The following is a 133247-nucleotide window of genomic DNA, read 5'->3' as shown; positions in this document are numbered from 1 at the left end:
CTGGGGCTCCTGTTTTCCACCCTGATCCAAACACCATCTGCCTTTGCCAGTGCTTGGGAGAACGACTTTGCATCATCGGCCGCGTTCGTCGGCATCCTGCCACCTCATAAAACACGCCTTAAACAGAGGGGTTTGAATTTCTAACCAAGCTTCCTTAGTTTGGGGGGGGGGGGGGGGGTCATAACACTGATTTGTGTTATCCAGAGCTCCTTTTGGCCCCAGATTCTCCATCGAGGGAAGCACCACCTGCATTCCAGGGTAAGGCATCAGCAGGGAAAAGTGACGAAGGTCCGAAGGTGACCGGGTTGTTATGGCTAAAACAAAGAGCCAAACTCCCGAGGAGGGGCAGAGGTAACTTGTGACAGACAGCAGCTGACCACCACCTCCTGCAGGTAACAGTGGAGCCCCTCACATCCAGGCAGGAATGCTGCTGGATGTGCCAGTGTTGTTAGGGAGAGGCAGTTGTCCCCTGGACAAAACCAGTTCCCTCAGCCTTGGGGAGGGCCAGCTCTGGGTGACACGAGCTGGGCTGATGCCAGATCACAGATTCCTGGAACGGCTTGGGTTGGAGAAGACCTTAAAAACCACCTAGTCCGACCACCTGACACGGGCAGGGACACCTCCCACTATCCCAGGCTGCTCCAAGCCCCGTCCAACCTGGCCTTGGGCACTGCCAGGGATGGGGCAGCCACAGCTTCTCTGGGCAACCTGTGCCAGGGCCTCCCCACCCTCACAGGGAGGAGTGAAGTGATGCATCCCAGGACACAGCTGGACCTCTGGCTTTCCTCCTCTTCCTTCCTCCCCCGCAGGCCCAGGCACCCCCAGCCCCCTCTCCCGCTCTCCCCCAGCTCTGCTGACTCGGACGGATCCTAATTGCCTCCCCTCGGGCCCGCAGATGATCATCGCTCAGCGTCATTTGCGGCGAGGCCAATCCTTCAATTATTTTGGGAACGATAATACTTTGTTCTGTAAATGTTTACCCTCCAAACATCAGATGTGTCAGCTCCCAGCATATTGCGGGAGCAATCTGCATACGAATGAAAGGGAAATGGAGCCGCTCCCCCCCCTGCGACACAGATGCACACGGAACTGCCAAAGCCTTGGATCCAGGCATTATGTCGCTCTCCGGATTTATCTCGTGTTGTTCCAGCCGCAGCAAATAAAGCCTTAAATAATTTCATGATTTTTGACGTCCGGCTTTTATGAATTCCAAGGGACGTTTTGCGGGGAACGCTTCCCGCTCGGCTCCTAATTTGACGGAGGTTATTTGAAACACGCCGAGTACTTTTTTTTTTCCTCCCTTTACAGATAAAACAGCCCCTCCAGGAGGACGTGGAAGTGAACAGCAAGCGAAAGGGAGACTGGAAACTTCACTGGAACTGGAAAACTTCACTCCCAGGGTTAAGATATGATTTTTGCACGCTGCGATATTTTTGCCTGTGGAATGATGAGTTCTGCAGCATGAGGAATATTCCTTGTTCGGCTCCCTCCATTAACCTCAGTCTTGAATCTCTTTCTGGGGAGAAGCACGCTGCCCTTTGCCTCCTCTGCTGCTGTTTTTCGCCCTGTTAGGATGATTCACGGGAAGGGATGGACTGGAACTGAACTGCCCATGCTCTGAAGGGATGCCCCTCTTTTGGAACAAGGGAAATAACAGCTGGATCCCAAGTACTGCCTTTTGCAGGCACGTGGGAGAGATGTTGTTTGTTGTTTTGAAGGAGAATAACATTTGAAATGAGGTAATCACAGAACCACAGGATGGTTTGGGTGGGAAGGGACCTTAAAGACCATCCAGTTCCACCTCCCTGCCAGAGGGGGGACACCTTCCACCAGCCCAGGTTGCTCCAAGCCCCGTCCAGCCTGGCCTTGGACGCTTCCAGGGATGCCACAGCAAGTGAGCTGCCTGTAAAGGACCCTGTGCTTCCTTTGTTTTCACTCTTAGTCTCACTGTTAGAGCACTACACCCACACAGATGATCGCTCCCCAAAAACCCCAAGGAAATCATATCAAAGCATTTTCCACAGAGCAACGAAATAAACAAATGGTTTCATTCCCTAATTCCCACCAATCCCTCGATGCCAAGGGGATTTGTTTCCCTAAGCAGGTCTGTTGTCTGTTGATGGACAGGGCTGCTGGCCACCACCTCAGCTCCCACCTCTCCTCCCTGCCTCTGCCATCTCCCAGACACAGCTCCAAAGGTGGACAAAGTAATGGAACCTCGTATTTACAGGGACAATTCAAATGCTGCATATTGTGATTTATTCTAAAGGTGCTTCAGACAATGAATGAACAAGGCTATTCATTCTTTTCACCAGCAAAGTTACCCAATTTGGTCAAAATGTGTGGTTTCAGGCACGTTTTCTGCAGCACAACCCTAAGCCTACCCAGCATTACACTTCTTTGGGGTTGAATTCAAATGCAAAGATTGGTTCTGATTTATCCTTCGTGGCACACAGGAAAAGAAAAAAAAAGAATAACCTGTGTTAAGCCCTTATTACCCACAGATTTGAGTGAGTCCTTAATATATTTAGTGAGCAATGGAGGAACATTTTCACAGAAATTTTTCCATCTGCTACACTGGGAACCAACAGCAATTTATTTGGACAATATTTACACATCTCGCTTTGCAATTACTCTGCGTTTAGGAATTATTTGCAAGCTGATAATTTCTGTAAATATTTATTTGTAGAGGCAGTGATTTGGCCATCCATTAGGGAATAAAATAGATTTCCTTTTCCCTGTTTGGGCAGCCACTGTTAAAAAGATAATGGTGCCTCTCTTCAGAGATGGAATCACAGAACGGTTTGGGTGGGAAGGGACTTTAAAGACCATCCAGTTCCACAGGCAGGGACACCTTCCACTGTCCCAGGTTGCTCCAAGCCCCGTCCAACCTGGCCTTGAGCACTTCCAGGGATGGGACACAGAGGGAATAACAGAGGCAGCTGCTTCCCTGCTTCACCAGAAGTCTCAGCCCTGGGGCTGCTCAGGCCCTGTCCCATCTGCTCAGTTCAGATGAGACAGGGCCCTCCAATTCCCAGGTTCACCACACTGTTCCCAGTTCTCTCAGAGACAGGGAAAAAGGGAAAAGCCTAACTTGGAATCATTTGTCCTCTCCTGGTATATCCAACAGGGACATCAAGAATTTCGGTCCTGAGCTGGTGGTGAGTGTCCTTGGCTCGCTCAGATGGAAGGCCCCTGATTAATGAGACAACACTTGGAAGTACAGGAATTTTTGTTTACCCTGAGCTGTTGCCAAGGATTCCCCCCAGGAGACGCAGCCCAGGGGGGTGCTGGGTGCTCCCTGAGCTGCTCCCAGCACTCCTGCAGGTCTCCACCAGGCTTTTGCCATGGGAAAGGGATGTTTGCCATGAGGGCAGCCCTGCTCCCACCTGCCCTGTTTGTTCCAGATGGATCCACTGACAGGATTTCATTACACCCCCCGTGGGCTCTGACAGGTAACACTCCATGAAGCGAAAGCAGTAGGAAGCCTCCCAGCACCTGGAGCTCTTGTTCTCCCTGCATTTCCCATTTTCCAGGCACACTGAGCCGTGGCAGCCCTCTGCAGTCAGGCAGACTGTCATCTTTCCACCACTGCCCCCAGGGAATCGGGAGTGGGACAGAAAGCACAGCCAGAGCTGGTACCGCCCTCCTCCCGCCTGACAGCAAACCCCCAGACCCTCCAGGAGGGTTTATTATCCACGTCACCAGTGTCCCTGCTCTGCAGGCAGTGATTCAGGGAGCAGGATGGATGTGGTGACGCTACAGACTGGGAGCTGGGCTGGGGAATGCGCAGGTCAGCGCACGGGGCACGTCCGGCCTCGCTCACACACAAGTTCTGACTCGTGGTTTTGGCCACTTATTTTCTCTGCCAGTAAAGCCACTGACTGAGCTCACCCTCCAGGTGTCAATCCCGACTGCCAGTCACCTGCTCCACAGGATAAATCCTGGCAGTGACAATGCTATGGGCTGGATGGGGCTTGGAGCAACCTGGGCTAGTGGGAGCTGTCCCTGTCCATGGCAGGGGGGCTGGAACCAGCTGAACTTCCAGACCCCCTCCAACCCAGGCCATTCCAGGATTGTATGATCCTACAAGAACAACCACTTAGACCCTATTCTATGAAGAACTACAGGCATGTAAATATTCCCCAGGAAGGCACAGCCACACTCGTGCTGCAGGGATAGTCATGGAGTGGCTGTGGAACGTGCTAAAGCCCCAGGAAAACAGCCACGATATCCGAAATTCCCGTCGTCTCCAGAGACCTGCCGAGCAGCTCCAGCTCGGAGCTCCAGGCTCATCCATCGTGAAGACCTTGCCCACAAGGCAGCACCTGTGGCAGATAAAAATCTATCTGACAGCATTTTCTTTTTGGAGAGCGCCATCCATCCCAGAGAAATGAACCTTTTCCTCCTAATCCATCTGGGCCGTCTCCAAGGGGCGGCAGAACACTTTGTAAAAAGGGATGTGACCAAAACCACCCTCCAGGCTGAAACTTTTCCCTTCCCTCAGCCACTGACACCCCGGGCTCTCCCCTTCCTCAGGCAGCACCAAATCTCTGCTTTAAGTCTGGATTTAGTGACGTGCCAGGTGTCTTTCCCAGTGTGCTTTTCACGGGAGAAGAGGGGTTGGAATTGCTGCTGCAATTGAGGAGCACAGTCTGTTCTGCTTCTTCGTTAGAATCAGGAATTTCGACAAAATATCATTCTCCAAGCCTTTGGCCAGTGAAATTATTTAAGATTTCAGTCAAGCAGGGCAATCAGGGCGTTTTCCCAGCTCAGAGGAATGGCCAGCACAGCCCCTCTGCATTGCTGTTTGTGATCCACCTCATTTGCTTTAATATAAAGCCCATGCCAAGCCGAAGTTGAAAGCCCGTGAAAGTCACATTTTCCTCCACGGGGGAAGAAAATTTGGATGCCTGGGATGGTTTCTGTCCCCTCACACCCGCTCAGGTGTCCCCCCAGCCACACTTGTGGCTCCTCCTGGACATCCCCTCCTCATCCCGTGTGCCATTTGGATAACACCTGGATTCCCCAAAGGCTTTCCTGCAGCCACACCATCTCCTGCACTCTCTAACCTCCTTCCTAGAGCTTTTCCATGCTTTTTTTGTCTGTGTCACAGGGGATTTCTTACCTCTTCGGGCTTCTTCATTACCTGAACGTGCCCACAGCGGTGGAACCCCAAGCAATGCAAGGCCACACGAGGAGGCTGCAAAACCCTGTGCTTAATTTCACAGTCCAGTTCCTCAGCCTGGAAGACAGAACTGTGCCTCTCCTGCATCCTCCAGCCTCGCACTGTTCAGCAATTTGTACTCATCAACCACCTGGCACACGTTTTTACGGATTCAACTTCCAGCCTGGAGCCTAATAAAACATTGACAGGCAATAAAAAATTCACTAAAAGTTCTGCAAAGAAGCTCCTCTCTCGCTGCAGGTCACAAACATTTTGTCCCTGTGGTGTTAACACACATCTCACAGCATCCTGCACTGATATGGTTCGTACAGGGGTTAAATGGAAATAAGAATTTGGAATGAAACCCCTGGGTTTCATTCTCCTGGGTCTGATTCACCTCTGCTGAGGAAAGACCCGTGGTGCTGCTTAAGCTGTAAAACCTGGAGTGCCTTCCCTCCCCTTTGTGCATTGAAACGCATCCAGAACCCCAGAAGGATCATTCCCAGGTCCTTCGTAAGGAGCAAGGTCCAGGCAAGCAGAATTCCTGTTCGACCTTTCGGTGTCCACTCACCTTTTAATTCCTTTTTGAAAATATTGCAGAGTTTGTTTGGGTTGAAAGTGAATGTCTCAGAGAAAAGCAATTCAACAGTGCCACTGATGCTTTGAACGACCTTCAAAGCTGCCTTGAGGAGTGTTTTAATTTATCACGAACGACACGTTATTTGTGATATTTGGTGAATCATTTGCACCTTTCCCGAGCTAGGACAGAGGAGAGGAACACACTGAAGTCTTGAGCTGCCACCTGTCCCTCAGCAGTCAGTACCCATGTAATTTATTCCACACAATCTCTGTTCATCTTGCAAGGGAACGTACTGGGAAAACGTATTCCTTTCCCACCCAGGAAGACGAGGAATCCCTCAATTGGAAAAACAGGGTTTTAAAAGCACACACACCTTTGAGAGGGAGGATGCAACAGAATAGAGGGGTAGGATATAACCTTGTATGCCTTCTAAACTACCATACCTTGCAATCAGCTCTGCCTCAGGTCACCCTTGTTTACCAAGGCTGAGATGAGAAGAACTGGCAGTTTGGGGTTATGTGTGCACACATGGATGCTATTCCCCCACCCAAAATAAACCTCTGCCCGCACACCCCGGCTCTAATTTCATATCTCGTTCCCTTGCCATCACCGACTCCTCTCCCAGCCGCATTTCCATGCAGATTCCCTTTCGGTGGGATTTGAAGCCGCCAGCGCTGCAGGGCAGCGGCGGTTCTGGGGACCAAGGCCCCCGGGCCGGGCACAGTGCACGGGCCGCAATTCCATCCCCGGGACGGGGCCGCTCCCGCCTCAATCGCGCCTTTGTTGCCTCCGGGGCATCAACAGCCGCGGCCCCTGAATCGCCGCCTTGTCTCCGGTTCCAGACGGCGCTCAGTGTCACCCCGGACCTCTCCCGGGGGGATCCGCGGGGCGCTGCGGGGAAAAGCCAGGGCAGGGGGCCGGGGGAGAATTCCTGCGGAGCGGGAGCCGGTGTTACTCAGCCGCCCCCTTGGGCAGCGGTGGCACCGCTCGGCCCCCTCTCCCCCGGGCACAGGGCAGGACAGCGGGGGCTGTCACAAGGGATGAAGCAGGCTGGAAACAGGAATGACCCCTTTGGATGCTTCAGCGATTCACCCCTCTGTCCTGGAAGTTCACCCCGAGCGACGACTACTCAGGAGCAAGGCTGTGCCCGGGTTACATCCAAGGGAAAAAGGACTGTTCGCTCCTTGGAGACACAGAACCGTCCCAGAAAACAGCTCGACCCGGAAACAAACAAACCAACCCGTTAGGATTTGCCAGGGACAGCCCCTGTAAAAAACATTTCACGCTGTCCTGAGGAAAAATGAATAGCATCCCTATCTTCCCCCAGCCTTCAACTCCACAGCCAGACATGTTAATGGCTGTGGCCTTTGCCTGCTGCTTCCAGAGACCTGCACAGCCCAGGAGATGTAAACATGGCAAATTAGTGGGAAAACACATCTCCTAAACCACAGGGATCCTGTGGGAGAAAGGTAACACGTGGAGGACTCCACTTGATTCATTATAGAGATCATCAGGGGCAAGGAAAAGGATACTGCAGAAGGGCTCAAATCCCAACTGAATTTTCTACTAATAATATATAGTAAAGATAACATAACACCCAATAAAACCTCTTCCCGGGGAGGCAGCTCCAGCTCTCTGGGAGGTACCAACAATGTCTGCTTCCCTTCTTCAGTTGTTTTCCGTTTTGGGGGGGGGGGGGGATATTTGTTTGTTGGTGGGTTTTTTTGAAGGTCATACGGCCCCGAGAGGCAGCAGAAAACCCACTTTTTCCCGAGGACTGGGATGCTCCTTCCCGGCTCCCACCCGCGGTCCGACGCCAGGTGGCAGCGCAGCCCCGGCCATGGAGCGCGGCGGGAGCGGGGGATTGGGGAAAAAAAGAGGAGGAAAAAGAAAGACGAAGGAGAAAAAAAACCGGCGGGTCTCTGACAGGCTGGCTGCAGGGAAAGCAGCGCCGCGGCGGGAATAGCCCCCGTGGGGAGATGCAGCTTCCAGACCCGGAAAAAGCAGCTCCAGGGATCGGGCTGGCACCGAGGACACGGATGCCTGGACACCCGCACAGATGCAGACACACGGACAGGGATGCACACGTTTGTTACTCCTCCTCAACCCCTCAAAATAAATAATCATCTGATTTCTAATGAGAAACACAAATCGACGCTAAGCTCCCAGAATTGCCATAAGCTGCGGGTTTGGGATTCCAAGGAAAAGCCACAGGCTTATACTGAGAAGCAGGTTTTGTCTAAGTTTAGGCCTTTTAAAATGCCCTTTAAAAGCAAAATAGCACCATTTTCTGAGGAAAGCCATCCTTCCAAACAGCTAGAGAGAAGCCAAGGTGATGCTAGGAAATAGAGAAATATTTCCAAGCCCAGAAATGCCCAGAATTGAAGTGGAAAGGGATTTCCAGCCAGGATGTGAGGCAGGAGGGGCTGCCTGCAAGTTTATCAAGCTCCAGGGCAAAAGCAAGAAGCATTTTGCTCCCGTAACCCCATTTAAACAACTGCTCTGCTCCCCTACAATGAAATGAGAACATTCCCAACCTAAGTCATAGAACAAATCATGGAATTACTGAACAGTTTGGGTGGGAAGGGACCATGAGGACCATCTAGTTCCAAGGCCCTGCCATGGGCAGGGACACCTTCCACTCGCCCAGGTGGCTCCAAGCCCAGTCCAACCCCACCTTGGACACTTCCCTATTCTCCTGCCAACTTGTGCCCGTGTGGTTTTGTCTCACAGAATAATCCTGTGCCTAAAACACCTTCCCCAAGCCCTTCTCCCCATTCTGTCGCTGTGCAATCTTTGCTCCTCCCAGCCTTTGTCTGCACTGAAGGAGCTGGGAATTGGCCTCTCCTTCCTTGAAGTCGATCCCTGTCCAGTGTCAACAAGCCGAGGGGATCAGGGATGCCGAGAGCAAAGAGCAGCACTCCAAGGACTGAGCGCTGCACAGGCTGCCCAGGGCAGGGCTGTGGAATCTCCTTCCCTGGAGACAGCCAAGGACATCTGGACACAATCCCGAGTAACACGCTCAGGGGAGGTGGAGGTGAACTCCCGCCCAGCATTGATCTTTCTGGGAAGTGGTTGTGTCTCCGTGTTTCTCACGGAGCGAGGCCAAGCATTAGGAGAAAAAAATGCCAGCAGAGGCGGCGAGGGCAGAGGTGCTTCAGCAGGTGTAGGGATATCGGTATTTAGCTCAATGGAACTCCACAAAAAACGGAGACAAGGAATGTGCCGGTTGGCTTTGCACGACCGGTACGTGGAAGTGGATAATGATCTCCAAGCACAGCACCCAACATACCTTTCCATGGTCCTGCACCTGGCAGAGACTGCACAGGGCGTTCTCACAGACCTCCCAGCCTGAGAACTCATTGTTCGGTGCCGGGAAGTTCCTGAACCGCGCGGACACGGGAGGCCGGAGGAACTCTTATCTCTTGGCTCCCAAGTTGTGAATGGACACTCAAGGAGCACCGACAACCTGGCCTTCATTTCAGGAGGATCACGGTGATACAGATAACTCAGCCTCAAATACAGTTGAGAAACGGGGAGTTTACAGGCTCACGGCTTGGAAAAATCGATCTTAAGAGAGCGGCCAGGATTCTGCGTTCCCTAAATCCCTTCAGCCCGGCTGGGAATATCTAAACCTGTCCCGAGCAGCTGGGCAGCCCCTGGCCACCCACACAGCAGCACTGCCAACACACCAGAGATGTGCCCTCCCCACGGGAGACCACACAGGGGCAACTTGGCGCGGCCTCCGTCGCACATCCGGAGGTGCCCAGCTTTCCCAACCCTCCCTCCCACGCCCAGGAAAGCAGGACCGTCCAGGAGCTCTCCCAAAGAACACACCTGGTGAAATGGTTTGGGTCTATGCCCAAAGGAGAGCCAGGTTCCATCCAGAAGATCCACAGCCTTCCCTCTGACTCCTGAGAACTAGGGGAGCCTCAGCTGCCTCCTGCCACCACCAGTGTGACCTGAGGAGAACCTCGCTGGAGACCTGGGAATGCCAGGGGCTGATGGCAGGAGCCACCCGTGGCCCTTCCCCATCCAAAGGATCCCAGAACATGGTGAAGGAAGGAGAACCTTGGTGCCAGAGATTCTCCTGCTTTTCTCAGCACCCTGTAAACCAAGAATGGGATTATTTCCTGAGGATTATGGAGTGATCTAAGAAACTAGTGGCAAGTTGGTTGCAGGTCCAGGAATAACATGTCCTAGAGGAAGTTGCTTTTATATGATTTGTTCGGTGACAATTTGTTCATTATTTCTAGAAGGTTGTTTTACCTATAACAATACTTGAACCTTCTTAACTAAAAGCTTTTTTTTTTTTTATTTATCCCCACACAATTTTCTACAGCAATCCCATCAGGGACCCAGTCAGAGGCTGGAATGTTTCCCACTGTTGGCTTGAAGTGCTCACTCCTTAACATCCAATACATACATAAAGAAGAAACCCAAAGAACACAGACAGAAAAAAAAAAATTAAGGGAGCTGATGAGTCTTTCAGGTGCCACACACAGACGTGAACTCGTTTGCCTTTTTGGGAAAAACATGGAGTCATAGAGTCCCTGCCCCTCATTAAGTGTCATTTCTTACCCACTTCTTTCTCCACTGCTCCACCTGCTTTTGCAAGGCCACTCTGAAATCAGAGACAAACAAACAGGGAATGACCTATGGGGTTTATTTCTAACCTGGATCTTCCCACAGGTTTGGTTTATGGTGCAGCCCCACCAAGACAGACGTGTCTGCACAACGAGGAGGCAGAAGCTGCAGCCCATGGCAGATGATGTGGCCTGCTTGGCAAGGAGGCCTTAAAAAAGAATGGATAAAACTCCTGCACCTGAGTAATGAGATCCAGGGGAAAAAAAAAACCTGTTCCCTTTGCTGCACCCTACAATCAATCACACTCCAATTCCGTATCGGTTTATCTACGAAAAACAAACCAGGACATTTTTTCCCCAGTAAGAGCAATGCAGATTTTAATTCATGCATCTTCTTGTCACGCTTTTTTTTTCAGTGTCACCGAGAGACCCAACACTGCACCTTCTCCCAGGCCACCAGACAGGAGGTGCTGAGCCAAGGACAACAGAGAGGAACAGCCAGATAAACATTTCTTTCATCGGGAAGCTCATGTGTGAGCTCACGGTGTTGACAGGTCTTATCTGCAGTGAAATCAAAGGACCAAACCTGGATCTCGGCTTGGAAACGTTCCCTGGGGCGGGTCCACCTCCACCTGAAAGCTGAGAGAGCCCAGCAGGACATCTGGGGTGCACAGGAACAACCCCAACCTTCCCTACATTGAGCTATGGGATGGTTATGGTGTCCCCGGGCAAGTTATCCAGCAAAGGAGCACCAGGAGGGTGGGTAAGCACCAAGGGGGCTTTGGGAATGTGGCAAATCAACACTTGGCATCTGCAAAAGCCGTACACACAAACCCCACAAAGCAAGGCTGCTGCTCTGAAAAAGGAAGATAGAGAAACATCTAGAAAAGAGAGGCGTAAAAGTTAAGGTTAGAAAAGCAGGGCACAACAGAGAAGAGCCTCATAAATATGGGCAAATGTGTTAATTCCTTACGGAACTCTACTTTTTACATATATATTTGCTGTCTTTCTGACATAGAGTTTTCTCAGTGGGCATCTCCTGGTGCTGAAAAACTCTTATCCTTGCTCTAAATCTCACGGGAGCCGAAGAGGGGAATTTATTTCAAGCCTGTATCTGAGATTGCTTCTTAAAACTAAGCAGCAGAGATGTGATAAGCAGGTTGTTTGTGACTGGAATGAGAACATTTTCTTCCTTTCAAGCCACCCCAGGAATTCAGTGCATCTTTCTGTAGTGAACCTGGAAAATTTAAGCTTCAGCCACCCTGTGAGCAATATGAATAACACAGAGACACCCAAGAGGATGCTGAACATCACACCAACTGCAGCTGTCATTGTCTTCTCTCCCTCTCCACCTCTGCCCCTGATGTAATCCTGCATTTTCCTGTAAAATCAGCACAGATAAAACACATCATGCTGTTCATATCTCTCCCAAGTTAATTATTACATTGCGCAGCCCCATCGGTTCAACACCGTGTCAGGCCAGGTGGGACAAGGAATTCTTCCTGATTTCGAAAGGAACAGCTCATTTTCACCTCCAGCCCTCTGTGATTTCCCAGTCCCAGCTCCAGCCATTTGTTTTCCACAACGAAAGAGTCTCTATAAAGGAGGAAGTGTCTGTACCTATGTATTCAGCTCCATTATCTCATTAATTAACCTGCCAGTTTCAGGAGGTCTCTCAGGATTTTTTCAGACTAAAAGTATGGACAATAAATCACAATTTTGAGCTTCAGCTTGTCCCAGGTGATTCTTAACTATGTGGGAATGCAGTAAAGTTGAAAATAACATTAAATTCCAGTAAAACTTTTCGTTATGCAGGAATCAATCCCAAAGAAAAGATGACCAGCAGACAACACTGCCAGAACAACTCCCATGGCAAGCAGTTGGAACTACATGATCTTTAAGGTCCCTTCCCTCCCAAAGCTTTTATTTTGAAATCCTCACAATGAATTGTGACAACATTCTCTCCTTCATTTTAAAAAAAAAAAGAAAGAAAAGAAAAAGAAAGGCAGTGGGAATCCCACGCCTGAAACTACAACTGCAGCGCAGCTGGAATATTCAAGGTTTGCCTGTAGAGCTAAGCCTGGAATTCAAAATTTTTAGTGACATTCACGGAAAACTACAAGAAGCAGCATAATAAAGCCAGTTTAAAGTGTGTACCTGCAGGAGAATCCACAGCATCATAACCTGGGGGTTACAGAGCCAGAAGAACACCCGGTTTAAAAACATCACTGTGGGCTTCAGATTATTTGACTGCCAAAAATCTTGGTGTTCATCTGCAACAAGTCCCAGTCTACTGCTTCTTGCTTGCTTCAGTCATCACTCCTCACCAGCCTCAGCTCCTACACCCAGACATGCCATTATTGCATTAAAACATAATTACACTGACATTACAGAGCCAATTAACGCTCCGTGCAGTGCAATTACGCTCTGGTTTCGGAGTGATGCTCGTGTTTCGCACAGACCGGCGCCTCTAACCCCGTGGAACGCTCCTGTTCGTGCCTCAAAACCCCACCTGGCACCCTTGACTCGAGAGATCCTTCAATCCCAACCTCCCCAGTTGGTCTTAGAAGAAGCAACTCCTGACTCAGCTCCCAGTGACAGCCCAAGGAAGTCGACACTACATAATACCTAAATAATCTAAACCTCATCCTGAATGGCTCTAGGATCCTATCCCCCACTCTAAAATCCTGGTCAACATTCCCCTAAATACTTTTCAGCCTTCCATGCCCCTATTTCCATGTGGAATGGAATCTTTTCCATTCAGTTTTTGTTTCTATACAGAGTAACTACATCAAGACCAAGACAGAGGTGCAGGAGAGCAATTTTTGTTATTCATCCACAATGAAATAAGGTTTAGCACTGGTTGTTTTTTTGTTTAGGAGAGAAAACACACCCCACCCCACCCCCAAATAAATGAAGCACTGAAAGGTGTAATTTTCTTTAGGATAAATAAACCCCAGGTGTGGTATTTACCAAGGAGTGAATTCAGTTTCTTTTAAGAAGACTGGCTTCTCTGCTCAGTGCACAATAACAGGTGAGTAAAGCCTCAGGCTCCCTGCTGTGATGCAGTCTGGAGTTACACATGTATTTTTAAACACTTTTTTTAAAACTCCTTCAGCAGTGGGGCCCATTTCAAAACCAGCTGGGCACCGACACCAACCATTGCTAAATTCTGTGTCTTAAAGCACAGGAATATTCACTTGCTATAGCAAAGAGAGAAGTGAAATCACAGTATCAGCTCATACCTGAACTTAATGAGAAAGCTGAAACACAACTGGTGTTTCTTTAGATGAGGTGGGTCAGACCCATCACAAATTTGGTAACACAATTAAAGCAGCATCTGCTTCTTCCTGCAACAGAACTGCAGCATGTTTTTATCTACAGAGACTATCCAAAACAATCCATCAACTCATCCAGCATCAACTGTGAAAAACCTTTTAGTTCTGCTTCTGAAGAAATAACAGAAAAAAAAAAAAGACACTTTGCCAGGGACACCCAGAAACTTTGAAAAGCTTGAACTGCCTTAGAGAAACCCAGTCAAGCATTTTGCCTTTCAGTGGATTCAAAGCTGCTACAGGAAACAGATCTACAGTCACAAAGAAACCCAATAATTTTTGATTTCAAATATGAATCGTCCCCCACAGTACATATTGAGACAAGTTATGTGCAACCTAGTAAGTACCCACATTTATGTGCACAGACACACACACACACACACCCCAGGGTGCTTTGAAACAACCACCATTCAGCTGCACAAAAACATACTCCCAACCACAGAATTTCTCTATTAAATCCATGTTTATTGCTTAAGTTTTATCACAGTGGAGATTAAATTATGCTTAATCATCCGGTCAGTGCTTTTGTACCTTCTTTAATGCCAAAAACCCCCCCCCTCCCCCACATTTGAACCAAGTCATTCATACACTCGAAGTCTTCTCACCACCCCACCATTCATCGCCTCTTGTGTGCTCCTTGAAGTTGCCACGAACTGCAAGATTGTAAAAAGGAATAGCTACTAGGCCTATTTATAATACCATTTTCTTCAAGTATTCGGAGAGCAGTACAAGTAGCTGTACTGTGTATTAGAAACATATCTGCACTGTTATTTTATTGCTATAGGACCGAGGCTCCTGATGGAATGACAAGCGAAATATTGCATCACTGTGTATGAAGATGAGCTCAGCATCCCATCATCATTCCCAACTCCTGCCGTGTTAGTGAGCGACACCGGGTAAAAACGGGGCATTTCCTCCCTTTTTCTCCTTCCAAGGCAAATGGGATCTCTCGAACTACAAATAAATAAAAGCGTACACTCACAACGTGTGTAGTGCAAAAAATTCCAAGTAAACAGAATGACGTGGAAATCAAAAAAAAACTCAGAGTTGCCAACTTTGGTCGAGCGGGGCGGCGGCGGCCCCCGCGCGCCCGGAGCGCATCCCACCCTCGGAGCGGAGCCCGGCGCCAGCATCCCGCGTGTCGGCGACAGTGATTGGAGGAGATTGTTGCAGGGATGGGAAAGGGGGGGACACGGCCACGGCCACCTCCCCAGAGCAGCGGCCGGGCTTCATCCCGCGCCGCCCGGGGCCGGACGCCCGCCCGCGGCGCGCAATTCCCATTGGCAACTATGCGGAACATGGATGGCGTGGCCCAGACTAATGGAAGGGAAGATTTCCGTCGGGGGGGTGGTTTTTTGTTGAGGGTTGTTTTTTTTTTTTTTTTTTTGGGTTTTTTGGGGTTTTTTTTCCAGATACAACCATTGAAAGAGAACAGCTACAAACATTGCGATTCCGAAAGAACTCTGTGAGAATTAACAAGGAAAGACATTCAACTCTGGGGGGAGTGCGGGGTGTTTGCTGGGGGTTGGTTGGTTCCTTTTTCAACAGACCCCAAGGAGTGGTTCGATCCTGCACAGCTCTGGGCCATTGCAAAACCTCCTGCACCAAGCACAGGGATAGATTTTCTTACTGTTTTCTTATCTTTTTCTTTGTTGCTGTTGTTGTTTCATTTGTTTTTCTTAATTATGCAAATCTACTTCCCCACCCAGCCGTATTTTTGAAGTGGAACAGAACTCCCTAATATTTTCGTGGCATAAGTTACATTATGCAGAGAAAGGCAACAAATGAAATTTTGTCTAAATTAAAATTAGGGCCTACTGTAGGTTTGCTCAAGACCCTTTTCGCCAAAGTACTGGGAGTGAGCAGAAGAGTCATGCAGCTTATCAGTAAAACAAGTACATATTTTTGCCATTTTTCTTCAGTGCTCATTAAGATTATTTCTTTTTTTTTTTCTAAGGTCTGTGTTTTCAGTCTGCAACTTGCTATTTCTTGCATAAAGACTGGGAAAAACTTTTTGTTTTGAACAGCATTCTTACACAACATGTTGAACCTTCAACGAGGGAAACACAGAACTAGCACTAGAGTTCTCTCAGCTAAAAGGATGGACGTATTAAAACAATAAAAAAATAAAAGGAGAACACCTCTGCAAATAAAAAGAAACCTCTCCTCATTTGGGACACACACATTGAGCTTTTAAAAAAACCTCAAAATTCATAAATACGGTCGTCGTATAGAACTTTAGAGAATTAAGGCTTCTAAAAACTTCAGTGCCAAAATAACCTCTCTGCATCAGTATTAAGAATAAAACATTTTCCATTTTAGGTTGTGCTTGCTTGCTCTTTTTTTTTTTTCCTTTTTTTTTCAAGACTTCTCTTAGTTCCGTAGGATTTTGTCACATAATATTACATACCGAAGGGGAGTGTTAGAACTGCTTACCGAGGTTTGGTTTGTTTTTTTTTTTTTAAGTAGTTGTTAGGCTAAGTTACAGCGATAAAATTCGATTACTGATCTGATTCGTTACTACTTTACACCGGGGGGGGCTGTTGGCTCATTTCACCTTCTTCTCATGCCTGATGTGGCCGTTCCTCCTGTACTTGCCGTTGGGGATCCCGTTCTGGTAGTGTCCGTTCACGGCGCTGTGTTTGTCCTTCGACCAGAGCTCTTTGCTCTGCCTGCAGACAAACCCGGCCACCCTGGCCAACACATAGTAAAGTAAGGCAGCACCCACTAGAAGGACAAAGGCAATATCCAGTAAGAAATACTGAAAGAGGGAGATGCTGTAAACAGCGGCACGTAGATGTTGGGCTCCGTTGTGGCGGAGGATGTAGTTAATCCAGTACACAGTCCGGTTCACGGGGTGGCCAGGCTGGTCCTTGTGGATCTCAGACAGCCGCTGCGCCCGCTGCCGGTAGCTGGGGGGAGAACAAACGAGGAAGGGGGAAGAAAGGGAGGGGAAAAAAAAAAAAATCGCCACGTTACGCTATGGGGCAAGTGGAGAAATGCAGAAGGACGAGAAACCCGGGGCTGGTTTCGCAACGGACCGTTTCCGCTCCCGGCCGGAGTTTCACCTAAAACGTCTGGTTTTCACCCCAGTGACTCATTGTGTCAAATTGCTCCTCTCCTCCCTGCAGGGTCAGCGGGTTATTCACACACGACTTGCCTTTTCACTGAGGGTAATTGCACAAGGGAAAGGTGATGCAACTGATGTTATCGAGGTCTCTCTGCCGCACATCCCCCCCCTCTCTCCTCCCCTTTGCTGCTCCATCCCTACAGGATTCTCCTTCCCCAGGGCAAGCACCACTTGGAGACTCCGCTCCCAAGAAAGCAAGAAGCATCCACAGCACCACGCTCCAAAGTCAGGGTTAGCCAGTACAATATATTGCCAGCTAACACCTCACTACTTTTCATCTGGAGGTTTTCTCAACAAAGGTGTTTTAAAACAGAACACTCAGAACCAACTCGTGGAGCAACTCTCCTCACACAAGGATTGTTGAAAAAAAACTTATTTGTTGGAATTAGAATTTTGAAACTCAGCTCACAGGCTTGCACTTATTCCCCTGAGTAACAAAACAAAACAAAAAAATCAGATTGGAGTCCTCATTCATAACAACTTGTCAAAATGTTGTCATTGTGAAATGACAAATTTGTGTGAATGCAAAAATGACATTCCTGAATTAAGACAGGCATTACTAACTAGAACAGGAAAATATTTGAATTTTTTTTTAAATCAGATCATGGGACTTCAGAGTCACTCTTAGTGAATACCTCCCTCTCTAAACTACAACCCAGGTTGTGTATGTGTATCCTGCTCCAGGACTCTGAGGCAGCACAACAGCCAGGCTGGTAGTAAGGAAGAATCCAGACAGACACAGGGAGACCTTGGTCTGCAACATGGAATAAGTCAGGACAGGTTTGTTTCCATAACCTCTCTGCCCTCCACATGGCAACTTCCCCAAAGAGCACGTGAGACAATCGAGTTTTGGTGGGGAGCAACGAGCCCAGCACCTACACAGAAACCTCAGCCCTGGGCAATCCTGGGAAACAGGACAAACAGCCCCAGGCTTGCCCCAGCTGTACAGACAAATAAAACCCAACATGCAGTTTTTCCCCCCCACTGCACAAAGGTTTGGTACAGTCATATTTAACCCACAGAAAACCCCTCGTGCCATACCTGGGGTCATTAATAACTTTTACTAGGGCTTCATACAGTGCACTCTCAGTCATAGTCTTCCAGTTGAGCAGTATTCCCATGCCTTTGGCCTGCACCCGGGTCATGGTATCGTAATGGTCTCCAAAAAGGGGGATCCCCACCACTGGGACCCCGTGGTACATGGTTTCAAAAATGCTGTTCAAACCTCCATGGCTAAGGAAAGCTTTGATGTTGGAGTGACCTGAAAGCAGAAGAGGCATGAAGGTTAAAGGACACATTTATATCCCCTTATTGTAAAGTTATTGAAGCACCCGGGCACAACATTATCTGTCAGTGTTTCTGCAGCTGAGACTCAGGCAAGGCAAAATTATTTCAACTCATTCTAAAGTTCTCCCTAAGCCCACTCTGCTGAAATTCCTCGTGCATTAAATCACTTCCTGATACACTAGGAGAGGGAACAGCCCAAGCAAAGAAAGTTCTCATGTATATGAGTCATGTAAAATGATTAATGGGGTCATTAACATGCACCTCTCACTGGCGAGTAGCTGCAGGTGGTGACCGCAGCAGGTTTAGCAGTACAAGTGAGCCAGGGAGAGCAGGTTTGGGGATGAAATACAAGACCTTCAAATGCAGGACAACTGATGTTATGCTCTCTCTAAAGCCTCCCATGCCTTACTTCAGGCCAGCAAACACTGACAACCACAGGAACAGCTCCATGGAATGGGGAAAAAAAATAAAAAAAATAAAAAAATCACACTGCCTCGGAGCACTCCTGTAACCAAAACAATCTACCTGCTTTTAGAAGTCATTTGCCTAATCACCAGTCAGGATAAATACTCCAGCTGACACACAGCACACACACACTGATGTTTAATGCATTCAGCAGCACCCACTGGAGCTGTTTTGGGAACACAAACATCCAGGTATCCCAGAGACAGTCAGAAACACTCTGTGGCCTCTCATATCCTCAAGGGACTCAGCTACCATCTTGAAATCCTAATTCTGTATCCTTGCTCTCTGACTTGCATGACAGAAGCGATCCTGGCTTAACAATAACTGCTCATTCAGCAGAATATTTTTAGCAGTGCAAACTGAAATCAAGTGAGAATGGGCAGTGTCTGATCAACACAGATACTCACCCAGGAGGTCGTTCTGCGGTAACCACTCAATCAGCTTCGTGTTGTTGCCTAAATTCCTTGGTTTGTTCCCTGAAAACCTAAACCAGTGAAAAATCAAATGGAAGCTGGAGTTATCAAGACCTCCAGAATGAGTCCCATTGGACAGAGCTGTTCTGTGGCAGCTCCATCGACCCACTTCAACATTCTGTTTATTGGAGAGCATTTGAACAGTTACTTAAACAACCACCCACTCATTCCCAGTTAAGCAAGACTTACTTAGGACTGGTTTGTACATTCTCTATGTATTATTACAAGATTATTTACATTAAGTTACAGAAAAGCAACTAAACAGTTACTAGTTTGGGCTCCATAATCCAAAGAACTACAAAGATTCCCTTGGTTTATCACGGTGACCTAAGACTGCCAAGCTGTACTACCACCTCTCATTCCCAGAAGTATCCAGTATAAATCCACCTGTGTCCAACACAGACATAGGTCAATGATGTCAAAAATGAACCCAACCACCCCCAAAAAAAACCTCCAAGCCGTGTTTGACTGATAATATTTAGGTATTTAATTATGGATCTCAAATTCCCACTGGGGTGGATCGACTGCCTATCCCTCCTTGTCTTGCCCCTTGTCCCAGGGACATCTTCCCATTTTATAAATCATGATGGAAAGAAACAGCAGGTGGGTTCCCTTATCCAAAAAGCCATTCAGCAAAATTTAGATTGCAGGTAACAAAAAGAAAAATCCAACACAATGAAAAATATGTTAAGGAAACACTAGCAAAAAAAGCCATTTAATAAAAGGCTTCAGTTGAAGTTGTTGCTTTGGCATTAAAAAAGCTATCATCAAGAAAAAAAATCTGTTAAAATTGACTGACTTACTACAAAAAGTGGATACCTGTACAGAGAAATATTCCAGGGAAAACATAAGGAAAGGACAGAGAAGAAAAGCAGCAAGATCAACTGGGACCAATAATTGACTGGAGGCCAAGCAGAGAAAACATAGTGGCTCTACCCCAACCCAAAAGTGATGCAACCTTTACTCCAACTACCCCAGGTTCTGTGCCACAGGCTGAAGAATTCCCATTTTCCTGTTCATTAGTGGGGTTTGCTACTTCAGTTACACACAGCAGTGAGGACATTCCTTAAGAGATGGGCAGGGAACAGGCTGCTAAATAGCCTGTTAATACAACCCCAACAGCAGGGCAGCGAGGCAGGCATTGTAAGACACTGATTATTTAGAAATAAACGGTTCACATGAACTCCTCCAAATTAATCATTGATGCTCCACGTGAAGCAGAGCTGACTAAACAATTTTGGGGTTTTTCCAGCGAGTTGAGAGCACCACTCAAGATGTTTTCAGAGCTGAGAAAGCTTATTGCTGATTTTGACTCCTGCAGATTTCTCTCCCTCCAATTTCTCACAGGAAAAAAACAACACCAAGTGAGAAAATCAATAATGAAAGCCCGTGTTCACAGATGAAAATGGAAAAGGGGCCTAAAAAAGTGAGGGTAAAGGGAAAGAAGAAGAAGAAAACCTAGGATTTAATCATCAGGATTCACTCTTGAGCCCCGGGGTGGCTTTTTTGTCAAAAATGATGACAGTATGTCACAGATGTTATAACCTCAGATTCTTTTCACTGTCCCCAGTCCTTCCAGGATATCAACTGGGCACAGGAATGTAACCCATGCTTTATTGTGCCACAAAACAAATCAGTGCTCCCCTTTATTGCCGGGGAATTGCACTATTTCCACGAGGAGTGCCTGTCAGCAGAGTCAGGTGCTCTGTGCCAATTCCAGCCTCTGCAACTCCGGGTTCAGGTGGCACAGCAGGAAACAAGGCTGGTGCAGAGCACCCCAAGCGCCTCCCCCACTGCACTCACCTCCAAATAACCCTCTGGGGCAGCCTGGCCAGGGCATGTGCCAACTTGTTGGCGATGTCTTCCGACAGGTACTTCACTCCGGCCCCGAAGGAGACGAGCACGAAGCCGTTCTCATGAGCACCATTCACCCACGCCTGGAGATCCTGGGGGAGGGAAAACCAACACTGAGCACCATACGGGCAAAGCACACAACCAGGGAGCAAACAGGGCTGAGGAAGAACAGTTGGGGGGGCCTTGGTTGCTTCACCAGCCAAGTTTCAGGAGCTGCAAACATTCCAGATACTGCCGGGAACAACGACTCGATGACTCAGAATCCATGAACAGCAAAACCCTTCCATGTTTGTTTTAGCTTCCATATTAACCCCTAGTGATTGAAGACAATCTATCCCTTCACTGATCAGTTGACACACCCTCTCACAAGTTAACACATGACATTTTAACTCAGCAAAACACGAAGAGATCCACTTTGTAGGAAACAGATCCACGCTGCAGCAGCATCAGCCTGGAAGCACGGCACAGGGAAAGTGTGAACGAAGCTGGGGCTTGGCTGTGGCATTTTCAGCTTTTAAGAAAGTGACAGTACCTCAAAAGGCTTGTTTTGCTTTCTTTGGTATGAAAATAATAAACACAACTTGAAAGAAGCCAGAGCTTCAAAAAAACACTTTCGGTTTCCAGCACGTGAAGAAGGGGAAACAAAAAAAAAATGACCCCGCAGACATGCAGATATGTCACTGGGATGAGGAATATTTTGTGTTTCTCGGGACGTGGTTCAATTCTGGCCTCACCAAGTGTAAGCACAAGCCTGCTCAACACCAGCACAGCAATAGGAAGTGAGCAAAGAGAAAAATCAAGAGCCCTGCTCACAATGCGCCTCTTGTCCCGGGAATAAATAGCGGGGCGGGCAGGACTGGAGTAACGCCGTGCTATCGGATCCCAGCACAAAACCTGCCCCCAAACCCCACTCTGCTCTCTGCTATGCAGCAAAAAACACTCCCATTTTCTCTACAGGCCACACTTCACCCTTTTCCAGTGCGCTCTCTCTTCCTATTTTTTATTCATGTGAAGGGAGAGGAAGGAGGGAAAGGAGGGGAAGCGGCTGTGACCTGCCTCGAAGCTGAATCATTTATTAGGGGCTGAACTTCTGACACAAAAAAGTTTCCAAGTGGTTTAGTGATTTATTTAAAGCTCGTCCTTGAATCTTAGTTAAGGACCTAAGGCATGCTGCAAATGTCATTGAATTATAACAACTGGAGTGGTTCAATTAGTTACATCTTAAACCATTTCTTATCAGTTTAAAGCTCAAGAGAAAATAACTTTTTGTGGGCTCTGGGAGAAACCATTCTGGAAAGCCCAACATCTCGGCCCTGACTGGTAAGGTTGGCCTTTGGGTGGAGCAAATAATCCCAGAGGATCCTGGCATCAGGAGGTCCTACCTGTGACTACTTCTGCATGGTCAGACACGTGGTTTTCTGCTGCTAGAGATGAGCCTGTTCTGGCTGAGAAACTGCTCCCAAGGCTACTGCTCCTCTGTGCTTAATTAGACATTCTGTGAGACTCCACATCTCTGATGTATTCACAAAGCAAACATTATACTTCGTTACGTAAACGTAGAGGAGGTGTAAAATATTTCCTGGCAATGGAATTCCTAAAACAGCATTCAAAAATCCCCATGCACAGTAACAAATAGCTATTAAGTACTTTGAATTTTATGTATGGGGGAAAGAAGGCAATTTTATTGTGTACCACAGAATCAGAGTCACCTGCAAACAGGCTTTTCCATTTTATTACTGTGCAACAGCAAAGCAACCTGCTTTGTGTTAGGAGGGCTGGTTTCAGAGCCAAACCCCTGTAATCCTTCCCTTTGAAGGTAATCCCACTGCTTCCAGTGGAACATCACGTGTACAAAGGTGAACTGAAAATCTTCACAGGCAAGGCAAGATCCTGCCATCAGGCTGGAAAGATGGGATTTGTTTGTTGCATTAAATAGGATTACATTAATTGCTTACCTGCCTCCTGATCTGCAGCCCCTTTCCAAGCTGCTTCCCCAGAGGGGTGCTGGACATCACTACAGTGCACGGGCTGCTCAAAAGCAACTAGAGACTTGTCAGGATGAGGGCTCTCCTCGCACACTTCTGTGTAATTCCTGGCACAGCACAGCCTGGATTAAATGGGATCACTGAGCATCACTAGAAACGCAGAGGTGGGGGAAAACCAGGAAATGGAAAAGGAGGAACTTACACTGACTGCCTCCTTGGAGAGCTCCCCGAGGCCGTGACCTGGCTGAGTCCGTCATTCTCAGGTTCCTTTCACTTCTGAGCATTATTTCTCCTGACAGCTTTTTAGCACGGGCTTTCTAAACCGAAGATCAAGTGAAACCGAATCCAAAGGAGGGGCGTTCACAGCTCTTTGGTTTTAAGACAGATCTGAACGTCCTGGTACAAATGAGCTGGGCCAGGGCACAAGGGCTCAGTATTTCCTTGTACCTTCCTTGTTCTTTGTGTGACATACAAGGTGCAGCAGTGATAGAGCAGATAAGAAGCAGACTGTGATCCTGGCACATCAAACAGACGGAATACTTCGACAGCACTACTTACTACTACAGCTGTGGATCTCATTTTATTTTGCAAAATTAGGGATGTAAACGCAAGAAATGTCAGCTGGGGCGATGCCCCCAGGACCATAACGCTGGAAGAGCACACGCTGATGTGCTGATGCCACAGCACAACCTTGTTTGCTTAAAATTTCAGCAGCCTTCAGTCACCTCGCCGCTCATTAGGGCCATATTATTAACCCAAACACCCCGAGCACCAGCCCCGACGAATCCACCGCCCGCTAAAAACCCTCACAGACACCCAGCTCGTCCCCTGTGAGCTCACCCCTTTCTTCTCCTTAAATCCACTTACACTTTTGACCTCCAGCTCGTTCTGCCTTCCCGATCTAATTACGCTCTGTATGAAAAGGCCCTGAGTCAGGCTGATGAGTCATTAGAGCTGCCCTCATTAAAATCAGCCTGCCCTGCCCGGGCAGCACTTCACGGGCTCCTGGCGTGCAGCAAAGCGACCTCCTTTTGCCCACTTGAAATGATTTTCAGGTTTACTGTAAACTCAGGGTGATTTTTTTTTTATTTTTTTTTAAAGGCAGGGAAAGGAAATCGCAACTTCTGAGGTCTAAAGTACAGGAGAAACCCGGGGAGGGAGGTTATTACACGACGAGTTGCACTGAACCTGCCTCACACTCTGCTTCGAACTTGAACAGAATACAGAGGGAAACAACTTTAAATTTTGCAGTTAATTCAAGGCATGCCCTTCTTTAAAAGGTTCTGGAACAGAACACTTAATACTTTTTTTTTCCCCCCCAAATATAAGTATTTGCAGACTTTCTTTTGAAAATCTGCCTCAGTTTAAGTCCCAGCACAGCCAGCAAACAGCTTCACTGAGGCTGCACTGCCAACTCCACAAGCTTACCAGTGACTTGGAAACAGGGATCTGGCTTTCCCCTTCCAAGCCAAGGATCAAACCATAAGGAATTATTACCCCCTAAAACCTCGATGAACTTGAAAGCAAAACTTTCAGTAGAAGTTCTAATAAAAACTTAGATTAGCCACTCACAGCACTTGTGTACATCACGTCCATTAGAAGTATAATTATTCTCTAATTTCACACTGCAAATAAGCTGACACTAATGAAGCATTCAGCTGGATACTCGGATTTTCCAGAAATTTTAAGACACAAATACAGCTGAGAAGTTTGGGATTACAGAGGTGCTTGCCAAAAAATGACCTGGGTGAGGGAAGCTGGTTTGTCCAGACTGTGACAGTCACTGGACAGGCTCAGAGTATAACTGAGCACCTGTAGCTGGACACACACCTCCCCTCGCTGGGAACTTCCCACTTTGGAAGGGGTGAGCCCCCAGGAAAGACAGGAAACCTAGCAAGCCTAATTAGAGCCCATTCAGGTTCTGTACTGAATTGTGAACTGGGTTTTCTAACTGAATGTTGGGTTTCATCCAGTTACAGCCCCGCCTCCACTGACAATAAAATATCACCTCACACAGACACACAGTAATTACCATTTTCACTTGAAGCAATGCATATTAAGGTATGAAAACCTCAGAGGACTCCCAATTGCAACGCTGTGCCCAGCCCTGCCCGTTTCCATGTCACTCCTGTGCAAATGCATGTTTTCAGGGCAGGGGGAATAGTGGAAGAGGGAGAAGAAGCACTTATTGATCTGTGCTGTACTATAGGCACGAGGGGGGGGGGAATAAAGAAATAAAATCAATCTTTTGAGCACGCAGGGACAGGAATGCCATTGTGGCAGCCCCACTGTGTGGGCTTTGTTCTGCCCCGTTCTCTAATTAGCCATTCTTTGCAGGGCTGGCCGCTGGAGGCACAGCTGTGCCGGGAGAGCGAGGGCCCAGCTGGCAGTAACCAGTGGTGCCTAATACTGAGCTTTGTTTCGCATAAACAAAGTGCCCAAGTACAAACATAACCGGGTTTAAGAGCCGAAGCTTTGCCCTGTTCAGCTGCTCGATTCAAAATGGGGAAGAGCACAAATGCCTGTTCTTCAAATATGGTTGCAAACCACCCCTTTCCCCCCAAGGGGAGAGCACAGGCATCCCATGCAACTTCTCCTGTTTAAATGCTGCCTAGAGCAGACAAAATGAGATCTATTTCAAAATAAGAAGCCACATTAAGCCATTTATAAACACATGAAGTGTTTAGAAGGGAGATACTGATAAATAAACAGAAAGGTACACAGACCATTTCTATGTTGGTGTCTGAACTCCCCTGGCATCTTCTAAATAGTACTTCTTATATGACATGTTTCTCATGAATACATTTTTATTTCAGATTTTACTAAACCAGCTCAGCAGCACAGGTTGGTAAAGGTCACACAGGTGCCATTATACAACCTTTACCATCCCAAACCAAACAAGATCATATCATATACTGTGGAAGTTACAAAACAACCCATCAGTCCACAGCAAACCCAGAGAAACCCCATCACCTGAGGCAGAGTAGGCTTTGTATTTACTTGCCATGAATTTGTAACTCAGTTTACACCGAAAACAGGAAATATTTGCTCTAAGGAACAAAGGAGAGGGAACATCACGGCGAACTCCTGGCTGGATGAGGCAGAGGATGCCTCACACCTCCCTGACTCCACACATCCAGCTGCTTCTGGTGCCTCCCTGTCACACTCCAGAGGTTCTTTTCCACCGAGGAAATTCCTGCCTTTCCAAAATTACAGCCACCAGGCAAAAGTGCTCATCCCATTTTACCAGGGCTCGTTCCCTTTCACACCACTCTCAGTTCAATCAGGAGCAGACACACTGCTCCCAGTGAGATCCTCCCCACCTCCCATTTCCCTCTGGGTTAACAGCAAGTTCATAGTGCTCTTCCCTGGCTTTTATTAATGACTGATTTCATTAACAACTACCACATAAAAACTCCATGCAGTTAACATTCACACTGTCCTCTCACATTTGGGAATTCCTGCTAGCACAGGGTACAGTAACTGCAAGAACAATACCCTGTACCCACTGAAAAAAGCACCCTCAGATTATGGCATTAGACTAAATCCCTCTTTTCTTGCTGGCTAAAGCCACACTAACACCATCAGTTGGGAAGCAAACTAAGATCTGAACTGTCTTCTGTCAGGACCCCAAGCATTACCAAGTGCACTGTCACCACATATTAATTTAAAGCTGCTGATAAAGTGCTTCCTCAATAATATCAGACCCAGATTCAGCCCTGCTGAAATACAGACTTGCATGTTTTTCACTAACTATTTGAGATACATATCTAATTACTTGAGATATATATACACACACTGTATATTTAGTTTATCAAAACACAGCAGGGAATGCAAAAAGTCTTTAAGCTTTCCAATGCCTAAAATACTGTATTTTTTTATCCCTGACCTCTGTCTTTTCCCATTGTCTGAGTGTTTAAGTCCAGTTAACTTTGAAGAGCAACGAAATTCACCCCCAAAAACCCAGTCAGGAAATACAGCCCCTCCTCTCTGGAGTTCCAGGAGTATCCAGTGAAGCCTCCAGAACACAGTCTACCCAAAACTAGAGGTCAACCAGGAAACTGCAGTGCAAGTACTTCCCTGCTGCAACACTCCCTGTCAAAAATCCATTACTCACCACACCTCTGGCAAGCTCCCTGGGAAAGCAACCTTGCCTCTCAGTGCAATGGGAGGAGTGGAAAACAGGGAGCTTGTCCTTCAGGAGAGGTTAATAAAAGCGCTGCATGGAGCAGAGGGATCCTCAAATCCAGGATCCAAACTGAAAACCTTGCTGGTGTTATCCCAGAGGCAACATCCTGTTAAAAAAATACCCCAAAAAAGCCACTTTCCTAAACATGAATCAAAAGCATGCACAGGAGGGTTCATGATTATCAAATGTAAATGCAAACCAAGGTTCTACCAACCCTTCTGCACTTTCAGTAGCTCCATATGTAGCAAAAAACTCTACAACTGTTAAGAACAAAACCAGCTTTAAGAGACTATTTTTACTTACTCTGTCTATAGAACATCAGGTCAAACTCAACTGCAGCCAACACAGTAAGAAGAAAATGAAAGAGAAGCTCAGTTTTAAATCCAGACCTGTGCATTACAGATACTGACATACATCCCTTTCCATAAATCCATATTATAACCCAATTTAGGTGGGAAATTTTGTCTTTTGTTGTTCTGGGACACCTGTGCTCTGAGGATGGCAGAAGATACAACTCCAACCCGCAGCTTTGATTTAATAATTGCAATTTCTTCATAACTTCTTCAGATAAAAACAGCTTTTCTTTCTTCCTAGGGCTTACCTCCTCCCTTCTCTCTTTTTTTTTAAAGACTTATAATAAAGTTTATATCCCCAGTACCCATATATTTTTATATAATAGTCACATAAACAGGCCTCTCACCACCCATTGTTTAACAAGCCTAAAATCAGCTGCCTTCTGATCCTGGGTAAGAGTCACATCCCTCACCAAGACCTCCCTATTGTCCCCTGCAGCTCCTCCACTGGGAATTCCCCAGGTGGGCTGGGAACAGCCTGGGAAGGCTCAGGAGATGCCTCTCCTGAGGATTATTAACCACAAAACAGACCATCCACTTCACTTAACCTTTAAGCAACTGGGAACAGCGAAAAAGCTGCCTTGATTAAGTATTGCTGTTAGTCAATAATATCAGTAATTAGGGCTTTCTGCTCTCAAATTTCAGCTTGGACCACATTCCCACTCCCCACATTATAGAAACTTGGTACCCAAACGCAACAGGAACCAAATATTACAGAACCAAAAAAAAAAAAAGCGTGCCTTTGGAAATAAATTCCTCAATTTGGGTTTTCTGTGTGTTATAAATGGAAAAAAAAAAAGCATGGGAAAAGCACAGCTCTCACTATTTGTCCTGTAGCAAGGTCATTGCTCAGAACCTGGAAGTGACACTCTCAGTGAAAGCCCTGCCTGTTGAAGTCAGTAAGTGTTGGTGATTTGTGTGCTCCAATATGAGCATGATGAATGTGATAAATGAGAATAAACTCACAAAACCCATTGAAAGCAGCAGCTCATTAACCCGGGTGCTGTTCAGCAGCCCAGTCCTACTGGGGCAGCTGAGACTGGAGGTTACAGATTTATGCCTTTGGGTGCCTGCAAAGCTCAGGCAACACTTACCTGTGGAGCCAAACATCGAATGCTGGGGTGGGGGGGAGAAGCTTCACCTAAAATGTATTTCAGAGCCAAAATACACGATCACACGGTTCAGCATGGAATTTACACACTGCTGCATCATCTCTATCACCCTTAAAAAAGACTTTCAGCCTCCCCAGCTGAGGATCACAAGCATTTTAGAACAGCTCTAGAGCTGCTTCACATCACCAGAAATTTACCAGAAACAGCTCTGTAAGAACTATTCCCCAGACTTGAAAAAAAACCCAAAAACTAAAATGATGGTGCTCTGCCACGGGCAAAAATCTACTGCTACAGCCTGCAAGAGCTTAGAGACCGTGCCCTTGCACTGGAATGAAGGAGAAAAGTTGGATTTAAGGAGTAGAACATCTCCTTAGTCTTCCACCTCACTTTAAAAGATAAATATCAGTATTAGCTACACACAACTGTCAGCAAGGCTCAGGGGAAAACAAACAAACACCAAACCGACACTTTTCAGTGAAGATATTTCAAAGCCACCAATTTGCTCCGTGCTTTGATGTTCGCAGTAGCAAGCTCAGATAAGAGATGTAGGGGGAGGAGTGAGGAACTTACTGCAATTACCAGCTGTTGACAGCTGTGGCTGAAAGGCCAGCTTCTTACTCCGAAACACACCCTCCTCCACGGCATAAATCTGGTTCACTCGCGGGCTGAGTATTTCCCCAGGCGGCTGCTTGTAGCACCCCCCCGGTTCCTGCCCTGAGTCAGGGACTCTTATCGGGCTCATTAATGCCTAATACACACCAACCAGTCACACGAGAAATGGCAGAGCAGAGGTTTCCTCATTGTTTCTCCAAATGGGTGTTCCTTTGCAAAGCTTCGTTCGCATCCCTCTGGAGAAGTGCAGCGAGGGAGGAGCAGAGCAGCCCTTCGCTTTCCTAATGGGCACGGACAGTTATCAGGGAAACACTGCCAGGGAACAGCACGCACTCAGTTCACGTCAGTGATTACCTTAAGGACTCGGGGGTCAGTCTGTCTCTAGCTTTTGATCTTTTAAGGATAATTCTGATCCCACCGTCCTCTCTATGCTATTCAACACACGGGTTTTTGATCCCGGACTGTGTTCCACGTGCACGTAACATTTGATTCCCTTAGGGATAACGGGTGCAGCCGCAATCATCTCCTTGCCTTTTACAGAGCAGCACACCTCACGCGAGAAGCACCTTTAAACCCGGTCTAACCAGTGAAAACATCACGCTGGCCCCCACAGAGGACGACTAACGCTGCCCCACACTCCGAGCTCTGCGAAGGGACCATCAGCCCTCCCACCGCCACGGAGCGGAGCGACACGAGTCGTGCTCAGCGCTCCATCCCCCCGCCGCCGGGGTGGGAGCGGGGAAATGTGCCATCCCCCGGCATTCCGGCCGCTGCCCGGACACCCTGCCCGTCCGTCCCGGTGAGACCGACCCTGCCGTGCCGGAGGAAGCCGCAGGGCGCCGCAGGGAGCCGGGCAGCGCGGTGACCTCCAAAGCGCAGCCGCTGGCTCCCGCTCCTTTGGCACGGCCATCGCCTGCGACCGCCCCGGGGACACTGCGCCAAGCGCAGAGCGGGACGCTGCCCGGCAGGGAGCGAGGAGGAGGAGGATGGGAGCCTGGGGAAGGCTTACACAGGTAACACACGGTCCCCGCAGGGCCTGCAGCCGCCCCACCGAGCGCTGTGCCAGCCCTGAGCACACACCTCCAGCCGCCGGGATTTGGCTGCATCTCCTGCGCTCCCCGGTCCAAGCACAGGTTCCCGATCCCACAAAGCACAGGGACCTGCAGGCGAAAAGATTTCCACACCCCACCCGCTGCCCGGAACCAGAATACGAATGTGGATGGGACAGAGCGAAGCAGGAGCAATGTTTCCTTCCCCTTCGCATGACCTGGATGTTCAGCACCCACTGCTACGTGCTGCCTTTACAGCCGTGCTTTTCTAACTTCAGAGAAGGTGCAGGTTCTGAGCATCCACAAAACAGAGCTACCACGTCCACCAGAATGAAAGAGTGGCCACCCCGTAACACTTCAAAACACCTTGACCTTCACCTCCTCACTGACCACACCTTGACCTTCACCTCCTCACTGACCGCTGAGTTATTCCTCTCTGCCTCTTTTTTTTTCTTTCCATTTTTTTTTTTAGGTGCTACTTATGAGCAGAAAACTAGAGGTTTTCGGTTAAGTGCAGGCATTCTGGTTTGAGTAAACAAACTACTTGGTTATTTTAGGTGAGGGGTAAGAAAGGAAAAGAACTGCCGGCGAGGCTGGAGTGCCACTACTGAGGTGCGCAGGTACCCTGGGCTGACCAGGTATTTTGGGCTTGGAAAAACACACCACTGATTTTTCCCTAATACGTCTCCAGCAGACAAAGTGGACCAGGCTACTCACAAGCAGTTCTGGAGACTGTAAGAGACCCGATAACTTCTAATTTTAGCCTAAAAAAGCCTGCTAAAGCTGTCGTCTCCAGCCACACGCCCCTCTTTCCTGATCACCCTCCGGGCAGGAGCGTCATTTCTGGGAGCTCCTGAAGCATCACCAGCTCCAGCCCAGCACAGAAACGTGAACCAGCTCCGCTTCTGGCTCACCTTAATGCACCAAACTCAAAGCTGCAGAAAATAAATCAGCCAAGGCTCCTGCCTCAGAGCTGCAGCACTCGCAGGGAACAGCTGCAGCACTCGCTATCCAGTTTTAAATCTGCCAGAGCAGAGCCACAGTTCCGAATTTCTTCTCGCTGCTCAGCAAGCACCGAGTGATTGCCCAGTAATTAACCTACAATACATTCCACAGGGGATTACGTGTAACACCTTGGGCACGGACAAATTGCAGGATAAAAGAGGAACGTGCTCACTTTGTTACTTCTCTCCTGCACCTTCAATCTCCCGCTTACAACTCCAAAAGAATGAATTGCCCGATAAAACTGACGACAAATTACAAATAATAAGGGGTGGTTTTTTTCCCCTCGCTGCAATGAATATTTGCCAGCATGTACTCTACCCACAGGTCTGTTTTCAGGTCACTGTCACTCTGGTTACATTAAACAAAAAGACAAAACAGACAATGTTACCCTAGCGCCCAACTTGATCGTGCAAAGACATTTTTTTCTTCCTGCAGAACAAGAAAATAATCAGTTTGGAAAAGGGAGAAAAAGCTCAGTCCGGCCCACCACGTTTTCCTGGAGGGAACAGGGCTGAACTTGTAGGCAGCACAGACAGAAAGCACCTTTAGCCTGCTTTCTCAGGATACCCGTGCAGCCTGACCCTTTCCAAACACAGGAGTGTACACGCAGCAAGAACCTGTCAGAAGCAACACTGTTAGGGCCATCTCTGAGAACACCCCGGAGCACAGGCAATAGCAGTTTTCATGCCAAAAGCAAAGGCAGAACAAGGCATTTTAACAAGGAAATTGTTGAGCACTGCAGGTCTACCTCCCTATTTATCACCCAGCCAAAAGCATCCATTAACAGGCACCTCCAGCTCAACATCTGCCTTCTTATGGACACTGTAAATGACATTGTGTTCTATATTTTGTTCTGCCTGTCCCTCACCACCTGTCCACCTCTGCTGCTGAACAGAGGCACTCTTAGGTATCAGGTATCAAAGTTCACCTGCTATACTGAAGTAATCAAACTAATTGATCTGTGCAGCCAGGACCTCTGGAGTCAGTGCAATCGCTGTCACCGATCCAGTACCTGCTGGCCAGCACGTGCACAGTAAAAATTCCCATCTGAGTGCAGCAGTGGTGCCATTTAGGTCAACTCACACCTCCACATCTTGGCCTACACAGGGGTTTTTTCATGCTTACATACATGTAATTTTAAAGACATTTTTACCTCTCGAACCCAAGGGAGGCAAAAAACCACCACAGAGAACACTAATACCACGAAGTTAGATCATATAACATATCAGCAGGCTTGTTCAAGCATAAGCAGTACTCATCCATCCTCCTTCCCTCCCATTCTACACCATGTTTGGGTAGAACTACTGATGTGATTTCCAAGACAGAGCTCGCTGTTTTTCACCTCTAATGCACCGTTAAGCACTTTAAAAGGCAAAATACTTCCTGCAGCCACAAAAGACTCACTTTGTGGAGTCTCTGTCTCACAGTTCCTCTGGCCACCACCCCAAGCAACTTCCAGTGACTGCAAGAGTACATTCCACCAAACAGCAGCACAACACCAGATCCCATTTGGAATTCACCACTTCAAAACTGTCATTTGTGACATGAGGTGAACCAGAAACCAGAGAAATGACTCAGTAAAACTCAGCAAACCTTACTTCTGGCAGAGGGCTGGCCGGTTTGGTGAGGATCCCTCCCACGTAAACGACGTTGGGAAGCGTCGGTCTCGGGAACTCCAGGGCTACATCAGTGCAAAGCATCCACAGGCTGGAGCCATGGACCAAGTCGTACATGGACCGTTCCGGCAGGACCTTGTGTTTCTGCATTATCCGCTCGTATTTTGGCAGAACCAAAAAACTGACCCCGAACCTCGAAATGAGATAAACAACAGTGTTTTTAATCCTCTCGAAGAAGTTCATGTGATCCGTGAGCAGCGAGTTAAACTCGGGAACGTAGGACAGGGGAGCCGGAGCGCCCACTTCTGCTGGATACCAGAGGCCGGTGGAAAACACGGCGTATTTAACCCCCAAAAGATGAGCTATAACAAATCCGCACATCTCGTTGGGATCGACCAGGAGCAGGTCAAATTTTTCCTGTTTCAGGGCACGCATGAGGTTTTGGTTGCCGACGATCATGTCGCAGTTCTTGGTGTAGTGGTCCAAGATGTCGAACAGTTCGAGGGCTGTCAGTCTCCCCGAGAAGATACTCCTCATCTTGGACTGGAGGAAATCATCCGAGGTGCTGCTGTTAAAGATCCCTGGGTAGCGCTGAAGTCTATAGTGATTAGATGGAGGAATCTCTCTGCCCTCAGAGAGGAGAAACACTGTCTGGTGACCTTGGTCATGCAAGGCTGAGGCCAGAGTCTTGAAAATATAAAGATGGCTTTCAAACATAATTGGCGGCACGACGACGATTTTGGCAGCCCTCGCTATCCCGACGGCACTCCACAGGAGAATGAAAGCTGGAGCGTACGGCTTCATAGCTGGAACGGGAAAGGAAAAGCATTAGAGCGACACACGACAGACTTGTAACCTGCTGGGGAATTTAAGGCAAGTTATTATCTGGCTGTCCCACGAAAGCTCATCCCGTCTCCCCGCTTTGGAGCCATCCTCGCGGTGGTCACAGGGAACGAGAGAGACTCCGTTCCAGAGCACGCTTGGCAGCGCCCTGTTTCCAGCGAGATCCGCCTTTTCCCCACCCCTCCCTTTCCATCTGGCATCGAGGGTAAACAAGAGACCTTTTCCAACGCAGACAGCGATCTGGCACCTGCGTGAAACAGCGGGGAAGCCAAGGGAGGCTGCGAGGTCGGTGCCCTCCACGCAGGTACCACACGCGGCACTTCCGAATTACAGACGTCACCCGACGGCTCCGTCACGTCAGCCCTGAGAGCTGCATCCTGCTACACTTGTGATTACATTCAAAAGCACGACTGCGTCACTGGTATTAGAATTTATTAAGTGACTAAGAAAGATGCTAAGTTTAAAGACCCCAAAGGCTAAAATCCTGTACTTATTCACACATGAGACCCAAAGAAATCACCAGTACTCATATTCCAGTGCACGGGATATAATATGACTTTGTACAAATACAACTCAGTTCCTCAACTGGAACTTCTACATCCATTTTGCAGTCCGAGCACACCACACTTCACACTACTGTTAACATGGTTATGAGCATTCCTGCTACAAGCTCTTGTCTGACAGTTGTCCACAGGCTTCAGGTTGTCCTCCTTTAAGTTGCAACTCTCTAGTCTGATTTAAGGATAACATCTTCTGAGGGTTTTTTTTTTTTTTTCATATAAGCCAAGAGGAGTAGAGAAGGTTAAGGCAGGTTTTTTCTTCTAAAAGCACACGCAAATCCATGCAATATTTTCCTTTAGTGTCAACACTGATCAGCCAGACAGGGATGCAAAGTCACAACCGGGCAGGAAGAGGCTACCACAGAGCAAGAACCAACTTTACTTTGAGCTTTCAAAAATTACACTTTGTGTACAAGATGAAATGTAGTAACAGGAGGCAGCACCACACACGTGAACATCTCAACTTCCACTGAAGCACTTGGACAAGTACTCGATTCTGAACCTACTTAAATCAGCACCTGAACACCCACCCGAGCACCAGCTCTAACCTACACTCAAACAGCCATCCTGAACACAGCTCCTGACAGCAGCAGGCTGCTGGGGAAAGGGAAAACACTCCTTACACCCCTGTTTTGGGGGTTTAAAACCCTGTATGCACCAGATGAAAGCCAAGTGCGTTAGAAGCACAGAGAGGGCACATCAGAAACTCCTCAGTCACCATAACCCTCCTAGGACAGAGAAACAAGCACAAGCCAAACCAAACAATCTGCTCCTTCCTCGTGCCAAACCAATCCATGCAGAAACCTGAGTCTGTTGCAGTGTCCTTTGTAAACAAGAACAACAGATAATGCTGCTACTCAGGCCTTATCTCCTTACACTGGAGTCTTATAACTGTCCTACAACACATTGCTCAGGACTCTTTAGTTTGGGGTTTTTTTTCGTGTTATGTGGGTTACCAACCTACCAATAGAGCATCTGGTATTTTATGTAATTATATATAAAATACTATAATTATACTTACTATATACTACGTGGTTACCATACAATAATGTGTAATTTAGGTTTATTGCTGCCCAATATGAAGTTTCTGAAGGAAATATCTGCAGAAGCACCTGAGGAGCTCGCTATGCTGCACTGCTGTCACGGACATCAGCAGAGGGCTGTGCAGAAGTGCACAGGCTTGGTGTGGTGCCAACAAGCCACGGAATCATTTAGGCTGGAAAAGGCCTCCAAGATGGTCCAGTCCAACCTTGGACTGATCACCACCTGGTCAACTAGACCAGAGCACTCAGTGCCACGTCCAGTCGTTCCCTGAACACCTCCAGCGTCGCTGACTCCACAACCTGCCTGTGCAGCCCATTCCAATACCTGACAACCCTTTCCATGAAGAAATTCTTCCTGATGTCCTCTTGTACTGTCACTGCTTGCCTGGGAGAAGAGGCCAAGCCCCACCTTGCCACAGCCTCCTGTCAGGGAGCTGCAGAGAGCGAGAAGGTCACCCCAAGCCTCCTTTTCTCCAGGCTGAACAACCCCAGCTCCCTCAGCTCCTCTCCAGACCCTTCCCCAGCTCTGTTGCCCTTCTCTGGACACGCTCCAGCCCCTCAATGTCCTTTTTGAAGCGAGGGGCCCAGAACTGGACACAGCCCTCAAGGTGTGGCCTCAGCAGTGCCCAGTACAGAGGGAGAATCACTTCCCTCATCCATGTTCAGCCACCTTCCACAGGGCCCCGCTGCAGGATAACACTCCTTAGATAAGAGTGGTTTAAAAAAGCCAAAACCCAAAGTGACGCTTCAGCAATGAAACATCCAAGAAAAATGATGAATCAAACTTGGAAAAAGCCCATTATTGATTCCATGTCCCCACGCTAGGAGCATTCCCATGGTATTGAGTTACTGCTCCTGTCAACAACAGCGATATTACAAACCCATGAATGGAGGAGCAGGATGGGGAAAATCAGTGTTTCTGTCAGCAGCAGAAATCAAAGGCTCCAGCAGCCTAAGGGCTACTCAGGATCCAACAGGTTGCCAGACTCCGGCTCTACTCCCATCTCCTGACCCCACACAGGCCCGGAGCACAGCACAGGAAGATAATCCTTAGCCCTAAGGTGTATTTTCCACGGCCCAGGTTATGCACATGCCATCAAAAGCCATGGGGAATTCCAGCTGTACTTCCCTGGGATGCTGGCAGTACCACCCCGCTGCTTCCTATCCCCCACACTCACCAAACAAAACCATTTTAAATAGGAATCACATTGCCTATTTTACTCTTCCTGAAGGCATTTTAAAGCACTGCCTACCTAACGAGAAAATCTGATAATGTACCTACAAAAAAATTTATCACATTTTTGGTTTTTTTTCTTCTTGCAGTGTATCAATGTCAAGAGATGCCAACACACCTCCCTGGCAGCCTGTACCTTGTGGTACCTTCAGAACTGGTAAAACCATCATTGCTTCTCCAAAACCTATTATGCAACTCGCCTTTTCAACACCAGCACCTTCCACAGGGACAGGAAAATAAATGTACAGGCCCTGCCAAGCCATAGGGATATTTAAACACACGATGCTATTAGAGAAATGCAGATTAAGTGACATTTTTACTGGGGAAAAAAGGCACTGACCTTCTATCGAACTCCTGGCAGGAACCTGCAGCCTCATCATTTCATGCCCTGGCCACAGAGAAGCAGGAGCTTGGAAGGTTTCAATTTAAGAGGAACAAGGGCAATAAGCAACAGCATTTTGTAAGCCCCCCAGGGGTCAGGAAAACATTGAGGGGCAGCTGGAAGCCAGCTCATCACAGCCACGGGGACTCTTCCCACTGACTTCCAGTCACACTCCAGCAGTAAACTCCCAGAACAAATCACGGGCCAAAACAAACAAAAAGCATCAGCAGCCAATGCAACTGCCTTCTGTCTCTGCACACACCTGGAGCATGAAGAAGAACTGTCAAATGTCCTGGCCGAAAAAAGGAAAAGAAAGCCCAAAGACAAAGGATGATGAGTTTCTTCACGACCATAAACAATATAAAGCCATTTTGTACCCCTATCTTAAGTCCTTTTTCTTAGGATTTGCCTCCATTAAATGAGACTGTTTCAGGGTCTGAGCTGGTGTGTAACATCCTTTTATCAAAGAGAGCGAAAAGAAAAACCCAAACTTGCTAAAAATTTAAACAACAACAAAACCTCCAACCAACCAACAACGCCCACAAAACAATCACTGAATCAAAGCCATTAATTTCAGCCCAAAAGCCCTAAAAGTTTTGCTATGGAGAAAAAAAAATATGCAGAGTGGCTTTATAGGAGGGAAAGCACCTGCTGACTGCAAAGGGTTCACCTACTGGAGCACAGCAAGAAAAAGTTGAATATTAAAGATAGACCAAGTCAAACATTAAACCTACTCCAACAGTTGCTCATTAAGTTAATGACCTACATTCAAATGAAAGGGAAAGTGTGAGTTTTGAAGTGTTACAGAACATCAGACATACTCTACCAGACAGCTGACCAAAATACTTATAAATCCTGATTTATTTTTTTTTAAGGAAGCATTTTTCCATTCACTCAGGAGGACCAAGCAGGATCCAGAACAAGAAGTGTGACTACGTAGAAAATAGTGACTTCCAAGGGAAAAATAAGAGGGAGGGTCCTTCCCCCCACACAGTTCACAAAGTGCTGATATCTCAGAGCTAGGCAGTGTGGAAATAAACTGAATGACATTTAGGTTTATATAAATGACATTAAAAAGTCTTAATGCTTACATTATTACTATAAGAATTAAGTGGCACTATTTTAGATTAATTCCAATTAATTAGTGTAACAGTCCGTTACAGTGCTGGAATACATATCCAAAGTGAGATTTAGATTTGCTGCCAATCCTTAATAATCTGCTAATCACTCCATAATTAAAACTTACAAGCACGTTTGGGGGGTTTTTTTCTGCTTTATACCACTGGCTGCCTACCTGCTATCTCTGGATGTCTCAGAAATAACCATTTTCAAGCCAGCAGTATAATTATTGGTGTTTTCCTCCGCTGTAGACAGGTCTAGAAGCAGAAGAAGCTCTCCAGCACCTCCAGACACAGCACAGCTTGAATTCAAACTGCTCCAGTGTTTATATCACTCTGAGAAGAGTAAACAGTTCCCAGGCACTTACACCTAAGGATATAATAAGTCCTTTTTATTCACTAGTAACACACAACACTCCAGCTTTAACGCAGCAAGGGAGGCTTTTACAGAGCTTGTGCTCGGCGATGCCACTTGATTTTTTAAGTTCTTCCTTTCAGGTTTGTTAAGGTTTGATGAGTTTACCTGATGGACTGAAGCTGCAGTCCTGCCCTGCTACTCGAACCCCCGTGGACAGAACTTATTTCACGTGCAAATCTGGTTCCTTTAGCTGTTATTAAACACAGTGTTAGAGATAAAACACGGTATCCAGCCTCCACGGGCCTGTAAACACCTCGGCCAAACACAGAACCAAGCCCTACAAGGCAGGTTGCATGACCAAAGGCCCTGTAAGCAAAGCCTTTTATCAAGCCCAAGATAGCCAGGAATGACTAACATAAAGCACTTACAGGGTGAGTATAATGCTGAAAGAGGAAGAAAATATTCCAGGACAAACCAGAGGTTCACCAACACTGGTTCCAGTTTGATTCAGTGATAAACGTGTCCTCAACCCAAATCTTAGCAGTGTCAGCCACAGGCAAACAGTTGATATCAAAGATGAAAAAAAAATACATGCAGAAGCAATAATGTGATGCATTGATTCTGAAAATTCCATGTGGGGCAATGCACTGACCACATCATGTCTGACAGCAAATCCCAGCAGAGGCTCAAGCTGTCAGACACAGGAAGATTTTAATTAGTGGCACAACACGTGACAGTATTAAAGACCACAACCTTCAAGCTCCAAGTGCAACTTGACTCCTAAACCCTTTAAGCCAGCAATGGTGAAGTATGTTCTTAACCCATAACACTGCCTGCTCTGCTGTACATATTCCCTAGGCAATAGGAAATGCTACTCCACAATCCTTTAGGAGCAGTAAATAAATCAGGCCCATAAGCTGACTTCAGGTAGTTTAAGGTGAGGAACCGGTTGCTACTCAACACCACACAAAACAGCAGAAATGTGGGAATGCCCAGAGCCTTGGGGCAACAAGGCAGGATGTTATCTAGGAAGACACTCCCCTAACAGGTATTGTACAGCCTTCAGATTTAGAACCTGAAGTTTTTCCTGTCACACATCTCGTTACTAACTGCTGAGGGAGCGTGTGATGTGATTGTTCCTCTGTGTTGCAACGTTTTAGATGAGTGGTAGGATTTGGCTTTTAACTACAGGCTCCATTTTCAACTGATAAATTAAGAAATTAGTAAGAAATCCTGAGTGCACGAACAAGAATAGGCTTTTCAACTTACTTTGTACAGTCTCCCAAACAATTACATCTTCTATCCAATCACTGAAGCACTTCAATGAATACAAGAACATCTCATCCACAGATAAAAGAGGAAGATTTATAGGCATTGCAATGTCACTGCAATCCTGACTTACTGTGTCAGCTGTGCAAACAGCTAAGGAGCTGTCAAGAGGGAGTCAAAAGGACATGTGATTTATGAACTGCTTTCATTAATTTGTGCAACAGGTTTTACCAAACACTGAAGGATTTTACCTGAGCTTTTGGACTGAACAGTGTTGGGAAAAACAATTTTAGAAATCCTCTCTTCCAAAGGCAGCAAGGTACCAGAGGCACTTATCCTTCAAAACACAGGTTTTACAGCTGATACACAAATATTTTCAGTAGACATGCTAGTAGGCAGATCTTCCAGAACTTCCAGAACTCTTGTTCAAGGCATCATGTCCTATGAAGATGAGTTTATAGCAAGTGGCCAAAGTACCATGTTCTTGGCAACACTTTGCCACTGGCTTCCTGAAATAATAACTTGGAGTCTTCGTGGCTATGGAAAACTGTCCTAAACTTCTGAAAACATCAGTTAAATCTAAAAAGATTAAAAATCCATAAAGACTATCATTATTGTTCCATGAATAGGTTCTAAACCCATCTAAGTTTCTCAAGTCAGATTGGATCTTTTACATCAAGTCCCTGCACACTTTGAGATTATAACACTGCAGTACTGACAGCACTCAAGAACTGATTTACCTGAGAGTAAAGGTTTAAAGTCTGATTAAATATTTTCACAACCTGAAGTTACAACACAAGGCAAAGGCACCTTTCACTCGACAGGACCTACAGTTCTTAACATCCCACGCGCTAAAAAACAGTGGGCAAACAGTATATAGGTCAAAATGTAAACTTTATTGAATGAAAATAGATAATAGGTACAGTAGTAGCAAAGTTCAGTCCAGCTAACTGCATTAAAGTGAGTTCCATGAAGATTTTACAGCCTGTGAAACATTAACCTTCGCAGACATCTCAGGTAGGGGAGCAGAAACAAATCAAGATGTATTCTTGAGGTATTTTAATAACCCGAATAAAAGCAAAAAGAACAAGAACAGCAAGTTCTTTTCTTTCGTCCTGCTGTGCACTGGGCAACTCCAATGGGGCATTTCAAGATCCTTATAACTTCACTTTACACAGTGGGGACGAGCAGAGCCCACCACTTAATGCACAGCTCCAAATCCCGTGTGCCTTGGATTGAAGGAGCCCAACGCCACGTGCCAGGGACTTGGATTTCTCCGCACTGGCACTCTCCATTCTGCAGCTCTGCTCCTGCTGCCCGTGGTTATCCCACCCCCAGCACCTTGGAAAGATAACTGCTGACTGCACACAGCGAGAGAGCCATCTGCTTGCAAGCAGGACACGTACATTCCTGGCGGAGGGATTTGTCAGGAAAGGCTCTCCCGTCGCGCCGGCCGGACGAGACAAATCGCTCGCCTCCCTCAGAGCTCCTGGGAACTCACAGAACATGCAGCAGTTTGGCACCGACACACAAGTCCCTTGGGAGAGTCCCCTCGACTCCTGGAGACTCTCTCTCCAAGCACCAAGAGCTGAGGGCAAAGTTTCCCCACCTGCTGCAGCCATTTTGCACCAGGAAGCACCCGGGAAATATTGCTGTGGCAGCCGGGGCTCGGCAGTGCCACCAGAGAGAAGCCAACAGGTTACTCCACGTCTGCCAGGGACACCAGTGCTGTGTGAGAGGTTATTCACCGGCCCTGCTCCTGCTGTGTGACCACACTGCCCCGAAGAGCCCAGGAACAGAGCAAGAAAAGGAGAGGAAGCCTCCTACCTGCGGAGAGCAGGAGGCACGAGTGCCACAGCAGCTGATGGAGACAAAGGTGTCTCCACCGAGGGGGTCAAAGCCACCCAGGAGGCCTTTGCTCTCACACTGGCATCAAAAGACAGGCTGAAATAGCAGCTGAATGAAGCACCAAATAGAAAAGGGAAAAAAATGGAGAAAAAAAAGAAAAACAATCTGACTGATTTTCAAGACTTTGATCAGCGACTGAATCTCCTTTGATAAAATGACTCTCTGAAGAAGGGGCTGGAAGAAATCACAGAGCTTCATAGTGAGCTTAATTTGTTGGTGCAACAAGCACAGCCTGTAATTACATGCTACCATCACCCAAGCATGAATTTCGCCTCGTGAACAAGCCTCAGGTTCTGAAACAACATTACTTTTAAACTTCAGCCCATTTTACTGGGATTTTCCTTCAACTTCAATAATTATTTGGGGGGATGCTTCATTTCTCACTCCACTTGGCTCCAGCTTGGTACAAGCTCCCCCCGGTCACGCCATCACATGACACCCAGAAGCACTCAATGAATTTCTTTGTTCCATTTCTGACTTCATGCTATAGCAAATAAGCACATTTTAACAAGCCACACAAACAGAACCCACAAAGGGAAACTGTGGCAGGTTTGTCTCTGCAGCGGGAAATACAACTTGGGCAAAAAAAGTTAAAATACTTGATTTAGTAATGTTTTGTTCTTATTCAAGCTCGATTAAAATAATTGCAGCAGCACCACACACTCCAGAAACATTCAGCTTGTTCAGTCTGTTAATCATTAGGTTCTGGTTTGAAATGGTTTTCTTTGAAGTCAACTACTCTCTATTACGTTCAGATTTGTGTTTTGGGGTGTCTGCTTTGAACCACCTCCTAGCAAAATGTGGGCCTAGAGTAAGGATAGAAGTGGTGTATGTAACAGCTTGGCTATGTAGTTTAATGCTTAGAGTGATTTTAAGAGCAAGATCACATCACTCACTAAGCAAGAGGGGACAGAAATCAACTTGGGTTTCATTTAGGATGTGTAAAACAGTCCAGAAAGGGTCAGTTTGGGGTTTTTTTTGCAGTAGCTCTATCAATTTGTAAACACACAAACGTCCTGGCAATTTCTAGCACTAAGACTGGAGTGTAACTCCAGAAAGGACTGGTCTAAAGACAGGAGAACTGTGGGTTTCCAAAGACAATCTGAGACTCAGTACAATCTGTTCATTCACAAATATCAAGCAAAAGGGAAATGCTTCTACACGTGCACACTGTCTGTTCCTACCCAGGAGATGGGAAGATCTTCCTCCACTTCTGGAGAGCAGCTGAAGCTTCCTGAACGTTATCACTGAACAGTAACAAATATCTGACAGGGGGTTATAACACAAATAACTTGAGGGCCTGGAGCAGGGCTGTATTTAGTTATTTCAGCAGTAAGCAGTTTAAGGCAAAATGGACTGTTTAATAAAATGTGTAGTCTGAGATGGAGTTATTTGGAATACTCCAATCTCCAAGTGTACTTTAATGAGAATAAAGGGACAGGAGATAACACTGTTCTAAGGACCAGCCAGGCTTCATCAAGGTCTAATTCCCCACAGCTTTGCTGGTGTTTACAGCACTCTGCTGTTCAGGTTTTATTTAGACTACAGTGACTTTGGCCAGTGCAAAACCTCATCTATGAGACCTCCACAGTCAGGAAAGCTCTCGAGAAAGACACTGCTACCAAGGTTTAACACACCCATGCTATATAAAATGCCATACTTTTCAGCAGCTGTTTGCATTATGATAAATTGGCAGAACTGGCTCCCCAAGCAAACCTACAAAATAAACACTGAGCTGCCTGCACAGCACCCAAGCTCTCGTAACAACTGCCCCCTTCTAAAAAAAAAAAATCACTAGGACTCAATAATCTGAAACAGATACAACATAAACTGCTGCCACAGGTCAGGGGTTTGATAATGGCAGTGGGCTCCACACTTCCCACATCACCTCCCAAGCCAGCTGTGCATCTCATGTGCACAGCAGCATTGGGGCTGAAATTCCTGTGCCTTACCCAGATCCCATTCAGAGAGAGATGCCTCTCTGATGCCATGCAATGCCTCACTTTGCTCCAAATTAAAGGGTTTGTTCAGTTCAAACACTAAACTGGGAGGACAACAATGATGTCCTGAAAATAAAATTAAGGGCAAGTAACAACACAGTTACTTGGGTTTTTTTAAGCTGGTATTTCATTTTGTTGAAAGTTTCTGCAATTCTTTTTTGAATACCTTTGTCTCGTGAATTGGTGTTCTTGGCATTAAAGCACCTTATCCATTTGTCTTAAATCAAACAGCTTCCAAATTGGATGGGGGAATGTGAAAAAACACAAATCAAATTCAACATACATAACTGCATTTTAATCTAAATCTTCACCAAGGCCCTGAACTTTAAAAATTTCCTGTTTGAAGGCTGTGCTACAGTTCTGTGCTCCATCCTTGGGTGCAACCAATGAATTAAATAACTTTTTCCAGACTGGTGTTGATGTATGGGTAAAAACAATTCCTCTGATGGAATACAGTGCCTTAAATTAAGGAACTCCAAAAGGTTTGATGTTCATACTGTTATCTCCCCTTAAAAGGAGACAACCTTAATTTGTTTCAATTTAAATGTTTCAGCAGGGCATCAGGGCTCCTTTCCAGCTCAGTTCACAATCTGAAGCTGACTCAAGGCTTCCCATTAACTCTCCCTTCAGTCACTGAGTAGGAAGGGAAAAGAGTCTTAAGTTGCTTATTTTTGATGAAGCTGACCCATCCATTCATAGGAGGAAAGAAGAGCACAGAGCAAAGAAGAAAGCTGTGCTTGTTTCCCTATACAAATAAAATTATGTGCATGACAAGTGTGCTGCTTAAGAGAAATGGTCACAACAAACCAGCTTGTAACCACAGTTCTGGCTACAAACAATTGAAATACTTCCTTCTCACAAGGAATAACAGGGCCCCACACCCTGAGCATTTTAAAATACAGACATCTAAGTGTCATAAAACATCAGAAATATTTTGTCAAAGGGTTCAAGAAACCTTATGGCAAAAGTCTCAGAAATTCCCTCCAAGCATAGTTGTCCCAGGGGAAGGACAGAATATTAAATGGTCCCAGTGTACTTTACTTCCTGGAAAACAGGGAGAAGAGCCCTCTACAATGCCTATTCACAAACCCTTGGAGCTGTATCAGAATGTCAGTTTTGAGCCCAAAGATACTTTCTAAAACAACAACAAAAGATTTTTTTTCTGAACACTAGAAATACCAACAAAAGGAGGCGAATGATTTCAAATCCTTCTAAAGTATCAGCCTTTCTCAAACACAGCCCTGTTCTCTTCTGAAATACCTCTGTGTAATAATGAAACAGAAGTAAAAACATTTCTGTTCGAAGTCCTGATCTGGAGAGAAAAGGTATTTCATTTACTAAGCATCTCATGAATCTGATCTTACCAAAAAAGATCTCAATAGCTTTTCATACTGCAGTGGGATTTTTCTTATAATTAAATGGCAAGGGACTCCACCAAGGTGGAATAAACCAAGTATAGTACCAATAGTACCAATAATTCCTGGTACTGTTCTAAGGGAAGCAACCTGGTTAAAACAGTGATGTGGGGAAAAAAGCACTTCAAGCACCCAAAAGTGGAAAACACCAAGGAAAGCAGGGGCAGGCAGTAAGACTTGAACCTGGCAGGTCAAGTCAGAAATAATGTAGCTCGTACTCAAAAGAGTCAATTAGAAAATAATCAAGTTAGGATAGGCACTGTTGTTACATCTGTAACTCTAATTAATTGCAGAACATTTCTGAAGTGGTAGGAGTAGTATTCCAGCAAAACACATCCTCTGTGCAAGCCTCAACAGGTACAGGAAAAACATACACAAAGCTATAAGTTCAGTGCTATTTTATGGATTATGGTACCTCCTCACACGATGTTTTCACAGGTATTAACACACCCACCACACAGAAAATTTGTTTTCCATTCCTGGAAATAAAACATACTGCTAGAAACCAACCATGCAAATTATACACAGCAGAGAATTATGGCACGTTCTTACTTTTTCTTCATCAGATCCACAGCAGCCCTGGCACTTATTTACTAACCAACCCAGTACCTGGAAGAACTGTGGAGTTATCATTCCAAAGGGTTGACCTGGATGGATAACAGGACTATAAAGTGCTTTAGATATGATAAATGTGGCATTAAAATTTCAGGCCCATGACAGTTCTGACTGCCTTTGATTTCTGCAAACAGTAACTAAGATACCTGAGTTTATCAGCCTGCAGTGATGACAGCGTTGCCTCGATCACAGCTGCAATGACTGACCAGCAGTGAACTACAACAGCTAGTAGCCATTCACCCAGTTTAAGTTGCCACCAGTGTGGAAAACCAACCCACTGCTTCGTTGCCACTTCCTTCGTGAGTCACTTCCCTACAATCCACTCACAGGGGCAAGGACAGGACTCTCCCAGAGCTCAGGTGACATCACCAGAGCAAGGATGCAGGGATCATTTCAGACGTCCTCTCCTCCAGCCCTGGTTAGTCCCTCGGGTTTCTCCATCCAAATCCTGCTTCAGAACAACCCAACTGCTTCCAGCACTCTAAGAAAATCAAACGGAAGGGACATTTCCTCATTTCCTTGTATTTCAACCATAATATTTTCACAATAGCATGAAAGCCGTCTCGGAGTGCAAGACTCCAGCACAAACTGGTTAGTCTTTTGGAAAGGAAAAAAAAAAAAAAAGCCACTGTAGTATCCAGTGTTCGGGCTGGATCGATGACCGAAACACAAGAACAAAACCAAGGAAACGCGAAGCAAAGGTTAATTGCACACTACATTGTGTTGGTGCTTTGAAAACCAGCTCAGCTAAAATATATAAGTGACCTTGTACGATAATTGCTCGGAAAAGCAGGCAGGCAGCTTCAAGTTCGGAAACATAACTGAGAATTTATGGGATAGAAACGTGGAAACAAGTGATATCGTGTGAATTATTCGCGGAACTAAGTCACCTGGTCACAGCATTGAAAAAAAACCCCAACAAACAGAAAACACTAATTTCAAGGTGTCTGCTTCGGGGGAGGAGACCTTCAGGGATGTCTACTACAGGAATTACTCCCTATTCATCCCCAGGGAACTCTGATGAGCATGCAGAACGGGCTGCGCAATTCCCAACCATTCCCTATTGTTCCACAGTCGGTGCTCAAGCGAGCGCGTAAACAAGCCACGAAAGACAAGATGCCACCCGATATCCGCTTAAAGACCGCAACTTTATTGACGCGCAGCCCCAAAAGTTCACGCTTGGCCCCTTTTTTTCCTCCTTTTTTTGAGCCCAACGGGGAGGCGCAGCAGCAATTACGCAACGCTGCTCCTTCGGAGGCGGCCGGGATGGAAACTCCGGGAATATCCAGGGAGGGCACTGCGTCCCAGGCCCTCGGGGAGTCATCCCGGCTCGACGATGTCCCTCACGCCGCGGCCCCAGGGTGACAACGCAACATGGAGGGGAGGGGAGGGGGGGGGCTCTGCGCCCACACAGCCGCGGTACTGCCCGCGCCGACAAGACCCCCTCACGGCGACACACCAAGCAGTCACCGCGGAAGGGGCCGGAGCGCCCCGAGGGGCTGAAACGAGCCCAAAAAATGGGTGTCCGAGAAGCAGCGGGTCCTCCCCGCGACCCCCCCCCCCCCCCCCCGCCGCTCCCGCCTTCCCGCCCTCAGCGCCCCGCGCGCGCCAGGCACGGCACGCGCTTCCCCCCCGCGCTCCCTCAGGGCTGAGGAGCCGCCGCTGAGGGACCCCCTCAGCCTTCCTCCTCCTCCTCCTCCTCTTCCCTCACGGAGCCCAAACTTCCTCAAGGTGCAGCGCCGGCACCTGCCGGGCTTCCCCGCACTCACCGCTGCGGCGCCGGAGGACGCCCAAGCCAGAGCCCGCCTGCCGACCGCCCGACCGCCGTGCCACACAGGTGCCCTGCCCGGCGTCCCCGGGCCCCTCTTCTCTTCCTGCCCGAGCGCCCTGGAAAAGGGCGGGAACGGACGTGTCCTTCTGGTGCCCCTCAGGACGTGGCGCGGCGCGCCCCCCCTGCCCGTCCCTCCTCAGGTCACACCGTCCCCTCGCTCGGGGACACCGCATCGCCGCGGCTCCCCTGCGGCTCTTCCCCTCAGCCCCTCTGAGGGCTCCTACCGCCCCCTGACATGGCTGTTCCCCTCAGCCCCCCGGCTCCTACCGCCCCCTGACATGGCTGTTCCCCTCAGCCCCCCGGCTCCTACCGCCCCCTGACATGGCTGTTCCCCTCAGCCCCCCGGCTCCTACCGCCCCCTGACATGGCTGTTCCCCTCAGCCCCCCGGCTCTTACCCCCCCCACCATGGCTGTTCCCCTCAGCCCCCCGGCTCTTACCCCCCACCTCCAGCCATGGCTGTTCCCCTCAGCTCCCGGCTCTCAGTCCTCCCGCCCCACCATCACCCCTCCGCCGCGGGGTGATGCAAGGCGCCCAAGGCTTCCCCTTGGGTTACGGGAGGGAAAGAGGGAGACGGGAAAAGGGGGGGAATGTGGGAGGGGTGCAGCAAGGACCAAGATGGAACGAGAGCCCCCCTCAGCAAGCGGCGAGGCGGAACGAGAGCCCCCTCTCCGCCGCCCGGCCCGGGCACGGACCCCCCGCCGGAGCCGGGACCGCCTCGCCCGGCTCGGTCCCGCCGAGCGCCCTCACCGCTGTCCCTTCAGGGCCGCTCCTCCGCGCCGCTGCCTGTGGTAAGGAGCCGATGGCCGCAGCTCCGCTCGGGGCTCTCGTCCTTCAGCCGGGTCCGCCCGGCCCGGGCTGCGGCGCTGCTGCGGCGCCGGGAGCGCCGGGCCCGCCGGTGCCTCCGCCCGGGCTCTGCTGCACCTGCTGCGGGGCTGGGCTGCCCTGCGAGCAGAGGAGGCTCCCTCGCTCCGTCCTCCCTCAACTTCGCATCACTCCGGGCTGCCCCCGCTCCGCGCCGCCGCATACACCGGCGCTGCCGTCCGCCCCCGGCTCCGGGGAAAGGCTCGGCTGCCCTCCCGCCCCATGCACTGCCCCGCTCCCGGGACAGCGGGCAGCTCCCGGCACAGGGCAGGTCCCCCGGGCCCGCCTCTGGCGGGAGGGGCCGCGGCCGCCTCCGCCAATCAGCCCCAGCGCCCATGGGGTTTAGCCCCAACCTCTTTAGCTCTAACCCCCGCTGGAGGCAGAGGCACCTGCTTCTAAACCGGGTCCATCCAGCTGACTGAACGCTGGCTAAGCAATGAAGTTGTCCCATCCTCCATCATCCTGGGAAAGTAGCTTTTAAGGCCCTGACCTGACAGACTTTAAATACTGACGCTAATTCTCCAATTAGTTTTGGGTGGGTGTGGATTTGGGTTTTGGGTGGGTTTTTTTCCTCCTATTCACTTCTATAATAATAACATAACAATAAAGTATAATAAAAGTGTATTTTCACAGCGGGCAGACAATAAAGTTCTTCGAAACAATAAAATTTGTCCCTCATCTCACACGCACTCTAAAATCCAAACTTTCCGTCTGCTTGCTTTACACTTTACGTTCAAAAGTGTTTTATGGACCCACCATTTCATTGAAACTTTTACAGTGAACTCTAAAGAAGTGTCAGTCTCTCTTTCAGATCGGACAGATCAAGTTACGCCTTTAATAAAAGTGAAAGTTTGAGTTTCATCAGACAAAACAAGAAAGTTAATGAAATTGGAATGGTAAGTTAACGACGTGCACGATAAGAGAAATGAACATAAGCTTTAGATTGATCCCCATTCTAGTGCAGATGGCTTGCGAAAGAAAATGAAACTTTACTTTCATTCAAATTACTCCAATTTATTTGGGACATAGAACTTCTGATATTCATTATAGAGCCTTTTAAAAACTCTTGCGTGTCTCATATATAAAACAAATCATTAAAGTTTCTCAAATCCCATGCCCCATTTGACAGCTAGTTAACATTAAATCACGTGTTAAGCATCAGTGGGTGACACTGAAATCCTGCAAGCTAATAGCGGCCTTTGGCTTTGAGGTAAATCCTGAGCTCTCAAAATGAGGTTCTGAAGTTAAATGTCTCAAAATCAAGCATATTCACACCGTTGTGTCAAAGGTTGTAGTTCCTTCTGGACAAAATAAATTTCAAACTGTAATGCCAATGGAAGGCAATAGGTAACAATTGAATAAATTCAGCTTCTCTGCATATCTAAGTGACCTCTTTATTCCAGTGGCAACTGCTTTAGGAAATCCAAACCCAGCAGAACCGTTCTTGGGGTAACAGTGGGCATAAGTCTGGATTTGAACCCAGTGGAGGTTTTGTGCAGACCTCCCTGAGCTATGTTGAGATCTCCTGTACGTTTATCACTATTCTCTTTATTTCTCTCTTTTGGCTTTAATAAAGGTGCTCTTGCTGTGAAAGCAGCAATTGGTGCAATTACCTGGAGATTCTTATTACAATTGCTTATCAGGCCTTGGTAAAAAATCAGTTTAAGGGTTTCCCTTCATGGAATGTGGTACTGAAAACATCTCACAGGGGTGGTAGTGTTTTGAATTTGCTGTGTACTATTTAATTCTATCTCAGGAGAGAATGGTACTTCTACGAGCTTTTGCATTATTTCCCACACATTCTGTCTTTCCTGTCAGCACGTCATAGTTGCTTGATTTGATCATTGTTCTGCCTTGCCAGTGTCCTATCTTATTCAGCAAGCAAGCACGGGTCAGACACAAATTATTGTGTTCAGAGTTAATGATTTCCTCAGAACATCATACATTTATTGTAACAGCATGTAGTGATCTTTCCTTGTGCAAACACTTCAACCCCAGGAACGTGACACTGTCCTGTTATGGGTACATGCTATTGCAAATTTGCTTCTATTTCAAAATCCAGATCTGCCTAAAGTTTTTGTATTTAACAATTTTGTATTTCTTTCGAGGTAAGTGTGAAGTGTTCATTATTAACTAAGCTATTATTATATTTCTAAGGTGTATAAGTTGTACAGCCCAACCCTGAAACAGGGATTTTTTTATTCTCTGGTAAATTCCAGAATGTAACTCAGAAAGTCAGTGGAATTGGAATCTTGGAATTCGAAATTGTGATAAGAAAATTGGATTCAAATAAAATAATAAAAATTCACAAAATGCTACAAATCTGAAGCATTCTTAATTTCGTTAAAGTTTTGCAGAGCTAATAAACACTTCAGAAGTGTTTTTGAAGAACTTTCTGTTGTTGTCCAAAGGACACTTTTATATTATTTTTAATGAGAGGAATAGTTAATGAAAATTTGTTTGTAAGTTGTACAGTGATGTCTCAAAGTTATTTTTACTGGCTGAGGAACAAGGAAATGCTGCTTGACACGAAGTGTTTCTCTGAGGCTGTGGTGTGCCTTCACCCAATAGAATCAAGTTCTAACTTGATTCTGTTGGATGAAGGCAACTGTTCCCTGTTGCATTTTCTTCCTTGTGGGCTTTTTATCATGCTCATAAGAATCAAGGAATATTCTACATCTGTGATTCTTCAAAGCTGGTTAGTTGAACTGTTCAGTGTATGTAAGTTAAGTTGAAGATTATGTCCCTTGTGCTTTTCTCCTGATTTGCACAGGGCTGGTGGCAAAAGAGAAAGTCGTTTCTCCAGTAGATTTCTGGATTGTGGTGATTCACACCCTGTTCTTTGGGTTGTTTTCCCCTCTGCCTTGATTGTTTTGGCTATACATGCACATACCTCAAGAGCTTTTACAGAGCAAAGCAGAAGTACAAACCTCCTCGTAGCTCATCTGAGACAGTGTGAGATGATTTTGCTTGTTAAGTGGTATGTGATCGGCCAAACTAATTTATTTACCTGCGGTTTGGAGTTCTTTTGCCTCTCCAATATGCCAGATGGAACTAATCATCTGAAATGTAGATTACCTGATTTAACTGCAGTGTTACCAGACAACCAGCTCTTCTAGATCTGCTTGCCACATCTCAGGAACTTGTTCACAGATCCCCATAAAAACAAGAAAAATGTCCAAAAAAGCCTGCCTTTGCTGCAGGTGATTGTTGGCCTTATTATCTCACATAAGAGACACTAACACAGGAGTGATGTTAATTCTACCTGTGTAGGTGACTCCCAGAACTGTGTATTACACCTGTAAGTGGTGGTGCCCAACAGAAGATAAGTCCTGTGTGATCACCCTGTATTTTGAGGGTCTTTTAGGTGTGAAATGTTAATTTGCAGGTAACTGCTGTGTATTTGGGCAGCGGCAGAACGTCAAGTACCTCGATCACTTTTTCTCCCGGCTGAGAAACCTGTGGTGCACCTTCAGTTGTTCTCTCAGTGCAGCCTGCGTGATCACAAAACAGTGTGTGCTATTTCCTTGAGCAAAAATTGTAACAAAGAAAGAAGGAATCATTTATGAACAAATTCAAGTGAGATCTCATCTCTTATTATTCCTTGTCTGGCAGTGCTGGAACTTTCTGAGGGGGTTTGTTGACCACGGAGTCAGAACACTTTACTGTACAAAGGTGTTAAAACCATTAATCCCACTTCACATTATGTGGTTGGAGGAGGTACAGGGAGGAACACTTAAGAGTATTTAGGGGGATGGGGAGTCTAAAGAAGCTGGAACTCTTCTGTATGGAAAGGGAAAAGCTGAGGGAGGATTTGGTCAAAGTCTGTGAAACCACGAAGTGGGTGAGATGGCAACCACACAGCTGCTATTCGTTGTAATCCAAGAACGGGTGACAGTAACTGCAGCAAGGATCAAAACAGGTGAAAGAGATGAAAGCAAGCTCTTCGTGAAAAGCAGCTGACCTTGATTTCTTTGATTACCCCAGGAAGTATAAAAGCAGGCTGTTTGAGCAGGGTAGGAAGGCAGTGAGCAGCTTTGTGGGCAGCAGCTTTATAAACCTGTTCCAAGGGCAGAGTTTGACTCTGGGAGTGTGCAAGTCCCATACCTGAGTATTCTGGGTAAGTAATAAAGGTTTTTATTATACCAAGTGGTTGTGCTGTCTCTGAAAGGTGTTTTGTTTTCCTGGTGTTAGAAACTGAATAGTGGCCCAGAAGGGCTTTGGTCACCCGTGTGGTATTTGTTGTACTGGAAGCTCTTAAAGTAGAGAAGCTTGTTAATTAAGTTCTCTTGTTATTTTTGCACTGGTCTAAGCAGAACTCTGTATTTTAGGGTGTAATTGGAAAATTACAGTACCCTTATGTTTTTTTCTTGTTAGCAAGTGGAGATTAATTTGTTTCTGTGAAACTTGGGTCTGGAAGTCTCAGCTGTCTTTTCTGAGGATTTGTAAATCTTTGGGCAGTATCGATGTTAGGCTGAAATACAAACAGGTAATAAGGTGTGGTGTCGGTATTTGTTGATTGAGTCGAGTTTTGTTTATGTTACCTATTCTGGTGACTCTTTGTTCCTTTGGTTTTTTTTTCTATGCTTAACTGTGATTCACTGGAGTCAATTCAAAACCTGTGCAACTCGCTGTAGCATTGCTGTATTCTAATATTGCTCTTTTGACACTGCTTCTTTAGTTGTTTTTTGAATTGGGGGATAATGTCTTCCTTGTTATACATTTGCAAAGAAATGTAACAATAGCAAGATGGATGTTTGTGTTCACATTATGACAGAAATTGATGTTTTTCCATTCAATTTAAGAAAAACAGTCATTAAGTCTTTAAGAAAACCCCCTGCATGTGAAAAGTCACTCATGAGGTTTTATTTAGACTATTCTTTCTCTCCATCAACTTGACTTTACAGTTAAGATGTTTTTCTTAACTCTTTAGAAACTGAAAACTGAGAAACCATTAGTATCGTTGCCAGGGAGGTTCAAATGCCAGATTGGTACAAACTCAAAACCTATCTGTGTGGATTTAATCTGGTTAAAACATGGTGGGTTTAGTTTTGGTTAAAAGTGTTTGCATATGTAATTTGTGACCTTGCAGGTTGTTATATCGCATGCAAATAGTGCCCTAGGTAGCCATCCTTGTTCCTCTTCAAAGAGAAAAGCTACAATTTCATGTCTTAAGGAACACCACACAATAAATATTAGTGGTAGGTGGTTTTTTTTTTCAGTTTAAGTATCAAAAGATATTTCAAGTGTGTTACCTGATAGAGCTTGCTTGTTGTGATCAGTTTGTTGGTCAGGAAGAAGCAATTACAAAGTGGTACTACAATAAAGTCTCATTTTTAGAAGGGAAAAATAAAAAAACCCAAAAACATGAAATACCAAAGCTTGGAGTTAGTACTAATTTCATACCTGGCCCTTGCAAGTGGTTTTTTTTTTCAGAACCCACTGACACTATCTCCATATTGTAACAAGTACTGGGTTCAAAATGTGGCTGCAGAGGGAGTGAACCCATCTGACAGGATTCTTGATTGTACTTTGTTTTTACACCTGTGAGTGACTTGAGGAAGTGCTGCTGAGGTTTGTAGCTATGGTTATAACTTAAATCATGCACGATGGTAAGCTGTGGTTTGTGTATTTTTCCCCTGGAAAGTTACTTGTGTATGACCATAAATAAGACAATTAATAGTGCTTGGATACTCCACTAAAACATGTTTCTGTTTGAAGGGGAAGAAAGGGCAACAAACAAATGTGTTGCTCTAGCAGTATTTTATTGTACTTGGTTCTTGCAACATGTCTCATTAATAACAGATGTCTTACCACACCTACTAAAAACCACCACCAAAGGTGAGAAACACTGTTCATCTTGTTTGTTCTCCTTACCTCAGCTGAGAAGCAGGAGTGAGGAACAGAGCACCTCAATAGGGCCTCAAGGAAACAGAGAATTGAATTGACATCTAGGTGGTCACTGGATACTGGCACAACTGACAAGGGCGTGGTGTGGGGTGTGTATGTTCAGTTTTCTGGTTTAGAAGTGGTTTGTAACAGCATTCATAGCTTTGCATGTAGAGTGGCAAAAGCTTGGCAAAACAAATAGTTAGGGATCTTTCCCTGGAGTCTTGTTCAGGTGGCTACTGCTTTTTTTTTTCCTTCTCTTGTCAGAGGTAAGATAACTTGAGTAGGTCATATTGAGCTCAGTGTTTTGAAGTCTTTGTAGTTAAAGACAACACTAAGTCATGGTCTCAAAATGTGCTAAACAGTAGAGTCTGCAGAGAACTGACACCCTTCATTTAGATGTCTGAACATGTCTCTTGTCTCCTGAGATACTGCTAGGCTGTGATTGTAAGCTACTGACTGTAACCTGCTTTACCTTCTTCCATTTGTACCCTGACTTAAAGATGAGCTTGCTAAGTCCCTGAAAGACATGGTAGGACTGAGTTCCTTCAGTGGTAGGATAATAGTCCCAACCTAGGAGGTCCCTTTCAACCCTGAATTTGTGACTATAGATTTATAAGAAGCAAGAGATTAAAAAACAGAACAGGGCTCTCCAGCCTTGATTTTGGGATGCTTGCCAGGGGTACAGGGCAAAGATCCTCAGTACAGGCTCCAGTGCCAGGTGACTATTCAATATCAATTTATTTCTATACAAAGCTGGGAGGGGTAGGGGACAGTGATTTCCAGCAACTGATGTGAAACAAAATAACCCAACAGCATGATTGATCAAAACTGCCAAGGGAATGAAGTGTGGCCACTGATGTGAGTCCCCAGAGCACGGAGGGAACGTGGCGTTTCAGGTGCCACGAGCAGATCTCAGCAACTCTGCAGTGCTCTGGGAAGTCAGTAACTTCTAGTACTGAACTTACTGCAACAGCTGTGAGCCTGCAGCAGCAATGCTGGTTCATCTCCTTATAGCTCCCGTGCTGGGTGTGATGGGAAGTGTGCCCAAATCACTGTGTGTACCTACCCCAGGCCAAGAAGTTGTTTCCCAATGCCTGGGTAGCCACCACCACATCCTCATGCCAGATTCTCCAAACGAGTTCCTCACTTGCATGTCTGTCTGCATTTTGCAAGCATTGATACGCTCCTAGAATGTCATGCTGAAATTACTGCCATCCACTGCTTTAAATCCCAGGGGAGAGGTCTGTGCTTCAGCTGGAGAAGCAGTCCTTTCAGGAAGCAGTTCTGTTTTGTTGTAACAGGCATATTCACAGAACTTCCTTATCCCTATTTCATCTTTGCCCGTTCCTGTACATCTTATGAACTATTTCCCCCTATTCCTTGATTGCAAGCAGCCCTGGTAATAAAAAACTGTATATCAAGCTCTCTTTTAAAAGCTGCAGTTTTTTTTTTTTTCACAATAGGTGTCACTTCTTCCACTCAGATCTAAGAAATGCACCATCAAAATCTGTTTAAGAGACCACAGCCTTATACAACTGAGGCTGTGTCGTACTTTTATAGCTACCCCTTGTGGGACACCTGCTGTGTGATTTTACATCGTCCCTTCTTACAAATACAGCATGTAATTACTCAAATATTAGTTCTGTACTGATTTCTCTGGTTTTTGGAGTGTATCTGAGACCATTTCCTAAAATGCCGAGTTTTTTCCCCTCTTCTTTTCATGCTGTCCTTGGGCTAAAGGCAACAGAAAGCCTGGAGACCTGAACATATAGAGAGTCATTTAGGGCAGGTGATGTGCTCTGAAAGAGAGAACAAATTGAAAGGCATTTTCTCTCTCAGCTGCTCTTCTTAGTTTTCAGTGTAGCCATCTTCCCTTTTATTTAGAACAAGAGCTAAATATCAAGAGAAGGACGGGAAAGAAACTTTTAAGAGCAAGAATCCATTTCAAGTTGTCTCAAAACTAGAGAAAGGAGTAGCCTTAACAAATTAGAGCTCTAACAAACCATAAAGATAATTGAGATTTTTAATGATATACCTAACTTAGGGGTACATGTTAGAAGCCTGTTGCTGTTCCATATCCTGTACCCCGATGACATTCATGCTTCTTTCAAGTCAAAAGTCTCAAATGAGTCATCATACATATATTAGTCTGAGTTTTAAATTAATTTCCCATGTACTAAGCTTTGACCTTATATCAAAATTGTTCAGTGTGTGAAGTAATTTTTAACAGCATAATGGTAAGACTGCATTGAAATTGGGTATTAAATAGATTAAGGAAAACATTTTTAAACAGGTGCAATGTATGAGTCACGATGCTGATGTTTTATACCAACTAACTCAAGGAAATTGGTTTCAAACAATTGCAGAAAATAACACATTTTTAATAATACCAAGTGTTATCTCTCCTTTTCGAATAAGCATTTTGTCTGCTTTTATTTTCCAGGACTCTTTTCTTCTCCTGGAGGGGAAGTTTGCCTTGTATTTATCTTCTGTTTCTTTTCCTTGCCTTGTCTTTGGGCTAACACATTTTCAAATGGAGTCGTCTGGCTATGGAACTAATTAGCTTGTACCTATGGATATCTGTGTAATCCCATCTGTGCTTATGATCTCCTAGGAAAACCAAAATTGGACAGGAATAGCATAATTGCAGACAGATATGTTGGCCCTAACTTGTGATGCAGGAGAGAGCAGACACTGTTTGTCAGTACAGGAATCTTCCATCTCTGCAGTCCTGTGTTGATGTTATCATATAATGATGCATTTCCTGGGTTTGCCTCCTCATGTGAATGATCTTCTGCAGGACCTTGTCCCTCACCAGGGATAGAACTGGAGGTATTAAGTGTCTTTCACTGGGTACATTTATATTATAGCCCTTTCAGGAACCTTGAGTAATATATTAAATATCTTGCCTAGGGAAATCAGTTTGTCATAGTTTCGTACCCAGACTGTGTTAAATATATGCAAAAGCATCAAAATGTTTGGAGCAGTGACCTGTTACACTTAGATTTGTCCCATTTTCCTGTTACTGCAGGAGTAATGACTGAACTCCAGCCAATCAGAAATGTATGTTTAGGAAAGAAAAATCTGTTCTATAATGATTAATCTCTCCTTCTACAAAGTAGTTTTACCAGCTATTATGGGAGGTTGGTTCTTTGGTTGGTAGGAAATAGCAAAGCATGGTCAGTTGGAAGTTTAATGTAACATTTCATTTTTCTGTGCTGAGAGTTGTGGTTGGTCCTTTTCTGGGTTTTTTTTTCTATGTATGATTATGAACAGAGACTTAGTAACTGATTATTAACTGAGGTTTTTGATTTGCTGTGCTGTGAATGGAGAACTGTAGCAAAATCATTACAGAACTGTCATATCTGGACTGGGATGTTAGAGAGCCTTAGGGAGTCTTCCTCCTGCAAAAGAGGAGTCTGCTGCTTAATGTTGCCCCTGTAGAAGTTGGGGAACACAGTTCTGGACATGATGTGTGTCTGGAGTAGCTACAGCCAGTAACAGGTCCTTGAGCATGGGCATGTTGGAATATAGTTTAGGTTGGAAGATATGTCTGGAGGTCTAATCCCAGAAACACCCTGTTAGACTTCGGTGCCTGATGGCTTGAGTTTGGAACGTGTCTGAGGCTGTGGGTTCCACAGCCCGTCTGACAACCCTCATGGTAGTGCTTTTGTTCAAGTATGTAGTCAGCTCTTCCAGTCTTGGCCTTTGTGTCCAATGCCTTTCATGCTACCATTGTACACCTTCCAAAAGAGCTTTGTTCTTCCTTTATGCAGCCCCACTGGGTAGCTGGAGAGACCAATGAGATCTCCCCTCAGCTTTTTCTTGAGATAAGGACAATAGAGAAGAACTGTACTCTTTCCATCTTGGCTGGAGAGCAGACTTTAGGTGAGAGCAAATATCCCTTGACATGTACTCAGCTCTGGGCCTGTTGTGGAAATCTGGCTGCAGTGGGGTTTGTGTGGAACAAGGTGATTCCCAGAAGTACTGTGTTTGGAGGCTGAATTGAGCTTTATGTTCCTGACTTGGATCAGATCTTGAAATGTGCAAAGGGTGGAGGGAAGACAGAATTGGTTCTTCCCTTTGATTTCATATCAATGAAATAGCTGAGAACACTTCCTTGGGAGAACTCATTGCAGAGGAGGCAGCTTAAGGGACAGAGTAAAACAAAACAGGGACAGGATTAGTGAGAACTAAGACATTGGTAGTAGTGGGATAAGTGTTAAGTGTAGATGATACACATGCAAAGAGCAAACTAGAATTCCTGTGTGGTGGGCAAGTGACCACAGAAATTACTGTGTACATCTCAATAGGCTGAGACTTTCCCTTTTGAACTCCACAGTAATGTATTTGTGGACAAGAGTGGAGAAAATGAATAGATATATTGCAAGATGGGGATTGTGGAAACCATGGAGTTGGGTTTTTCTAGAGTGGAGATGGAAAGATTATTGGTAGAAGGGGGAGGAGTCGTTTGCTTTTCAGCCACTGCTTTGAATAATGAAATATTTATTCCCTGCAAGAAGAAAAGCTGAAACAATAGAGCTGTGTTTATAGAAAAATGGTCATTTGTCCAGACTCTGATTTCTGGTTCATCAATACCTCTTTGTGAGAGGTACTTCCCTGAAATATGCCTTTGTTTCCAGTGGAATGCAACCAGGGGCGTATAGTGCAAGGAGTCTCAGTTGGGCAGGCTTAAACAAACAATAAAACAGTGCAAAGACTGACATTAAAATGTATATATTTGTTCTGTGCCATGTTCTATTCATTACCTGATTAGAGCATGAGGAAAACAACACATCTTAAAGCTTCCAGCCCCATGAGTTTTGCCCGTACATGAGTCTTAAAACATCCTACAACATCATTCAAAGGGAGGTTGCCAAGCTTTTCATAGTGTTTGTTTAAAGAGGTTCTAAATGATGGAAATGACCAGCGAAGCTCTCTAAGCTGATGCCTCTTCACAAGGACAAACAGCAACTTTTCCCTTTTTTCCCAGCCCACTGAGCCCAGTGATCCAGTGTTATACTTGGAGGGACTATGCCAGGTGGTAACTGAGATGCCTTTAGGTCGCTTGCAGTGTAACTCATCTATGTTCTCAAAATGACATCTGCTTGCCCAGAGGCTGCTCCAGTCTATTTTCTTCTCTCCATGCCCCAGTATCATTTGCTGGAAGCAATTAAGAGCTGGGAATGCTTATTAATACGTCACTGGTTGTCATGTCCCTGTTGTGATGACAGGGTGTGTTAGGGCTCCCTTTCTCTGTCAGAGAACCCAACGTGGCCCAGATTGCAAGTTCAATAATATAAGAGCATGGTGCTAATTAGATTGGTTGAGATTTTTTTTTCTGTTCTCCATTCTGGCATGTTGACCTTGCCTGTTGTTCTGACTCTCTTGGAAAGCACCATCTAGTGGTAAAAGCTCACTGAGAAATGTAGGAACAGGTTCTTTTCCTCCTTCAGTGCTGCTTTCCGTGGTAAACGTCTCCTGCTTCTCTTTTGGAAAAATGCTCTTGAGCCTTATTTTTAGCAGATTCCTCTCCAGCCTAGTTGAGGCTTGGAAGCTAATTGTGGAGGGTCCATTGAGAATTCAGGACAGCCACCAGGGAATTTGTGAAGTGACTTGCACATGTTGGTGACAAGGTTGGCAGTAGTTGCTTTAATGTATCCATATGACAGCCTGGATTCAACAAGATGGACACTGGCCAGTAATTGATCTGTTCTGGTCACTGAACAAAATACAAATACATGCAGCACAGTGAAATGAGCATTATTGTATTTTGACTCCTTAAAGACAAAAATTAGTGTTCTTTTAACAAAACAGAAGTGGGTATGAACAAGTAAATTCCATTATCACTGATAAGCACAGTGATGAACAGATGGTGTCACGCCTTGCTGTCTTGCCTGCATCAAATGCTCCCTCTGACTAATGGTCTTTGAAAATATCTCCCTCTCTGAATAGCACTACCTTCCGTCTTTGTCACCATATTGTAGAGCACCAGAGGTGTCTTCCAATTTCATTAAAACTATCAAGGAAAAGGTGTTTACTGGTGATCAGTGAGTATGCACATATCTAAGTGCAACATATTAACAGATAAATTATTATGGGCCTGTCCTATACCATGGTACCATTGCATTTATTTTTTTAGTGTTTGGAGAGAAAATGAGCTTGAACAGCTTTAAATAGGAAGAGGTTTGAAATCTAGTCTTTTTTTGACCCATAAAAATGACACATAACTACCAAGATTAATATAGTAGCTTTAATGTTGTTGATTCTGGAAATATTTTCAGCCTAACCTGTGTTCAATTTTGAACCAACTGATACCAGGTTTCTGGTAAAATCAAGAATCAAAAGGGAAAGAAAAGAAGTTTCTGTGTTCTTAGTATTGTGCTGCACACAATACATATAAAATTTAGGGAGCCAAAGCACTCCTCAGTTTTCTGCTTAGATATCAGAGCTGTTGATTGCAGAGTCGCTCATGTGTTAATGCAGAGAGAGGATTCATTGTTAGCATGAAGACTTCAGAGTTGTGCCACAGAGCTGGGCTGGTGTGTGTCTCAGGCACAGAGGTGAGCAAGGGTGACAGACAGCTGGAGGTACTGCCTGCTGCTTGAGGAGAGTGCAGTCACTTGTCCTAAAACAACATTTATGAGATTTTTCCAGACAAACTGCCCTGCTGGTGTTGTTTCTATTGCCGTGCAGTTTAAAGTCGTAAGAGGGTGTATCCTCACAGCACGAAACCAGGAGCTATCACCAGATCTTAATTCTTGGTTTAGCCATCAGAGAGGATCCCTCCTTTCTTGCCAGAGCAGATGGGACAGAGGCAAAAGGTGCTTGAATCAGTAAGGTTAAGGTCAAAGCAGGTAATGAAACTATCTCGTAAGTGAGGACACTATTGATAATGACTCAAATTCTTTTGCAACCTCTGGTGCACTGTAAGTGTTGATTAGAAATAATTCTCAAACTTGATTCCAAATGATGATTAGGTGTGAATTATCACACAAACCTGAAGGCATCTGTGAAACACTCTGCAAGAGTGATGATTAATGTGGTGATTGTGTTGTGAATTGTAGACAGGAGCTGCTGAGATGTTTTGGAGTTGCATATAAAAATGAAATTGAACTTGTTACCTGGGGTGTATAATAAGGGTTCTAGCTTATGTTGGTCAAACTGTTTATGTGGAGCTGAGCAAACAGTAAGAAAGCCTTTTTTTTCTGGAGTGTCAGGGATGAGAACTTGGACAGGCTTCTGCTTAGCTGGAAATGTTTGCAGTTAGCAGCACTCCTCTGTCTCGTGCCTGGTGAGCGGCTGTGTGCCTCACAAAGCTCAGGATGCTCAGTGTTACTGGGGCTCCAAACAAATCTTGTATAATAACTGGCTCCAGTTTGAAATTTTGTGCCATGTTTTGCTAGGTCACCAAACTTTAAAAGGGCAGGAAAGGGAAATTTCCCTAACTCTGACATACTGATGAACTCTTTTTCCTAATGGGGCATTTTAATAAGGAGTGTGTATGAAAACAATGACTCTTGGATTAAGACCTTCAAGGCTTCTTACCATGGGTAAAAAGTGTAAACCCTCTGGTCCCACACTGCAGGCATAAGGGTGAAAGAAAATCTGTGCTCTTTGCCCTCTGACAGTCAGATAAATTCCCTTTCAGTCTAGGTTTCAAAACTAAAATGTTCATACATTGCCATAAAAGACTTTGAAATGAATTAACATCTGTTGCAGTGAATTATTGATAAAGGTTGGAAGCTAAGGTAGCATATTAGTGTATGTACCAGCTATATGAGACTGGGAGTGACAGTTAATGCTCTGAACCTCCTGTTGTAGACAGGTTATATTTACCTGGTCAGGTGTGAGAACATTTGGGGCCTGCAGCAATGCAGGTTAGCCCTGAAAATCAGGGAGCTGTCTTGGCATTGTACTGATGTTCTGCTCTGTGTGCACCACACACACAAAACCCCTCCACCAAAAACCCCAAACAACAAATAAACCCAAACATGAGAAACACAAATGAAAATCCCATACAACCAACAAACCCAACCCAAACAATACCCTCTTCTACCTCCCCCAAAATTGACCAACCAACCAAACACACCAGAGGGGAAAAAAACCCTGCTTTTGTAAAGCAGAATCACTTGTTCTCACTAACATTTCATAGACTTGCAGGTTTTGACCAGGTTAAAGGCTAAATAAGAGCAGGTAATTCACTTAAGGCCTTGTGGGTCAACAAGGTGGAGGTGGAGTAACCACTGGTGCTGTCTTGGGCTCTGTATGTTTGCAAATCAGTCAATTAATTTTGTGCAATTTCTTATTTAGTCTGAGTTGATTTCCATCTCTGTGCTGGTGTTTGCAATACCTGACCGTGGCTTATGTCATAGCGTGGTGGTTGATGAATAACCAGGTTTCCCAATCCTAGTGGTATTGGTGCCTTCTTTTTGCTTGCTCTTCCTTGGATTGTTTTGTGTAATGCCTGTCAAATTAAGTGGGTTTTTCTTTATTTTCCATAATGCTGATCTTCTTCCTTTAGAAGGGAAGGATGTGACTCATTCCCATGAGTCCCAGTTCACTATAATGCAGCCAGGCTAACAAATGCTAACTGTCCACAGATCTCACTGTGTGTGCTGATGGCTCTTAGAAGAGCAAGATGATTGTCAGAGGTCTTCCCAAACATGTTTTCAGTGGTGGTTTTGTTTAGGCTGACATAAAAGGAGCATTATTGGTATTTCAAAGAGTAGTTAAACAATATATCTACACATGTCCATTCAAAAACTGATGAACCTCCAGAAATACCTTGGCATTGTCTGCTGTGTAATGCACTGACAACATATACCTGCCAAACAAGAAAGCAGGATTTATGTTGTAAGAAACTATATGGGAACAAAAGCATGGTTTTCTCAATTGTGAGTTCCTGAAGCAGTTGGAATTTCTGTACCTGAAAGCCTCATCACATAGACGAGATCTTGCACATGTATCATTGTATGCCAATTGTTTCACTTTCCATCTTGCAGGACATCTACACGTAGGAGTCTGTAAATGTGTTGCTGATGTTCCCCTTAACAGACAGGGCAGAACTCTTGTGTGGCCCCATTATAAAGCTTCACATTAGGCAAGAGATCTTTGTGTGCTCAGTCACCTTATTCTGGCACTTTACAGTCCGTGTGAGTTCCGAGGTGACCCTTTCCTGAGCCTTGTGTGCTTGCATGCCCAAAGGCTTGCACAAGAGCCTGCCTACCTGTCCCTACCAGCCTCTCTTGGTTGTGTTGCTGGGATGATTTATCTGAATTGTTGTGAAAGTCTTTAACTAGCACAGTTCCTGCTACCTTGCTCTGAACAGCCTATGAGGTGTCTGAGGTGGTGCCTCACAAGTGCATGGCAATTGTTACAGAGAACACAAAAGTATAATTTAGAAATTTTAGGAGGTTCAACCTAAGGATTTGGGGCATGATAAGATTTTAGGGAATGCGCTTGCCTCCTTGCAGTGATTTTTGGGAACAGAGCACTGAAATGGATTTATGGATGAGGGTATTTTCAGCATGTAGTTCTCCAGATAAGTTGTAGTTCCATATTTATGTCTCTGGTGTAAGATGCTTGCATGTGTTTATATAAGTATATGAACTTTGGTTATTTCACTTTTTTTCAGAATCACTTCAGTCAGAGTTGTTGGTAATATGTTGGTATAAATGAGGAAAGATATGAGCTCTGTGGGGGAAACACTGAATGTGTTTGTAGAAACCTCTTCAGTAGAACTGCAAAATGCTAAGCATTGTCTGTGGGGGTTTTTTTCTATTCCTGTGCAATTTCTTTGTTATACTCAGGATATCTGTGCAACTTGCTTTTTACTTGGTCTGTTTTTTCAGTACTTGATTTCCAGCTCAACCCATCTTGCTGTTGGTTTTAACTTTTTACTTCTGGCTACTCATAATAGTACAGTTAAAATTTATAACTGTTGTATATGTAGGTATTGATATACTTAAGAAGATAGTCTTAAGTGAGAGAGGGAGCTGGACCTAATTCTTCAATCCTTCTCACCCTTTAATTCTGAAACATTCTGAGTGAAATTAGAATGAGAATTTTAACACAGAACCATGAAATTAATAGTGACTTTTTTTAGTGTGATACTGCAAAGACTTGAGTGAGGGTTAAATAGAGGCTTGAGTGGCTCTGCAGAGGGGTGAACTTCCTACTACATTCCAATGTTTTAAATATCACCTCTTGGGCTCTGTAAGGCAAAGAAAGGGTTGATATGTGATACTGTGTAAGGAATCCTACAGTAACAAGCTCATGTGATGTGAGCCATGCTGAGCATTCAGGTTTGCTGTACAATACCCAAGGACATCAGGCACTGGTACCACAGAACTTTCTCTGGGTCTTAAATAACTCTCCAAGTTACCTAGTGGGCCAGTCATCCCGGTAGGGAAACATCATGGCTCCATCACAGTAATATAAGGAGTCTAAAGAAGTTATGGCAAACTTTTTATTTAAAAAGATAAATATATTTCCTAGTACATTTTTCCCTGGCGAGAATATCTTCTTTCTTGCCTTCCTTGACATGGGAAGTTGGTTCCTCTTGCCTTTTGAGGTACATCTTGAAAAGGTACAAGCAGTGAACTGGGGACCTCTGCTGAAGCAGAGTATTCCAAAAGCATACTCAGTATATCAGAGAACACTGTAAATTTTGGCTCAGAACACGACTGCAGTGTCCTCCTGTTGTACAATTGAAAGTTTGGGTTGGATAAATTACTCTTGGACTTGGTTTCAGTATGTGCATTAGGTAAAAGTCTATGCTGTGCTGCTTGATAGATAAACCTGGACTCTTCCTGTGTATTGAATGCCTGTAAATGTTAAATGACTCTCAGGTGCATGCTGAGAGTCATACTCATGGCATGAGTATGAGTGAGCATTAAGTCATATCTTACTATTTATAAGTCACTGTATGACAAAAGATGTTTTATGTTGAGCATAAATATATAAAGAAAAGTACAGAACAGACTTTTGGGGGAAGGGTCACTTTAAATCACTCTGGGACATGTGCTGTCCCTACCAGCTTTACATCTAATGGAGATGCAGAGGTGGTGACAAATTATGGTCATGACAAATGTGGTAAGATCAGGACAAATCAGCCCATCTTCTGTGTTCTTTCATTCTTGTGAACCAAAAGTGCTAGATCAGGTGGAGAAGCCAGCTAAAAGGCTGCTTTGTCTCCCCTACAAGAGAATGAAACAGTTGAGTCCATGTGGTTCTGTAAATACAAGTGAAACAGCAGGTGAGCACATCATTCAAGTTATTGGGCTACAAGCAAGATTTTAGTGACTGGGATTGTTGTAGCGTTTAGTCTGGAATTTTTTTTACTGTTACTGACTTGGGAGAAGTCTGAAAATGGTGGTTTGTCATAGAATTGTGAGAATTCTGTAGCAATTCTGTAAGGCCAAGTGTTTTGATTCCTAAGAAATAAACATGAGACTAATACAAGTGAGAATCCCTGCTGTCACACATTCCCAGTCAATATACATCCATTGATGTGCTGTGCTAGAAATGCTTTTTATAAAAGCATTGAACTTCAATTTTTAATCCTGTATTGAGTTAGTCCTAACACACTTACTCAAGTCTGCCAAGCTTGAGGCTGCCTGAAGTTACCACAACAGTAAAGTGATCCTAACAATAAGTAAGTCAAGGTAATTAGAGTAATGTGATAAATCAGACACTGTCTTCCCAACGTGGTGCCCTTTGCTTAGTCACTGCAATCTTTGGGAAGAGAAGTATATGATCTGGATTGGGATTTGTCAAATGAAACTCAAGTCTGGTGTTGTAAGCAGCTTGTTTACGAAGCTGATTTATCCTTTTTGGGTTGATATTGGCTTTTTAGTTCTCCTCTGCAAAACTGTAGTCAAGGAAATAATTTTAGAAACTGTTCTGGCAATATATTTTTGACATAATTTCACACAAGAACTGTGCTTACTTACTCCTCGCTCCCCAAGTGTTACTGCAATGCAATCATAACTCAGCAACGTCAGATGAACACAAACCCACTTATTTCTTCATTAAACTTTTTCCAGCCATCTTTGAGGCATAAAAGACAATGATTGATTTCAGATGTTCTCCTTAGCAGGGTTGGGAAGGAGAGCTGTTGGCTTGAGTGTGTCATTCAGAGAAGCTGTTGAGGAGGAAAAGGCCAAAGATCCAGCTCAAAAGTAGAGATGGTGTCTTCATCTGTGTCTTGAACAGTGATTCTCCTCCGTGTGAGATAGGAATGAGAGATCCCCAGACAAACAAAGGCTATGTTAACTTTATGGAATTGACCTTTAAAAGATCCGCTTTGCATGTTAGAAGATGGTTCTAGATATGTAACTATGAAATATTTTCACTACTAAAATGGCATTTATTTGCTTAAACTATAAGGTGACCAAAGCTGAGAATCCAGGGCTTGAGAAGTTGATTGGAAAGAAACTTGATGTCATAGGGCTGTATCTTGGACTTTGTCTATGGAACTATACAGTTAAGAAATGATTTGTTTTAAGCATATTTAAAAGCTGGATCAGGAATGTGATCAAGTGCCTTTAAAGCCAAGTCAGACAAGGGTAATCTGATATTAGGAAACCCTCTCTGTGCTGGAATGTTTTAAGGAAAGTTGACTTTGCTTTACATGTTTCCTGTGCAGAGTCACTGCTGACCTTGTAGCAGCTCTTTGCAATGTGTTAAACACTGGTGAGGCCACACCTGGGGTCGTGTGTCCAGTTGTGGGCTCATCTGTGCAGGAGAGACATGGACACACTGAAGAGAGAGCAGGGAAGGGCCAGATGGGTGTTCAGGGGACTGCCCCAACAGATCTGTAAGGAAAGAGTGAGAGCACTGTGGCTGTTCAGCTTGGAGGGGATGTCACCCATGGACAAACACCTGCAGGGAAGGTGCAGAGCAGACAGAGCCAGGCTCTCTCCTGTGCTGCCCAGTGCCTGCACCAGGGCCAGTGGACACACTGAAACATGGGAGCTTCCTTCTGAACAGGAAACCTCTTCAAGGTGAGGTCACTGAGCACTGGCAGAGGTTGACCAGAGAGACTGAGTTGGAGTCAGATGTGTGAGTGAGCCTGGGACAGCACCAGAGTACTCTGCTCAAAAGGCATCAGAGTGTAACTTCTGGAGGTTCCTTCCAACCTCAGCCATTCTGTGATGATGTTAATGGTTCATGAACTGGGACACTGCAGGACCAAATTAGTTATGCTTTAAAGGCTCAAGCTCTGACTTTCTGACATAACTCCACTAAATTGATACATTAGTGTAGGGAAGTGTGACTTAGCCATTGCCCATAGTTAAAACAGTACTGGGGCTGGGAATGTCTACTTATCTCACCCTGATGGATCTCTAAGTCAGTTACTCTGTGTTTTTGGATAAACACTTTTGTGAAGTTTATCAGATAAAAAGAATGAAATTCTTTGATGAAGAGGGCTGATGTTAGGGCAATACAAGTAACTTCTGTCTGTGGAGCTCTGCAAGCTTTCTCTTTCATTTACTTATGAGAATTCTGTTTTTCCTGTTAATTTGACTTGTATGCATTGTCTAGACCTCTAAAGATAATGATTAATAATCCAGTGTGCAATTGAAATCTAAAACCCCATGTGTTTTATACTATTTTATATTTTTCTACTTAATGGGATTTTCATACTGATTTGTAAGGCTTTCGTATCTGTTCTTTGTCTGTGACTGTATTTTGTTATACACTGAGCACTCCTTACTAGATACCAGGAAATAACACTTGTCAAGGTTTTCCAAACAGCAGTTGTATTGTAATGTCACTGATTAACCAGTCATATGAACCATTAAAAGCCCACTTGCCACTTACACAGCACTGCTCCTCCTAAGCAGGACTGAGAACCCTTGAATCTCCTCTAGCTGTGGCTCTGTAGAGCAGTATGTGGTGTTAGGGCCTGGTCAATGACAGGTTATTAAGTCAAGACTAAAACTCCAAATATATTTATGAACATAAGAAATAATACATATTATTTCATATTAATACATAAATTATTGTTCTGACTAGGAAGACCCCAGAAAGCACAATTTAGCCAGGCTGGTGGGAAATAATCAGGACTATTGCTTTCCTTAGGGCAGTTGTCTCTAAAGGAGTATTGTGGTACTGCTGCCTCAGGTGCCTGGTTTTGTGATTTCATGCTCATGTTGCTTCTTAGGGAGTAGGTTTCTGTTACTAACAAATTGGGCAAGTCTAAGAGCTGATTTTGCTCCTGCTTTCCAGGAAGTGCTTCACACTTGCACAGACCTCAAACTGATGGTGCTTCGGTATTTTCTGAGATAGAAGAGAACATGCCCGGGGGAAAAAGGCTTTTTCTCTTTTTTTTTTTAACACTTTGGGAAACTATAAATGAGAGCTCATTCAGCTGGTCTAATTAAGCTTTTCCATGGAACAGCTGTGAACCAGCAGCCCTGAAGGCTTCCAAATGCGTGTGAATACAGGTGAGGTATTGGCAGCTTCCTCAAAACTTGTTCAGTATGAAAGGGACACTTAATGGGAGGATGAACAATCCAAACAGTGAGATGAAATACTAGAAAGTTTTACAGATTCTCTTTGCTCCTCAGAGCTCCCCAGAGAAGACTCCAGTGTTAGCTGAGGCAAGTGCTGGGGGTCAAAGTCAAGCAATCAAAACCACGGGGTGCTTTGGTAGTGACGACTTGGTGACTACGCTGCAGAGAATTGTGTTTACCAAGAGACTTTATGACAGCAAAATTTAGGTCATAAAGTTCATAGTCTGCTTTTTTTTAATCTTAGGACTGTAAACTCCCATTCTTTCAGCATATTTAGTAACTGCCTACCTGATTTTGCTTTGGTGTTCAGCTCACACAAGAACACAAGTACTTTAGATCTAGGCACAAATGAAGAGTTGATTTTAGTAGCAAAGCATCAGAGGGAGAGGTGTTACATTATCTTGAAATTCTTGATTTCTTTAGGCCTCTGCTGTGTGTTTTTTCAGCTCTGTCTCTGCCTTGCGTTAACTGTTTTGAACTCTGTAGTAGGAAGAAGCATCTAAGAATGCTGATGTGAATGTTTTATCTGTCTATATAGATAAATATATGTATTTGCACACATACTGTAGTTGCAAATACTCTGGGTGCACTAAAGAAATACATGTTCAGGAAAGATTTGTGAAACAGAGTTAAAATTGTAAAGTATGTCAGGTGAGTTGAAAACAAACAAAAGAAGAAACATCTATTTCTCCCCAATAAACCAGCTTCTCATGTGAAGTCTGTATGACCAGGTCCCTTTCTAATTGAAGTATTATACATGTTCAGAGAAAAAATTGATAACTTGCCTGTAAACCTCTTAAGAGTAACAGGCTTGGGGTAGTAAGTTGGAAGTAAAAGGAGCAGTCTGGAACAGATCTAGATGTGAGTTGTCCAAATGGTTAAAGAAAATCATTGAGAGTCCCACCTCTTTCCAAAGCCTCTGCAGATCCAGTGTCAGAGTGTGGTTTTTAGGAAATGGTTGTTTTTGATATAAACCTCTGAATATCTCAGTTAACCTGCAGTTACCCTGCCCTACCTTGAATTTGGACCCGTTGCAAGCATGCAAAGCAAACTGGAGTTTCCAAGGTGTAGATGGAATTTGACTATTGATAAACTGTACTTTGATGGGTGTTGCCTCTACACAGCTCAGTAAGTCCCTGAGGGATATTCTCTTATCTCACACACTTCGTTCTTAACCGTGTCCAGCTCTGTGCTGCACAGATTTGCATTTTCAGGTCTAGTCCCAGGAGCTTTTGAGATACCACTATCTGGAAATGTGCTTTAAAGATGGAAAAGTAGAAATGGGTAACAAAAGGCTGATGTTACTTCCACTCGTTGTTAAAGATTTTGGTGTTCCCCTGAAGTCAGGGCTCAGAGCTCTGCTGTGCTGATTCTTTTGTGTTGATCTCTGCAGAGTAACTGATAGTCTACCCTGGTTACCTTGTAAATCCTGCTGTGTGTCCTGTTAACTTCCTCACAGAATTATATATGTATATATATGCCTGAAGACAGATGAATCTGTGATCCTTTGTCCAACACCTGACGTGTGTCAGAGAAGGAACAAGCCCTGTGAGGTTGTACGGACACAAAACTTTCACAGTCAGATTCCAATCTGATTTACATCCATATAAACCCAGCCAGAAGTTCATCTTTATGGGAATATTCCTGTTGAAAGGTCTTATTTGTCAGGGAACTTTACCTCTGCAGTGGAGCAGAGGAAACTCTCTAGACTGTTGGTTAAGTGTAGTTAGACTTGAACTGATCTGCTGTAGGGACTGAGATGAGTAAGGTACTGGATACAGATGGTGGGATTGGGGACCTCAGTCCCCTCTGATTTCCTGTGAAGCAAATGAATGATCTACAGATCACCTTTCATTTCAATATGGTTAGGCTGGAAAGCTTAATGTGCTCTCGGCTTGCACTGTTTTGCTGTTACACCTGCAGTTGCTGAGGACTTCTTTGTTATTCTTTGTAGTCCTAAAAGTATATTGAAGTGTGATTTGATGAACAGGACAGGCACATCTAGTAGAATAATCTGTACTTAAGTGTTTTGGGTTTTTTTCTGAATATTGTACCTCTCACTTTGACATGTTCCCATGCAAACCAAGTACTGTTTATGTTGCAGGAGCAATTTCTTTGTTCATGCCTTCTAACAGCAACAGGAGACCGAGTCTGTCCCCTCTACTCTAGTCCCACAGTGGCCAGGCAGGTGCTAATGGGCTCTTGAGAATTCAAGGCTGTTGCAAAATGCCCTTTCTAGATATTATTTGGTGGGAAAAACATGAAAAAGGACTATGCAGAATTAAGTAAGAAAGGGAAGGCCATCCAATTTGGGTTTTTACCTCCTGTGAATATGCTCAGAGTCTGTTTCTAAAAAGGTGGTGACCCCTCCTGGGCCCCTAAACTGTTTTAAAAAGTGCCAGAGTATTGTGACATGAAGCTTGGCTTTACGTGTCACCGGATGTGTTTGTTATCTCGCCTTTGTTTATCGGAGACAAACCAGGGCAAGGCTGATTGCAGAGGTACGACAGTACGGGGAGGTGGGGCTGGAAAAAAGAAACACCCACTTTTATGGGTGACTAAATGGGATTTGTAATCCCCTCCCGTGTGTGTGTGTGGAGCAGGAGGTGTTATCCCAGGGCTCAAGGGCATGGAATGTGCAGCTCAGGGAGTTAGTGCATTCCCGGGAGCTGCCAGGGCTCACTGAGGTTATGCTGCTGTAGCCCCAGGCAAGCTGTGTGCAGGGCCTGCCTCTCATCTCCTGGGGGAGTTCCAGACCCACAGCACCACCAGGGATAACCCTCCAGAGGGGTTGGTTTTACGAGAGGAAGTTCGAAACTGCTGCTGCCTCCCTGCTCTTGGCACATCAGAGGCAGCCTCGTCCTAAAGGGAGGGGAGGTTTGCCTGCAGTTTTCTTCCACAAGGGAAACCAGTTATGTGGGTTAATTACAGTGAAATTATATGATCTTGGGGAAAGATTAAATAATAACCAGAGGGCACAAAGACTTTACCAATGCAGAGCTTCAGGCAGGTGAGCTGTAGAGCAAGACATTTTTCTTGCTAGTGGTGCCCTGCGTAGCTTTCAGTTGGAAACCTATGTTTTTCCTTGGGGCTTGTTTTGATTTTCTTTTTTGGAGGGGTGAGGTGTGAGGGTAAAAAGAAAGAAGGAAGATAACTCAAGATAACTCATCATGGCAAAACTAAAATGTTTCTGCTTTGTTAGTTTCCTATTAGTTTTTTTTCCTGTACTGGGTAAATTTGGGATGTTTGCATTTCCACTTGTGTTAGTGCATGGAAATGAATGAGCAGAGGTGTTATTCCACCTGAGATCTAAGATCACACTTTAATGAGTAACTTATTGTACACGTGATGGTTCCTAGCAGAGATCAATCTATCAGTTAAAATCCAAAGTACAACTCCTGATATTTTATATGGCAGCTCTGAGGCTCTGATCTGATACTGAACTTGTAGAGCAGGAGTAAAGAGGCAGACAATAATAGTCACAAAGAAATTAAGAATATTCAGAGATATCAATGTGGCTGAGTGCTTCAAGTTATTTATTAAAATCTGAGATGGCCTAAAATATAAATGTGCCACCTGCCAGCCCTGCCTGAATGACAAGACCTAAAGAATTGTGTGCTGTTCTACAGTCAAGTCTGGAAGTTGAGCAGGAACTCCCAAAACAGTTTTAGGATGTCTGAGTTATAGCCAGAGTATCCATTGGTTTTGAAGCATTAGATACCCAAATGTTTGGGAGAATTATGCTTCAGTTCCCGTTGTGTCCTGGGCTCATCAGAATTATGTTCTTTCAGAGTTTTTTTCTAGCTCTGGAATGTATTTACAATTTACAACCAAACTGTATAAAAGTGACCATTTCACAATGTGCTTCCATCAGAAGTCTTGCCCCTATATGTGGCGGTGTGTTCTTATTACTCATCATTAGGGAAAATAAAGAGAGAAGGATCTTAGGTGGAATATGTGAATTATCATGGGTGACAAATTGCTGTTTGATCCCAGATGGCAATATTAAAATATGCTTTATTCTTTTTTTGTCCTCTCCTGAGCGATTCACATGAATTTAAGGTCCAGAAACTTTTCTTACTGTTGTATAGTTACTACAAAAAGTGTTAGTGAAGTTCATAGGAAATTACAGATTAGCTGCCCTCTTATTCTAAGCACAACTGGTTGTGTGCAGGATAGGGAAAAAATGATGCATGTGGCATTCCTTAAGTTCTCCTTGTTTCCAAATGGTCCCCATTAAACCAACAAAAACATCCCTTGTGAAAGCTCAGTGATGCATGGCCCAGGAACTGCTGGCACAGCAGGAAGAGCCTCATCTGAGCAGCTGGAGTAGCAGGATTGCTCCCAGCACTGCAGCAGCCTGGAGGTCAGTTCTCAAGGGCTCACACCACCCTCTTTAGCTGGGTTCTCTTTCTTCCAGGGAATTGGGATATTTGGGCAAGCTCTTCTATTTTGTTGATAATAATATGAGTCAGAAAAACTGTGTGTATGCAGATGGGATCTTTCCTTTCTTTCTCCCTGGGGGTGCATAGCAGTGCTCCCAGTGGGGATACAGGCTGGCTGTGGGAATGGGGAGTCTTTAGGATTGCTGGGAGTAGTAACAGGGGGTCTAAGGCAGAATATGGGGTTCAGTAAAGACCTGATCACTGCTTTACAGTGTGTGAAGGAGACTTAAAAAAAAAGACAATACCCATCCTTCTTACAGGGCATGTAGTAACAGGAAAAGGGGCAATGGTTTTAAACTGAAAAGAAGGTGGGGTTAGATTGGATGTAAGGAAGTAACTTTTCTACTGGGAAGGTGATGAGACAGGCTGCCCAGAGAAGCTGTGGCTGCCCCATCCCTGTGAGTGTTCAGGGCCAGGTTGGACAGGGCTTGGAGCAACCTGGCCTAGTGGAAGGTGTCCCTGCTCATAGCAGGTGATTAGAACAAGATGATCTTTAAAGGGGTCCCTTCCAACCCAACCAGTTCTGTGATTCCAAGCACCCCTTAGGCTATTCCATCCAGCCCATGGGCTGCCTTTCTGAAATAGGATTTTCTGTTTTAATTGTGAACTTTGCCGTGGTGTCCAACATGAGGTACTTGAGATAGGTCAAGACTGCAGAAATAATTAAATACAACTACGTCAGAGGTTGCTGCTGATAAATACAAATTATGCATTAATCACAATTATGTGGAATTAAGGACATATGAAGTTGCAAGGTAACAATTAAATGGAAGTTGTTTTCCCTGTAATTAAATGTATTACTTTATTAATAAGTAAAATTTGAACCCTAAAATAGTCAGAAGCGTTTCTTCACCGAACATAACAAACATACTGTTTACGTATCTCAGCCAAGTATTATGTTGGTTGTGTGTATTATTTTGGATCTGGAAGGTGTCTGAAAATGCAAATGACAGCGAGTTATGAATAACTAGTGTTAGGGGAGCCAAGGTCTGTATGTCCAGTTTTAAACAACAAATTTATTTGAGGAATAAAGCAGGCTTAGTCTATTTATACAGACTTCTTACATTGCAAGACTTGAGGGCTTGAGGCAATATGATCAAGTTGCCAGTGTACAGAACACTTTATCAATGTAAAGTTTTTAAAATTTTTAAATTAATTTTAATGCTTTTTAATACCTTTTTGTGTATTTTTACATAGCATATTTCATAGCCTTGAATCTTATTAATGTTCTCCTTATAATAATAGCAGGGAAGAAGCAACTAAAGCCCCAAAGAACTCACTGCACTGTCAGGGCTCTACAGAAAACATGCATTAGCTGCATTTCTCAAATCCAATCTGTTCCAGCCAAACTCAGCTTGGAATCAAGGCTGCTGGGGAGTAGGAGTTAGTGATGTACTTGAAAATACAGCTTGTAATTTTTACTACTTTTGCCCCTTTGGTAGGGAGAGGGCTGTCATTCAGAAGGGGCTAAGTTGACAATACTCTATAGAAATGTAATATTATAGATAACAATGCATGGTATAGAACATGGTATGTAGGCTCTTACAAAAAAAAGAGGGAACTGAGAGGGTAATTAAGATGTACAGTTGATATTTCTGTAAGCAGAAGCATAATCCTCTTGGCATCACTCATTTAAAAACAAACAACCATAGATCAAATTAGACAGTATTTACTTGTTTAAGGCATATCTTAGGCAACAAAAATGGGCTCATTGTATTTCATCTGCCAGGCTAAGTAGGTGTAAAGGTGTTGGTCAGGAGCTTGGTTTGTGGTGGTTTTTGGTCTTGGCTTTAATTATCTTGAATTGATACATTACTTGAGCTGTAATGGAAGCTCACTTGTGTTCTTGTGACTCATTCAATCAGAGCTAATTCACAGTCTCTTACTAATTGTGTAGAAGCCATATCAACAATTAAAGTGATGGAAGTATCTTGTGTCAACAATGCTATTATATCATAATTGTGTTCAACGCAGCTCCGGTGAGCTCAGCATCACAGCAGCCCAGAATTCCTAGCCAGAACCTCTACTTAGGAATACTCAGCCTGTTACTGGTGTAGATGCCACTAGGGGAGTTCAATAATTATCAGCTGTAAAGATGATTTTCTGATGCTGTTTGTAAATGTGGACTTAAAAACAGCCAGTGGCCAAAACCCCTGAATTGTTCTCCAGGTCTCATGGTCAGTGACAGGAGAAAATGAGATCCCAGGAAGTCATGTGTGGTCAACAGCCCTGGAAAAGAGAGAACCTCTGGATAGAAGCAGGAAAGGAAAGCTGGGTGTATTTCCCTATAGAAGTTGGTGTTATTTAGGAGTAACTGAGGTAGGCTTTCTGATGGGTGGCTTTCCTGCCAGAGGATGTCTGTCTGTAATTCTCATCTGATTTGATTGATGGATTTCTAATCAACTGTATCTCAGCAGACTAATCTCAGTAGATTATCTTCTGTTCCCCCTTATCTGTTGTAACTTTGATCAGCATAGGGCAAAAATAGCTCATTATCTTAAGAACTGTTATATATAGAATGTTGTACTTGGTCCCTGTAACTTGCAGAATTTTGTACAGCATTGCCTATAAATACATGTCAAGTTACTGTGCCAATACTAAATCAGTTGGGCTTCTTTACCCCCATTGTATTTGTCACAACCACATGATTATCAAAGAAGTGTCCTGAAGCATGGCATGTCAGTAGTACACTTTGCTAGCAGTAAACTTGTGTCATGCTCTGAATAATGTGAATTAAATAGGAGATGAACTCTGAGAAGCTGCTCCATCCTGATAGTCCCCAATGCAGGTCTGTGAGTGTCTGATGGTTTAAATATTGACTGGAGTTTTGGGTTCTGCTCCTCAGATGATGTAGGTAACACCTTAGCAACAGCAGGTTCAGGGTAGGGTATTTCTTCGTTCCTTCCCTCTGCCACCTCTTTAGCAAAACCTTCCCCCAAAAAAGTAGAGGCAAGACATCTCTTATCAAAACACATGGCAAGCTTGGAGGCAGAGGGTGAGGCTGGAGAAACAGGTATTTACTAACCTTGGACTAGATTCTTGCATATCCTGCTGGGTGTCCATGGGGTGGACCTTGTTGCTTCCTTCAGGAATAAATACTCCTTGGAAGCTGGAATTTCTCCCTAAGTCACAGCTGGCATCTTATCATGGGACCTGACATAGGAAGAGCTGAGCACTCCTTGTGTTTTCCAGACTTTTGGAACAGCCCCTCTTCCTGCTAACCTGTTTGTTAGTTCAGAGAAGGTGCTATCTCTCTCTACCACTGCTCTGTGTTGGAAACTGAAATATTTGCATCAAAAACATTCTTTGCAACTGTCAAGTTTGGTTCAAGAAATAAATATTTCTGAAGACTCCAGAGGAAAAAGAATTAATGACCAACTTCACTTACCTTGGGAAATATCATAAAATCCATTAATGACAGAAGCAACCTCAACACTATTGTACTTTCTTTCTACTGTCTTACTTTGTTCTTATCAAGTGTCCTAAACCACGAATATAATTTATTTCTGTAGATCTTTTGGAAATATCATGTGAGATGTTGTACTGTACTTTCCACTTCTACAGACATTGAAAGAGATAGGGAGGTGGAAATCTATTATTGCCTAAAAAAATATTTTGAAAGCAGAAAAGGAACAATTTAATGGAAGACATTAGCCTCTAGAGGGGAAAAAAGGCATAATTTCTGATTTTTAAAGCACTTGACTGATTGTAATTACTGCAGTTTTAGTGCCTTCCCACTCTAATTCAGCTGGGGGGGGAAGTGTAAAAAGGATCTGACTCTTATTTTAAAGCTCCAAAGCAAAGAGGGAGGGAAAAACAAATAAGTGTATTCCCATTTTGATGAAATCCACCCCTGTGTCAGGAGTTTCAGCAAGGCAAATGTGCTCTGTGGAGTTAATATTTCAGTTTAGCTTTGGGGACTTGGATGTGATGAGTGTTGTTTGCTTTGCCTGGGAGGATTAATTCCTCCCTCCAGAAGTTCAAGATTTAAAACCACTGCTAGGTGGAAGTAGCCTGGAACAAAGTGCTTGGGTTCTGCACTGCATTTTCTGTCTGACAGCAAAGAAACATATTCATTGTGTAGAATGCATTTCTCTCTCAGTTCTGGAAAAGCTCCTTGTTTATTCAGGAAGCAAGGTCAGTAAGGCCTGGTTAATCCAAGCCATTTCTTATTTATAACTCCTTTCCTAAAAGGGATTATTCTTAGTCAGGAATTGTTTGTGCTTGCAGAAGGGAAAACAAATGGGAGATGTGAAGTGGGTGTGTATTTAGAGGAGTTCTCAACATCAGACTAGGTTGTATTTTTCAATTGAATTTTCTTGTTCTTCGTGATCACTGACACCAAGATCACTTGCATTTGAATTTTCTTAAATGACAATGGGTGAAGAGATGAAAATTACACAATGAGGCCAATTCATCCAATGTTTTCAACTGGGAGAGCTGGCTCTTAAACCTCTTCTCTAGAAACCTGATCCTGAGGTTGCACAGACATTACCTGCATCCTTTCAATGACTGAGGCACATTGATTGCTTGGAGGAGGACTGAAGAAGGGTATGTAGGAGATGCCATGACCTCCCAGCTGCTTGGCATGCTGTGACTCCATGATGGCTGCACACACTGCCTTTTGGTTTGCCCAATGTAAGTTATGTACCAACTGACCTGTCCTTTTTTTCCTTACCAAATTGCTGCTTACCTTATGCACTGCCCTTGAAAAATTAAAAAGCCTATTAGATAGCTTAAATAATTAAACTAGAAGAAACCAAAGGGCTAAAACTCCCTCTCATGCTGCTAAAATGAGGATAAAGCACCAAACTAAAACAAATTTTTGCTCCCCAGCACTTCATCCTGACAAGGTTCTAGTGCACAGTGATAAAATTTTCCATTCTCAATTATTAAAATCCACTTAAGCAGCAATTCACAAGCATCACAGAAAACTATTATCTACTTCTAATAATTTGTTTCAATGAGGATGCTACAAGGCTTCAAGGTTAAAGGAAATGTGGCCCATAAGTACTGATTTATTTGATTTTATTGTTTTAAGGCAGCACTGAAGCACTGTTTTTATTGACACTGTCAGTGCAGCCGCCTCTGTTTTGATTTGGAGTCATTGTTCAGTGTAGCAGAGTGAACTGAGACACTGACAGTGTGGGAGTGTGCCTCAGACAGAGATATCAAGTGAGCTATTTGAGCTGGTTATCAATTGTTAATTGTCTACTGATCCTTAAACTAGATACCTAAACTGAAAAGACCACTATCAGCAACAGATGCAAATTATATGGATCCTGTAGGTGTGCAAGCCCTACAACAGAAGTGGGGTGCTAAATTTTTCATTGCCTATTTGAGCTTTCATATCTAGACAGGCCTGGTGTGGGTCTCCAAGTCCAGTCTTGCTCTGACTTCACTTGTAAGGAGAAGGTAACACCTGAACTGATGCTGCTTCAACAGCTGCTTTTCCCAAGGAGTAGCAATTGCAAACCCGAAAGCTGAAAATATTTTGGCTTTGTGGGGCTCTGGGTGTAGTTTAGTGTCAAATGCAAAGCATGAGACTTCCTCAGACTGACCAGTCATTTGGGATATCCTGCAGCCCCCAAATTAGCCCTGCTTGCCTTATCTTTTTAGGGGGTAGCCATAGTTTTTGCTTTAGTTGCTGCTGAGAGAATTAGCTGAAAATCTTCCAGGGGGCTTGAAGCTCAGGCATAATGTCATTGCTTAGTTACTGCTGCTTGCAGTGGTGTGGAGTAGGGAAACAGAGCAGGCACCTGGAGACTTGGGTTAGGTGGGGCTTAAAGGTGCAGCAAAGTGTATCTGGATAGGGGTCTCAACAATAATTCTGTGGCTGTCCCTGCAGTGTGTGTGGAGAAGGAGGAAAATATTTAGTTCCTGGCCCTTTTTAAGAGAGCTGAGACCAACTTCAAATTAATAATCCCTTCACAGGCTTTCATAGCAAAACTGCCCAAGTAACAGTGATCATCATTGGAAACCCACTTAGCTGAGGAGCTGGAGATCTTGTGGGTGTTTTCCCTACACTGGGAATTCTAGGTGCTGTTTCAGCTCATCTTGCTGTTCATACTTGAAGACAACACAATGCAGTTACTTTTCATGAAGGTTACCACTCATGCTGTGGTTGCTGTTTGGTGAAGGAGTTGTTTGTATTCACCATGATACAGATACTGTATTTAATGATCAAACTCCTCAGAATGTCACCTGTTTGCTTTCAGTGCTGTGGGATAATGTGCTTGTGTTGGGAGTTTCTAGTGCCAGGTGGAAGCAGTCCTTGATTTATGTCTGGGTGTGCTTCCCACAGCTATGGTGTGTGCCAGAGGAGAGGAGCCCTGCTGCAAACAAGTTACATATTTGGGTTTTTTCTCTTGTGACAAGTTTTATATTGTTACCCCAAAATGAGCCTGAGTTTTTTATTGAATAAAAAATGTATTTGGCCATCTGGACATCCATTTTTTTGATGGAAGTCCTATAGTTGGGAGAAGAATAGGAGTAAAGAGAACGTAGACTCAAAGGGATGGGTCAGGCCATGATCTTTCAAGTCACTGTGTTGGACTGGGGTCAACTTCAGAAGTCAGAGTCAGTCTAGGACATCGATTACTGGGCCATTTCCTACCTTTGGTCATAATTTTCTTGGTGCATAGACTGGTGACCATTCTTAAGGACATCATTCCTAAAGACATCAAATTACATGTCTTGTGTATTTTTTCCTTTTCCGTTCTCGGAAATGATCCCTTAACCACAGTTAAAAGGACCCAGCATTGGCACATCACAAATCCCAGAGGGAGTCTGTCCTGTGTGAGCCACTCATTTGGTATTGACACTGCTCTTTGCACTACTCAAATAATCTGAGGACAGAATGTTAAATGTGTGATTCTTCTGGGTGCAGCTGGGCTTTCTGTCAGGTCATAGCACAGGCTGCTCTTTCCTGCAATGTAGAGACCTGAAAATCTGCCTTTCCTCACAGTACATAAAAAATTCGTACAAATAAATAAGGAAGTACTGTTCCCTGAATAACAACTTGACTGAAATTGGATTCATTTCTTTTCATTGGTTTGGGTCTTTTTGGTGTGTATTTTTGCCTTGATAACATTTGCAGTGTTCAGTACTATTCTCTATCTGACATAGTTAACATAAATTCTATTATCTGATGTTCTATTTCATAGTTGTGTGTTTAACTTGAATCCAGAACAGTCTTCTGTAACATGGGGTGTTTTTCAGTGCCTGAAATTGCAAATGCCAGCCTCATCTGTCTTCCACGTTGCCTTTCCCATTCTTGCATAATGGAACTGCCATGATTTCACCTATTTCCTTATTTTTTGATGCAGTGTATCCACAAGTTCCTTTTTGGAGACAAACCCCAAAAGGAAAATTAGAGACTGGATTTCTTTGCCTCTACTCAGAGATGAGACATTTAGCAAGTAACAGGTAGTTGTATTTGTGCTTCAGCTTGCGTGTGTCTTGCAGAATCAACTGTGTTGCAGTTTGGCTGAAGACGTTCTTGAATCCTCTGAGTATAAACCAAAACTCAGGCAAGTTTTCACCTCCTGGCTGTGTGGCCATTATTCATCTAGTGGTGCTGATGAGAAATCTCAACAAGAACCCAAGCAGTAATGTTGTCCTGTTCCTGGTTAGATGCTATTTCATGCACCCACAGAAAACCACCCTTTTAGGGTACCCAGTAGTGCCCTGACTTGCTTTACAGCAGTGTGCCTTGTCAGTTTGGTGCTTGACATCCTGAAACAAGATATTTTTCATTGCCTGTTTCTGATTGTACATCTGTTGCTGGTTTATCACCCTGTAACACCTCTGTTTAGCCAGGGCATGCCTTGGCAGGTCTTCTTTTTCAGCGATGACAGCTTTTGCTGCTTTACAGAATATGTAAAATCAGGTGTGCTGCTCTTGCCTGACTCATCACCATGTGTAGCTTCAGCCTGAAGTGGGACCTTGAATATGTACCTTAGTTATCTGTTCTGCAAGGGATGTGGGCTGGGTATAGGATTCACTGTTTTCTTGGGCTTCATTGGAAAGCAGTAGTTAATATCTAAGGTGTCCTTTCTCTAAGTGTCAGCTTTCCAACCTTTATTCTGTGCAGTCTGCACTGTCCTTCCTTTCACGTTTTTTCTTGATCTGTTAATTAGAAGGTTTCTTGCCTCACAGTAATAGGCAAATATTTCTCACAAATTCAGACTTTAAAGTGAGCAGAAATCTTTGACGAGCCTTACACTGAAGTCCCTGTCATATGCAGTAGTTTGCTAAGAGCCCCTTAAAACGTGGCTGTAGCTTGTTCTTATCAACAAAAGCTGCAAAACTGTTTCTTTTGAAGAGGGATAAGTGACAAGCTGCTAATTGCCTTCCCTTCTCTTTTGATCTTTGTGACCGGTTTTTCTCAACATTGCAGGACTTGTCTGAACGCAGAAACGAAAGGAGGTGTCTTACAATCAGTCTTAATGCTCTGCATAATTCTTTTTCCCCAAAGAAGCCAGTTCATAGCTCAGCTGAGCAAATGTGTTGAAAAACACAATCTGGGTCACCTAAACAATAAAGCAGCTGCAAGTCAGCTCTTAGTCTTCCTTCAAAGGCAAAACTTGGGAAGTTTAAAGCAGACTGGAGCACGTGTATCTGGGTGGATCTGGGAGTGTTGTAGCTCATTTGTTGGTATGTCCTGTTCTGGTTGTACCTTTTGGATGTGGGCCATTGGTGGGTTCCACTAAGGTGCTGTGACCTCCTTGCTCTGGCAGTACAGTCACAGAGTTGCTGAGATGCACTTCCTATCATTGACCTGATCTGAGGAGACACTGAATCAACAGAATCAAGACTTCAGGGCTACCTCACTGCAAAAAGCTGCACCCTCCAGAATGATACCTTTGTCCTTCAGTGTTCATTCAAGTGCTTGTGGAAAACAATACCCTGAGCATTAAAATAGCACAAAGCATCCAGGCCCTCCAGAGGAGGGGAAAAACACAGATTTAACATAAAATGATACAGCATTGTTTTCTTATCCTTTTGTCTTTCCTTTCAAACTTTGTTTTTATTGTTAAGGCTATTCCTTCTCTGGCTGCATTGTTGTTTAATTGCTTATGCTCTGCTTTGTGTGTTGTGTACTACACTTAAAGCTGTGTATGTGCAAGTCCCTTCCTTACAGCAACTGCAGAAATACACAGTCCAGTTCAGATGTCACTCATGAGAGCAAATAAAAACCTGCCAGCTTACATCTGGAACTTGATCCTGTGAAATCCCTGTCTTCTCCAAGCCCATCCATTGAATTTCAACTGCAGCTATTTTCCAGATAAGTTGGATTGGAAGCTTTTTCATTCATAACCTACTGCAAAACTCAAATGATAAGTCAAATATAGGAAGAAAAAGACAAAAGCTAAGGAAGTCTTTAATGAATGCACTTTCCTATAGGTGAAAGGTAACTCTGGGGTTCAAGTTTTGCAATCCAGTGAGAGGTAACCCTGCTGCCTGGTGTGTCTTTCGAAACAGGGAATGTGAGTCTGACAGCTAAATGCTTGTTTTGGGCACTTCCTGAGTGATAGGCATGGAGTTGGGTGCAACTTCCTGCATAAATAATGATCATCTCTTTTAATGGGCTGTAGGGAGCAAGTACAGGAGAGTTTCTGCAAGTGGGTATTGCTGAGTGAGAAGCAGCAATGGCATTCTGTGGTGGTGTCATCTGTGTTACATGAATGAGATCAATGCTGCATGTCATAAAAACACTTGAGCAGTGACACTTCACAGTTGGTTGTTGCAAGCAGGATGTACCAGTGTGACATGAGTTATGGATAAGCCAAGGAGTGCTGCTGAGATGGGAAGTATGCTGTGGGGAATGCCCTGCTGTACAACAGGAGATGGGTACTTGATCCTGCAGGCTGATGTGCTGCTTCCTCCCACCAAGCATTGTTGCTAGTGAAGTGTTAATAGCAGTGCAACTCATCTCCAAGGAGTTGTCTCCTTAGAGCTCCTTTCTTGGCTATTTTAATGTGCTAAAAGTGGTGGAATGCACAGGATAACTGTCATGACAACAGACTTGCCTCTTGATAGTACTTACCTAAACATTTTCCATTCTGTGGGGCAACCAGTGTGTATCTAGTGCAGTTACTGCTTCCCCTCTGCTGTGAGCACTTGGTGCAGCTTTAATGAGCACTGTGGCACCTGAGTAGCTTTCTTTTTCCTGTGACAGCATATATTTCTTCCTGCTACTCTTTTCCTGATGGGATTCAGTCTGTAAATCAGACTGGAGCCAGCGAAATGGATGCAAGGAGGAGAACTGTTATTGGCTTAAGGCATCAGTCACAATTTATGAGTTACCTAAGTGCATATTGCTTTTGTACACCCTTTTTTTTCTTGTGTGTATATATGAGGCAGAGAACTGAACTAAAATTATTACTTAACATGTATACTGTATGATATTGCTAATGGGTTCCAAGTTGTGATGGTTGTCTTGACAGAAGTTCTGTTTGTATCATAAAATGATCCAAAACAACAGAGATGCTGGTAGTTATTGTTGTTGTTTTGCTCTTTCTTATGGTAACACATCTTTTAAATTTCCCAGCCAGTAACTACATTTTACTTAAATAATGGGCAAGGGTTCAAATTAGGCTGTATCTGAGTTCAAATACTAGGCAATATGGGTTCACCTGTTCTGGATGGGCCTTTTCTTCTTACAAGGTTAGTTTTTCATTAATACCGCCAACATTTAGTTCAAGATCAAATTGTAAATCAGGGTAGGCTTCCTAGTTCTCTTTGGCACTGGGTAGTGCCATGGACACATCTATCATGTAACTTACTGATTTCTGCTGTCTTCATAATGCCAGTATTGGGGGAAAGGCTGGAAGAGGCAGACTGGGGAGAATGAACAAAGCTGAGCTTGGAGAATGGAAGTGGCCAGAAATGTTTAAGAAAACTGGGTTTGATTTGCTAGTGGGAAAAGCAATTTTTTAAGCGGTGAGTCTCTAGAACCTGTCTTGAGCGTCACAGTGAGGAGGAAGAGAGTTAAGTGATAAGGATGCAGAGTCTCTGATCCATAGGGAGTGGTAGCAGGCAGACTAAACAGAAGAGGGGTAAAATACTTCCAACTCTTTTCCCCATGTAACTGCAGACAGAGCAGTAGCACTGACTGGCACCCCTTTCTGTAGCAGCATTTCCAAGCTGGTTGCTGCCCTTTGTTCACAGAGTTTGTACAACTGTTGAAGCCCCTTTTGAAATCTCCTGTTCAGGCACTATGGCACTAGAGGGTTTCTTGGCAGCTGTGTGAGTGACTGAGCTTTGTATCTTGCTTGTGCTCCCTGATGGAGCCAATCAGAAGCCCAACTGTGGTAGAGTTCCTCTTAATGTCCTGATCTCTCCTGTGCCTGATAGAGCTGTTCTCATTGACTTGTCATTAGAAGCAGCTTAGGGACAACTCTCCTTGGTCTGCTGAACACTGCCTTGGAAACACCTGCACACAGAGAGCCCTCTGTGCTCAGGATGGAGCTGGCAGGGCTCCAGTGAGAGCAGCCAAGCTGTGGTTTTCATTACAAACTGGGAAGAACAGGAGGAGTGGCTCCAGTAGGTAGGCAGAATGCCTGTTGCCTCCCATCCCAGGGCAGATGATACCTACTTGGAATGATGCCAAAGCAGCAGAGAGCATCCATGTTAAAAAGGCTGATTGGTTTGCTTATAAAGCAATACTGAACTGATTGAAAGAGTAGGTACAGGCACTTCCCTATGAGTTGTATAGCAAATAATCTCTGACTGTGAGACTTTTTGCAATGAGCATTTCTTCTGGTGTGATGTCTCATCATTGGATTCAAAGAACATTTGTGCTGTGGGTATGGTCTGCTTTCAGACTTGCCAGCTAGTTCATAAAATGCAGCAGGCCTCTGGAGATCAAATGTACCATGGCAGAACTTTGGCTCTGTAGAAATATGTGTTTAAAACTATTTTAGAAAAGTTCTTAAAGTCTCATAATCTGATGGAATCTGCTTTCTTCAAATTCAAACTAACACAATCCTACTTTAGGGAAAAGATACAGTGACAGGATACATCAGGTATTGTTAAAAATGCATGAGCAGGAGGAATACAAGCAATTATCCTGTGAAACAGCATCAGGTAAAACCTGGGTGAGTATCAGGGTGGTGGCTTGATAGGGACTGAGGAATGTGCATTTATTTTTTTTGGCAAGGACTAAGGGAAAATGGAGTGTGATTCAGGATACCTTGGTGATCTTGGTTAACTTGGAGTTTGATCTGAAATCAAGCATGACGTGTCTGACCACTGGCAGTGGTGTCACAATACCCCCTGCAATCCTGTCAGACACTGTCTCTCCTCTACATATTCTGGACTGTCACTGGGCTGTGCTCTCCAGTGCTTAGCACTTAATTTCCCAAAGTAACTTTTGCAACTTGCAATTCTTCTGCAGTCCTTTCATGTGTCACTTGGATAGTTTGAGATGCTCACCAAAGCATTGCCAACTCCTATCTCCCTAACTTCAGCAGAGAGGAATGCACTTCTGGGTGCTGCTTTCAGTAGAACAGGAAATGTGAGTCTTTAATGAAGAGAGGCAGAGCCTTCCAACTCCATGTCAGATGGTTCTTCCTTTGGCTTGGGCTTGTGCCAGGAAGGCTGCTCGATCACTCAGGTGAATGCTGTAACTTTAGACAAGCTCCTTCTCAGTTCAGTATCAGTCAAACATTAAATGTTTTGTCTATCTTCCTGTGCTCAGCTGCTGAAAATGGTCTGTTGTCTTTTATCCACTTGTGGTTTATACTGTTTGGCACAAGTTTGGTTTCAAAGAATTTTTTTCATAGAATTGGTATTTTTTTGGTATTAAGCTATGTTGTAGTAAACTCCATGCTATCCTTTATCAAAGATGGTGCAGTTGTTTCCTGTAGCAAGAAAAAATGCCGAGTGCATGAAAAAAATCTAGATCTTTGTCCTGAATAGTGTAGTCATAAATATACCTAGATCAGATTATTAGTTACAGAAAAAAGTGATAGTGCCACCTATTGTTATAACTACTTTGCATCCTAGGATCCTGTGTCTTAGCATGTTACAGTATTTCCTCTCTCCAGCAGCTTTCAGTGAAGTTTTCCATGCTTCTTTGCCTGCCCGTGGCCATGATATGATTTTTGGCTATGATGTGTAGGGCACTTGAAAAGGGAGATCAGGAAAAATAAACTGCTTTGCCTATGTTCAGGAATAAAATGTTAAGGATCAGTAAAGCTTTACTATCTCTGTTCTGCAAAGCAAGAGTTTGGCATTTGACAAAGGAATAGTTTATTGATAAAAAACAACCAAATATCAGAACCCTGATGGCTTTTTCCACCGTAGGTTCAAAGTACATAAGTAGAGATTTGGAGTGTTTCAAAGCTGAACTCTGTTGAGACTGGGTGCTGTATACACCACAGCCCAGGACTGCAGTCATTAAGAAACCCTTCCCTGCAATTTAATCCCCTGAGAAGCAGAGGTGATTGTGGCACTGATTGTTTCTGGAACTGAGAACCCCTGGAATCGGTTTCTGCCTGTAAATGAGGACTTGGGCTGTACCTGATGCATACAGGGGAGCAAAAGTAACTTCCCTGCTCTATTATTCACCTTTGGCTCTGTGATACTAACATTGCTTTAACTGCTTTGTGGCAGTAATACATGTTTGCTCTCAGGTATGGACCTGTTCTATCTCATTATACTAAGGACAGATGAAAACAAACAGCAGAAAATCAAAAAGTAGAAGAGAAACTTGAAGGGGCTGCAATAGTTGACTGTTCTTATCAGTGTCATTCCCTTTCTTACTGAAAAATTGGCACAATGATTATGAGGGATCTACCGCCAAAAGCTTTCTCTTCCAAATGGAAACACAAAAAGACAATTATTGAGTGAGCTTAGTTTATCACAAGGATTTGTCATTGCTTCTGAGACAGCCAAGCCTTGTGAAATATAATCCTACACAGAATTTTCTTTGTAGGGTGTGTCCCAACATAATGGATAACAGGTAATGATTGTTCTTCTCCCTGCCCTGCCAGTACTGTTCCCTACAGGCCTGGGTGCTGTGCTGTTCCAAATCCCAACTAATCCAATAACAACTGAAGTTATTAAATATACCAAGTTTAAGATTATATCTGTATTACCTACATGGTGGCTTTCTGTTCCAAAGTTTGTAAAGTGAATAGAAATTCAGGACAGGTTCATCTGCCTTGAAATTATGAGCATATTCCAAACACTTGCCATCAAAGTACAGCAGTTGTATGCCCATGTGGTTTCTCCAGACAAAACTAGTAGAAATAATCAATTCAGAGTGTTAGAAATGGTCAGTATAAATGAAATGCTGTGTTTATAACTGCAGCTGAGTGTTACCACTGAAGTAGTACAGGGGTAGATTTTCTCTTCTGGCCTTTGAAATAGTCGAGGTATCTGTAAGGTGTGTTTGAACTACAGATGTAGTTTGTTGTATGACATTTTATAGCCTTATGGGAGGTCATACTGTACCTTTTTCTCCTTCTGACCCATGAATGGCAGGTGGGGAGGGGAAGGAAGAAAAACTGTAGTAAGAATTATGTCCAATAGACTCAGAGATACTAAGAATTAGTAAGAAGCATTAGGGAGTTGGCTGCATCCACAATTTAGGCATGCACTTTGCTTGGAAAACTGAGTTTCCAGGTATGTTTATCTGGTGAGATATTACAGTATAGGAAATACATAATTTACCTCTTGATTTGCTTTGGTTCTCATGGAGGTAAATACACTTTTATTAAAAACAAAGGGTGCAATGACTTAAGCAAATGTAAGTGAAGCTTCAAGTCATTCCCAAGAACACGAGAACGACATTAGTTAGTCAGAACAGTGTAGTAATGGATGAAGGTAATGCAGGGCACATCTCCACCAGCTGCAGAGGAACAAAAGTAGCTCTGAGGCAACCAATGCCACTTGCATCAGCCTGACCTTCACAAGTCTTTGACACACAAGTGTTATTCAGATTCTACATGGCCACCTAGTATAAATTACAAAATTACACTGGCACTGATACCATTAGCTCTATCCAGTCATCACCTGGGAACATATTTACACAGTTGTTTTTTGAGCTGCCAAAAGAATGTGAATTGTTCCTCTGGGCGGTATGTGGCTCTTTTGTGTGCCCCTGTTACCACCCTGCATTGTATTCTGTTACACTATTGTATCCAGTTGAACTTGAAGGAATACATTATGCAAATCTCTGACTGCTCCTTGTGTATCAGCAGGAGAGATCTCAGAAACGCTGCTGCCCAGCTCCTGCTGGAAATCAGAGCAGCAGAGCACCAGCACAGCCCACCCTTTGTGAGTGGGGCTGTGGGGAGCCTTGGCTGCTGACTTAGCCTTAGGAATGCAAAACAACTCAAATTTGCCGGTTCTGACGAGCTAAACAGCAGTTGTCCAAATGGGGGATGTTCTCTGAGAGTGGGAATGTTTGGGAGAATACTGTAATTACACATAGCACTGCTGAGGGGGGAGGAAATGAGCTAATGGAGTGTCCAAGGGACAGCTTGAGACTTATGGAGGGGGGAAATGGTGTGTTAGATGCAAGGAAAGCCAACACACCACCCCAGCTTGACCCTGTGTGCTGTTTGCTATCACCAGACAGGGATAAAATAAAAGGATGGGTGCCATTAGGGAGACGATTGTAGAACTGGGACCACAGCAAGGGACTTGGAGCAGAGATGGCAGCCTGTGGGACTGCAGGGAAGGGAAAGAGCTGTCTTGGGGAAATGGGAGAGGCAAAACTGGTGTTGTGCAGCGCTCTGGAGCTGAAATGATCCTTGGTTAGGGGAGGCCTGCTGGATTTCAGCTTCCTCTAGGAAGGAGACAAGGCACAGGACACTTGCACAGCTGAGCTTGTGTGGAGCCTGTTGTGAGGGCTGGCAGTAGGGGCACGTGAGGGTGGGGAGAATGAACTGGTGCTTTGCATTTAGGCAAATCACAATTCCTCTGTTACAGTGCTTCACCCAAGCTGCCGTGCCTGCTGTTGCATTTGAGAACCTTGCAGTTAGGGACAGCTTCATTAGATACTGGGTCAACACAGCTCCCCATGGAGCCAGGAGCTTATTGAGCTATGACATGTCCCTTACCATGGAGTGCCAGCCTCAGACACTTCAGGTGCTGCTGCCTTTGCCAGGTATTCAAGTCGTGTCTGAATTCTCTAACCTGGCTGGGACAAGTCCGACACCGTGGTTGCTGTTGCTGCAGCACATCAGTGTTTAGACTTGATTGTAATCAAATACTTGTTGCAATGTTGTGATTGCTGTCCTCGTTGATGTCACGGTGAGAGAATTTGCACAGGACTTAGTTCTGCGTCATACACCTCCATACAGACCTGTGCCTATTGTGTGGGGTATGAAATCACATCCCAGTATGGAGTTGTGTATGTATTCCCAGCCTGGGATGAGGATGAGACTTGCAGATGTCCCCTCCTGCTCCCCTGAAGAAATCAAAGTCCTCTGTTGTACCTTGATGCCAGCTGGGACATGGGAGCTCTAGCATTTGGCATTGATAACACCTCAGCCTTACTGCAAGGAGTTCTTAGCTACCACGTACACTGAAGAGATGATGAAAAGCCCCTAAATACAGGAACATGTCATATAGAAAATGAGTTGGATGTCAAGGCTCCTTGTGCCTGATGTCATTTTGCTGTTTTTTAATTATTGTGGGACACTAGTAAGACCCTGACCAGCACTAAATTTAAAAAAAAAGAAAAAAAACCCCACTTTTTGGTTTTTAGCCACTTAAGAGATTTAGCTGCTATTTAGTAGAAATAGCAGCCATGGGTTGTATAGCTGGAGCAGGGTGTGTTCAGACACTTAAAGGGAGGATGTACTTGATGATGAGCTTGTTGGTCACTCAGCTTGAAGTCTTCCTTGCTTTTTAAAGCACACATTGTTTACTGAGATTTTTGTAGAATATAAAGTACAGTGCCATTATTTACTGTTGTGTAACTCTAAAAATTTTTACACCAGAAGTTTGTGTGTTGAAACCAACATGGAGGCGACAACACTGAAGGATAAACACTTTAGGCATCAGTAGGCAAGACTGCAGCTGAATCACATTAATGTGTTTACACCAAAGAAAAGGTAGGGCAATTGTCAATATCCTATAATTGTATGCTCAGCCCAAATCCTTCAGATCCGTCTCGGGTCACGAACGAGGCGCTGTGTTCAGCAAATAGGTTTGTTGCAAGTTCTTCCCTTCCCAGCTCATTAACCGCGGTCATCAATTGTAACTCGCCGGTGATTCACCCCCGCCGTGGTGCTCGGCCAAAACCAGCGGTGGGAGCGGGGCACTTGAACCGAAAAGGTGGGATCAACTCGATGCCTTCTGTGGGTCACATACTGTCACTTGAAACAGTTCTCGAGTCTGCCGTGCCCAGAGGTTGCCTTGGCTTGTGACAAAGGGTTGCTGAAATCAGCCTCTCGCTTTAGGGGTGTTCCTGTGCGATGTTCACCGAGCAGCGGCAGTGCCAAGGAGACCCTGCCCGCTCTGAACGGGGGTGGCACGTTGTGCTGCGTTACGGACTGTTTATCGGTGAGGGAGCCTATGCACAGGCACCAACCTCTCAAGAGTATGCAAATCCTATTGGGATGTAAATTAAGTGCTTGTGAGGAATAATTGAATTTCTCTGTCGGTGTGTTCTCTGTTTCCATGCCTGTTAGGGAAGGCTTATTGTGGCTTCAGGATCTCATTGCACAATGAAGTCGTGTTCCCGAGGAAAGGACAGAACTCTGGCATTCACGTAGCACCACTGTCCTCTTTCTGTAGAAACCATTTCCTTGAGCACAAAGCAGCGCTTGCACTTGATGTGAACTGACATGAGTTGCCCGTGCTGGGCGCATGGTATAAACAGCTGCCGAGTCCCGCGGCACACTCGGTGATGGGCAGCTTGCAGGGTTGCCACAGAATCTAAACACTAAGTGTGGCTCTAGCTTTGAGAGTTGGTTAGCGGCCTCAATAACATGATCAAAGTAAGTACCTTTGGGGAAAGGTGTGGAAATTATTCTTGCCCTCAGTGGGTTTATATTCCTACAGAAAGTGACAGTCTCTGAATTTAGGCTCCCAGACCTATTTGAGATGGTAACCGGCCCGCTGTGTATATAGAGGAACTGTCTTCATTGCTCTCGTTCTGCTTCCACACCATGCGTGATTCTGTCCCTGGGAGAAAGAAATGGGTCCCGCATATCTGAGGAGCTTGGGCCAGGATGTCAAGCAACGCCAGGCTGTCCGCATTTGCATTTCTAAGCACACACGTGCGCGTGGATATGGGAGGCTTCTCCTCAGATGCCTGTCGTTCTTGAGCAGTTTACGGCAGTAGGCTGGAGATGATGCTGACTCTCAGAAGCGTAAAGAATGCCTTAGCAACACACATTCCCTCCCGGACAGTCGGAGTGGGCTTTGACAGGAATGTATGTGGACCTCCCCTGCTGCCTTAGCCTCCCAAGAGTACACAATGCCCACACTGCAGAACTCGCATAATCAGGCAGTTTCTTTCATCGAGGGAGTGATTTTATTTTCAACACTTAACAGTTTCCTGTAAGACCAGGAACACACATGCTCTTTGGTATTTTGACACTTACTGATCCATAACAAGTGTTTGTGACAGTGTTGTTGAGTTCAAAATGCCTTTTAGTGGCTTTAGTTGCTAGAAACAGCTGTCCATTGCAGCAAGGAGGCTGAAGGCATTTGTTTTAACCTGTAAATAAAAAAGGGGGAAAGAAATCAAGACGGAAGAAGTATTGACTGTAGTTGTAGGAGTAAAGCTCAATGCTAGTCAGTAGTAACCATTTGTGAAAGATTTCTTCTGCTTACTAAAATGAATGTGAAGTATGGTGGAGTTGGAGCGAATTGTTTAATTCTACCATACAAAAAAAAATGAGTGGGTGTCCTGGAAAACAGCTCTATGCCAATGCCCAGACTGGAGCAAATGAACTCAAAAAAATGTGTGTAGGCCACATGGTCATCTGAGGGTCTGTTTTGATTTTCTTAGTCCTTCTATGTTGCTTTGTTGTCTGCATAATGTGATAAATTGTTCTTCCGTCAGCAGGGCAGAATATTCTGAACCGCTGATTTAATGGAGATTTTTATTAGATTCCATTTGCTTCTGGAAGATGAGAGAATTAAGAAATCATGATGATAAGCACAGCAAGAGGTGAAATGGGTAAAGGAGCAGGGGGGAAGAGGCAAAGGGGAAGAGATGAGTATTCCATCCTGTTCCTCTGGGAAATCTTAATCTCAGCAGTGTGTTTGTATCCAGTGCTGCAGCCAGTGGAGAGGACACCTTCCTGTCTGCTTCTCTGTGGGGAGGTGGAGCAGTTTGTTCCTGCAGCTGCACAGTTACTGTGTTGCTGCTCATAACCTTTGCTGTCACCTTGGCTGGGTGACATGGGGCTGGCAGTGCCTGCCCTCTACTTTTTTATTAACCCACTTATCAAGCTGATCACTTATGTTCCTTGACTGAGGTTGTCTGTACCTTAGATAAAAACACATGAAGTAGGGGTAGAAAGAAGTAAAAAATATATTTGTTCTTCAGTGTGCTGTTGAGGGAGCCTAAAGGGTGACCGAAGACCCAGTGGTGTCACACTAAATTGTGGCTTCTGTTGTGCTACTTGTGTTCTGATACTCCACTGCATTTTCAAACAAGGGCCAAGGCTTAACTAGCAGTGATTTGTTCTGGGAGCAGACACAGCTCTTCTTAAACTAATTCTGGCAGGGACAAATACAATATGGAAATGGAGTATTTGTTCTGATCTTCAGTGCTTTGTATCACTTGGCTCACAAGTCAGTAAGATCATCAGCTGGTTTTGCTGCTTGGTGAGAGAACAATGCAACTTGCACAGCAAACCCCATGTTAAAATGCACAATAGGAAAATAAATACTAGGTGTGCTGACAGTGGGTTGTAGTAAAACACCGTGATGGTGATGCTGAACAGTGTGTAGTGCAGCACAATGTCTCCCCAAGTTGGGAAGTGGGTTTTATTGCAAATACTTCAAGAAATGCCAAGCAATAACTTCAGATTTAAGGAGGGAGTGGCTGAATCAGAACTCAAGCATAACCTGGGATCAACATCCACATAAGAATTAAAATAATGACGAAATAGCATTGGTGCTTTCAGTCTAATAACTTTTTTTACTGGCTGCAACCTGTAACATTATTAGTGATTCTTGAAAGAGTTTAGGGTGTATCAACCTTTGTCTACTGGGGCACTGTGTGGCAAACCCCTGTGCTCCAATTGCCAGATCATCTGCATCAGACATTGCCTCTGAGGATTTCTTACATCATCTTGCACGTCTGGAGAGCAGTTGGTTTGTCTTCCACGGAGGTCACACACAGAATAACATGAGGTGAGGTTACACCACCGAGTTAGGATGTTCTCAGGGTGTGCATCTGGGATCTGCAAGCCCTCCTGGCTTCCCTTATCTAGGTGATGCCACAGAAAAGGAATGGCACACCTCAAAAATGACATAACTCACCCAAACAAATTACCATATGCTTAATGCTGCCCATGTTGTTGACTAAGATCTTCCAATGACCGTGGAGGTTTGTTTCCTTTTGGATGGAAGCTTCTGGAAGTGCCAACAGTGTGTACGTGTGCTGTGGGTGTGCTCAGGTGTGCAGCAGACGGGGATACAGAACAATAAGTCATGGGTGGGGTATCAAAAAGATCATCTTTGACGTTGGCAGGTGTCAGAGCAGAAGACTGTGTGTCACAGAGAGCCCTCAGAGAATGGGGACAAATCTGTCCACCCAAGAATAAAGGTTGATTTATGTCTGTGGGACAATGGTAAAAGGCAATAATGCCCTGACGTGATCAACATCAAGAGTGTTACAAAACTGGTAATAAACCACCCCAAAAGCACTGTTATGTAGGAAGAAAGATTTTGACCTGCAGGTATGTCCGGGAAATAGTCCTTCATTATTCCTGAATTTTCCACTGGTGAAGGCAGATTAGATCCTAAACTGCTAATGGAAAACATGCAGAGGTTATTTTTTTGTAGCATTTTCCTTTTCACCTGTATAATGGCTTATTATAGCTATCTTTTCTATTTCCAGAAAGAAGAATGTACAACTATCATATCAATCTCTAGAAACACTGTTGAATATATGCCAGTTTACACAGTAGTTAAGAACAGGCTTGAACAGAAACCTCAAACATCTTTAAGTTAGGTTTAAGTGTAATCTACTGCTCTGTATTATATGAGCGTGTGTGTTGTTGCAAATGCACACACGTTGGCTTTTGCACTTATAACTAAAATTAGGTTCATTTAGCAGCTTTACTGCTTTTTCCCGTTTTTCATATGAAAATATTTCTTAGGTTCCTTAAATACCTAAATGCTCAATTTGCCAGATGATTTGGGACAGTTAGTATAATTATCATTCTAGACACGGTATGAGTTCCAGACTAAAAGATACTTATTTTCTTGCAAATCCTAGGGTTTTCAAGACCATGATGGACCTCTCAGTAGTTTCATCAGGTCCTTGTCCTCCTCCTTGATCATACGATAAAAATAAGTCGTTAAAAGTCCTAACTCAAGTTCAGTCTGGTCTTCGTCTGTAATTAGTGGAAAATCACTTGAGATGATCCTATGTGAAATATTATTTTTACAGCTCTCTTGTACAATCGCATTACTCAGGCTATTCATGGAGGTTTGGATTTAGCTGCCCTGCCCTGCTTTAATTTTTCAGTTCTGACACTGGGTTGCTCCTTTTCTATCCCCTTGTGAACAGCCAAGTATGTACAAGTTCTTGCTGAGTAGGCTAGCACGGTACAAAGTATACATTTTGGAATTTATCAAGTCACAAATGTCAACATCACAAATACTCTACACCCCCATGCTGTGGGAAAGAAAGGTTCTTTGTGAGGAGAATGCGTTTTGTTTTACAGTCTCCTTCTTGGAATGTTTTAGATGCTCAGTTATTTCCGAACTACAGAATAAGTCAAAATACTTGAGGGTAACAGAAGATTTCTAGTGAACTTGTGCTCTTGGAAGTAGTAGGGATAATTAACTTCAAAGGAATATAGAATGAGGTTCTGGCTCTGTTGTACATGGATTAGGCAAGGTATAGGTGTGTCCTTAATGTTAACTGTGAGTGGAAGTGAAGCTCTCTTGAGCACATGTGAAAAAATTGATCAGTTCTTTATTATGTCTGCTTTTAGGTAGCTTGCTGTGTGTTGGACAGCTTGGAGGGCAGGTTTCATGGGACTTGCTTAGGATAAGGAGCTCCCCATGACCTTGTTAGCAAGGTTGTTGGACCAACCTTGCTGCAGACAGAACACAGTCTTCACAGACCACAGCATTTTCAAGGGCTAATCTTTCAACTTAGTCAGATGCCAGCATTGATAATCAGGGCTTTGGCAGACCTCAGTCAACACTTGGCGTATTTGTATGGAATATATTTGTGTGTTCATAATTTCATATGGATGTACGTTGGTGCTCTTGTCAACAAAACAGATTCAGAAAAACCCGGGTCATCCAGTTTTCCTGATTTGTTCTGAAAGCTAACTGGATGAAAAAAAGGGAAAGAAATCCTGAATGAATGATGTGAAAATGACCCTGGGATTGTTTTGAATATTGTGGCCGTGTTCTTTAGGTGTAGTACACCAATAGGGAGGGAAGAACTGCCAGCAAAGCTAAACTGGACTAATACTCTTTGAGAAGGGTTGTCGTGAGGATGCAATGTGGAATTGAGTCCTTACATTGACCTTTTCATTAAGGTTCTTACGACTAGAATCTTCCAGTGCAACAGTGGAGGTTTGGTTAGTAATTAAGTACAACAGGAAACAAAGTTTGGAAATAGTTTCCTGCTTTAAATAATTGAAGTATCCTTTTAAAGTAAAAAAATGATAGGAAGCTGGTAGTGATCTGCTTGAAAAATAAAGCTCTTTACACTAACATGTGACATCTGGTGAACAACACTTCATTAATGTCTCTTAACCAGATGTTACATTACACAGGGTAATTAGAATCCAGTGTTATCAGTTGTGTTGTGGTGATGCCCACAAAGCAACAGTGGGACCCTGGTGTGCAGGCCCTTGTGCGTGGAGAGACGTGGTCCCTGCCTTAAGGTGCCTCCCCTGTAATTAGAAACGATGCCCAGCCTGACTCACAGGAGGTGGGAGGGTTGAGATGCAGGATAAGGGTAATTGTCTGTGGGATCAGCTGGGTTGCCCTTGTGCAGGGAGCACAGCCTGTCATTACCTGTTGGCCAACACGGGCTCCAGCGACGTCTGCCCCACCACCCAAGGAGCGGGGCCATGTGCCAAGTCTGCCAGCTGAGCAGGGAAGAGTTCATTGCCCTTCAACATCCCTGTTTCTCAAGCTGATGGCAGGGAAGAGATGCCATACCTCGCTTCCTGGGTAGAGATGTTGTACTGCTGAACAGGAACCGATGGCTTGGCAGAACTGGCACCCCAAGGTCTGCAGTGGGACTCCTGCTGGGCAGCTGTGAGTGATGCAAGTCTGGCAGTGAGGAAAGATGAGTACTTTGGTATCACAGAGAATTACAGTGGAACATGCTACTTTAAGTTAGTACTGTACTTAGTTCAGGACTGCCCGTCCACATTAAGCCTTGCTTTCCTACTTCGAATTTTTTTTTTCTCCCCATTTTGTGACCTTTATATGAGAAGATTTCAGTTAATGGAGCTGTGTTTGTAAATATGTAGTTGCAGTTATTTCTGCTTAATTAGTGTGATGGTGAAGAGGTGAATGTCTACAGTAACCCCAAATTTGTTAAACCAGCTGCTTACCAGGAAGGCTGCTGTGGTGTGCCCATGATCTAGTAAATGGACTGGATTTGGACCAAGGGTTGGACTCGATGATCTCGGAGGTCTTTTCCAACCCAATCGATTCTATGATTCTATGATTCTATATAATTATGGCCTTCAAATCCAGAACAAAATTCACCTAAAGCTTTCATTAGGAAAAATCTATTTTCCTTAATAATACCTGCCTGAAATGTCATAAGAGCATTTATGTGTGCTAAGAAGTATCAAAAGCATATTAACAGTTCCTTGGATGCACTGCAGTTATGGACAGGACTCCAAAGCCATATTTTAATTTGTCACAACCATAAATTCCAAATTATCCTGTTTACTTGACTGGAGTCCAATTGATCCAAATTTTGGAAGTGCACATGATGACAAAGGCTTACTAGAAACAAGCTGAGAAACTAAAGGAAAGCTGTGCTTTGTTCACTTGGACCAAGATTGTAAGTTGAGTAGAAAAAATTGGCTTTCCTATTTTAATAAAGTGCTTGACAATGTTTTACTGACATTTGGCAAGATATTTTGTGAAGAACCTTCATGTCCCTCATGTTGTTTTTACACCTGTTTCAAACATTATTCACATCACACACTGGAAGGGCTGCAGGCATTTTCATTGCAACTGTCTCTGCAGCTTTAGATAAGTCCCTTATGGAGAAAAGAGCCAAATTAGAAAATATTAGAAGGAAAACTGTTTTGAGGATTATTTCTAATTTGAGTTTTATATTCAGCCTATCCCATTATGTACTTCAATAACTCTTCCACCTGAAGATGTCAGTGTTCTACAGTTCTTGAATCAAACTCCAGTGAAATAAATTATTAAAGCCTGCAATTATTCTTGGCAAAATAAATACCTAATATTCTTGCAAGAGCACATGACAAAGAAAAAGAAATAGACTTCTGTTGGAATGATTCCTCTTTGATTGCACTTATATGCTCTTCCCGATTTTCTCACTTAATTTGCTGTAGAAGAGTATTTCTGTGTTCAGCTCTAGGAGACAGAAAGGAGGATATTTAGCACTTGGTGAACATCTTGGATAATCTGAAATTCTATAAAAGCTAAACAACCTAGAGGAGGAGAAGCAAATCTTGGAAGGCTGCCATCACATGTGTGATGAAAGCTCTTGGGTTGTAGCAGATAATGAGCTGCCAAGTAGCTCGTTCCTTGGCTGGGACATCTCGGGGGAAAGTGGAGCACGTGTATGGATGTAGAGATGGGGAAGCAAAGACAAGCCACCTTTGCTTCACTTAATACTTATTTCAAAGGAAACTTATTGAAATCTAGTTATTGAAATGTTTTCATTTCTAATGCAGAGCACAAACAGTGTCATTTCCACTCTTGGACAGCCAGTCTCTTAGAAGATGAAGAAATCTGTACAATTTGTGAATGTATTAGTGACATGGTGGCTGTTTGGATTTCCAGGGAAGGCAAAAGTAGGATCATTGTGGGCAAGTCCTCAGCCCTGTTAAACTAAAGGAGAGGTTTAGTTTTTGATTTGATGTGCAGGCTGAAGAGATTTAGTGAAGAGCTTGCATCACTACGTGGAGTAGCTCATTCTTTCCAAGTATATCATCTATTCTTCATGTCATAAGGAGATCAGTAATTGACCATTCTTGTTCCTATATCAGTGAGAACTGGAAAACAAAGCTGCATTCACTGGTGTAGGAGTTAATATGAGAGCTCACAGACTCCCCCCTCGCCTTCAAAGTCCAATAGTGCTGTATTATTCTTGTGAAGATAAGAAATTAGCAGATTTTTTTCTCTTCCTGCTCTGGCTTTTCAGTTTCGGGAGTATAGCTGGTTACAGTGCATCTGCAGGAAATGTCCACAAGGCGGCACTCCAGCAACGTGGACATAGGCAGAACATAATTTATTACTGTATTATAGAATCGTAGTGATTTTTATTGGAAAATTATTCTTTTAATTGATAGAACATAGATTTATATTTTAATTGTTCCCCAAACCACAGTTTGTTCATGTAAAACTATTTTTGATTAAACCTATTGATTCTTGTCATGATAAACATTGTAAAAATGTTCTTATTGCCACTTTACTAACTGGGGATTTAAAGAAAAATGCTAAACTGTAAAAGACCCTCAGCATTGTGTTTATTAGAAGGTAATTAGATTTGTTTACCAAAATTAACTCAGCAGTTATTAAAATTCTGGAGGTTCATCAAATAGTTGAATCAATTATAGAAAAAATCCTAAAAGACAAAGGCAGGACACAGAACCAGCAGGGATCTCTGAGTTCTGAAGATGATGCCATCTCACTGTGTGTGACAGAGCTCCATGGTTCTGTCGATATGTTGTCCAGATCCATACCTAAACTGGCTTATTAGTCTCCCAAACTCCTGTGAATCTTTGTGAGAGCTTAATATGGAATTTCATGTCTTGAATAGCTTTGAATTTCCTGATTTCCAGCCTAAATGTACCAATGATCAGTTTATAACTGTTTCTTCTTGTGTCCTCATGGTTTTATATACCCTGCATGTAGTGAATTATTCATAGTAAGGACTCGTGTCTCTTCTCAGCTTCACTTTGGGAATCAACACCAACTGTAGCCCCCTTACAGTTCCATGTCTTTTAGCTTCCCATCACAGGAAAAAGGCATGGCCAGTTCCTGGTTTGCTGCTGGGGGAGTGTGGAGGACCAGAGTCAGTTCATCACTGACCCCAGAGTAGACCTATGAGGTACAGGAAATGAATTAAGGGTTGCAGCTCTCCAACAGGAATCAAAATTAGAGGACTCAAAGTGAGGGGCAAAACAGACATCTGCTCATCAAATAGAAGCTGGTTCCAAAATCTGTTGTAGAAAAAGTCAGCAGCCCATTCCTCAACTACCTTATATATGCAGTATTTTTGATTCCTGTGATGTAACTTGAGTTTCCCAAGGTGATGCCAGGCGTGTTGTGCTTGCTTCCAAAAATGCAGTTGCTTTAAATCTTGCACAGGGTGTAGCCAGATGATCATCCACATCAGGAGTCAGATCCATTTGATTTTCTCCCTGATGTTATACTACCAAATGTCATAACTGCACGGGACAGGATGAGACTGAGCAAACTTAGCTGCTGTTTGAAGGTATTAAAGGAAAGGGTATTTTATTTTTTCCATTCAGTTCAAAGGCACTTGGAATAACCTTTCATTCAACAGCTTTTGTTCTCCTTCAATACACATAAAATAACTGGAATGAGAGAAGGTGAATACAATTTATCCTTTAAGTGAGGAAAACTTGGGAATGATGCCTATGAAGTCATGTAAAGCTCATGAGTTGGCTAAATGTCTTATTGCTTTATCCTCTTTGGTTCATATCCCTTGATTACCCACTTTTCAGTGCTCTGTGTGTGTTATTTTTCCAGGCAATGGTTTGGGAGAAGAAAACATGCTTAGGAAAGAATTAAAAAAAAAAAAAGGACCTGAAAGCTGCTTCCTTGTTTTAGAGAATGGTTTTGATTGCTTTGCCTGTTCATGATAATTAGGTCCACATGAGGTTGTACCTGATACTGAAATGGCACAGCTGCAAAGAGGGGAAAAAAATCCCAAATCAAGGTGAAAAGCCAAAAAGTGTAAAATGTTTGTAGCAATTGAATCCCTCACGGTATTTTGTTTGACTTCATGAAATCCTGGGGGTTCTCAGCAGTTTTTTTGAGTGTATGGATCTGGCCCTGCAGGGCTGGATGGTGGTGTGGTAGGAATTGTTCCTTAAACCTGAGAAAGATAGTTCCCTTCTGAATTCACTTCACATTGGGGAGGAATATTTCATCTATTCCTGAAGGAAAGAGCCTTTACAGACGACCTGTGGCTTCTTAACCTGGAAAACTGGTGGCTTTGAAGTCTAGGCAAAAATCAACGAGGCTTCCCACATAAATGTGCCTTTATCTCAGGTTTGGAAAGCTCAAAATTGTGATCAGAGAAGATGGTGGTCATCACTTAAGGTTCTAATTTGTGTAGCACCCAAAAACATGTCAGGTCTTTCTCAGAGTAAGAAGAGGTCCATGCCCATATAGATAAAATATGATTTTAGACATATACAGGTATATACAAGTGTCCCAGAACCTTACAGAAGCGTAATAGTATCTCTAAAAAAAGTCATTAATATGAATTAATTTCTAACTATTGGTATTCAGTGTTTGGGATGCAGAGAGATCTTCTGGCACGGGGAAAACTCATTGCATTATGACACTACTGTTATATTCCACTGCTATAGAATGGCCTTAATTAAAAATGCCCACTTTGATCTGAAAATCTCTCTTCCCGGAACATCCCCAGGCCCTAACGAGAGGAAGGATTCATTTTCAAACAAGTCAGGATGCTGTCAAGTTCAAGAGGAGTGAAATTCATCTCATGGTTTTGTTTCTCAATTCCTACTTTCAGCCTCTTGGTCACTGCTGGGCATGAGTTCTGTAATGGTGACACTTGACATTCTCTACTTAAAACCTGGAAATGCTTCTTTTCCATAGGAATAAATCTGTGTAAAGTATTCTGCTTGATTATAGGCTGGGCTGGAAAAGGCAAGTGGTTAATCTGGGAAGCTTATTTTTTTGTGCCAAGGCCCAGGACAGGAGACAAAAGGAGCCAAAATGAGTGGAGGAAAAGAAGATGATGACTTGCTAAAACAAAAATGCAACTGATTATCAACATGCTGTCCTGGGAACCTGGTTGTCTGGCTTTCTCAGCACTCGGTGTATAAAAAGATAATTAAGAAAAGGCTTTTTTTTATGGTAGAAGTTGTTCAAAATTGGCCTGCAGTACTGCTTTTAGTTTTTGATGTTTGGAGTAACCCTCTTGGCAGAGCGTTCCTCACGCAACAGAAATCCGTGCGGAGTAGGTCATCTGTAAAAGTGTATTGGGGGATGTTCGAGTCAGCCCCGAGACACGTTTGGTTTATGAACAGGAGTAAATTGGAAACACTGATTGGAACATCTGGATACAATGCTTTCAGATGACTCCCTTTGCAGGAAGGCACAGGCAGGAGTTGTGTATATTCTGTTTTTAGGCCTGTTTGCACACAGGACTAAGTTTGCCAAGAGTTGAAGCCTCCATGAATGTTCTGTCACTGTTTCCAGTGCTGAGGTACAAGAGCAGCCAGCAGAGCTGGACACCTCAGTGTCAGAGCTCAGTTCACCCAGTCAGCAGGCTACTGAAGTGCTCTTGTCCTTCACAGTTTGCTGGCAAACTTCTTTTTAAAATAGAAACGTTCATCCTGTACAGCAGAGCCAGTTGAAATGGTTTCTGTGAGGAGGTGCCTTCATGTACTCAGTGTGAGGAGAGCTGGCACCATGGGCAGAGGCATCAGCATAAAGAGCTGCTTGGACAAAAGGGGTGTGTGCAGGCAGGTCTCACACGTGGGGACACTTCTGTCACTGCTCTACAAGTCACCCTGTGGAATTCCAACACTTGCTTGCCCAGCAATTTGCTTTATTTGGCTGAGGTGGAAAACTGTCACGATAATGTCATTTCTTGCTATTGTCAACCTGCCTCTCTAAGTGTACACAGTATGAAATAACGGCTGAGGCAAAACTGATGGTTTTAAATAGTTTGTGAATTTGGTGAAAGGACTATGGTTGCAAGGATGGGGGTTTGGAATGGTTTTGTTCTGTTTAGCAAGGGCTTCAGACTCAGTGTGATGACCCTGTGCTGTCTCATAGTAATAAACGATGATAAACTCTTGTATCTGCCTGCAAGATCGGTTCCAAAAGACATGTAGTGAGCACTGGAAGGTGGGATGGTGGAGAAAACAGAGGTGAGATGAATTTTCATGGCTGCATTGGCAGCAGTTGGCATTCCCATTGGTGCAATGGTTTGTACTCTTGCTTGGAATGTGAAGGACTCACGTTTACAACTCCGTTGTAATTTGGGCATAGCAGATTTTTGTGTTCTGATATGATTGAAGTATTTTAAGAAGGCCTCTTATCAAACAGTAACGTTTTTGTACAAGTAAGTAATTTATTTGGGGCAGGAAATAAAGGAAAAATGAGACTGCAGTCATGTATGAAAGAATTTCAGTTCCTGACTTGGTGTATATTTTATTTTTTTTAACATATGACTTCATCAGACTTCTCCAGTATGGTTTGTTTGCCTGAGGTCTGTGTGTGTATATATATGTATGAACTCACCTTCCAAACAAGCAGATCATCCTGAGAATATTCTAAGTGATTTGAAGCAGAAGGGAGAGGTTTTGACTGTTGAAAAATCAGTGACACTGAAGCCTAATTCTATGGGTGACTTAAAGAACAGGGATTGCTAGATTAAGCAGCTTGGAAGGGCAAGACTTCACCTCTTCTTGGTGAACTGACTGGCCTATTCCAGACTCTCTGTGAATGCCAAAGAGTTTGACAGGGGATGAGAAAGAAGTTAGGTATTGCAGAATTCACTCCTTCTACTCTGAAATTCCTGTGTGACTGGAGTGAACTGTCTTGAGTAGTTCATCCAAACAGCAGTAAGGCTGGGAATGCACTGTGAGTGTTGAGGTAACCAAATCCTACTGCCTTTACTTCTTCTATGTAGTCCTGTTCTTAATTTGTACAAGTCAGGCAGTGGTAAAAGAATAAGATGATAATCTTGGTGTTGAGAGTTTTTTTAATTTTTCAGATAATGCAGCATTTATATAAAGAGGGTGATATTTTTCAATGATTGGGAAAAATGTGTTTGTCTGTGAAAACTGTGTTCTTGACTGAACTGGCAGTAATTCCCAGTGTGGAAAAGCTGAGGATTTCTGCAATTGTTCTTTCCCAGTGTTCAGGGTCACCCTGTATAATACTGATGCCAGCACTTTTGGCTACGTGTTGGGTCCTGAGGGATGGCTGAATTACACAAACCCTTGCTAGTCTTTTAAGCAGTCTAGTGAAGCCAGTTAATTTTCTGAACAGAAAGAGCAAATCAGAAATTTCAAACTGCAGAGTTAACTGGAACAACAGAAAATTAGGGTCTTGTAATTGCTGCTTGGAATATTCACCTTTTCTGGGTTTAGGCAGTGGGCTCTTTCCTCAGAGGCTCATTACAAGCTCTTTTCCACAGCATCACATCCATGATTATTTTTTTCACCCTGTCAAAACAGCACCTTTGACTCAGCTTTAAAAAATTTCCATTTCTGTATAAATTCCTCTGAAAGGGCTGAAGTTGCTCATCTGCTTTGTGTCACTGCCTATCAGATCCTTACTTTATCCTGGATGCTTATTGAGGACTGAGAGTTGCACGTGATTTTGTAGAGGGTAAGAAGGAACTGCTTGTTTCTTCTGAGTTGAAAAGAAGAAAACAATTGCAGCAAATGATTAGCCATCAATTTTTCCTTTTTCTTCCATCACATTTATTATCATATCTTGACCTGTCAGTACTTAATCCTCATCTTCTGTTGCCAAGGGATTTTGATCCTGAAATGGATCTCTAGAAAGAAGGGTGAGTTTGCAATGAAATTGTTTTGAAAAACCACTGCAGGTTTGATGTTGACACAGATGCCTGGATTAGGAACACTTATGACTGCCTTGACATGTCAAGCTTAGAAAATCAATTTGCTGTAGTGTTCATAGTTGGGAGGAGATATACCCCAGGCATTGCTTTGTCTTGAGCATGGAGGAAAAGGAGTGAGAAACCTTAGGAGAAAATATTTCAGGGTGGAATCTTCTGGCAGGTCTAGGTTGCTGCACACTAGTTGTTCTTCTGTTTGCCAGCAGAGAAACAATTCCCTTTATGAACCTTTTACCTGGCAGCTCCAGGAGAACTCAGGCTCATCCAGTGACTATTTCCCGTTGCTTGCTGGTGAACTCGTGTTTCTATACCCAGTTCAAGGTGCTGAAAGTATCCCTGTCAGTCTAACACACCATACCAGTTAATAGAATGTATGCAGGCTGTTAGTTTGATGTGGTTTTGAAAGAATTCATTGAGCTTTTCATTCATTATTATGCAGATGGTAATTAATTTCAAATTAGTAGGTCAGAAAACTGAAATGTCTGTGGAGAGCTGGGTGGTTTGTTTCCATTTTTTTCTGCTTCCAGTACATTGTCAGCATGACTCCACTTGAAACTGTATTCTAACCAGAGAAAAAGAATATAAAATTAAAAAGGAGAATTCAAGCATGCTTGCTGTCTTCTGAACCTCTTAAATATTAGGGGTCTGATTAGGAAAAACTCACTGAAGATGACAGGACCCATTCTGCTAATCTTACTGGGTTTTGAACTAGACTTCAGTCTTTGCTCTTCCATTAACCAGCATAAAAATATGTGTATTTTTTGCATGTGCTGCCAGCAGATGTCTCACACATTTCCTTACAAAAGCAAATTAATGATTTAGCTCACTTTGATCACGGAGCTCCAAGAAACTGAAAGTTCATAAAATACTTTGCATTATGTTATGGATAAATCTTCAGTAGCCTCAGCATCAGTTATTTTGAGACCTCTTCTGAGAGGGGTTTACACTGTAATCAAACCAGAACAAAATTTCAGGGGGTCTTTCTGTGTTTTCATGCTCCATATGAAACTTAATGTACCTAAAAATGTCTCACTCCTCACATTAAAATGAATTTATATTTCAGCCTTTCTCATTTTTTATTTATTCTTCTGCCCTTCACACTGCTCACGCAAAGGGACTCTAAAAGGGCCTAGAAATCAGGATTTATCACAAATGTAAAGAGTTTGGCAGAGGACCGTCGATGCAGATGAGCTTGGCTGTGTTCTTCCCTAATAACTGCTCCCGTTAATTATTCCTTCTACTATCAAAGGAACAGTCTGAATTAAGCTGTATTTTATGCTGCTTGGCTTTAGACAGAGATTGCTCCTGAAAGCCTCAGAGAGGCTGCTCTGCTGAGCTGCATCAGCCATTTGCACATGCTGTGTGTGCCTGAGCTCTGTGCAGGCTGCGAGCTGTCGACTTCTCTCAGCCCAGGAGCCTGAGAAGGATTAATAAAAACATCTGTAGCCTGATTAGTCTGATCTCAGAGCAGGAAAGCACAAGTGTTGTGTCTGTTCACTTGAGGTATGAGAGTGATTATACAAAAATTGAGAGCTGCTTCTGTTTTTCTATAGAAACAAGAGAGATCTGTCTCGAGACAGAGAAAAGCTGCTCAGGTGCTTTTGTGCTGTTGTAGTTGCAGGAGAGTGTTAGTTGTTACTGTGCATTCAGGCCCAATGAGCTCCTCTATACCTGGAGAAATGACTGCTGTAACATAACCCACCTGTCCTTATTCATGGGAATGCTGCCACAGTAACAATGGGGACTCTGAGAACATTGCATTGGTTTGATATTCTGTGTGAAGGGAGGAAATCGATGGCAGGATCCATCCCCAGCTGTCTGGGGGGCATCTTTTTATATAGGCAGGGAGATGCTTTTGAAGGCATTTCATGACTGACTAATCACTCTGGTCATTTTGTACATCAAAAATTGAGTGCAGTGTTTCTAAAACGGAAAATCCCAGGCCTACAGCAGGGGGGAAAATAAAACAAATGAGAAGAAAGTGTGTGGAGGGGAAATGTGTAACAAACACAAGAATGCAACTCCATTGTTTGGCTTGTATTTTCTGTGTCCTCCTGTCCATCTTCTGCTGTGTTTATTTACCCTGTGAATTGGGTATGGTGAGCTCCAGAAGGAACAGCAGTTTGACCTGAAGTGGGTGTGTAGAAGGTGAATGGAGTAAAGGAAGAACAATGTAAATAGATGAGTAAAACCAAAAGGAATAATACTGAAAGCAGTGATGACCTAGAGAGTGGGTCCCATGTTCCTCAAGGGCAACAGAGGTCAGCATGAACTCACTGTGTTCCATCTCCACCTCTCAGACTACAGCAGAAATCCTGGGGGCTTGTTTCATGAGGCTAATTTCACGTGTGCCACTGGTGTAATAAACCACACGGGAATCAAGTTTTTATTACCTGGGACTTGCACATTGATCTTTAAAGGCTTAGACTTCGGTAAATATTTGATTCTGGATGCAAGTGTGCTGAGCTGCCTTAAAATATGAACATTTGTTGGTGCAGCACCACCAACAGTTTGGAAATTAATTGTCCTGGGTTTTATAAGGCAGCTGGATTGAAAGGTTACAGAGGGACAGAGGAATCGTGTGCAACTAAGAGCCTTTCCTTCATTTACAGCAATATTGCAGACAAATGGGAACAGTAGCTCGGAAACTCATTCAAGTCTGTTTTCCAAACACTGCAGAGGTCTCTTTCCCAACTGCTGTAATTTTCCATGGTGGTTTAATGAGTAGGTTAGGTAGGAGAGCAGCATATTATACACCTCCTGTATGAATATGAGCAGTGCCTGACAGTGGCTGTTGCCCTGTGACAGATGCTGTCACAGGCTGAGCTGTGGGCTCACTGCTGCCAGCTGAACCACAGCAAAGGAAGTATAGAGTGCATAAGTGACTTCACACAGCCCCTTGCATTTTAGTCTGCCTTTATGGGGGTTATGGAGACCTGCATTTTGTGGTTTGACTTCTGAGCCATTCCTAATGTGCTTCAAGAGCTTCTTTCCCCGTCCCCACCTTGTCCCTTGTGTGATGAGAACTGTGTCTGTGGGGCACACGCAGAATGCCTTGTGTTTGGTGTGATTTTAATCCATTCCCTGCAGGAGAGGTACTTTTTAATAAACTTAGCCTTAGGTTGATATGTGTTAAGTCAAATATTTGCCTCATATTTCTCCCCCTGCTTTACCACTTTGCTTGCAGTCACACGTTTTATTTGGGCTTCAACAAGACCTAAACATTTGCTTTCAACTACCTTAAACTACTGAAATTTGTTGGAATGCTTACTAACTTTGGCAAAACGTGCTGAAATCTCCCAGTTTGAGAGAGATTATTGTGGCAACGAGCACGATTTAGTGGCAGAACGACCCAGAGGCACGAATGCTTCAGTCATGTCTCCAGGACCTCCGTTTCCCTGAGGAAGTGTTTGACACTCCTTGGTTGGCTGGAATATTTTAGAAGTAATCAGGAAACCAGATTTGTGGACATGTTGGGTCGTGTCCATACAGGACATGAGAGTTGAGGTGTTCAGCCTGGAGAGGAGAAGGCTCTGGGGAGATCCTAGAGAACCACTTGCAGTGCCTCAAATGCCATCCCTGCTTGTCCAGCTTGCCTGCCCAGGCAGCTGAGCCTGGCTTTGCTCGGTGCCACCGGCTCCTGCCCGGCTCTGGAGACAGGCAGCCAAACCCAGGCAGGCTGACAATGGAGGGAGCAGACACAGGCACAGTCTGCATCATAAATCAACAGCAGTTCAACAGTTCTGTCAGCCAGGATCCCACTCCTGCTAATGATCCTCATTATGTTCTGCAGAAGAGATGGGGCTTGATAGGGTCTAATTAGGGGGAAAGGAAATGTAATTTCTGCATGTCTCTGTCACTGTAGTTCTGCACAGATGTTTTCTAGGGTGGTTTCCAGGTAACTACTGAAATCATAATACAGTTGTTGGAGACTGATTAGGTATATTTGTTCATTACCCATTGTTTATACAGCACTTGGGGCTTACACTATCCTGTATTACACAAATATAAGATATACAATGGGAAGAGATGAAGTCAGACCCCTTAAAAACATAAACCAGCTTAAAATTCGTCCTTAAAATGAGTACAGATCTTGTCTTTACCTTGCACATTGTTCCCGAGGCAGAGTTTTGCTGTAAAAATGTAGTTCTTATTGAAATACGATGTTTAGGGCCAAGTCAATAATGTAAACTTCCTCAGTATTACCAATTCTTCCACTTGCAGCTCCAATTCAACATCCCCTACCTGCCTTTATGTGAAAATCCATAATGGAAATTATCTTGCCAAGGGAAGTGGGAAGGAAAAAACCTGAATAAAATAAGATCTCCGATAAAAACTGAAGTTTTTTGACAAGATCTTTAAAGGCACAAATACTGTTATGTTGGTAAAACCCATAAATTTAGCACAGAGTCATAAACAGGTTGCCTAGAGAAGCTGTGGAAGTGTTCAGGGCCAGCTTGGACAGAGCTCGGAGCAACCAGGTCCAGTGGAAGGTGTCCCTGCCTGTGCCAGGGGGTTGGAATTTTACCTCTATAACTGTATTTTCTTGTAGTCTGCAACACCAATCTTAGGTTTGTGCTGAATATTAAGCAAAGAATGTATTTTTGGTTTGTTTTCATAGAGCAAATTATTTAAAACTGTAGCTCTTTCCTGTGTAATTATTAGCAGGTTTTTTAATGCATGAAATGATGGTGACTGGTTGCACTAATAAAATGGAGATCTGAGGAGTTTTGTTCATTTTAAATGGGCTGAGGCAATAAAAACTTGAAGCCTGCTTTTAAAACCACTTGGAAATGTTAGAGGACAACTAGGTGATTATAGGGACTAGTTGTTTTGCCTAAAATTAGATCAAACTATGACTGGTAAATTAAAAAAAAAAAACACCTAAAATGGTTTTTAAATGTTACTGATTAAGCCTCATTTTAGGGGTAAAAGATTCCTTTTTTTTTTTTTAAGTAACTTAATAAATTAAGTTGTGCAGGACCACAGAAGCCCCTGCCTTAACTAGAAGAAATTATGAGAATTCCATTCCATAAAAACCTGTTTTGAATGTCTCGTTAGTAACTAGGAATAGGTATTGTTGGTTTATAGAATATTAAAAGATTGCAGAGTTTCATATCCAGATTAAAAAAGCTGAAGAATATGTTTCTGCTGTGTGTGATCAGAAGTAGCTCTTCAAAGTGTAGCAGTTAAACAGAAATTACTTCAGGGAGCCTTAGCAATAAATGCTAAAATAGATGTATTTTTTTATTTCCAGGGGCTATTAATTGGAGCCTGAAAAAAAAGGACTAAAAATGAATCTTTGGGAATTTTCAGAAGGAAAAGGGAATTCTACCTACTTGGAACATCCTAGTTCAGGTATGTGGATTGCATGGAGTGGGAGATGGTCTTGCCAACAAACAGAATTAGCTTTTAGGAGGTATCTGCCATTTATGTCACCCTTTAACACCAGGGTCAGCCTTTTATTTTTTTTTTATTAGTCTCACATTTTGAACTACAGTAAGTTTAAAACCTGGAACAAATATACTCAAAGCATTTTATGTAACAACTAAAGGTCCACTAAGTGGACTTAACCCAGGGAGCATTGACACTTCAGTGGAAAGAAGGGGAGGATAGCACAGGAAGAAAGAAATAAATATGCCTGCTGGTCCCTGGGGGTGTTCTCAGAAGAATCCATTATATGAATTTATTTGCAGTGTTTCCTAGAATCGTTCAGAATAAATTCATGTGAAATATTCTTCTTCCTTTTACAACTAATTTTCAAGTATTGACCAGTTCTTTGTCTTTGTTTTGGTGGGAATATGCTGCCAGCATATGTGCTATCTTCTCCCCAGTGAGTGATTTTACCAGTGTATGACTTATTATACCATGTTTTTGCAAGTATTTCAGCTTTGCTCTTAAGCTCCTCAGGTTTTTGTTAGCCAGGGGATGAAGTGGGACAAATTCAACTGCACTGACCAGAATAAACAAATATGCAGCTTTCAAGTGATTGTTGCACCTTCAGTTCTTTGGGTCAACTCTTTTTGCCTAATCACTTTTTGGGGCTTCTATGCTGCCATTCCCTGGAGAATGGCAGGAATTCCTGGGGGATTTACTGGCATCAGCCAGCTGCTGCTGTCTGAGGGTAATGCTGGGATCTGTCAGGTACAGCAGTGGAATGAACTGTCACTCTTTGGGGGGGTTATTGAGGGGCTGTCCATGAATGTAAAAATCAAATCTTAGCATTTCTTAATCGTTTGATTATTGGACCTTTTAGTGAAAGCTTGTGGTGTCTTTTTGAGAAGAGCAGAGCTCTCTCAAAAGACCTCTTTTTGTTTTCTTTGGCTGAGGAGGTATTAGTTCACACTAAGTGTAGCCAGATGGACCAGTCACTGCCAGGAGTGTGCTGACATTACATCCAGGACTTTGCACAGATACCTTGCTAAAAATGTAAGCTGCAATCTTGGATGTGTTTTTTCCCTATCAAACAATATAAAACATCTGTGCAAGCTAAATCCTGGGCTGTTATTGACAGAGCTGTGTGAGCTGAGCATTCCCATTTTCAAGTGGTTTCTGCTAAACTGTCAAGTGCTGCAGGACTTTTTGTGCTGAAGATATAATTTTCCACACTAGGAAGTACAGTGTGTTTCAGCTAAAAAATAGAAATGATTACAAAACCTTAATGTGTATATATATATATACACCCACAGTGTTAATGGCTTTAATATGGTTGTGATGAAGCAGTAAATATAACCAAAGGGAGCCACATGAACTAAAAATGAATGTTGAGATGTCTGCTATGATTTGTATTGATGCCTTTTGACAATCTTTTTGGCAATGCTGTCCAAAAACAAAGGATACTCTGTGTATTTTTTGCATGGCACAGCAGCACAGTTTGCCCAGTGAATTAATGAGCTCTTGGTGTGAATTCTGTGGTGTCTGACATGGGACAGCCCTGGGGCATCAAAAGCTTTTGTTGTGTGCTGTGGGGAGAGGGCTAGGGGGAGATCAAGAAAAACAAATGATGAAAGGGTGGATGCTCAAAGCTTGCCAAGGGAAAGAGAAAATCTGATTTGTTTCTTTTTGTATTAAAAAGGATCATTTAATAAAATGGTCCACTAGGAGCTCCTCAGCTTATTCCTCAGTAGAGACCTCATTAAGCCAAACAAACTGCTCTTAAAACCTCTCTGCATGGGATCAGATCTCCTCAAGATACAGCTGCAACAGTTGGTATTAAAAATACTAAACATATGAAACACTTTTTATGGCTTGTTGCAGTGTTTAAAAGCCATCAATTAAACTTAAATAATATTTAAGAGACAAATATCTCAGGATCAAAGTGTTCCCTGCTGGATTATGCTTTTTTTAATAGCATGGGTTAATGCTGGTTTCCTAAGTGGCACTAAGCAGAAGTTCCAAGTAAGTGCTGCTCTTATTGACCCAAATTCAGTGAGATGCAAATCTTTAAACTCTCTATAAAATCGTTGCTAAATAAGGTTATATTAAGAATTATGCCATGAGTTTGGGATCTGGGAGACCCAGACCAGTCATTTGCTCTGACTTGCTGTGAACCTGCGCTTTGTTTTTGTGGTGTTGTGCAGAGACCCAGGTTTACTCAGTCTGTGCTTCCCCAAAAGCATTTAAGTCATTATCTTAGCCTGGTGTTCTGCTCCTGGTACCTCCTGTGTGCTCCCCAGCAATGCCATTCTGGGGAACTGAGAAATTCCTGGGCTGGAAGTGGTTTGGAACTCGGGAACAGTGAACTCGGATCCATCTGTAAGCAGACAACTTGGCTTCTCTGTGTGCCTGGTTCTCCATCTATTGCTATTAAAGATAATTACACTTTGCCACTGCTGTGTTTTACAGATAAGCACATTAGTTGTGAGGTGCAGGGGAAAAGAAATCATAAACCTTCATTGATTAATTTGCTAAAACACATCCGAGGAGATTATGCAAAATATAGATGCATTTCTGAAAGCTTAGGGCTTTTTAATGAATTCATCTAATTTGTTAGCAAAATAGAACTGATTTATTATTTATTACTTTTGTGCAACATCTCTGAGTGATGTTATAAGCACAAAGGACACCAAATGCTCTGTGCATTTAAAGACACCCATTTGCAAACAGGTTTTTAAAATGCTTCTGGGTTCTTTTAAGCACAGCACTATTTAAACTAAGAACCTACAAAGCACGGAAGAGCAGGGAAACTTTTAAGTGCAGGGAAATGAAGTTCTAGGCCTAATCTCCCTGACATTAGTGGCAATATTGACTGCAGTCAGCAGGTCTTCATTCTAGAAGCATCTATAGCATGCAAGTGAGGAATTCTATTGTACTCAAAACCAGGTTTATATTTAGCTATAAAAAAAGACTTGGGTTCTGACTATAGGGGCCATGACTTTTGGGTGTTACTCAGCAGCAAGCACTCAGCTGAAGTTTCTGTCTCAAGTGGAAGCACTTGGAATGGATCCAGGATAGAAACAGCATTTGCATTTTCTGCCGAACTTTAGTCTTTAATGTTGCTTGATTTGTCTCCTTAGACATTTGTCAATCCTGTTTTTCAAATCAGAAAAGGAATACACTAAAATAATATTTCATTAGGTTATGCAGGGATTTCTTTTGGAAGGAAATACCAATATTCTCACTTTGCTGTCAGTCACTCAGAATTTAGTAGCAGCTTTGAGTGTCAAAACTCTGAGAAGTGTAATTGTTCTTTCTCCTATCCTGTCTCACCCAGCAGGAAGTCCCAACTCTGAACACAGAAAATCAAAGTATTTGCTAGAAGTCCTGCCTTCCCTACGTTTTGTAGACAAAATCTCATGTAAATCTGTAGTTCTGAACAGGGAATGAAGCAGTATGGAAGAAAATACTTTGGTCACCTTCTGGATTGCTGATCCATGTTTTGATCTGTTCCTCTTGACTCTCAGCTTTATCTTTGCTCTCAAAAATGTCAGTTCCATTAATCTCTCCTCAACAAGCACACTAGGAGAAGGCTTTTCCAGCATGCCTTGCCTGTTTAAACCAGTGTGATGAGGTCAGTAAGAACCCATGTGGCAGACAAGGCTTGCTTCCCAATCCTTGAAAACGTTTGCAAGTGATACCTGTCCATAAAAGGTCAACATACTTGTCCATTTCCTTGTGGATTCCTGTTGGTTTAGATGGATCTGTTGATTATTTTTAAGTGCATGTGTTAGGTTTCAAATGACATGAAAGCAGAAATGTTCCTCTGAGTTCAGTCAAGGTGAATAAAATCTGCCTTTGAAAGCACCACCCTGGATAATTCTCCTGCTTAGCTCCTATAGAATAGTCATCATTAAAAACATATTATTTATCAACCAGAGTGCACAGCAGTATTTGGGAGCAGAACAGTTTTCCAGCCTGTTCTTTGGAAAGGGGAGCAAAAGCAAAGTTTGTGGGTGAAAATACCAGCAAGCCTTAGCTTCAGCAAGCAGCATGCCTACAGTATCCCTTTTCTTTTTAACTGAGGCTGAATCATACATAATGGAGTGTTTGCAGTGTACAGAGTGTGTTTTCCTGTCTGTATAACATTCCACACTGTTGTGTGTGTGCAGTGTAATGTGTTTGGATTGAAGAAGTTGTAAAGCAGAGAACACAAAACCTGAGAAATAATCAGAAAGATGTGAGAAAAGCAGAGCTGAGAAGAACAAAAACTTCCTGAGACACCTAAAAAGTTTTTCTCTGAGGTTAATATCTGTAAAATGCTGTCAGTGTAAATGCAGGAGTGTTTTATTCCACTCAGTAAGAAAAAGGCTAAGTGTGGTACTGGTGGAATGAATAATTTGATACCATTACCAGTATGAGCACTAATTCTGTTCAGTTTGCTGTCCTAAATGTAGAGCTTAGAGAAATGCTCTAATATTTATTTCTCAGCAAAGTCTGTCTTTAGCCTTCTTCACTCTCTGAAAGAAGTGCTACTGCATGGCGTTGTGTCCAAAAAACTACAACGTGGTGCAAGGTTTGAAAATGGCACAATAACTGAAGGGAATATTCCAACACTTGTAAACAGGAGCACTTTTGAAACCTGTGATGGCGTGGTGCCAATGGCATTAATCATTTACTGATATAAATTGATAAAACTCCATTAAAACAGAATCATTCATGGACACACCAAAACTAATTTGATCCAATATAAATTCTACTCGTGTTAAAAAAAATAATCTGAATTTTAACATCCTTTGAGAGAATTACATCCTGCTTATTCCCAGCTGGAGTTTATTGTGTTTCTGATAAATTACTCTTCTCAAACGTATACAAGTGTGATGTGTTTTGCTTAAACTTATATTTCAGCAGCTGTCAGAGTGACCACAGACCCTGTAGGAAGCTTTAAGAATAAGTAAACCAAGCTGTTCCCTCTGATATTGTCCCAAACTTTACTACACTTTATGGGGCTTAACTCCTGAACACTTGCCACTGGTTTTCAGATGGAAAATCATGACTTGGTTCTTAACCTAGTGTTTGCATGTGGTTATTATATCCAAAAAACACTGAAATAATGTGAAGGGTCTGTTAAATTGGCAGAGCAAGGAAATCTCTCTCTGTTGCATCAATTTGGTTGCAGTATGAAAACTGGTGTTGCAGAATCTCGTAGTGACATGGGGGCAAAACTGTTTGCATCTCATTGCTGAAACTAAACCTAAGGGAAAGGGAATAAAAAAAAAGGCAAAAAACCTGTTTGCAACCAGAGGACTTGGAATTTAGGAGAACAAAGTGTTTCTCATCTTTAGTATGAAAGACCATGTAGAGTGTTTATTTTGTAAATTTAAGTTCTAGTTTTGAAATGTTAGATAATTTTAACTAAAACAGGGGTATATGCACAATGGTTGAATTCAAGTTGAAAGTTTTTTCAAATTACTGAAAAAGTGCAGAGGAGTTTGGCTTGCAATGGTTTCCAGGATCTTCAACTTTCTGTATGTACTAAAAGTGGAAAAAACAATATCTTTGAAATGTTCAGAGACAACAAAATTATTTTTCATTCTATTCTAATGCAGTATCTAAAAGCCAGGTATCATCTGTGTGGAGCCTGATCTCTCCATCAGATCTGTTTTGTTATAATATGAGAGGCAATGGAGTTGAGCTCTCTAACCCTTCCCAAAACATAACAAAATGTGTTTTGGAGTCAGTTGTGGCTGAACCCATTTCTCCAGGATAGAAACAAATACAAGTGTACATTGGAAAGGAGAGGAGGCAAACAACAGGAGTGTAAGACATAGAAGCACTGGATATTCTGCCAACAAAAAGTGTAATATATTACAAGTAACTGAGAGGTGGCTGCACAAACAACTGGCAAGTGAGAAATAGCATTAAGTTGATTTACAATACAAGAAAATGAGGCTGGAGGCTTGAATTTTGTTTGTGGCTGAGCTGTTGAATGATGTGGAGGTGGGTGATTTATTGGGATTTCAGTTTGATTTCGGTTCCTCCTTTTGCCATTAGCTGTGTATATTTAGGTTGTCACTGAGGAAGAATTATCTCTTCATACATGTTTTCCTGCAGAGTGACTGCTACGAGCTCAGTGTAGGATTTCTGGGGGACCCAGGAGGTCTATGGGAAGCAAGACAAACAACTATAAGATTTCCATTTCTGCCTCTTGATTTGATTTCTTTCTGCTGTTTTCACCTTTGATGCCTGAATATTTCAGCCTGTCCCTTCCTGAAACCCATGATAATTTTAGTTTGCCTGGAAAGTCCTGAGTGAAGGCCATTCAGCTGGTCATGAAACTGAGAAGTTAAAAAATGTCTATACCAAAGTAAAATATATATATATATATGTGTGATATTTATATACATTTATATTTATAGACACAGTGACTCTTTTTAAACACTTTTACAGCCAAAACTGATGCGAGCTGAAACTTGAAATATGGCTTGGAAATTGCTCTCACCAAGAAGAAAGGCTTCTGGGTTCTCTGGAGAAAATTGGTTTTCATTGGGCTGAATTATGAGCATCTCAAATTGAATATTGAGAGTGCCCTGGGCTTTGCAGGAGCTTTTTAAATGGGCTCATAAATTGAGCAGATAAGGGTGGCTTGTGCTGTGGGTGGTGCAAAGAGCTCCTCGAAGGAACTCTTGGCTCAGGGAAAGTTTGACTGCTCCAACAGGTCTGGCCCTGAGGGAAATGCAGGTGAATGGAAAGCATTTAATCAAGTCGTGGTCAAGCTTTGAGTTGACAGCAACCAGCTAACTCATTCTTAAACAGGAATTTTCCCCTCTGATAGAGTTAGTTAAAATATATTTGGTAGAGAATATCAACTAATGGGTTTTTTGGCTCAATTTTCTACTTTAATCCAGCTCAATCCTGTTGAATCCTTAAAATAACCATGAGATATTGTAGGTACATGGGCACTGCCCTTGGTATCTCTGGTTTCCACCTCTGTAGGAGCATTTTAAGTTTTAAAGCATCTGGTCTTTTTTGCTGAAGGTCAGAAGTCTGTTGTAGGAGCTAAAAGGGAAGTTTTTCCCTGTTGTGTAGGAAGCTGTCTTCTGACTGCACAGCCATCCCTGGAGAACAGGCCAAAAACTCTGCTCTCAGCTCTGCTACAGACTCGAGGGCTCCTTTGCAGTGCTCTGTCCCTAAAAGCTTTCCTTCAGAAGCACAGGGCTTGTCTTTCAAAGAGAAAACATCTCACTCCTCAGAATTTGAATGAGACATTTGAAGTTAAGTACACACAAGGACAGACCAGAAACTGCTAATCCCGAGGGGGTAGGGGAAGAAAACAACCTTCTCCTCTGCTTCCTTTCCCCAGATAAATATCAATCAGAGCTTTTCCTAGACTGAAACCTTTTGATTTTGCTTCCTGCCACAGAAACTGGTCTTTAATTATTTTATAAATGACAAGAAAAATTCATACTGACAGCTGTCAGTTCTTTCCTGAACTGCAGACATCACAAGTTTATTTTTTCTCTCCACATCAGCTGTTTTGTCAATGCTTCAGCTCTAAAATCTGGTATAAACACACCCCAGGATACAGTGAATACAACCCTGCTAGAATCAATTTTGCTCTGCACATATTTCTTTTGCTTCTTTAAACTCTGACTTATAAACATTAAGAAAAATCCTCATTTTAATACAGTCATAAGTAAAATCCTTTAATGACATTCAAAGGAATTAGTTGTTATCTACCATATTAGTCAAGATTATTCAGAAGCCAGCAGTGAAGCAATATAAATTATACTCTCATTAAATCATAGTAATAAGTTAATATTGGGTGTAAATAATTGAGCAGTGTTGATTATTACCCACTATGGTTTCTTGTCTTAAAAAGAAAAAGCAATTCTGTGTTAGAAGTAGAAAAGGAAAAAATTCTAACCACAGGAGTGATGTTTTGATTCTCTTTTTTCCTGAATTCAAGGGATGCAAATGGATGGAATGAAAGTGGGTTTTTGGCTTTTTTACAGCTAGGTATTCTGTTATTCTAGAAGGTTCACAGGAACAATAAACTTTAACAAGTACCACCTTGAATTTGACAAGTCTTTGATGAAAGTCATTATTATCTGACAGTTTCTGTAGTAGTCAAATACACCCACCTTCAGCACCTTCTGTTCTACATAAACTTATTCTGGCTGATGAAGGCAGAATGCCTTCAATCAAAGGAGATCTTCAGATAATTTTCAAAACCAGAATGCAACTCAAAGAGAAGAGAAACTAATACATTCTGATTTTTAACTCAGAAATAGCTTTCTGCTCGAATTAATAAATACCAGATAAATCATTCCATACCATCGTCCCTGTGGTGGTTTGACTTCTACAGAAACAGAGCCCATAAATGGTACAGCAGGATGGAATAATTTGATTTGATTTCTTCCCTGCTGCCATTCAAAAGAGTAGCTCAAATTCAAAAGATTGCTGTTGGGAGAACCAGGAATCAGGGAATTCTGTTTGGGCACCCTGTTTGTCTTCAGCTTCCCTCAGTGGAACCTTCCATTCCTCAATTCCTCATAGGTGATTCAGTATCAGCCTTTTTGGAGTGCTGGGCTGTTTTCTTTCTCTTTGCACTTCTCCAGCCTCCCAGATGTTCTGTAAAATCACAGAATACTCTTTACCACGTTGTGTTTATCACAAATGTGAAGCTGCTGCTTTCATATCAGAAATGTTTTGCTGAGTAAAGTGCAAACAGAAAAAGAGGGACTATTAGGAAAAAAAAAAAGGGGGGGTGTTGAAAATTAGCAGGGAAGTGTCACATTTTGCCTGCTGGGTTATCTTTGGAGTGAAACAGCAATAAAAGCACAGGCCCAAAAATCAGGATTACATCTTCCACAGGTGCCAGCTTAATAAAAGGATGCTGCTGCTGCTATAAACAACCCAGAGTGCAGGGGGGGAATTGTGGAGGAATTGCAACATCTCCTTTTCACTAAACATGAGGTCCTGGGCAGTCACAGACCCTGAGAAAGCAGTTTTATGGCTGCTGCTTAAATGGAATTTGGGGAACTGTAGGATTCCCAGTCCACCTTGTTATCCTGTAGCTGTGTTTCTCTCTGGTCTTCAGCAAGTTGCTGTGGGTCCTTGTGAGACTGATTCATTTCCCCCACCAGTGCATAACTGTGCCAGAGGATTTGCAGGTGGACAAATGAACTTTGTGATAAGGCTGCCTTATAAGGAGTTTCCTGGTTTCCCACTTTATCAACTGAAGAGTCTGTCACTACAGTATTTCACTTGCTTAGGAACCTTTCATCAGCAAAATGCTTATAACAATGATGCTCTTTGTGCTTTCTTTTGCCCCAGTATAGCCAAAAACATCATCTGGAAAAAAAACATGAATCACATTTTAATAAAATTACATAGAGGGATGATTTGGATGAAGCACTAAAACCTACAGCCAAGGCTTTTGTGCTCCTGCAGAACTCCCTTGCACACAGATATGGGCAGATGATGAGGGGGGACTTAGGAAATTGGGGTCCTCTTGCCTAATCCTTCCTGTTATGAGAACAAGGATGCTGAAGCAGAAGCTGGCATGCTGAGACTAGAAAACTCGAGTGGAAAATGGTTCCCAACAGCCCCGTGTTGCTGGAACACCAGGTGTGCTCTGCAGATGCTTTTAAGCTTGAGAGCTTCTGCCAAAGGCTGCAATCGTGAGCGGGGGGAAGCACCGACCTCTGTTGTGTAAGGTTTCAGGTGCTGTGTCTGCCCAGGCTGTGGGAATTAGCAGACACTTGCAACTTGGTTTATTAGGAATTGCAGAGCAAACAAATTAGGTTGGGCTGTCATCTTCCTTCTATCATCTGAAAACAAATCTGTGGGGAGTTTTTGCTTATTTTCCCCTAGAACAAGTTTTTATTCTGTTTGCTTTCTGATTTTGGTTATTGCTATGTCAGGTTATTTTTTCTGGATTTATCAAAGAAAAGAAACGACAGTGAAATCCTACTTTTTTTACACTGCTTTGGTTGTTTATTTGGCCTCCTGTAAATTCAAAATTTATGTGTATTCTATGCTGCTTATGCCAGAATCGTGTAGGGTGCTTGCTGTATAATCTGCTATTACTTATATGTTATATATGATCTCAAGAACAATCTTCTCTCAGCTGTTGCTTCTTGAGGTGTGAGACACTGAACATGTTCTTCCCTAGGTTTCTGTCTTTGTGATAAAACAGAGCTTGTCTTTGAGGGTCAGTTTGTCTTTGCATATTTTATAGCCATGTCTACACCTCTCAACTAAAAAGACTTGCTCTCTTCCCCTCCCTTTTCAGGCTTGAAATTATTCTTGATATAAACAGCTCTGCTCATCAAACCACATTTTTGGTTTGTACCCAGTGTTCTCCATGGCTAGAAAGAGGTTGGCTGGAAGGATTATTTCCATCTTAATAATTTTTTAATCATGGTTGTTCTTTTACCCTTGTTCTGTTACAGTCTAGACTGGCTATCTCAGGTGGAGCACATGTTCACCAACACCCTCTGGCTTAACCATCTAATCATCTCATGATGATGGAAAAATCTTCTCTTGGTTAGGGATATCCTAACTTCATTGCATGATCATAGAAATCAACTTGCATAATACCTATTATTCTCATTAACTTCAGAAACTATTAGTTTTTCTTTATCTTGGTTTGTTTAATTAACAGTTCTGTCTTGCCACTTGATTTTTTAAGTCCTTCACCCTCTGAACACCACACTCTGTTCCCCAGCAAACACCACAGCCATCCTACAAGCAGTCCAGGCCCAACAGAGATGTCTCAAATGGCATCATTAATATTTCTTAGTTATATATACACTCCTGAGGAAAATGCTGCTCTGTATATGAGGAAACTTCAAACCTATGTTTCACTCCTTTGAACCACTGAGTCTCACCTGATGTGCTTCCTTAGCCTGAATTACTAAAAACATGGGTGTGAGCAGAAAATGGCAGGTTTAGACAGAGATTTTAAGGGCAGAAGAGATGACTAAAATATTCTAAAGTGATCTTGCTTAACTCAGCACAGATTATTGCCCTAAGTAACACTTCCTACTGGGTGAGGAAGCCAGTAGTCCACAGCTGGATTTGAAATGCTTGTGATATCATTTTATATCTGGCACTTCCATTTTCTCTTATTCTCTGTCTTTTCTGTATATAAGAGAAAGAAGTGTGTGCCTTCAGGTGCAGGTAAATGCAGGAAGCAGATGTTCTGAAAGTAGAAAAGCATTATCTGTGGCTTCATGTATTTGGCACCAATTGCACAACAGCAGGGAGTTGTGCAGGGTGAGAGAGATCTGTGCAAACCAAGGGTGCTCCACAGAAAAACAATGGGAATGTTTCCCTCCATGGAGGAAAGCAAATCAAGCTTTAGTTTCTCTAAAGTGGTGTTTCACTGGTCTATTGTTTTGTTGCTAGCAAGGTAAAATGAACTATGATAAAGAAATCATATACCTTCTGTCTAGGGCCTTGTATATTAATATTAATAGAATGAGCTAAATTCAGGAAGAACTTCTGAATTTCAAGTGAATTTTCCTGTACCTGTATCTAAATGACTGGACTGACCTCTAGATAGGGATGTATGCATGGCTGCCTCCCAGCTTGGAGTATTTCCCAGTGTCCTCCCCACAGAACACGATATATTGTATAAATTAGGCCTGTATTGGTACCCTCAGATCAAGGTGCCATCCCTGTATGTGCACAGTGCTTCCAGTTCTGTCGAGGTTCTTGGTGCTAAAACTAATCTACACTTCCTTGCAGCAAATATGCAAAGTGGGGCTTTGAAATGTAGATACTGAGGAGCAGTTCAGTTAGGTAAAAATTGCTCGTGGGAGCAATTGAGTAGGTTGGAAAATTTATCTATTAATGGTAGAAAATATTTGAAGGAACAGAAAATTAGAACTCCCATGGCTCTTTTTTTTAAACTGTGACGAATCTAATAATTGCTCCAGCAAAATGGTAGTTTGAATTTGCCTACAAATGAGCAGGAATAATTGTATATAAAACGTTCCACTAGCAGTGTAGGCACACAGTTTAAAGTCTACGCTGCATAATCTAAATTAATTCACCCAGGGCGATTCCTGGGCTGACTGTTCCCGAGCAGTGTCACTGCAGCTGGTGCAGGACATCAAGGGACTTGTTCCCAGGTGTGGGGCTGCTGAAGCAAAACCTTCAAAAGGCCTGATCTGACACACACTTCAGTGAAGGAGGAGCTTTCCATGGGAAGCCTGTCAAATCCCACCTGATCTACACTAAATGCTTTCTCATTCCACCAGAAACTCCTTTCTGGGCCACAGCAAGGCAGGTTCTGTAGGACACTGATTGAAGGTGAAGGCATCATGCAGAGGCTCCACATCAGGCAAATGCATTCGGGCAGCACTGTGAATAAATCAGCACGGTGAGCAAAGGGGAAAGGAAGATTTCATGTGCAGAGCTCCTGGATCAGCTGCTAGACAGCCTAAATCTCACACAAATACCCTTGCTCACGGTTAGGGCAAAGCAATTTTGAGGTTCAATATACCATTAGTGCTAATGCCTGACATTAAAACTTAGGTGAAGTGCAGTGGAGTCACAGACTGTGCTGCTTGGGTGTGCACCCTCAATAGTGCAGGGGCTGGATATAAAGGAAGCTGAGGGCTTGGACTGATGTTGAGTTCTGTCACATAGTAGCAAAGTTATTAGAAATGAAAGCTGTTATATGCTGCAAGACTGGGCCCAGGAACAAGGTGTGAGGCTTTCTTACAGTCTGTCTTGTTGCTCTTCCATTATAGTTGCAGGACATAGACTGTAAAACACTTAAGGAACTGGCAACCTAAATTTTGGAGCTGTGCAAAACCAGAGGGGCTTTCAGTGGAAGTTTGAGAAGTTTTGAAGTTTTTGTTCTACTCTGTAGTGTAACCAGTGTTAGCATTTCAGAGCTCTTCATGAAGAAATATTGTTGGTATTTTAAACACAAAATTGTTTTGATTTTTACAGTGACGTGGCTTTTCACTTTTTTCTGCTTTCTTCTGAAACAAAAGATAAAATCCATGTGTTTTCATGGTTTTGACTTTAATAGATTTGCATATTCAGATAAAACATGCTTGCAGTGCTGTTTTTCCAGCAAGCTGCATGAATTGAACTCTCCCTTTCAGATGGTTTAACCCCACCCAGTGATGTTATGTAGATCTAAACATTAATGAGTTCATTAATATACATTAATGTATCACAACATTTTCCTGTTGTAGGCTGAAGGGCCAGGTTTTCCATGAGGAGGTCAAAGTCAGTTTTCCCTGGATATCCTTGGGTTTTCCACAGAGAGGTCAAAGCCTCACCCCCCCAGGGAGGTGGGTCATCCATCAGCACGTGCAACCAAAGAGCGGTGAAAAGACCGCAGTGGTCTTGGACCACATGCATAGAACTATGACATCTGTGTCTGCATTCCCTTAAGGAATTCTGGCTCTGGCCAGTCTTGGTGTGAATTCCAGCCCAAGGCACCTCGAAGCAGAGGGGCTGATTTGGCTCTCAGCCTTTCCTCTCTCTGATTCTTGCACAGAGCAATGTGTATCTTTGGCTCTTGTCTCCGTTCCCCTCGGAGCAGGCACGGGCCAGCTGGAAGCACAGGGAGAAACTATAATAGAGCTCAACCAGCAGGATTTTATGTTGTTATTAAACAGCTGTCCAAATACCATGTCAGAGTTACTTAGAAGAATTCTTGCTCTCAGGTTGTAGTGAAGAATTCTTGAGTAGGATCATAATCTAACATCTTTAAGACCAGATTTATTTTGAGATTATATTTCTTTATCCTTGAGAAGGGTTTGCATGGCTGTAAATGGGGAGTGAATTTGAGCCTTTGTGTGGCATGTGATGCTCTATTTGGTAAATATTGGCACAAAAGTTCCAAGTCCTGTGAAAAGAATACTTCACATCCCTGTAAGATGTCAATTGTCCTTTACAAGGATGTGACCATCTTTTTTCCTCATTTTTTGAGAACTTTTTGCTGAAACACTTGTGTAATTCCAGTTTTGTATTAGTGTGTTATAAAAGAAAGAAGCTTATGGCTTTGCATTTGATCAAATTATTGATTAAAACCTCCTTATCTTCTATCCCTCTTGGAAGACACAGAGAACAATAGGTCAGACTCCAGTCATAGCTTGTGTGTTTGAAGCATAACATTGTATATTTTACCTTTTAAGGTTCTTCCTAAGAAATACTCAGGGAAAATAGGGAGTTAAGCTAAAAATATAGATACATATACATATATATATATATGTACACATATACATATATACATATATATATATGAGTATCAGAGCTGGTGTTCTTTTCTCACCATCCTCTATATTGCCAGATTGGTGTCACCTCGGTGGCTGCTTGGAAAGCAAACAAATAAATACCCTCCATTAAGAATGGGCAGGCTGGCACCAATATTCAGTGGGAGCCACTAAATTTGGCTGCACAGCTTGAGGGAAGTAGACTTCTAGAGCAAAATCTTTTTAAACTTAAAAGGAAGAATAATATGTATTTTTAGCAGGAAGAGAAGCACTTTGTGCAAGGTCTGCTCTTCCCCACTTTGCTGCTCTGTGTGTGTTTTTCGTGGAGTTTTTATACTTTGGTGTTTGCCAGCAGTAGAAACATTAGCTAGAGACTCTGCTAATATAAATAATTGAGTTCTATGAACTGCTGCCTCTTACACCCACAGAGAATCTGGTCCATTTTTTTTTTTTGAAGATACATATGGGCATATTAAAGTGACTAATCTTTAAAAAATGTTCTGTACAAGCACTGCCCACCCTTCCACCGCTCGGCTGCACATTTGCACTTCTAAGCCTTGTTTTCAGTTTATTTTGGAGTAATAAATAAACTGAATGTGCAAATCCTGCCCTATTCCAGCTGCAAAGATCTTGCTTATTCCTTTCCCCCTTTCTGAGCTATGATTTAATCCTTGGGATTTTTTTTGGTAATTCATATCCTTTTTGCTCTCCGGTTCCCAGCTGCAAATTCCCCAACATTATATTCAGCCTTTTCACCATATGTTTGAAATAAAGAGCTGTCCTTTCCCACCCCTTTGGAGAAGAGATCTCTCCAACTCAGCCAATGAGACTGTGGGGAAGGACTTGCTAAATCTCGACAGGCACAGAGGGGGGGAAAAGGCAGCATTCACAAAGATCCTCCTGTTTCTTCTCTCCAGCAGAGCTTCCTCGTTGCAGCTGAGCATGGTAGGAAGTTATTCCCACTGGGCTGTGCTTTCAACAGAGTCAAAATTTACATTCTGCCAGCCCTTTTCCTCCCCACATGCGCACACAGAAAGGAGATTATTTTATCTCCTGGATCTTGCAATATAGACATTAGCAACTTGTCTGAACAAGTACAAAGAGGACATTTCTTGGCATGCAGTGCTTTTCCGTGTTAAAGAAGTGAAAAATCGCTGCATTTCCTTACAGCTTCTCTCTCCCTCTCAGCATATGGACACTACTCAAAGAACTGGAACCAAAAATCCCATTTCCAAGGTGCTGAGAAACCTCAGGGATGGCTGATGTCATTGGGAGATGTGGTTAAGTGAAGACTCCCATATTTAGGATGGCTCAACTGCTGGCTCTGTTCCCGCTCTCATGTATCAGGGCTCCATCAGCTTTGGTTTGTACTCTGGAGAGCCATCAGATAGAAGGAATTCAGGAGTCATGGATGACAGTAGCCCCAGGCAGCCAAACTTTTCTCTTGCAGAATGGTCCAGCCTTGTCCAGGAAGGTCAGCCAGATCACAGCCTATCCATGGGCCGTGGAACTTCAGCAGCCCCTGTGGTTTACTAGTTGCTATTCCTAGGAATTTAGGTTATCCAGTCTGCCCAATGCCTTGCAGGGAAATCCTCCCTTAGCAGGGAAGCCCCACACTGACTGCTGGCATATGCAGCAAACCAGTGATGTTCTTTAGAGGGCTGGTTTGCCATGCCCAAATCACAAGATCTTTTCAGCCCACGAGCATCACAGCCAACACCTCAGGCTTTTAGGCACTGTGTGGCCTTGATGCTTTTGCAGCCCTTGATTAGGTGAGATAAATTCCATCGTTTGCCTTCAAAAAATATATCCCACTTCTCTTTCAGAAGGTCTGTTGTCTGCTGACAAACTCCAGATGTAGCAGCTCTGGTCTTGAATCAGAGATTCAGGCCCTGCTGAATTGCTGTTGAGAACCACCTGTCCTGACATTCCTTGGCAAACTCTTGGCCAACTTTATCTGTCTCTTTGCCCACTGCACCTGGGAAGGTGGACAAGAATTCCTTGTGTCTATGCCAGAGTCCAGAACTCTGGAGCAGAACCAGCTCTTACTCAGGGTTACAGACTAGTGACACTCAGCATGAACTGCTGTCATGGTTGTGATCCAAGAGATATGGCACTGAAAATTGGATTGTTAGGCAAGGGCCACACACTTTTGGAACTCAATTCCTGCTGTTGGGTGACAGCTGGACCCTTTGTGAACCCCCCCATCAAATCTTTCTTCCTCATCTTCAGGCTGGGAAGAGCAGAGATCAGCTGAGATTCTGGGAAAGCTTTTACAAGTACAGCTGTTTCAAATACACTTGGGGCAATACTGTGAGTGACTCACTGGCAGTGTCTGTGCAAGGCATATTTTCAAGAGCTTGTCAAAGGTATCTAGAGGGGGGGAACAGGCTTTGTTTGCAGCTATAAAGAAATAATGGACTTATCAGCAGGGCACCAGTATATTTACTTCGTAGCAAGCAATCTCTGGAAAAAGCTAATCTTCACAAGCTGTAAAGTAGGAAAGAGCTATAGCTTATTTATAACACACTCATATTCTGCTGCAGAGCTAAAAGATATATTATTGAAATAGAAAGTCCTTGGGTTTGTGAAATGAGGGTTTAAAAATCATTTCAGTGATTAAGGATGCTTAAGTCAGTCCTACAGCGGGGACAATTCATCCAAGTCTTTGTGCTTATGTGTCATCTGGACCAAAAGTAACCAATTAATCTCTCATAAAATAGTAACTAACAAGAAAAATATGGCAGATATGGATTGTTGTGAGCAAAAATACATGTTACAGCTCTCTAGCCGCTCTGCAGTCTCAAATAATTAAAGAGCAAATTCAGCCTTGGTATAAAATCAATGATTTTCAGGGGCCTGAATTCAGATTTGAAGTGAGGAGAGTGGAAGTGATCCATTAGTCTTTCTCAGCTAAAAGGAACTGATAAGTGATGTTTGTATCAAAAACACAGCAGTATTTTTCTGGGTTTAATAAGTATTTACTTAGCAACTGAAATTCCTAAAACCCTTCTTCCAAAATACTGAGATTAATTCTTTTGGGTGACTGTAGGTGAAAGAAAGTCTGTCATTTTTGTGGCTTAATTTGGGCCTCTCAGGACAATATTGGGGCAGTTGGGTAAGAGAAAACAGACTGTCCAACAGGGCTCCCACTAACATGACAGGTTTTAAATTCCAGGTTGGATTGTCGGGGTGACTCTTGGCTGTGTGTGGATTTGATGCCGAGTGTAGGTGGTGAAGCCCCATAAACCCCATTTGAGCACAGTGGAGTCAGAGCAGCAGAGCTGGAGCAGAACTGCATCCAATCTGGTGTCTGTCTAGGGAACAGGATGTCATCCTTATCTCCTGTTAAACAGGAGATATCAGTTTGGGGCTGGAGCTTAATAAACCAGTGAAAAATCAGTATGAGCTGAGAATCTGGCCCAGTGTGCTGAAGAGATCTAAGGGTGTCCCAGACAGCTGTGAAACTACAGTTGGAACATGTACTGAGGTGGAAAGGTATAACTGCATCTTTACAGCCATGTAAAAAGTTGTCTGAGTCAGTCAGTTCCTCTGGAAGAGCTGACCACCCATGTGTGGTCCTGGTGAGAGCACAGGTATTACCTCTGTAATCTATTCGTGGGGCGTTTTTCTGAAAGTAATGCAGCTGCAAAATGTGGTAAAAATAGTGTAACAATACCTTCTGCTTTTTCATAAGTCCTTCAAAAAATATGTCATTAACAGTTGAAGGTTGTTTGAAGGAGGACGCTTTGAGTTTCATGGCTCTGTAAAAGAAATGCAGGAACTTTGCAGTTTGGTCTCTGTCACATCAAAACCCTGGGCAGCAGTTATGTCCCGGGTTATCAGGCAATGCACTTGCCAAAAGTAACATTAAGTAAAGGGCTGGCTGGTAGGAGCAAGATTTGCTTTCCCTTAATACAGCTTTTTTTTATTTCCTCGAAGCTCTAGAAAGGGGAATGAATTTCACTTCTGTTGAAATAGGTGGCAGTTCCCTATCGTGCCAAAGAGTATCCCGTGCCTTGCTTAGATCTGCTGGAACTGGATTCTTTTCATCCCAGCACTGTGGGTGTGTTGTCTCAGCGAGTACAGACTTGTAAAGGGTAGGGCCCTGCTTCCTGAGTAACCTGGTGAAATATCTGAGGGTATCTCAGAGGACAGCACAACCCAACGTGCAAAAGAATGTCAGAAGAGCCCATTAATCCTCCTCAAGTAATGGTTACCTGTTAATAAAGGTCAGTGGGACACTGACCCCTGAGTGCTGCAGAGGTCCTTCTTGTGTGCAGTGTTCAGTCTCCTTCATACATCTCTTCCCTTCACCTACAGAAAAAAAGGATTCTTTGCATTTCAGCAGAAAGAGAATTGAATTTACAGCAAGAGAATGCACAGTAAATTCCGAGTCACCAGAGGGTGGTTTGGTGAGTAGAAGGGTACACGTTAACCTCATGCAATTCTTAGCTTGCAAATTTAAAATTCTATTAATGTGCTCAAGCTTTCTGCCAGGGTCATCTACTTACTTTTTACTGAAACACTCGGAGAATAAATCACTCCTCTGATTTCCCAAAAGCCCAGCTAAAGCAATACATTCCAGCATGCACAGTTAGTAAAAAGATTTGGGTTATTTTAAAGTAGGACGAAGCAGTTCCAAAGCCAAGGAAATAGAAGCCTTTTGACTCTTGCCAGGGCCTCCATCCATCAACGGTGTCAAAATGGGTAAAAATAGCGCATCTTTCCATTAAAGATCTGCACGAGGGAGGTAAACCAAAGGAACGGGAACCGTGTCAGGGTCTGAGGCAGCTGTGGCCGCTGGAGGGCTCCTGGATTTTTCTGGCCGGTCGGAGCCCGGGCTGTGCTCGGAGGATGGCTCTCCCAGAGCTGGCCGGGATGCTGAGCTGTCTCCTGTCCTGGAGAACAAGCAGCCAAGAAAACAGAGTATTCAGCTCAATCCTGTTAACACTTCCTCTGCCGGCACTCAAAAATCGGCCTTCACATCCCTTAGATTTCTGTTCTCCTTTCTTCAACTCCAAGTCGTTATTCTGAACTGGAAACTAGAGCATCAGCAGCCCCTCTGCTCCCACCTTTCTGTGAGGATTGCTCAGCCAGCCCTTGGAAAAGCAGCTGCTTTGTGCAGCCTTTGTTGTTGTGTAAACAGTCAGCCCCGAGTGCATTTCTCCATTCTTTGCCAACAAAGATCAGAATTGATTCCTTGGCTCTGTAATGAATACCTGTGTTTGAAGGAATTAGCACAGTGACATTTAAATGCACTGTTTTGGAAATGGGATATGAAGTAAAACGCTGGGAACAGAGGCTTTTCAAGAACTTTTGGCTGTCCCTCCCCTTTCCCATTTCGGGCCCTTGCCACAATGAGCCCTTGTGTGTGACAGTGGCAGGAGCAGATCTGTGCAGGCACAGCAGAAGAGCAGAGTTGTGTGGCAGGAATTCTCGGGGCAGCTGCTCCAGTGGCTCACACAACGCCTGGCAAACTGTGGTGCTGCTAAGATTGCTTTAGAAGTCCTTTTGTGCCACATCTTTTAAGGAAAAGGGTCAGGAACTGAACTGTAGTCTCTGAGCAGGGATACTGGTCAGGCAACCAGATATAATGAAGTAGAAAAGCACCCCCAGGATTGGTATGGGAGTCTCAGAGGAGCTTTAGTGATAGAAAATACTGAATATGGAAATAACATGCATTTCCTAAACCTGATTGAGACAACCTTCATTGATTACAAATTTGCATTACTTGCCCCTAGGAGCTCTGTCTCAGGATCAAGTATGTTACACAGGGCAGAGACTGAGAAGGTAAATACATTTACAAGGAATTCTACTGTCTAGTTGGGAGATAATTAAGTGTAAGGCTGAATATGAAGAACCAGTAAGACAATGGTGACTGCTCAGAGAAACAATTTGACACAGATACATTAGAAACTCCATTACCACAGGCTGTCTAAATAAAACTGCGCAGGTTTTCACTTGCTTTTTTTACTTGCTCCTTAGAGAATCTGGTAATTTTTGAGACCTCAGCATTGACTAGATGCCTGCTTGTAATTGGGGATTTTATTTGAACTCTTCATCTTATCGTGGCTCTTTCGCTCACATTTTGCCAAGGGCTTGTTGTGTGCAGTTTGTCAGCACTTTCCCAAAAGGCTGAGGGAAGAATGTGATGTGTTCTGCAATTTGTGTCCTTTTTTGACTGTAATCAGGGAGATTATTTTAACAGCGTCTTCCTCTGCTGAGGCTGTGCTGGTTGGAGGATGACTGTACATGCTCTCTGTGTTCTCTCATCCCTCAGGATGTTATTATTCTTAGTGTTATAAATATCAGGATAATGACTCAATGGTCTATCAGGTTTTCTTAAATGTTCTACCTCACAGTGTGGTTGGAAGCTTTTTTGAACTTACCAGTTCACTGATTTTTTTTTTATTTTTTTTTTAAATATACCAAAGCTGACATTCTCTCTCAAATGCATCACAAAGCACGAGAGATGTAGCTGATGAAAATCACAAGATTCCGTGGAGATCTTCATCTCCCTGTGGATGGCAGAATGGCAGGCTCAGAGATGGAGGCAGCAGGCAAACATCTTCATTGCTCCTCTGCCTGACTTCGTTTTCCAGAACAGACACAGACTTCTCATTGCTTGGGTTTGGGATCACTGGGTTTGGGCATCTTCGTGCAAAAAACACAAAGAAACTTATTTTGGCGAGGAGAGGATTTTAGGGTAAATGTATAGGAGGACCTGTGCACCTGAGATCTGTCCAGTTCTAATTTTGGACACCGAGTCTTAAAATACACTAAAATACTTCTGCTTTTCTGCTGCAGTTCTGTAAAACCCCTTAATCTTGAACTGATGTTTTGTACATGAATATTCACTTTCCAAACAAGTCTGTAAAAGGCTCCATCTTGACAGCAAACTATTTGTGCCTCTGTGGGAGTCCTTAGCCCAGCTATCAGAGAAAGGGTTTATTATAAAATTTAAGTGACCTTCACAGCATCTGAGTTAAAGCTCTGAGAACTATGCTAGAAAGATAAAACCACTCACTTTTCCTCCTGTCTTTACAAGAAAGGTCCAAATCCTTTACTGCTTTTAACCTCTAAGCTCTCTTAGGACAGAGGAAGAGAATTAACAAGTTTGAAAACGTTGGCATCGTGATAACAGAAGTGGTATTTGTGTGTCTTGTCAAAGAGACAAGAAACCAAATGGAATTTGGAAGGAAAGAACATGTTCAGAAAGACTGGAAAACAGGTACTTTCAGTTCCTTATAAGGAAATACTCTGCAGTGGGGACTGGTAAAGGTTTCTCCTTGAAAACTTAATCCAAGAAAAAAAGAACAGGCTGAGATAAAGTGACCCAGATAAATAAGTGTATGTGGTACTTCAGTGAAAGGGAATGACCCCTGCATACAAAGTGGTGAATGTAACAGGATTTGCATCCTAAAGAAATCTTGATAATCCCAGGGATGTGTCTAATAGGGCTGCAGCGGGAAGAGCAGAGTTTGGGTGAAGGGGGGTTAAAATGAAGTGTTCCCACAGGCTTATCTTGGAACTCTGAGAAATCACTTAACCTCTTCTTGGATTTTTTTCTTTTGTCAGTGATCTTTGCACAGGGAAAACACAAAAGCATTGTGAGTCTTCATTCATAAATACCAGTAAAGCACTTTCCATTCCCTCAACTGTAGATGTTGTACTTCTAAAAGAATAACATTAGGGGACTTTATCTTTTTTTCAGTGCAAACCAACGTGTTTTGGGTTGGGCCTCAGACTTGTGAAAGAGGGAACATGAAGCACCTCGGGACTGAGGTGCAGAGCTAAATGCCAGGAGCATTTGGAAGAGATTAATGTCGTGTTCTTAATGCTGTACAGGCTAAAAAAGTGATGGGAATAGCTGTGGGTGAATCAGCAGTGGGTGGTGCCTTGGATTTTGCAGAGGGGTGTCACCTGTTTGCCTTGCAGCCACTACGTCTCAGTCAGAGCTTTTCGCTTTCCATCAACACCCCCAAATGCTGAAACTCCCCTTTTTTTTGCTGATGGATATAGTGATGTTTAATGTGAACTCTGTGACTTGACCCATTTGGCAGAGGAACCCCTTGAACCGTAGAGGAGGCAGCAGGAGGAAATTGTGAAGCGTTTCTTTGAGCCTGTACCACAGGAGCGTTCCCTGAGCCCCAGCTGTGGGGGCAGGCCCGGGGTCTGCACTGGTGGGAGGGAAATGGAGTTGGCCTGCTGGAAATAAATTAATTGAATGGCTCTGAAACAGGAGAATTCCTCCTGTTATACGATTCCCACTCCGGTTCTCCTTCTGCTGGCGTTCATTTATTATTTGCTGCTACGCAATTTTCAAGAGGGTATTTCACAGAGGGAGAAGTTTAATGAAATCAAAAAACTCAAGTAGAAGAGTGCAGTGTTACAATATTTATACTGAATATGAAGTGAAACGACTATAATAAGAGTAAATAATAAAAGAAAATTATGTAATTCCTGAGAGAAATGCTCTAAACAGTAAAATGTAAAACACGTAGCTCTGTGGTATAAAGGAATGTACCATGAAATCAGAGAATCACAAGGCTGGAAGCAAGTTCAAGAGATCATTTAGTCCACTGCCTTCCCCCCAGAAACGTACCAAATGTATTTGTCATTCCTGACACAGCTGTAGAGCTCTTTCTAATTTTCCAGTGGAGATATTCCAAAGCCTCCTGAACCAATCTTGCAGTTGCAGGGCTTTTTACAATATGAAGATTTTCATAAATCTTCCTTGATCCAATTCAATCCTTTTTTCCTTGTCTTATTCAACATATACATGAAGAAAGAGAATCACTCTCTTCCATTTCACAGCATTTAGGAGTACAGGAATGCACCAACATTTGCATAATCCTAATCCAGCATTTATTTCCTTTGGGCCATGTCTGCCAGATCTGTTACAATTTCTGCTGATTTCCTTTCAACTTTATCCAATGTTCCAAATTTTTATTGAAACACAGAATCCAAGCTGATCATAATGTTCTAGTGCAGGTTTAATCACTGTTAACTTCAAGGATTTTTTTTTTTTATGTATCTCATGAATACTGTGATAAATTCAAGGATAACTTGTGTTCTCTTCATGATCTGAGGTCTCTTTGCTCTGAAAGTAAATTGAATTGGCTTGGCATGATTTCTCCTTAACAAGTTCATGCTGGCTTTTATCATCTCTTTCTCTTGGACACAGTCCCTGGTTATCCATTTTGAGATTTGGGGTTCTTTTTCCTGACAAAGTACACCATTCATTTTTTATTTGAGAGTTCTGTTTGTTTTGCTTTTTCTTCAGGGCTGTCTTA

The 133247-nt window shown here is 43.6% G+C and overlaps 1 protein-coding gene and 1 long non-coding RNA gene across 4 annotated transcripts; one reads left to right on the top strand and one right to left on the bottom strand.

The window, feature by feature from the left end:
• Positions 1-15033: 15033 nt before the first annotated feature.
• UGT8 (UDP glycosyltransferase 8) lies at positions 15034-48564 on the bottom strand. 3 transcript variants are annotated; one of them, XM_064651396.1, is made up of 7 exons: positions 48123-48477; positions 47313-47430; positions 32781-33604; positions 20827-20969; positions 18958-19034; positions 17840-18059; positions 15034-16580 (listed from the first exon to the last, which is right to left on the bottom strand). In XM_064651396.1, the coding sequence occupies exons 3-7, from the start codon at positions 33600-33602 to the stop codon at positions 16217-16219; spliced, it is 1626 nt and encodes a 541-aa protein (XP_064507466.1). In that variant the 5' UTR covers positions 33603-33604; positions 47313-47430; positions 48123-48477; the 3' UTR covers positions 15034-16216. The 3 variants fall into 3 exon arrangements, with proteins under 3 accessions (XP_064507466.1, XP_064507467.1, XP_064507465.1); XM_064651397.1 differs by lacking the exon at positions 47313-47430 and having other exon boundaries at positions 48123-48564; XM_064651395.1 differs by lacking the exon at positions 48123-48477 and having other exon boundaries at positions 47313-47442.
• LOC135412643 (uncharacterized) lies at positions 47177-109660 on the top strand. Its single transcript, XR_010429819.1, has 3 exons — positions 47177-47380; positions 49048-49132; positions 109578-109660. It is a non-coding gene; the product is annotated as an uncharacterized LOC135412643 (long non-coding RNA).
• The last annotated feature ends 23587 nt before the right edge of the window (positions 109661-133247 follow it).

Source organism: Pseudopipra pipra, chromosome 4 (genome assembly GCF_036250125.1).
Source record: "Pseudopipra pipra isolate bDixPip1 chromosome 4, bDixPip1.hap1, whole genome shotgun sequence".
Taxonomy (NCBI): domain Eukaryota; kingdom Metazoa; phylum Chordata; class Aves; order Passeriformes; family Pipridae; genus Pseudopipra; species Pseudopipra pipra.
The sequence above is the reverse complement of the archived record's forward strand: the minus strand, read 5'-3'. Positions and strand labels throughout refer to the sequence as shown.

Excerpts from the sequence above, each read along its gene's own strand:
- UGT8 (XM_064651397.1), bottom strand. The coding sequence starts at position 33,602 with ATGAAGCCGTACGCTCCAGCTTTCATTCTCCTGTGGAGTGCCGTCGGG. Across the intron at positions 20,970-32,780 it reads CGGCCAGCCCTCTGCCAGAA|GATCTCCAGGCGTGGGTGAA; the intron begins GTAAGGTTTGCT and ends TCCCTCCCCCAG. Across the intron at positions 19,035-20,826 it reads CCCCAGAGGGTTATTTGGAG|GTTTTCAGGGAACAAACCAA; the intron begins GTGAGTGCAGTG and ends TCACTGGTTTAG.